Source organism: Corvus cornix, chromosome 4 (genome assembly GCF_000738735.6).
Source record: "Corvus cornix cornix isolate S_Up_H32 chromosome 4, ASM73873v5, whole genome shotgun sequence".
Taxonomy (NCBI): Eukaryota; Metazoa; Chordata; class Aves; order Passeriformes; family Corvidae; genus Corvus; species Corvus cornix.
The window spans coordinates 54,487,150-54,607,326 of NC_046334.1; the positions used below are offsets into that span (position 1 = coordinate 54,487,150).

At 37.5% G+C, this 120,177-nt stretch overlaps 3 protein-coding genes and 1 long non-coding RNA gene across 7 annotated transcripts; 1 reads left to right on the forward strand and 3 right to left on the reverse strand.

The window, feature by feature from the left end:
- Window positions 1–5,121: 5,121 nt before the first annotated feature.
- On the reverse strand, window positions 5,122–51,882 carry TBC1D19 (TBC1 domain family member 19). Of its 3 annotated transcripts, XM_010401822.2 has the most exons (21): window positions 51,721–51,882; window positions 42,224–42,296; window positions 41,412–41,457; window positions 39,571–39,646; window positions 32,674–32,748; window positions 31,678–31,741; window positions 30,705–30,751; window positions 29,035–29,145; window positions 28,133–28,205; window positions 27,254–27,292; window positions 24,727–24,839; window positions 20,694–20,768; window positions 20,163–20,225; window positions 15,723–15,807; window positions 13,404–13,448; window positions 12,155–12,187; window positions 9,753–9,862; window positions 8,392–8,483; window positions 7,534–7,649; window positions 6,637–6,707; window positions 5,122–5,642 (listed from the first exon to the last, which is right to left on the reverse strand). In XM_010401822.2, exons 1-21 carry the CDS (start codon window positions 51,817–51,819, stop codon window positions 5,568–5,570), a joined length of 1,581 nt encoding a protein of 526 aa, XP_010400124.1. In that variant the 5' UTR covers window positions 51,820–51,882; the 3' UTR covers window positions 5,122–5,567. The 3 variants fall into 3 exon arrangements, with proteins under 3 accessions (XP_010400124.1, XP_010400125.1, XP_010400126.1); XM_010401823.3 differs by lacking the exon at window positions 29,035–29,145; XM_010401824.1 differs by lacking the exon at window positions 51,721–51,882 and having other exon boundaries at window positions 39,571–39,620.
- A 10,160-nt stretch (window positions 51,883–62,042) lies between these two features.
- Window positions 62,043–76,972, forward strand: CCKAR (cholecystokinin A receptor). Of its 2 annotated transcripts, none has more exons than XM_019286942.3 (5): window positions 62,043–70,136; window positions 70,884–71,135; window positions 73,227–73,488; window positions 75,104–75,231; window positions 75,806–76,972. In XM_019286942.3, the coding sequence occupies exons 1-5, from the start codon at window positions 70,013–70,015 to the stop codon at window positions 76,372–76,374; spliced, it is 1,335 nt and encodes a 444-aa protein (XP_019142487.1). In that variant the 5' UTR covers window positions 62,043–70,012; the 3' UTR covers window positions 76,375–76,972. The 2 variants fall into 2 exon arrangements, with proteins under 2 accessions (XP_019142487.1, XP_010400127.1); XM_010401825.4 differs by having other exon boundaries at window positions 62,045–70,136; window positions 75,848–76,972.
- On the reverse strand, window positions 73,920–81,435 carry LOC109144877. The gene is made up of 5 exons (XR_002045914.2): window positions 80,632–81,435; window positions 79,567–79,680; window positions 78,581–78,694; window positions 77,482–77,564; window positions 73,920–74,596 (listed from the first exon to the last, which is right to left on the reverse strand). It is a non-coding gene; the product is annotated as an uncharacterized LOC109144877 (long non-coding RNA).
- Window positions 81,436–90,138: 8,703 nt separating this feature from the next.
- Window positions 90,139–119,945, reverse strand: RBPJ (recombination signal binding protein for immunoglobulin kappa J region). The gene is made up of 10 exons (XM_019287004.2): window positions 119,907–119,945; window positions 116,423–116,518; window positions 109,537–109,702; window positions 108,234–108,408; window positions 106,600–106,737; window positions 106,273–106,385; window positions 104,010–104,150; window positions 97,733–97,888; window positions 96,885–96,988; window positions 90,139–96,081 (listed from the first exon to the last, which is right to left on the reverse strand). Exons 2-10 carry the CDS (start codon window positions 116,509–116,511, stop codon window positions 95,766–95,768), a joined length of 1,398 nt encoding a protein of 465 aa, XP_019142549.2. The 5' UTR covers window positions 116,512–116,518; window positions 119,907–119,945; the 3' UTR covers window positions 90,139–95,765.
- Between the last annotated feature and the right edge of the window lie 232 nt (window positions 119,946–120,177).

A 120,177-nucleotide genomic window follows, 5' to 3' on the forward strand; every position in this document is an offset into this window, starting at 1 on the left:
TAATTATGTCTCAAGGTCAGGAACTATGGAGAGAACTTCACCAGTAACGTGAGTGCTGCTAGCAATTGGAACTTTCTTCACAAGCTGTAACTATGCCAGTTTTCCACAGTTAGAACTTCATGTTAACATTAATGAACCACAATTGGGCTTCAAAGCAATGCTTATGTTTTTGTAACCCAGATGCACTTGGAAAAAAAAGGGAGAAAAGGGAAAATGTTGTGACACTAGACTTATTATCAAAAAAAATTAGATAAGAAATAGTACTGAACACATAGAAAATTAAATATTATTGCTTTTTATAACATATATTTGTGCCGATTTACTATTTATAATTGGACTTATTAGGCTATAACTATCCTAAACAGATCTTTTCAGAAAAAAACCCCACAGAATGTAACACTCAGAGAACATGATTCTTGAATAAAATGAACAATCAGATACCTACTAAGACATATTAGGTGGATAAAACATAATATTTTGTCATTGGCTATCAGATTCCAACTTGTCTCTTAGCAACATGATATAGACTTTTTTGTTTAAAGCAAAGCACAGAAATTGGTCACGTGCTTTGTCTTGCACAAATTGTGTCTTTAACTCTTTTGTTAAATATGCCATTTATTTTGGTCATAATTCCAAAAGAATCAATTTGTTCAAACTGTTCAGCCAAACACAATGTAATTTGGCAAAGCACTGTGGTCCTCCATAAAGCCAATTCTCTAGAAACAATTGTTTGCACATATCAGTAGTCCAACATCTACAACATGCTGATTTTGAAATGTGGGCACATGGAGGCCCCTCTGCAACCTTCTTCAGAGAACCTCAAGGTCACTTCCTGTAACCAGCAATGTCTGACAGGACACAGAATCAGGTGAACCACAGACTCAAAAAGCAGTATTTCTCCCCTTGTATAATTTTAAGGCTGATCCCTGGTTAGTATTTAGCACAGTCAGATGGCAGTACCACTGCTTATGTGTTGCAGTCTCACAACGCATGGTGAACCCAAGACAAACGTCTTGTCCTACCCTAGAGACTCCTTCTGTCCCCATTAATAACTGCTGACTTGTGCTGCACTGTGTCCTCTGCAGAAAAGACAAGTATCCCGAGATGCTTCCCCAAAGCATAATTGGCCAGTAATGCCATAATGTGGTAGGCATACTATTAATTGCCTAATTAAAAAAATACTAAGATGAGATATTTTAACACTGTTTTAAAGCAGAGCACAACTGTCACACTGCTGGATCAAAATGATCTTCCCTGCACTAGCAATTTTGTTAAGATACTGAAGAAGCTGAGCATGAAGTGTACAGGAAAAAAAAATCTTTCAGTGATTTCAAATTGCAGCACACAACCTCTGGATTCTAGAGATTTCAGATTATTCCACAGTTATTTGCTGCAACAAGTGGTTCAGATCAGACATGCAGCCCCTCACCACAAGCACGACCATGTGCTAAAAGCCTGAAGCCTCCAGAAGGGTACTTTTTCCCTTCTGTACTGAGTCCTAAAGCTGCGAATAAACCCTGAATCCCAAGCGCTGGAGTTGTCCTTCAGCACTTCTTCTGAAAGTATCCACAAGAATGATACCCAGTATCATTCCTATGGCCGCTGGAGGGGGAATCATTCACAGGGGCTGTTTCTCCTGCTGGTGCTGCCCATTCCAACGGGAAGGCTGGCTAATGCCCCTCTGCCCGCCATTCCCAGGGGCCCTCACCTTCACCCTGGCCCTGGCCCTGCTGCATTCCCTGCCCAGTGGTCAAGCTTCCTGGAGCTGGAGGAAACCTGCTGGAGCTGCTGGGCAACACAAAGCTCTGTTGATCTCAAATATGTGCTTCAGCTAATTGCCTTTCCTGTGTGGGCTGTGAGGATGGAAGCCGCTGGTCCAGCACCTGCAAGCAGCCAGGCACAGACAGAAATGGCCTGGAGGAAAAGAGGGAAAAGGAAGCACCCAGCAGCTCCCATCGCCCCAGCTGCATCCGTCCCCTCCCTCCCCCATTTCCTCACATAAAATACTGGACAGAATATTTTACTGATTTGTTAAAATATGTTGAAAGGCTCTTCCCCTTCCTCTCTCAAGATAACAGCCCTTCAGTTTTGCACTATATTTCAATATCTTTTATAAAATGCTTATTTTATTGTTAATTAACAGCTCATTGTATTGCCTTCCCCAAGCTGATCCTTATACAGCAATTCTGTTTCAAGGAATCCCTTCAGTCTTGTTGGAAGCATTTAATAAAATTCATCAGAAAATAGTAAAATAGGTGCAAGCTTCAGCATATTTTCTTTGCTGTTTTCTGGCAACAAGTAGAAATTTTTCTTTAACTGGAGACTCCTTGCAGCTTTTTCCCTTTACTGGGATATCTAACTGCTTTATGGTCTTCATACTCTCATCATTTCCCATAATAAAATTTGTTACTATGGTAAAAAAAAAATCCACTAAAAATTATAAACTGTTCTAGTTATTCAGTTGTTCCGTGACCCAGCCATCAAGATTTGAGCTTCAACATATTTTTGGAAGTACTGAAGGAAGATAACTTGGGTACATTTTTAGACTAGACTATTTACTTTTGCATTTTTACAACAGTCTATTTGACATTACAAGAAACCCTTGACAGCCCATCGCCAGAATCCTAAGGTAAGCAGCAAAAGATATGATCATTATCTGTAAATATGGAGACAACTCGTTCTTGTACTGAAATGTCTGTTTATATCGATTTCAGATAGGGAGGAACAGACCAAAACAATTTGACTAAATTGAGCCATTGGACATTAAGCTGAGCCTGTTTAAACCAATGCAATTATCAATTTAGATATGATTCTAAAATCCCATCTGGCCATTACTTAAAACAGCAAAAATCAAAAAGGAGTTTTACGAATTTGGAAGTCAAATGACAGACTACAGATGTCAAGAAGTTTGAACTGATCTCTAAAGTTAAAGAATTAAAACTTAAATAATTGATACTACCCATGTATACAAGAGAAGTATCTAGCTGCCAGATAGAAACCAATCATTTTAATATTAACAAAAAAATTGAATTTGTACTATTTAAGCAAGGGAGATTAAAAATACAAGTATCAGCCAGAATCTGAAAGAGTATTTTGCTAGAACTAAATGAGTAACTGAAGGAAACATGAAAACAACACCACTTCAGTCAAAGCAACATTTTAAAATAAATTTTTAAAAATATATAAAAATCTAACAATATAGTTGAAGCTTAAGGTGAGGATCTAGTTCATTTTTTAATCTCATCTTAATCTCATTTTAAGCACTTATGCTCAGTATTCCGGTATATAAAAAGGTGCGTGGAGACCCTCATGAGCTCCAGAGCACAAGGTTCCCTGTCCAGTCATCAAGAAAACACCACTGCAGGTCAGGAACAGTTTAAGTACCCCAGTGGGGAAGGTGGAGGGGATGCAAGGGAGATGGGAGATAAAACCAGACCTTATTCTATTAGTCACAGAACTGCTTGTTCAAACAAGAATCCAACAGTCTCTATCTCTGCCTACCTATAGCATTTCCAAATTTATTGAAAATGAAAAAGAGAAAATACTGCTCAAAATCCCAATCTGGTACTGTTCGGATTCTGCACCATGTACTAGCACAAAGCAAAGGGAATTAGAGGGTCAGCAGGCCTGTAGGGAATCTCCCTTGCTATTTAGTAAATACTTTTAATTCTTTAGAACACCATGGTAACCTTGTAATGACCTTATTGAGCCACAATCCTTGTGACTGCTTTGTAACATTATAATTTCTAAACTGCTACCCAATTTATGGATTTTAAAAACTGCAAAACGCTGCATTTTTAGAGGTAGGTGTATATTATGTGTTGTTCTGAAGATGAAATAAGATCTTGTGGTTAATACACAAACTGAGTATCCAGAAATGTAAACAGAAGTTCAAGAGAGGAGAGACTGCTCACCTCCTTTAGGAATTTACTCTGTAATCTTTAGCAAATCATTTAATCTTTCTGTGCCTTCATTTCCCATATATAAAACAGGGTAATACTTGCTGTAAAGGATAAAAGCTGTCGCGTGTCTTTTTAAAAACTAAATGTCATAGAAAAGCCTCTCATTAAACAGTTAAAATTACTTCTTGCAAATATTAAGGAAAACATCCGTTTTCTTTGTTATCCAGAGCAAAACTTCCCCAAATATTCTCACACTGCTATATATCTGCTAAGCAGTTTCGTTCTTTATATAGGAAGTGATACTACTGAGTCCACAACTTCACCTTTTTTAAGTTAGCCTTATAAATTTACTAGCTCAGTAAGTTTCTACTACATTACCCTGACAGAGACAAGAAGATTCACAGACATAAAGCTCATAACCCTATCTGAGACTACAGCTTACATCACTTGTCAAATTTTGAGCAAACTATGAAGGATTCATGTATCACTGATTTACACTCAGTATGACAAATAATGACAACTACATGTACATAAGCATGTACATGTACATAAACCACGCAAAGACAGAAGTCCTATTGCAAATGCAGTCACTATATAACCCACCATGGTTATCTGACTTAGAACCTTTTTCAGGTGTTAAGATATACTTACTCAAATCAGATTATTGATTCCAACTTTGTATTAAACAAATCAAACAAACTCTGTGAGGAAGACCTCACAAACAGATGATGCCAGCCTGACTGTAGTGACAACCCATCACACATCAATACAAGCAGGGCTCTTGCACTGAAGCCTGAGCTGTTGAATAACAGAGGCTGGAACACTGTCAAAGGCGTAGCACTGCTCTCCCAGAGAGGGTGTGGGGCACCGCGAAAGGACTCTTGGCATCATTCTCAGGGGAATATTTTGTCTCATGCAAGGACTGGCTCCACAGGTTCTGAAGGAAGCTATGCTCAGGCCTTCTCTGCAGGGGAACATATTTTATGCCTTTGATGGGACTCTGGGTAGAAGTTCAGCAGACACCTGAGACAGCTGTATACCTAACCAAAGATGAACAGGAAATGCGTGACCACATCTCTGTGTATGAGAAGAATAAACAGGAGCAGTTAACATGAGAAAGAACATGGAGAAAATTTCTGTGAAAAGAATAAATAAGATAAGGATAGCAAAACTGATGGATGACCCCATCTTTTCCTTAGAAAACAAGAAAAAAATAATCTTGCAAGTAAAAGTATCTTTATTTTCTATTTTCTCACTTGACAGTACTGGAGCTGATATCCTCTAAGCTGTAAGCCTGAAAAAGTAATTTAATATTAAAAGAATAAGAGCTTTTACAACTCTGACAATAACATCACAAAACTCAGATCACTAATTACATTTACTTTAGTATTACATGCATTTTAGACAGTGATTCATATTGTTTACTTGTACAAGTAGTCATTCTCAATGTACAAGTAATAACCATTGCTTTTACAGTGAAATTCATTAGCATGCACTTCACACAATCATGTGCAAAGTTATTTTTTCCAGTTAGAAAATATTAAGGTAATTATTTCTAAGTTGATTTTATACATGGAGTTTAATTTTGGTTTTATGCAGACATTGCATAGTTGATGCTTAGCTTCTCCCTCCAGAAAACCTGGAATGTGGTATTGTTGAAGCAGATCAAGTGACTGTAGCAAACAAGAAGATTTGAAGAAGAGGCATAACTTTCAGGGTTGAAAGGTCAGCAAGTACAGCCTAGGATGAAAATCAAAAAGGCTTGTTAAACTTGGAATTTGAACCAAATTTCCTTAAAGCAAGTTAAGAAGTCAGGAAAAGATTCAAATACTGACTACAATACTGCCAATAATCATATTTGGACATGACTAGAAACAAATTATACTGGTTTATGTTAGTACCTTATTGCATAATTTTTCATTCTAACATTTCAAAGAAAAAACATATTTACCCAATGTATAGTACCCAAGTAACTTAATTTTAGCCTTTAGCCTTACTTCAAATATACACGGCATCATGGGTGAATAAGGGGTCTAACATTTCAACTTGCTTCTAAAAATAATTGGGAACTAAGAATCCTTATCCTGTGGCTTGGCTAGTACTTGTGAAGTAAGTCCAATGTAATGCCTCAAATAATCCATGTCTTCTCCTGAAAGTATGTTTTAAAAAAGCTAAAGAAACTGATCACAAACTCTCAAAGTCTGGAAAAAAAATCCATCCCCATATATCTGAAAAAAAAAATTAGTAAGTTACTAGATATAAATAATAGTAATCTTCATCCTAATGACTTCCTTTTCTTCATTTCCTGTGACAGTACACACAGTGAAATTTCAGATTCACATTGCCAAATTAATCTTGTAAAATTTTTGTAATTTTTAGAACAGAAGCAACTAAAATGTACAGAGGAAAAGGGTACAAACCTCTGCAATATTGCAAAAACAATATATACCACTAACAGTGATTATATATTAAAAAGAAAAAAAAACCTATTTGTACAAAATAATTGTATAACACTGCATTTTTATTGCAAATATGCTTTATTTCCTTTTACTCCAGAAAAACAGCATTATGTACACATAATGCATGCTCACAATTTCCTGATTTTTTTCCTAAGGTAAGAATTTAGACAGAAAGATTTGCACTATGCACCATGTGCCATGTGAAGCTTAAGTTACTCTTATTGGCAAAGCATCAGAAACTATTTCAATCTCCTCCAAGTGAAACTTATCCTTACTTCAGCTGCAGCCAGTGATGTCACCTCCATCAGGTTGACTGCTCGGAAAGCAAACACAGCAGCTGCCAGGACTGAAAGAAAATGTCCAATATTTAAATTTCTGACCTGATAAGTGGTGGTTAGAATTAATCTTGATATAAAATATCAATTTTCACTTAGCTTAATTATCTTGATTCTGAAGAATAATATACAACAGGTGGCTGGGTTTGAGTTTCTTTGACCACTCTTTCAGACAGGAAAAACACAACATTCCTTCAGAAAAGTCTGAGTGAAAATGCCTGAGTTTAAGATGATTAGCTTTTAATTAAAAGGGACAAGCTGTCTTGTATGTACAAATGGAACCAAAACCTTTTCTCTTCTACTCACCTACTTTGTATTTAAAAACTGACACAACTGAAGATACATGTTTTCTTTAAAACTTCCATCTTGAACCTTCATAAATATGAGGACATTATTTAACTACAAAACTTTCAAAGTGTCTTAAAAGATGCCACTTCAAAGGCAGAAATCCAGCAAAATCAGGGGACTCTCAATTGCTTTAAGACTGTAGAAATAGTTGCCATAAATAACATGAATCTTGTATTTTGTGAAAGGTGATGAATTCATTTGCCACTACCACTGAAGCTGGGAGAACATCTTATGTTCTGTTCAGAGAGCACTTAGCATTTTTGGAGCATTTCCATAAAAAAACAAATTACCTGACATATTTTTTATTAAAGATGCAGTACTCATGCAATTCCATTTTTCTAGATGATATATGCTTCGACACATATGTAACCTGCTGTCTTCATTCAAAGAGCAACCATTTTCTTCTCATCACAAAATACATTGAAGCTAACATGTATTTGCCTTACATTAACACAGACTTCACATGTTTTGTAAAAGTAATTCTATTACCAGCAAGAATTTCTAGAGAATTGTATCCCAGGATTCTGTCCCACAGAAGCAAGAGCTGGTCTGTAGCTAAATAACCAGAAAATGCTCGTACCATCCATTTAAATGAAATTCGTAGCCTGCAAACAAGTGACAAACAATGGTTATTATATTTCTGCCTCCCATAATGATTGGATTGTCTATAAATTGAAAATATTTCATTGTACTTCCACATTTCTCTTCCAGGAAGAACAAGCATTTTCTCTTGCTGCAGTAATAATCAATATTTTAATTTGCAACAGCCATCATAAAACTATTTAGCATCTCATTTGATAAAGTACTAACATCATTCTCCTTATCATTCTGATCAAACAATCACATTAGAGTGATCCTCAGCTATTATCACCCTCTATGTTTCATCCTTTCTGCTATTATGCTATTAAGATGGATACCAATTAAGACAAAAAGGTTTTCAGGTTCTGTTGTGCCTGGCACCATGAGTTCACTATCAAATGACTCTTGCTCTCTCGCCCCTTCCAGTACCTTCTGCAGCAACTAACACATCTCTGTGTATTCTGTCCCCTAGGAAATACCTTAGTTCCATCAGATCCAACATGAATTACTGAAATTTAGCTGAATAATGCAGCATAGAGCATTTCTCACAGAATAAATTTCTTTTTCACAGAGCATACAGAAGAAATGCATGAAGCACAGATACGCAGGTTAGACAAAGCACTGCATCTGACTCTCAAGGAAAAATGGCACACTGATGTTTATACTTTTGTGTAATTTCTCATAGATCTTAAATTAAAATACTGCAGAAAAGCATTTTCAGAATGATGAATGTGCAATACTTGTAACAAGTCAGAAAGAAGTACTTACGGCTGAGCTCCAATTTCTCGGAGGTGATAGAAGAGCTGGGGCAGATGGGTTTGTAGAAGAGTCTCAAAAAGCAAGCACAATGATACAATGCCCTAAGGAAACAAGATCATATCCTGAATACTAACACTCATCCTGTCAAATCTGAGAAAACAGTATCACCATGTAAGTGTGCAGGAATTTTTAATTCAAGCAATAAAACACTATTAATGATATAATATTCAACTCAGGTGAGAAAGGCACAAGCAATTCTAATACCTTCAGTCACTACAGCCTTGCTCCTGCAATTCTGTTGTCATGGGTTAAACAGTAATGAGTATTTTGGACCAAACCACTACATCTGTGTATGTATTAGCAACATAATACGTACTGTTAGTCCCTTTCAGCTCTGAGTTACTTATGGTGTTTGTATGTCAAGGCTGAAGTACTTAATGGGTTATTATAATATGATCTACTTGAAATATTTCTACTTTGATGAAACAGACTTCAGTTGCACTAAAAAATAAAGGATGTAAGAAAAAGTATCTCTTTGATAAGTAAAACCAAACAGCAATAGGGATAACTACAAAAATAGTTAAACATAAACACGTTAAAAATTGTTTAAAAAATTACCATGGAAATGAATAGACTCTGGTTTGACCCCTTTCTCTGCTATTAAAGATGGAAAGCACAATACATAGCCTTTAAATGGTATACCAAGAAAAGGATTTTCTTTTAACCAGGAAATATTTTCAAAAAGCAATGTAACTCTTCAGCACTTTTTGAAGGAAAAAAGAAATATTTACTCTGTTTTATTCTTCACAAATAGAAGACAAGCCAATTTTTACAACTGTTGTACATTCAAGACAGCTGGTCCTGGTCACAAACAGCCACATTATTTAAACTCATCTAGTAGTAGTAAAAAGCATATGCTGTCATAGCAAGATACTTCAGTTAAAGAAACAGACACTAAATTGGTATCACTGAAACAATATCCCTATACATATATTTTAGTCCCTTTACCCCAGACAATAGTTCAGAGTCCATTTACATGTCTTCAATGAAAGTGAGTTTGCATTTACGTGACCCCTTGAACTGAGAAACCTATTAGATTAAAAAATTTGACTCTTATAAAAGACCCCATACCCTCATAAAATGAGAACTTACTATTTTAATAAGGTACATGATAGCAAAGACTAACACTGACATAGAAAACAACAATATCCAGACTGGAATTACCTAATAATTTTCCCAAGCTTGCCTGAAATATTTTATTATATTTAAAAGGATACATTTTAGTCACATAGAAAACCATGCTACTGTATATTATTGTTTTGTAGCAAACAGAGTATCGAGTGAGTGGATTTAATTCCTAATGAACTTACAGAGGGATGAGAAGAGATGGAATGGAGTCTGAAGAAAAAACGCACATACATCTCACGGAATATCTGATACAATTTGGAAGGTTCATGGTACAGAAAACAAAGTGGAGCAACTGAAAAGATAAAAGAATTATAATTGACTCAACACTGTAAACTGCTGAAAGAGTTCAATGATTAAGTGCATGAAGTATGAGGAAAAGCCAATTAATTTATAGTACCACAATTTACAAAAACATACTAAACCAATTATTGAGAAAGAAGTATTCAATAACAGTAATGTAAAAAGTCAAAAAAAGGAGTATGATACCTTCTGTATATTATTCCTACATATTTCAAGTTAAACCGATTAGAACCTGCTTACTACAGTGCTGGCTTCGGAACCGTAAGAAATATGCTGTAAGGAGAGCATCTCTGGGGTGTAAGGCGATGTGAACAGTGCAAGTTTTTGATTCAACTGTCTGTAACCTTCAATGCACCATGGGGCCCAGTGACCAGCTCCAAACTGATGCCCTATTTGTAAGACTGCTTGAAGATGGATATTGTGAAAATGAAAACATTAAAAGAACAGCTTTTGGTTGCCACAATAACATCACTAAGTATGACAAACTGATAAAGACGTGCTTATTTCTTACAAGATCTGTAAATCATGGACATTTGGTAGTTTACTGTTTAGAAGTCTTCTAGTACACTTGATTCAAAATAAGAATTGATTACATTTGTAAAACAGGCACTCTGAAACTTTTCTTGTTTCATAAAAGTCTAGCATATAGATAAATCTGTTATACACACAAACATAACCAGTTCCTTGAGACAGACAGTCCATTCACTCAATGCATTTTCACAGACAGTTGTCCTTATACCTTTTTGTGAATAGGCTTTTGATCTGTCCACTCATCACACTGACTGCTTCATTTTACAGGTGCATTCATTTTAGTTAACAGCTTACATTTTAACATATTGGATATGGATACATTTATCTGCATACGTATGGACACACACACAGATATAGGTACATTTATATATAAATACAGATACATGCATGTGTGAATTTATTTTCATATCTAAATATCAGAGAAGGTGGCTTAATAAAAAACATAGTGTCTGTGTATGAGAGGTGGGGTGCTAAGGTAGGGTGAGATGTTCACAGAAACGTGTATTTCTGTAGGGGTAAGAAAAGCAGAGGGTGTCACCCGTGTTCATGTTTTTAATACTTGAAGATGGAGGTGGAATTGTCAGTGTGCACATGTACATAAAGGCCAACAGGGTAACAGAACAGCCTCTGACAGCTGGCACCCTGACAGTGTATGCATGCAAACAGGAAAAAGGGTATAGGATTTTCCCTAAGGACCCAGACACTTCCTCATATAGCAGCACAGCATGGAATACAGAAGATGCTCTGCTTGGTCCCAGCCACTGTGCCCACAGCCTTGAGCTACATTACCATATTTCTGCTGCCTTGCTTTTCACCCTTTCTCCTTCTCAGAGCCAGTGTATTCTGAGCCTGTGCAAAGAGCAAGGACAGGAGGGAGGGAGGAACTCCCACCCCAGTTTGGGAGACACTGTTCTCAAGTGCAGAGTCGTATCCAAACATTTTGAAAAGCAGTTCACATGGAACAAGTGAACACCGTCTAGTGGGTCCCTAAGGAAGAGTTTGTAACTTAAGTGCTCATTACTTCAAAGACTTTAGATTCCCTACTCAGGTTCAAATCTGCATTTCATATTTAAATTGCATGATTTTAATGATTGTGAGATCATTAAACTTTATTATTAGCAAAACATAGCATTTTAAGTATAATCTTACAATCTGCTTGCCCTGTGATGCTACAAATACCTTTCATAAACCAAAACAAAAAACTGAAAAGCCAAAACATCTAATCTCACATCTACAATAGCTGCAATACATCTGTAACCCAAGGAGATTTTTCTGCTTCTTTCCTAAAAATCTTGTTGATATTTGTGCTTTCCTTTGTGCAGTAAATTAGCAACCATTCTATTATGTAATGCTCTTTTAACACCTCTTGTAGGAAAATGGATAGAGCAACAGGCCTTTCACATTATTCTTGTTTTTAAAAACTCTTTTCATACATAACTTGGTCTACCCAGAAGCGAAGCACAAGGAAAGAGACTTTGTTGGTAAACTTCATCCCTCTATTCATACACATTAAGATGCATAGCTTAGCTCAGCTATTAGCTCTCAAACAAGAAATTCCCACGTGGCAGCGAGCTATACTATAAGTAAATAAAACAGCCAGAAATTTTTAAAATTATATTCAACAATCTTCATATAAAAAGAAACATAAAAGCACACACACAAGTTTAAAAGTTGCAGGAGAGCACATACTGCTTTAAACTGCAATACGACAAAAAGCAATCCTGAGGTTTTAGTGTATGAGAGTCACACTTACCATACATAGAAAAGCCATGAAAAGGAATTACACCTATGAAACAAAAATATTTATTCTTTTGTTCTTTTATAGTCCTCTTTATCCATGCAAAAAACATTATTCCCCCCCACGTTATCAAATTGTATTCTGCCTACGTCAGGAATAAAGTATTTCCTTGTTATTGCACCTGCACAGATTTCCATCTTGTAAATACTTAAGTACAGTATCACCTGCGTCAGTATGACCAATTACATGCTTAAACACAAGCTATAGCTCCTAGAAAGCCAAGTAAAGCTCAGTTTCCATGAAGTTGCTACATAGAAGCTTTGCTGATATCAGAACCTAATTTCAGGTACATGACAACCCATAAATGCCATGCACTGACAAAAAAAGAGTAGGAAAAAAAGAAGGCCAAGACCTCTAGTAATTCATGGAGTACTCAGACAGAACATTCACAGTACTTGACAGTTGTAGCATGACAGGTCTCTCCTCCTTTCCAGCTCCCATTCACTAGATTTTATATATGACTGGTAAGAGGGAGCTGCTTTGGCAAAAAGTCAAAAGAACAATGCTTCATGGCTACAAAGCTGCAAGGAATTGTGGAGACAAACATGGAGAAAAGAGAAACAAAAGTTTGTACTGCAAATGACTCCACTGAAATACAGAAGACATAAAAGACAAGGCCAGAGATACAGATTTAAGACTGGTGATGTAAGGCCTTGAAAGCAAGAGCAAAGAGCTTGAACTTAAAATACAAATGCAGGGAAAGGATTCAATAGGGATTGAAACGGTCAAGGTAAGAGCTGAAAAAACAATTTTAATAACTGAAGTTATAACAACAGCAATGATATTAACTTAAAATTACATAGATCTGCTGCGTCTGAAGTTTTAATATGAACACAAATTTTGAAAGGAAAAGACTTTATGGTGCGGTTTGTTGAGTACTGAAAACCTGGGAGGTCAGCCAGTTTCAGCATGTATCATTTAAATCTTCCAAGTGCCAATACAAGACTGAATACAAGCTGCTGCACCACAAGCTGTTTTCCTTCTCCTTACCACACACTTAGACAAACTCTGCTTATGACTACTAACACCAGCCTGAATGTGGGTTTGGAGTAGCTTTCTTCCAGCTTACTCTTTTAAATTAATGAATTTCAGAGTGACAGCAAAACATAACTTGTAATAGAAAAAGGAATTATCATGTATTTGAGAAAAAAAATCCTGTATCTTGCCAATCTACCACTAGAGGAGGCAACAGTATAATTCATACCATTTGGAGGATAGAAAACAGCATATTCTTCCATTCCAAGTTTTCCTGTGAACCATCAAACCACAAAGAAATTGTCATTAAGCCGTAAAAAGGTAAAAAGATTTAAATCATTTAAATTTAAAAAGTAGATTTTAAGTTACAGTTACAAAAATTGTAACTAATTACATTACTGACCACCTGATATTGTCTAAAACAAGCAAGCAATGCAATGGGACAGGTACAATGTCAGATATAAAACTGAAATGCAGCACCAGCAAAGAAGGATGACAAACAACAGAAGAGAGGAGGAAAATTTCAGCAATGCTGTTCCATTGAGATTTCCATTTGGGTATGTCTTAAGAGCTCTAAAGGTGTTTGCTGCAGACCTTGAAGACTGTGAAGCTAGGAGGGAGTAAGGGCAGACTGACCTAGGGACACGAAAGGCATTTAAACAGATACAACCACAGATAAAAAAGATTCAAGGCTTCATTAGGTCTGCAACAGAGGGGAAGATAACAAACAAATATTTAAGTAATCTGCTGCATGCAAAAGAATTAAGTCAAGAAAATCACTGATCATATAGACTGACCATATAACATTTTATCTTCCCTGCAAAATGAACACATTATATTACTAAACCATATTTTAACTATAGAACCTAATAATCCAAAATCCTTTAAATAAAACAATTTATTTAGAAATATAGAGGTGTTATTAACATAATTATAGCTAATTAAAACCTGCAATTCTTTTAGTTCTAAAATGAGAACATTCAACAAAAAATTTAATTAATTACATGAGAATTTATAGAATATTCTGTGCATTCTGTTTAGTCTTCACAGTAGAAGAGCAGCACATGAAACTTTGGTCAGGTTCAATGGAATCTGGACCTTGATATTTTCCTACAGCATGAACTGACTAAAATTAAATAAAAATTAACCTGCAAAACTCCTGCCTACTAGCCCATGAAAACAAAATCCAGTACTTTCCAATTACACAAATGAGTTGTTTCATTAAACTAAAAAATATTTTCTCCTTTTCCTTTCAATAGTTTGCTTGTTGCGCAGCCAGGAATTATAATCTGGGAGGATGAGTATTTTTGGCACAAAGCACATCTCTTGGAAAATTGGCTAAAAATAGGACATACAAGCCTTTCGGATTTACACAGCACAGATTTAGGTATCAGCAACATCATTCCCCAGATTTGTCTAGGAATATGCAGGATGTTCTGCATAGCTGTGTTTCTGGGCTGCCATGGCTGTGTCTGAAGTGAAACCTGGGATTCCACTGCTGTTCTGCTCTCAGGTGAGCAAATGGGCCCTTTGCTCATTTCAAGGAATAGGTAAAGAAAACTCCATAATTCAGTGGAAGAGAGTAAAACAAAAACAACAAAAAAGGAACTAAAAAATTAGAAAACAAACATTACTCATAGCAACGTAAGAAGCAGCAAGAAGAAAACTGTCAGCAGAGGTCCTGTGCAAAAGAAATACTAAGGGATCATATTTGGCTAAATAGACAGGCACCAGGGACCAAGGAAGTAAACGGGAATATAGAAGGTGAAGGTACATGGGGAAAAAAAAGTGACTGGATTACCGAATGACACAAGAAGGAAGGCAAAATTAGGAACCTCTAGGTAAAATCAAGGCAGGTGAGGTTCTAAGAAACATGGAAACATCCAGAGAAATGGTATCAGAAGTTGGCAGAGAAGGCAAGTGGACTGAAACATGAAATTTAAAAATTGTCAAGAAACATAATGAGACCTCAAGTCAAAGAAAATCCAAAAATAAGCTAATACTCTGGAAGATGCCATGCTTTTTAAAAAAATCAGTATTAAGTATGCTTGGTAAAGCTCTACTCTCCCACACCATTGAACAGAGCCCACAATTCTTCAGCAACATGTTCTGCTTCTGTCTACAAATATTTGCAAAACTCACTGCTTTGGAAAGACAATGTTCTGTAACGACTTCCAGTTGCTGAATTTATTGGAGTTGCAGAGGACAATATTGTCTATTTAAATTTCTTGCTCTGATGAAGACAGACATTGTCACAATTTTACTGTATTGTCATGGCTGTGTTTCATTTCCTCTGGTAGAACACTGCAGAATTATACACAGAAAACTGAAGTAAAAGAACAACACTGCAATCTGGCCTTTATGTGATCAGCTTCTAAATTGTTGTAATAGAATCTGTGCAGAAGTCAGCTGGATACATGTTGTTTTTATTAACATTCTTTTACGTGTAGTCTACTAGGTATAATGAACACAGAGTAAATTCACATACTGTATTACCGCAGCAGTCAACAAAAATCAACACGATCTTTTTAAAAACAACTCTTTTTACCTTGTATGTATGATTTGGGCGGGGTGGCACTACTGTAAGTAAAGTGCTCCAATACAGATGTATCTCGGGAAAAACAGAGTAACACCTGCAGAAAAGAAAGTCAGCTGACTAACTGGATCAAAGTAATGTCAAACAAATTTAAGGAACTGCCTTAATTAGCACCTATTAGAAGCTATTTAAGAGAGCCAATAAGGTTGAAAGCTCTTCACCAACTTAAATTTATTTTCCTGTTCATATTTCCAGGCTCACTTTGAACTTCCTATGATTTTACATTCACCTTCATTTGTTATCAGTTATACATTCACATTCTTCAACCCTCCTCCTTCCCTCTCAGCAGGCGTTTATCCCTTTCTGTCACAACATTAGTGACTGTGCATGCACCTGGCTGCTTTTACATATTTTAGACTGTTTTTCTACTCAGTTACTATGACCTGGGGATGTCCTAGTAAGTGAATAAGCAAATGAAATATTTACATTCTCGGATGTGTGCAGTTCTGGAAGAACTTACATTTGCTTTCATTCCCAGGATCTTTATAAAATGTTTGCATGAAATTCAGCTCTTTCAAAAAACAGATTATAATGTTCACCTTGTATCCTAAAGTTCAGAAATGCACATTGTTTACTGTAAAGTATATTTGGGGTTTATTGTTAACATAAATGAAAAAAAAAACAACTGTATTCACAGCAACTGAGTATAAAATTAAAAGTAAAAGCATTCACAGAAAAAAATAACAATAAAATCTCATCCTATTTGGACTTGTAAAATATGTGGTAATTAGTATTGTACTTCAAAATCTTCACGTTTTCACGCACCAAAAGCCTGCACTATGAAGAATGAACATGAGAGGGCAGACGTAAGGCAGACTTCAACTCACCGATGACTTTTGCACGCCTGAATCCCTCTGTTTTGGGGTTTAAGCCCAGCCGAAACTAAGCATCACTCAGCTGCTCGCTCAACCCCCTCCTTCTCCACCCCGGTGGAATGGGGAGGAGAATCAAAGTAAAACTTGTAGGTTGAGATAAGATAAGTTTAGTAAGTGAATACTGGCAAATGATAGTAGTAATGATAATAAAAAGACTAAGGCCAAACCCTTGCCAAACCCAGGTTGGCTGTCTGATTCCAGGTAATTCCCCCCAGTTTATATACTGGGCATGATGTTCTGTGGTGTGGAACATCCCTTTGATCAGTCCTGGCTCTGCTCCCTCCCAGTTTCTTTTGTGTGCTTCCTCACTGGCAGAGTGAGATATTACCTCACATGAGATAAGGAAAAAGTCCTTAGGATAAACACAACTTAGCAAAACTCCAAAATACCAGTGTGTTATCAACACCATTCTCATTCCCAATCAAAAGCACAGCACTGTAACAGCCACTGAGAAGAAATTAACTCTACCCTAGCTGAACCCAGAACACTCTGCTCTTGAAGATTTTAAGAGTTTGTTTTAGTAGTCAAGGTGTAAAAGGTGGAAATGTTTTAGATGGTGTTTCACAACATAATTTATTGTGAATAAAAATGAATGGATTTTTCCTTCCCACTGATTGGTGCAAACATCTTCCACATATCAGCATTTGTCAAAAGGAAACGCACAAAATGACACATCCAAATATTACTGCTTTAAATGTTTTCTTTTTTATGGAAAGCAGGTCATATTTTGAGACTTTTTCCTTTTTTGAATCTCAAAACTATTTCTATAATACAAACGTCTTTTAAAAACGAATGGTTTCTTTATCTCAAACAGTTTAAGCTAAATATTATTTTTGTGCAATACACAATAATGTTCATAGCTGCCAAAATATCACTGACAATAACAATACACCAGCAAATGTAATTCTATGTGTATGTTAACTGAGGTGAAAGAAAGAGAAACTAATCTGAAAAGGACATAAACTATGTTCTCTCATAGGAGAAAGAATGTAACCCTCATTTGAGGCCCTCTTTTTTAGGAATACAGTGTCCAGTACCAGTATCTGGAAGTCTTTAAATGAACACTCTGCATCTTTATAGGAGATAGACTCTAACTCAAACCTAAGTTATGACTATATCTAAAAAGCTCCGGGTGAGGTTCTTTGCATGTATTCAGTATGCAGGATGTAAGACTAAAGTATTCAAATTGAACTTCTGGCCTGAAATAATGAATTTGCAAGTTTACTAATCCATGTGTTATTCTTCTCACTAACAAAATGATAGTGCTACAGAAAACAATGGCATAAGCACCTTTTCAAGTACAGAAATATTCAGCAAATTACTGGATATTTATAATCCAACTGAAAAGAAAACCACTGAATTCAAATCACTGAGGGAAAGAAAAAAACCCAAAGTCAAAGCTTTTATCAAAAAGAAATTACTTTATTAAAAGTACCTGTAGTTTATTTCAATAATTATGAAGAAGTAATAAAGATATGTAAACTTAGGGATAAAGAAAGCAAAGATATTAAAGGAAATAAATGATATAATTTCAGATTGTTTTTCCTGAAAAGGATTGTATGCTACTAAAGAGGTACCAATAATCCAACAAAATATCCTCATCATTATTTTAAGCCCGAATTTTCTTTTTTTGATGGACATTTCATCTATTCCACAACACACAGACAAAGGACACACTCTGCTCAATTACTTGGAAAACTTAAGAGGCAGTAACTAGTCATGAAAAAAAGCCATAAACCCTGTGCAAACCCAGAAATAATGTATCTGGTTTAAACTAACATTTTCATTATCTATCTTATTTAGCCAATATTTAATTCCACTTATCATACTAAATCAATAAATAATATCCCATATCACAGTGACTCATACTGAAGAATTTTTCAAGGGGCTATAGAACAAAATAATTTGGCAGTAAACCATTTGCAAATTAGGTTCAAAGAGGAAATTATCAAGGAAAATGGATAACTTTCTTCTAAAGTAGAGTCTGAAGAATACCACAAAATTGCAATCAAAACTAGAGCAACAAATAATTAGAAGTTTGAGATATTCTCTTCCTCAAAGCCTTGCAGTAAAACTAGCCACATAATTTTTCAAAGATTTTTGGAGAGTCTCCCTCAAATTACTGAAGACAGGTTAGTCTCTTTTATGATTTTCATTCTGTAGCTATTCTTTTAGTCAATAGAGATATAAAAATATGGAAAATGTTCAACCAGGTTATATACTGAGAATGATGAACAAAATCTATTTCTGTTAGTTTTAAAACAAAAGATTGTATGATATACTAGTTCATACTTCTTCACAGTTTATAACTCTGTGTCCACTGCAACTGTCAGTTAATGACTAATTAATGCCATAGTAGTCTACACAATGAATGAAAACGAAACAGGAATGAGATTTTCATATCCCGAGATGAAGACACGGTGTTACAATAATGAAGATCATCTTTGACCATTAAACCAAGAAAAACTCTTTCATGTACATATTTTTGTGAACAAATATCAATGTTTGAGTTCATTATTAAGTTTGCAAATTTTATTTCTGAAACAAATTCAGATACAGATCTTAACATTGTACCTATTTTTAAATAAAAAAGGTCATAATTTCATGAGGTTATAGTCTTAACTATTAATGTTCAACTGCTTGTTTGCTAAACTATATGTAGACATGCTTAAATAGTACTGCATATTTTTATATCTATATGGTCTAAACAGCATTAAGCACAGTTTCTTGCCTAGTTAAATTACTATCAGTTTTACATATTCCCATCAAAGAAGAAATTATTTCATTTCACATAGCTCTAAATGAAAAAATTAAGCAAGTCTAACATAACAGATGTGACAAATGAAATCAAAAGCACTGTGGAAATGTTAAGTTTGCTGCATGACAGTTATGTTGACAGTGCAATCAACTACACATTAGGAAATTCATAGATGTAACCTCCTTCTATTTATGGGCATTTGATAGGCAGCAACAAAGATAACTCTTTATAAATTATCTGGATTCCTGACTGCTATAAACATCTTTGCAATGGGAGCAATCTGACAAGTAACCATACCTATCACTACCTTATTCAGAATCAATGTCTTTAATTTAAAAATATGTCAACACAATATCTTTTATGCTTACTTCAGTAGGTCACTGTAAAGCAAGGGGGTTTTTTAAATGGAACCCTGAATATATTTGTCAAGTCTTAATTTCTCTGTACACTACAGCTTTTAATTGTTCGGGGTTATTTACTGCAAAGCTGGAAAGGGGAAAAATATGGCTGACTTCATATTTTCCAGCTTAGTGCACTGGAAAGACATCGTCCTTCATAGCACGAGTTTTAGAAGCTTGCCCTGCTTAATCTGTTTAAGTGTACAAGTTTGCTACTCAGAACAGAAAGTATATGTAATGCAGCAAATAGATGTATCTGTCCCACTGTACTCTCCTTACAAAGGCAGTTCTCTCTCCAAAGATGATACAATCCCACAGGAGTGCACCTCCTATGTTTTCTAACCAAAAAACAGTTACATACCTGATATAAATAATCCTCAAACACAAAATAGTAGTCATCATTGCTTGCTGTCAGCTTTACATCCTGTAATAAAAAATACAAGAGTTTGAAGCCAAAAGACCTCTCTTCAGACTCCCATGGAGGCTAAACTTAACACAGTGATAGAAGACACTGTTACATTTTCATTCAAAGAACCATAGTTAACCTTAGACTCCATATTTTACAATTAAAAAATGCCATATTAACTTGATGATTAAGTATTCAGAGTTGAAACTTGAAATGGAAGCAGTTATACCCTGTTGGTTCTTTCTCACAAAGTTATTCCTTCAGATGAAGATATCATTCCTGTATGACTTAATGGTTCAACTCAAATGTCTTACATGAGAGACAACACAGGCACAAGGAGTGAGTTCACAATAATAAGTTCGCAGTAATTATTTTTACACTCCTCAAAACCAAACCATCTAGTAATTTCCTTGTTCAAAAAAACCCAACAACAAGATACCAGTGTGATGAGCACATAAATCACTCACTGTTTAGTTAATTACTTACTTTGTAAATCAGGCTGTCCACTAAAAGGTCATGCTGAATCACATTTGACTTAAGCTGTTCATAATACAAGATGTCCTAAAATTAAAAATATTATCATGATCAGTCTGAGACATGACCAGAATTTATATTTAAACTAAAAAATTAATTTTCAGCAATTGAGAAAAAAAAAAGCACTTATTCAACTGAAAAAAAGCACTGCATATTTATGAAGCATCTATCATGGTTTGTTCTAGTTTAAGCCCTAAGAATTGAGATTTGAGACATTATAAAATGACCTCCCCTTCAGATAATTAATAAAATGACAGTGAAGGGACCAGTTCAAACCAAAGACCCGTATCTTCCAACCTTTGGTTTTCTCTACACCTAAAACCTCTGCAATGCTCATAATCATTTATTGCCCTCTATTTTCATGCACCTCTCCACCAATAGGCTCTAACTGGTGCAAAAAATAGCATTAGTGAGTTGCTCCAAATATTTGACATTAAACTAGTATGAACCTGTAAACAATTTAAATTTGTGCAAAGATGAAATGATAAATACATATAAAAAACTGGTGAAGAGTACAAAGAACTAGGACCTGTTTTTAAACTCCAATTATTTCCTGAATGTCTACAGAACACACATACAGGTGAAATGATGGGGAAGAATCAGAACAAACTTCTCTGTGTTTACTTATTCTATCCCTTCTTTCTTAGAAAGAGCTTGCAAAGTAAAAATAGAACTAAATACTGCACTGTCATCATACAACTCCCAAATCCCTAAATTCCTCTCTGCCGTTACACCTACAGCTGAATAACAGTTTCTGATTGATTTGAACTAATTGATAAACTCAATCAGCCGTCCCAAGGATCCTTCCCACTTCATAAAACTACATTGATTTCGAGGTGTCTGTATGGACACCCCACAAATATTTGTATATTCTAAGCTTTACAGATTTACTGCTGATTTTTTTGATAAATGGACAAGTCCAGAGTAAAGATTTAAAGAACAAATGGGAAGTAAGATGAAATTTTGAGAGGGAGAGAATGGTGAATAGTACACACTTAGAATCAGAATTAATATATTACTAAACTGTTAAGTTGAAATGAGGACAAAAGCTGTATTTATTAAGTACTGATGCCTCCCACAGGGAAAATATTTAAATTTTCCTTTTGAGAAATAAAAAGGGGAGGTATAAATATTACACTATTTCTTTTGGAAGGATCAGACATAAATATTTACTAAATGCAAATTATCTGCAGTATGAACATAACATTCTGTTTTTCAAAGCTACAAAGAACTACTTGAATACTCAGGTCATAATTTTAAAGCATCAATACTGTAGTCTAATCAAGTGTAACACTGCCAAATGAATAATGGTTTTTTTGCCATCTCCAGTGACTGTCTATATTAAAACACAAGAAGCTAATATTAAAAAAAAGCCAACCAAAACCAAAGAAACCACAAAACAAAAATAAAACCCACGGCCAGGGGGTTGGAACTAAATGATCTTTAAGGTCCCTTCCAACTCAAACCATTCTATGATTCTAAGAAGACCGGAAGGACAAGCTGTTCACTTGAAATATAACTTGAAATAGAATTTTGCATGCTGGAATTTTTAGAATTAAGATTTTCCACCTATTAACTCAAAAAAATTAGAGCAGAAGAAAAAGCCCATCAGACAATGAACAAATTTCTTTCCTAAGCACTGTTTCAGTAGCATGCAGAGAGACTAAACAATTGTGTAACACTACGAACAGAAGGGAAAAAAATTAAACAGATTCTCAGTAACTGTGCACTATCCATTTCATGCAATGAGACAGACATCCCACAGGAAATAACTGTGATTCTGTGATTCAGGATCATATGATTAAAAAATATATACAGTAAATTGGACTGTTTACACAGACAATAATAACTGTGACACTGTTCACCTTCAAATGTTTGTCTTTGCAACCTTAAAAAGGCTCTTTTAACACAGTTCCTCTGAAGTGTACCATTACAAATGAAAACTAAGAAACAATTCATTGTCAGGCAATGTGTTTATACATTTCTAAATAATCCTGCATACCGAGCTCACAGTTTATCATTTTTATGATTACAGTGCTAGATTGTTAGTATCATCCCTTGCTTGGCTGTATATTAGCTTTGTACAGAGGCTGAGCTTTACTGGATAAAATTTTCCAAACAACAATATTGGATGCTAGCACACACAATGTTGCCCACACCAAACCCTCATAACGTTTTACATTAAAGAAAGGAAATTCACGGTTCATGTGATTTAGAGATTCATACAGCTATAAAGGTAATAGAGCCTAAGCTGCAAATCAGAAATATTACAGCAAGGAATGCCTGCAAACAGACTACTCAACTCCAGCAAAGAAACCATTCACAAGAGATAGAGAAAGTAAGTGTTAGATAAATCCATATGGTCTATATGAAATTCAGCAGATCATGAAACAGCTACATGTATATGGAAACTGTTTACTATACTTTACAAAAAATAAAGCCATGTATTCAGTCTATGCAAGAAGAGCATCTCAGGGTGTTAGCATTCTGGCAGTAGTCACAGCTTACTGCTGTGAAACACTAGTAAATGCAATGCTTAAACTGGACCATGGCAATTCAGCTTACAACATAGCTGTGGTAACCCACACGCTATCCTACCTGATCCATGGGGAGTTTGCTAGGTCTCACTCAGAAAATCTATTTTTCAAATGCATTTATACTTTTAGTACTCAAAGTCCCTAAAACAATTTGAATTTAGAACCCAGGATAACAAATGCTATCCAAAAATAGTCTTGGAAAAGAAGACACAAGATTCTGACGGCTGCTACATTAGAAGAACAGTTTCGTTTTGCATGACAGAAAAGCATCTGCATGCACTTACCTCAGATCTTAAATTATTCTCTCCAAGATAGTGTATCTTTTCCTGACTTGATGATTTCTGGTTTTTATGGGGGGTGAGGGTGCGTTTTGTATTTCACTGTTATTTCAATCCTTTATTTCAACAATCTCAAAGTAGTAGACAAATTTCCCAGTCTGCATCACTTTATCTACCCTTATCACTTTGTCTCAACGTTATCATTACCATTTTCAAGCCACTTGTCCTCATCTTTCTAGAATTCTTTCAGCATCATCACAAAGTATTGTCTCACCACTAATTCCCTACACACAGTCTACTCAGTTGAGTCTCAAGGCTCTGAATCCTGCAGAATATCTCCTAAAGAAAAACGTCTACTGCACTCAGTCTCAGAATAAGGTATGTGTACACAGTTTATTTTTCTTTTTCATCTACAGCTGACAAATATTTGCTGCATAAAAAATTATCACAAGGTAACTATGTACATATAAAAGCCTCACATCAAAGTCTTCCCAATTTATGCAAAGATTTTAAAGAGGGATTTAACTTTTTAAGGTATATTAAATATAATAACTATGGCATGGCTTCAGATACTGCAAAAGATTTCATTGTTGAGGACTTGCATCAACTATAAGGTACAATAAAAAAATGTTGGTGTACAAGGGAACATGGAAACAACCCACATCTTACCAGCTCCTCTCTAAGTCTTTTTGATTGTATATATGCAGAGTGTATATATATATATATATATATATATATATATATATATAAAGCAATTTATAAGATACGTACATGCATATGATGACAGGGTCAAACAAACAGGAAAAATATATAATGCAACTTCTTTATATAAAACTTAGCAAAGATAAGAGAGGTTCAGTCTTTTTCCCAGATCTTTTTTCTTGCCCCCTTCTAAAAAAGTCAGCATCATGTAAGAAAATCTCAGGAGACAGTCAGATCAACTGAATAATTTGCTCTACAGTATTTTGCTCAGATATCTATTAAAAAATTAGGAAGAGCAGCAAAGACTTCACCACAGCACAGAGCTTTTTAAATCATAATTTTTTTATCAGTTTCTGTGACAACTCAGTAGAGCATTTCTATTTTGGAAAAAAGATCTCTAGAAGATATGTGCTTGCACTTTTATGTTCTCACCTGGTCTTGACATTTTACTCTCCCTTTGCTCCTTACCTCTGGCTGATTAGAAATGTTAAGAATGAGGGCCCACAGATCAGCTCGGAGTGCTGTTGGACATCCCTGACGAACATATTGCTGAGCTGCAGCACTATCTTGCTCTGCTAAAACTGTAAGAAACAAAGCAGGTAAAGAGTTGATGTACTGTAAGACTTCTATCAAATACCTTAATTTTTAACTTTAAAAACTGGCTTCCCATGCTGTAAGCATTAGCAAATAGGAAAATACTGAAAAGATTTGGTTTCCACAGTGCAATTTTTAAGTAATTCCTTGGGAAACAAGGCAAGTGGTATTAATCAACAAGGCTGTACTACCTTCTGTCATAAAATAGCACTTAGTAGTACACATGACTGTATCAAGGCTAGTTGCAGCTACTAAGATGGCACCATGCAGAACAAGCATCCATTCACAGCCACAAAATATTCCTGTTTAGCTATGAGTGGTATCTCAGTTCAAATAGGAGATTTTCACTCATTCTGGCTTATTTGTGTCTCCCTTCTTTTCACATTAACTATGTATCTTCACAGGTAACTGTGGGGCCAGAGCTTTCCATTCCAGAGGGTACTGTCCGGTTCTCTCATTATTGGTATATTTATTCTGGAGGATAAAGACTTTCTCAGAAGATATTAGTTTGCCTTCATATTGACATAAAACAAATACTTTACTGTTGACAGGTTTGCTTATATGGGTCATTGTTGTGAAGCTTTAGGCTACTCTATCACAAGGGCCTCGTGCTGAATACACTACTGTACACACCACAGAACAGATTATCTCGTTGCCTACTTAAATCTACAAACTTGAAAGACATACATCTTTAGCTATTGTAATCTGGTAAAAGTGTTCCTCACCAAGGTTATGTGATTAACTGTACCCTCATAGCTCAAATGTCTTTCACGAAAGAGAGAGTTGGGATTAATTTGTGTTATTATCTAGACATTAGATAGGTGTTGGACTGCTACTCAGAAGTTTCCAAATCCATATCCTCTAATTTTTCTGACGTGTCTCTGAAACAGCTTAATTTTCTATATCTCACTGAATTTGATATTCACAATATCTGCCCTGTTATGACTTAGCAGCATGAGGTTTGGAATTAAATATTTATCTAACTGATTTTTCTTTCCTTCCCTCTTCACTTAAATAATGAGTAGAGCAGTTTGCCAAATTACTGTTTAACCTGCAGAAGTCTAACACAGACATTCTATAATCCTTTCTTCTGCACAAAGAGGGCAAACCCTCCCCCTCTTCCTACATCCTCCACAAAACTTCAGAAACACTGTGATTCATCTTGGTGTCCATGAGTGTTTACCTTACTTTTTCTTACTGACATACAAAATATGAAGAAGTAGTTTTGGTATACAAGATGGGTTTTGCTAAACACAACAAAATAAAATCCTCAGACTTGCCAATACATCTAATATAAAAGCAAAATGAATACCTCAGTGGCAAACAAAATCATAACTAACACCCATTAGAGCATGCAACAGGACTCCCACTGAATTAAATGGGATTTCAGTTTATGGTAAAGACACTTAGGAAAAGCTAAGGCATTCTCTAGAATAGAGCTGCTCTGCACAGACAAGAGATGATGAATAAGAAAAACAATGTGGAGTTGAATGAATGGTTGTAGAAGTCCAGAAAAGAGAATTTATTTGGAAGAATGGGAGAAGAACAGAGAGGTGGACAGTACCTAATGAGTTGCTCTTGGATTAGAAAATTGACAGTGCAGGACAGAAAGATGACAACAAAAGAAGTAAGTAAGAAAGAAAGATCACTGGTTTGTTACTGCAAGAAAAAAGTTCGGATGGAGCACTTTTGGGACAGTACCCTTCCTATTTTTTCTTTTGATGGTGCTAATGTTCAGCAGGAATCAGAAGAGACAGTAATGAGTAAATACTAGTGGACTTCAACCATTCCTTGTATGTTTCTTTTATAAGCAAACTTAAACTATTAAATTATTATTTCTTTTAACTTTCCCTTTCTTTTGTAGGTTATTTCTTAACCTAAAAAAAACAATCCTGGAACTTTTTCAGAAAAAGCAGTATAGAGAGACAAGTAAGTGAATTTTCTATAGTGGCTAAGTACTGCAATATTCTGCAATTGCAACTGATCATTAAAAAGACTCTTCTGACACAAAGGCATAAATCCCATCACAGTGATGAGAACTTCGCGTGCAGAGAAGGGAGTCCACAGAATTTTAATTTTAAACTGAAATTCAGTAGTGAGATAAGTTAATTTGTCACCAAGAAGATATGTCTATGTGCTTCCTATTTTGTTTTTATTGGAAGATCGGTGGAGCTTTTTATCTGATAGCTACTGATAGACTGCAAATGTTTGCTTTTCTGTCTCTGTCTAAATGACAACAGTATTAGTGATCGTCTACCAAAATTACAATGGTATTACTGCTAATGCTTTGTGCTAGTCTAAGTTCTTAAAATTCTAAGAGGTACATGCAAATTAATATACAAATTTACTAAATGCATTCCTAACTACTCACAGTTTATTATAGATAAAAACAGATCCATACCTTTCTGCCCAACACGTACATGTTCATTTTCAAATAACTCTAGAGAATAAAGACACAGAAAAGAATGGCAAAAAATAAATGAAAAAAAGACTCTCCAGCTGATTATGTATTTTGTATTTTTACCACACACTATTACGTTCAGTTGCTATTTACTGCTAACATCACTAAAAGTTAACCTGCATCAGAGTCAAAGTTCTTTTTCAAAAACTAATTTTGTGTTTCAAAAACACAAACATCCAAGCAGCACTATATTACATGAACCTAGATTTTCAATTAGGTAAGTTTCCATTTAAAAAGAAAAATCATGTGATACTATAGTGATTTCCAGTTTTATGTGGAAAGATCATTTTAAAACCTCCTTCTACAGCAACAGATGCATACATGGAAAACCAACAGAGATTATGCACTATTTAAGTCACTGAATATTAACATGTGTGTATGTCCTGTAATATTTTCTTGACAACTGTTATTTTAAATACGTGTGTATGTATGTTTGTATGTATATTTGTATGTGTGTATATATATATACATAAAAATATATATCTATATAGGCCCATCTGTTACCTGGATTAATATTTGTTGATAATTTCTGTATTTTTGGAAACAGGCCACGTGGTTCTCTAGATCCTGAAGTGCTCAAACACACTGAAATTAATGTGTTCTCAAGGTGACAATTTACATCTTCCCCAAATCTGACTCTACATATATGCAATGTTTTCTATTATTAGATATATTTTACTATGCAAATCACTACAATGATAGTTACAGAACAAATATTTATGCTTTACTATGGGACAAATACACAAATTTTTTGGTAATTTCAAAGTATTCTACTCATTGGTGCTGTGTTTGAATGACTGAGGCATGGCATTAGCTTACCAGGAGGCACTTGTGCTGAATCATCAATACCTAGCTGTCCTATATTTAAACCTAGTTCACTAAAGTCTTCTTTCTGAAAAGAAACAGAACCATTAAAAAGTAATTAATATTTTAATTCTCTAAATCACTTGAGATTTCTTCTGAAAGGCTTAATGTGAATATTTTCTAAACCAAATTAAGTTCTTCTAAATGCAAACATTTGAAATAGAATCTCACATCAATTCTTACTCTAGTTTTAGTTATAAGCCCCAGTTTGCATGTCAAGTATGAGCTACACCTGGATGTAGCACAGTGGTGAATGAAAGATCAGGTTAAGAATCTCTAATCCCACTCTCTTTTCCAACCCAGGCGAAAGTTTTTCTGCCAGCATAAAATCTCCAAGAGCCTCATCAGTGAAGCATTTAGAAAAACTCTCCTATTTCTAATTATAATACACTAGTACTCAAACATTTCTTTTCATTTACAACCTGGAAATAAAGGGATTTAAAATTATACTGAGAAGAAAGTCAGAAGTTAAATCATTGTCAGGCTACTGATCTTGTACAGCATCTGTAGATTAAGATGTGCTATAAATTTTAAGTTTCTTGTACAGAAAAACAATGATTAAGTGAATAACATGTACAAAAGTATATTTCTGGCACAAATTAAACCTGTGTGACATAAAATTAAAACTTCCCTAATGGCAGAAAATTTACTGTTTATGTTTTCTTTTTCATTAAAAATGTTTATTCATAGAACTTCTTTATGCTCTGCATTTTAACTACATATTTAGATTAATTTTCACATTCAAAAGGATAAAATTATGATGATACTAATATTCTTTTTTATTCTTTAGAATAATTTTCATCAATAAGAAAAAATAACTCTTACAGAAACCTCTTATAAGAAAATAATATACTTACCAATTCTGGGATATCTTTAACTTTTAAAGGAACCTGAATTAGCCCCAGATGATTTCTGAAACTAGGCTGCTCTCCATTTTCATAATTTGGGTTTCGAAGATTCATCAGTACCTTAAAAATTGTAGCTCTGTCATTTCTTGCTTACATTCAGAGCTCTTCACATCATCAGTATTAAAAACAGTACATTCAGCATAAAAGCATTTCCCACAACTTAAATATATAGACCCAAATTATCAAATTATATCTCAACATTTTCAAAATCAAAAAGGATTTAAAATTTTAAGGAAGTGAACATATTCTACTTTGAAAAGTCAGTTCAAATTATGAAATAAAAAAGCAGAAATTATTTTTGATATATGCGATTAAGTACTGGCTACATAGTAATGTCTTGACTAAAATTTACTTCCTTGTTGAAGCTATTCCAATGCCAACAGTATACTTGTGATGGCTACAGTATCTAGGATATTCTTTAGCATTACTTTTTTCTGAAAGAATTTTTATCCATCTTCTTACACTGGCAATCTTAGAGAGCTTCCAATAAAACTGCTACATAGTTTGCTACTAAAATAATTCCTTACTAAATAACAATATATCAAAATATCTTCTTTCATAGTAGAAAAAAAATTACAGAATTGAAAACCTAAAGCAAATATAAAATTTAAAGGACAAGGAATCATGTCAAGCTAAGTAACTGTGACCTATAAAAGAATTTATAGGTCATTTTTACATATTTACATATTTACATACTGTTATTGCAAGGTATAGATTTTGATATGATGTTGAACCACAAAGATTCTTTCTAACGAAATTCTTTCGTAACATCGTACCTCTACAATTCTCACTCTTGTAAGTATTCTAACACCGTATAATCTCACTGTCAGACTTGTAAATTTAAAGAAACTGCAAACTCTGGAGATAAAACAGTATAAAAGAAAAAGAGAGTGATCATGAGGGTCACTGAATAAAGCCAAAAAACCAGATGGATTTATTTACAGATCCAAGATTAAAAACACACCACGGCTGTTAGTACAATGATGGAAAACAAAATAAGACATTTTCAACAGTATTTTGATTAACAGAACAAAAGGAGTAATGTGTAATAAGTTCTGTTTTACTATGATGATCTGTGCTTGAGTCATAGAAAATGATGAATAATACTGACATTTCAGACTTTAAAGATTCCACAGTTGCCAATTTTTTAATGGTTCAGTTTGATTACATACAAAAGCCTTGAAATTCCACACAGTTACGTTTCACGTTTGATTTTTTACAACCTTCCTAGACAATCTACAATTTCAACTGCATACAAGTCTGCAATCTACTATCAGTCTATCAGACTCACATATTGTGTTTTATGAGCCTATCATATTGGAATTTGAAATGTAAAATGGTTTACAAAATCAGTTGAGAATCACTCTCAGAGGAAAAAACTGGACTATGCTTTGGAGAAGTTCATCACAGGTACAATTTAAAACTGCAGTTAAAAAAAAAAAGGGACAACAGCATTTGGCTTTGTAAACCAAACATAGACTCATAAAAACCATGCCAAATTTCACTTGCTATAAATGACAACTAGTATGAAATACACTTAACAAATTTTTTTCCCACTTCACATAAAAGACTATAATGGATACAAGCCAATGGCTGAGTATTGTTTCATAGCTGCTTACCTCAAGAAAATCTTTAGGTGCATAAACAGGCCGGAAAAGACTTAGATCTGAAGTAAGATTTCAATGACACTATGTTAAAACCAAAAGATGAAAAAAACATGCACCATATCTATAACATGATCCAGCAATTTAAATAACAGATTAAAGGTCAAAATAACATCATCACAAATATCATGGCAACAACCACCACATATTCTGTCATGATTATGCTATGGATAATGCCTTATTTTTGTAAACCCCAAATAAATGAAGAGGAGTGTTTCCCTTCCAGACCAAACCATTCCATGATTCTGTGAACAGCAGTCACAGGAAGCTTTTACTTAATCCTCGTGTTTAAACTGAACCATTCTCAGACTTGGGAGAGATACGATATTCAAAAGCAGGGTATTTTCTAACAGCTTAGATTGTTGAACTACACATATTGCTGTCAAATGAAAACTGGGGAGTAGTACTAGACCATCCATGAAAAGTGTTTGCCATCAGAGAGGTGGTATTGTGATACAAACCAGCACCTCTGCAAAATCCCTTTTAAGGAACTTGGCTATGAGCTAACATGAGAGTTAGCCTTGCTCTCCCGAAGTATAGTATCACTGATTATTCTGTGCGAAAGTTATTTTTATCTTTTGTCAAGAAAACATCTGAGCTTAATTATCCATAGTTCTGCACATTTTCTGTTAGCCTGAGTTTACAATAAGAGGAGGTGTGTCCTAGTTGAATAAATCTCTAAAGCACTGGAATATGGAGTATTTTACAATAACCTCTCAGTAATGATTCAATATTAGTACAACAACTTGAAACAAAGTAACAATGAAATAAGTATTTATTTATGCATAATGACACATTACCAATGAAAGGAAGATGGAAATCAATTTGCCTTGGAGAGATTAGATTAGCCTTTGACTGGTAAGTAAGATGTGCATGCTGCTTTTCTATGTACAAAAAATTTAATGCATGTAAATTTAGTTGATCTTACCTGGCTCATCAGTTCCCATTTCATTCCATTTATTAAGCAGTTCTTTTTGTTCATTTACAGGCCTCTGAAAGGAACAAAAAAGTGTATCTTCTTTTTTTTAACAGAATGAATAAAAACATGCCTATTTCAAATATGTATTCAACTATACATTAATGCAACGTTTTATGAAATAGCAATACAAACTTATTTGCTTACAAATTATCCCTAGCCTGAAGGTACATTACACTGTAGAAAGCCCAAGTTCCAGTTCCAGGAAGAAAAGGAGCCCATTAAAGAGTTTCAGGTGTTTAGTTATGAATTTAGGATATTTAGTACTCAATTTCATGTTACTGAAGATTTACTGCCCATTCCATGGAGCTGTTGGACTTTATCAAATTCCTATCCCTGGCAGTCATGAAAAACAGATACAGCTGCATCCTTTATCTCATGATGAACCATAGAGGTTCTGCTACCTATCACAGGGGTATAACAGGAGAATGAACAAAACATTCTAACATTACTTCCTAATTCCATGATCTTTAAAATTAAAGCCTCTATATTAATAAAAAAAACCCAAAAAAACCAGACCAGAATGAATGACAAACAAAATCAGCAATGTACCAGTATCTCTCTCTCATGTACCAGTTCAACTACAGCCTTCTCTGCACACAAAGTACATCTGTATCGCACACAGGCTGCTCAAGTTCTACAGCTGAGTCTGCACACAAAATACTCTGTTAAGAGCAGTGAACACAGTAATTAGGTTTCCAACATGCTTCTCCCTCAAGAAGATAATTACTGCAACAGCTACCTAGAACCTTCATCTTCTCTCAAGTTAAGCTGATGCATTCATTGCCACCATCTCTGAAAATTATTCTGCATTAAAATTATTTAGATACTGGACCTACAGCTCTTGATAGCCATGTGTAAAATGAAGAATACATTACAAGTATCCAAGACAAGGCTTAATTTCAGAGAAAATGTCAGCTTGACAACAGAAAATTAACAATACATTACCTTCTGTGCTAGTGGGATATTGAGTTCTGTGCACATGCTGTTCAGACTTTTCAGAATTCGCTTCTCCCAGCTTCCCTAAAACACACACAAAAGATAAATAATATGGAATTTCTTTTTCCTGACAATTAAATTTACCATGTAATAACAAGCAGTTTTTTGAAGTCAGATATATATGAAAGGATAACAAGAGTGACTGATTGACATCTGCAAAAATATGAAGGGAATATTTACATGCTTCTTTATATGGTAACAATAGATCAAACAGATTTCATTCTTTACAACACAATAAAGAACCAGAAAATTTAGTTGTTCATACTTCAGATCTCAAAAAAGGCATGTATTTCACAATTACTGATTTTTATATATGCCTAATGATCAAGCTTCTTTATAGATCAACATTTAACAATTTTAAGAGGTCAATCAACTGTGCATAGCAAATGCCTTCTCCACTTTGTGACCTGAAAAGACTGGCTGTCTTTCTCCACAAAAGGTAACTTAGATGTCAGAAACTAAGGAAAGTTAAAAATTTGGTATTCTGTAATGATTAAAAAAGTAGTTCTTCTAACACAATGCTCAGGAAATAGTTCTCTAATCAGAGAAAACCAGAAGTAGACAATACCTCAGTGGCCAGTGGACAGCTTAAAAAGCAAACAGATTCTTCTGAACATTGCATTAGGCTTCAGTAGTGCCTAATGCACGGCTAATTCCTCTGAAGTTAATGCCAATTAGTATTGACCTCCTTGTCAACAGACTTAGTACTTCGCTTCCGTGATTACAGCACCACTGGTGGGTTTTATACTTAATTTAGTTTTCTGTGGATGACAAGCCAGACCTCAATCACATGAATGCAAAGACTCCTCTTAAATTCATTTAGTTCTATTTATTACTTGTAATTTGCCCTAGACACAAATTCTACAACAGTTAGTTACTGTTTAACCATGCTCCTCAAAGTTCTGTCCAAAAGAGGCTGCAGTTTATTAGACAGGAAGCAAATGAAGTGAAGGGCAGATGTTCAATTGTTCTGTTAAAAAAACAAACTAAAATCTTGTCTATAATTGTTTCATTTTAGCTTCCATTTACAAGATCATTTACAAGATCCTCTCATACCTTTTTCCATCAAAAAAAAAAGCTATCTTTCACCAGAATTTTTTCCTCACAATCAAGTCATCCCTTCACTTTCTTTCGCATAAACAAAACAGATCTGAATTTTGACTGTAAGGAATGTTTTCCAAATTGCACATTTTTTATCAAACTCTGTATCGTATTCTTCTTCAACTGTATTATCATATTTAAATTCCTTTCAAATGCTGCAGTTACACAACAGCAAGCCACAACTGGTTCATCTTTTTTAAAGGGTATTTACTATGTTGCTAAGAAGTGAGGTTTTGTTGCCAGAGAAGTAAGAACTGTGGTGCTGTATTTACCCACTGCCTTTCTTACTAAATGTATGCCTTCCACATTGTTCCCCCCTTTTCCCCTGCCCCTAGCCCTGGCCACTTCCTCTGGTCCTCCCTATTGGTTCTAGTACCCCAACTCTGCCCGTGCACCGCCCCTGCGCCCTGAGAAAACCCCCCCGGCTCCCAGACCAGGTGTCTCTCTGCCTATGGGAACCAGCCAGTCAACATGTAACAATAAAAGTTCCTCTGAGGTTGCCACGAGGGACCCTTCTTCTGCCTCCTTTACTATCACCACGTTGCAGAGCCCAGCTAGCCAGAGCAGGGGCGCAGGGCCGTCCAGAAAGACTACAGGAGAGCAGGACAGCCACTCTTCCCGAACCAGCCCTGCTGTGCTCTCTGGGAAGGCTGCGGCTTGCTAAACCAAACCAAGCAACGCAACAAAGAAGTGAGAGAGCATGAAGACTACTAGGCCATAAAGGATAAGAAAGTGGATGGAGAATACACGGGTAGCAGTAGCAAAACCAAAGTTAAAGGTACAGTCTTTTTCGGTAAAAGCATGGTCTAGATCACATGGCCCAGCCTTCTGTCCAGCCAAATTCTAAGTGTCCTGTGTTGTCTCCCTAAGGAGATTATTCCAATGGTTCATTGATCCCAATGTGAAAAATTTTCCTCTTCTGTCCAATTGGAATCTCCCCAGGACTAACTTGTACCCATTACTTCTCCTTTGCCATGTGACTCTTCGTAAAAAGGAGTCTCCATTTTCTCTGTAGCCACCCTTTAAATACTGGAACACAGGGATGAGGTCTCCCCTAAGCCTCTCCTTTTCTCAAGGCTGAACAAACCCAGCTTTCTCAGCCTTTCTTCACCTGTCAGGCTTCCCGGTTCTTTGAACATCTCTGTGGCCCTTCTCTGGACCCTCTCCAGTCTGTCCATATCCTTTTTTGTACAGTGGGGACCAAACACAGTACTCCAGATGTGACCTGACGAGTGCTAAGCAGAGTGGGATAATGACTTCGTTATCTCTGCTGGTGATGCCCACATTGATGCAACCCAGCATCCTGCTGCCTTTCTTTGCTGCAGCAGCACACTGTCCACTCATATGGAGCTTGCTGTGCACCAGGTCCTTCAGGTTCACGTCCTTCAGGCTGCTTCCCAGCCAGCTAGATCCCGGCCTGTGCTGTACTCCTGGATTATGTTTGCCCACATTCCAGACCTTACATATGTGCTTACACATCATAAGGCTCTTGTTAGCCCCCTCTTCCAGCATACCCAAGTTTTTCTCCACAGTGACTCTCCCTTCTGAAGCGGCCTTCTCCACTCAGTTTGATACCATTGGCACCATCACTTCACGGTACCATCAAAATTAAGGGAGGACAGGTAGGCGGCAATAGGGAGGGGAATAGTACAGATATGCTTGAAGATATGAAAGCTACAAAAGAAGCATAGAAGAGGCAGATGGCAGCTTTGCAAGAGCAAGAAGCATCTAATTCCAAGGAGCAATAGAGGTCAACACTCTTGGTGTGACTTACACCTGCCACACCAGACATTAATCCACTTACTGCTTTGGGGATGCAACATGTTGGTAATAAACCACTTATACACAGTCATAAACTGTGACATAATTCAGCTTTCAAGACTCTGCCCAGTAAAAGATACTCAAATAAATGCAAAAAAGTCAAAACAGAAGTAAGGGTTACACAGCCTTTCCAAGCAAGATATCGTGCCCTCTCTCCAGGACAGCAGTTACCTGAAGTGAGCAGAAACAGAATGCACTGCTCTTGACTGAAATAGAAGACAGAGGCAGAGCTCATAAAGTCATTTTATTGATGGGAACAATACATTAAGCAAGATGATTCCTCTAGTCTTACGAAGAAATTTAACACTAAGAAAACACACTATTAGGATTGCTATAGTTACAATCACAACATTCAGTAAAATAGCCAAAACTGAGGAAGTACTGCAATTTGAAAACAATTTCATAGAATCACAGAATGGTTTCCAACACCCAAAGGCGTCCCTGAAGGGTGGGGGAGAAGGATTTTTAACAAGGGCATGTAGTGATAGGACAAGGGGGAATGGATTTAAATGGAAAGAGTAGGTTTAGATGAGATATGAGGAAGAAATTCTTTACTGTGAGGGTGGTGAGACACTGAATAGGTTGCCCAGAGAAGTTGTGGATGCCCCAGGACTGAAAGTGTTCAAGGACAGGTTGGATGGGGCTATGAGCAACCTGATCTAATGGGAGGCAAGGGAAGATTGAAACTAGATGATCTTCAAGGTCCCTTCGAACTCCAACCATTCTATCATTATATGACTTTCAGCATTACTACTCATTGCCATTAATGCTCTATCCTTTACTAGAAACCTGGTTTTCTTTCGAGGTAGGAAAAGAAAGTAATATAAAAACTTCAGTCTGACACCTATGAGAAAACAAACCAATGTGAGGAGAAAAATGTTAATTATGAACATTTTAATACCTACTCTAGAAAAAATATTAATCTAGCTTTAATCACTGATTCAAAGTCATTCCAATAGCTATCAAAGATGGTTTTCACGGAGTAGTACCCTTATTTCCAGAATTTTGTAACAGAGCAAAATTAATCGAGATAGGATAAAAGGAGATAAGGATAAAGAAATTGTCAACTAACTTATAACAATGGAAACAGCATCTTAAATGGTGACTGTACCTAATAAAAATAGAATATGACAAATATGACTTATATGGACAACATTTTTCTATGGGGACAAATTTTGATGATAGGACCAAAATACTTATTTCCAACTGCTAAATGAAAATAAAATACAAAAAAAAAATCTACCTACAAATAAAACAGAAACAGTCTTCTACTTGCAAAACATTAATTAGATTTTCAATACCTATGGAAGTAAATTTTTAAGTTTTCACTTTTATCTCTCTCCCAAAAGGTAGTAGTAACCTGTATACTTGCATTTTAGCTATTTCCAAATATTTTAAACAAACAAAATCATTGAAACATTGAGTTTGTAAGCTTTTTACACTGTTTATTGCTCTTTAATCAAAAAGAGTAACAAAACAAAACCTAGTTGTGATTCAATTGATCTGATGATGCTTGTTTTCTTACAAGCCCACTATCTACAGTGATAAATGTGTGACATCTTGAAAATCAAACATCTGCATGTATTTCAGTGGTTTTAGAAAAGATAGTGTTAGTTCCCTAACTGTGCATTTATTTCACAACTATTTCACAATTGTCATCATTTACAAGTATTTCTCTGTGGAAAGGATTCACAAGTCTTTATCAAAGAGCTGTACACTTCAAGAAAGGGTTTGAAAGAGCATCAACTGTTTTTGGCTGGGATAATTTTCTTCATAGTAGTTGGCATGGTGCTGTCTTTTGGATTTGTGACCAAAAGGGTGTTGATAACACACCAGTGTTTTAGCTGTTGCTGAGAAGTGCATACATAGCTTCAAGGTCTTCTCTGTTTCTAATGCTTCCCCAATGGCAAGGAGGCTGGGAGTGCACAAGAAACTGGGAGGAGACAGAGCTAGAACAGCTGACCGCTAGTGAGCAATGGGATATTCCAGACCATACAACATCATGTTCCAAATAAAGAAGCTGGGACAAAAGTTGCCTGATGACGGAAAGTAATGAATGTATTCCTATTTTGTTTTGTTGACATGTGTAGCTTTTGCTTTGCCAATTAAATTGTCTTTGTAACACAATTTCTCACTTTTGCCCTTTTGATTCTCTCCTGTTTTGCTGGGGGAAAGTGAGCAGCGAGCTGCCTACCAGGGCTAACCCACCCAGAGGACATGGATGACTAATAATCTTTGAAATAGAGCTACTAAATTTTGAAACTAGCAAAGACAGGACTTCTCCTGCTCATTTTTAAACTACTGGAATAACAGGCCTTTCTACATACAGCTAAAAATACTGCAAGTATTACATACACTTTTGTAAAATAATAACCCATGAAACTGGTTTAGACAAATATGCATATAGATATATCTTTGTGCTTTTTTCATTAATAAACTAAAAAGAGTGATTCTTTTCAGGCAGCAAATTGTGGCATTACATTTCACACCACACAAGAAAAATTGATTAAAGGAATATTTATCCCCAAATCCTAAAGACTGAAACCCAGGACAGAGAGATAAGACTTAGTGGAATAAACAACAATATGATTGTAAAAGTAACACAATTTGTTGAGTATCTTGTAAAAGAATACTGCAATGTATTTCTAGGCACAGTGTAGTTAAATACACTTTTATCCCTACCTCAGATGTTTTGGTTAATCATATTCTTGAAGTTTGCTAATTTTCCTTTACATTTTAATGTGGATTTTTTTTTTTGTTTATTTCAAATGGCACATATTGGTGAAAAAATAAAACCAACAAAGCAAAAGTTTTTTTCCTGACACCAAAAATCCTCGTTTAATCCTTATAGTCCAGTTTCTCTTACTCTCCTTCAATATGCCATAAGCTCCTTAGCTCTATATTTTTCATCTTCCTTTCACTTTTCTAAGTGCTAAATATATCTCTTCTTTCCGAAGATCTCGCCATCTCTTCAGCCTGTTATTTTTCATTATGAAACTGCTCATGTCTCTTCAAAAAAATGTTTTTGTAATCCTAAGTGAAATGACCTACAGCTACCCCTTTTCTTCTTCTCAACAAACCATATTATCTTCTTTGACATATTCACATGTCCTGGGTTGCAGTGTATTCTATTACCATCCTCATGAGGTGTTGAAATCAGGTGGGGCAGTGTTTTCTTGCCTCCTCCCCCCAGACTATCTTGCTGTTAATGGCCCATCATTGTCCTGCCGCCTGACTCAGAGATAACTCCCTCCAAACTATCTTCTGTTAATGAGCCTAATCAACACTTGGCCTCATGACTCATTATCCCATTGTGAGATGCTCCACCCAGAGGGAGGAACCAGGCATCCCATCCTGGATATAATCTGAGACTCTGAACACTAGAAACACCCTTCCACTGGATTTCCAGAGGACAGGAGCTACACAGCCACTACTGGACCTTCTGAGGAAGAGCAGACTGTTTTACTACAGGATCACTGCTTCAGAGGACTGCAGCCACCATTCTACCAGACTGCTACCACCACCCTGCCTAACAGGGTGTCAGGTTGTACCTTGACTCTGTCAGTTTGAACCAGTGTTTTCTTTTATTTTTTCCTTTTCTTTAATTTCCCCATTAAATTGTTATTCTGACTTGGTGCCTCCCACTGGTTTGTTTTCAAACTAGTACATCACATTATCTCTATTCTACATTTTTCACCTACCTGCCACTATATCCTACTTCTTTCATGGCTGGAGGATTACTTGAGCATTTTCTGTATTTATGTAAAATGCCACATATATAGTATTACTATTAACTTTGATGCAATTACAAATCTGTGCTTTTCCTAAGGCATAAAACCTAGAAATACAGTAATATTTGACAGAGTAAATTTCAAACAGTCTAATTAAAGATCAGATATGAATGGAAAATTGACAACCACCAACCTGTGCTTTCCTCATATAGGCTAAAGGTTCTTTAATATGCTCAGGCGGTGCTGCAGGATGACAGGGAAAAGGAAACCTTAAGAAGAAAATATAGGAAACTTTAAATATTCTGATTTTTTATTTAGCTTAATTAATCCTGTATTTGTAAATCTAAATGTAACTTCTTTCATGAGAGCACTAGTAAAAACACAAGTATATGTTGATCAAAACTAAGTATTACTTTTAGAAGTATTTTTTCCTCATCCATTATATGGATACAAACAAGGTAACAATATGTAAGAATTAATAACATTTCAACATGAGTTCTTCTTGTACTAAAAATAATGCTCCCTTATAATTTCACATATTTGTAAAATAAAATCAAATCATTACATTAACAAATCATGTATTTTAAAAGTGCATTTTCTTCACATCATGTCATCTTTACAATTCCCTGGAAGTTTCAGTCTCCAAGTCATCACATTTTTTCAAGAGACCATAAACGTTTTTGGGGATCTTCTTTTAAAAATCAATAGTGAACATATATATGTCCAAAGTAATTAGAACTTTGAGGTGTTGACAAAAGCAAAGTTGAATATCCACTCATAAATTGCATTATGCCAAAATATAAAATCTGAAACAAAAATTAAAAATCAAAACAATAATTTATCTTTCAGTAGTGCAGATTATTTCCAACGAGTTTTTGCCAAAGATTTTATCCAGCTTAATTTAAAATGTCTCAGATGTCTTTCAGGAAACAAAATTTACACATAGCTTCTCTAATAGTTAGCCTGAATTTTCTTTTGTTTGAATGCATTCAATCAGTTCCTATCACATGTTTTTGGGAAACCCTCCCCAAATTTCTTCCCATTTTTAACTGATAAGGTCATTCTTGTACTTGCTGCAAATTTGTTCTGGACTATTCTGCCCCAGTGTGTAAAATGGAATCAATACCAACAGATTTGAGCAATGCCATTTCTTGGTTTTTCCACAGTGCTCATGAAATCATGGTGTTCATAGTTAATTTCAATTTCCCAGGGCTAATGTCATTATTTTGCTGCTTATTTCCGTGTATTAGCCCTAGAGACAGGTAAATATTTTCCCCTGGAAAGTTATGATGAAGATGAATCCTTACTAACAGATAGAAGCATTTTTCTGAATTAAGTCCCTCATACTACTAAAGATACATTTATCTAAACTTCTAAACTGGTAACTCTAACAAGCTTATTTAAATTAGCACAAATATGTTTGCATACACATTTATTATTTTATAGTTACATTTATGGCTATATCTGTTATGAAATTCACCTTTCCACTGTGCTAGAATGTAAAGAAAAACTATGCTTCCCAGAAGTCTAATCCAAAGTTCGCTGCACAATAATAAAAAAGGAAACTTGACAAATTTTACCATGTTTATAACCATATCCCAAGCATGATAAGCACTGACCTGGCAAGCCTAGAGATCTAATATCTTAAAGATTTTCAAAAATAATTAATACAACAAATATGTGCAGTGCTGTGATAAACAAACACCTCAATTAAAACTCATTTGCAGCAACTACCTATTTGCACAAGACTTACATTATGACCCTTGGTACCTCTGGAAGTAAAGCAGAGAAGAAAAACTGAAGTAACTATAAAATGTGGTGATATTTATTTCACTCATTCTTTAAACTGCACTTGAGTCCAGTATTTTCACTAGGATGAAAAAGAAATAATGGCACTCTAAAAACAGAAATTAAGCAGGTACCCTTGCTATGACAGATCTTTCAGAGTCTAGTAACACCATACACCTCTATATACAAGTGGATCAAAAGCAAATCATGTGAGTAGAACTCATGAAGTAAAAATACTAAACTCACATATTGAGTTCACTATAAACAGCATTCTGAAGCTTCTTTTCCCAACCTGTTAAAATAAAAGAACAACCAGAAGACAACTTTAGGAATTAATACTAACGGAACATCAATCAGAGGCTGCTTTGCAGTCACTGGAGTTTTATGTCTGGTCTCAGTTCATGTCTACCTACCAGACAGACAGGAAAAGACAAGGAAACCTTAACCTAACTAAGATAGGAAAACTGCAAGTTGAAACCTCTATGAAGACCAAATATCCTCTATTTCCATATGCTGTTCAAATAATTACAACACAGTTTTGGTTAAAAAATGTACATTCTATTTTTTCAAAGTCATCATTTTATTAAACCAACAATTAATATTAATAGACACGGTGTTCCTGATGATTATAAATCTTAGATCACTTATCATAAGATCCTCACATTATAGTTACATAGCCTACAACTTCCAATGCAAATTGGAAATTTAGCCAAAGGTAAAACTTTCAAGAGTATCTCCATGAAAGTTAATTTCCATTTTCAGAAGTGGCTGAACTCTCATTTTACTCAGAATTTTCAAAAAAAATCACCAATACCATATAAAATGATAAAAGCACTTCTTTGTATAGTATGTTTTTCAAAATGCAGATGGAATCCACCATTTTCCCTTTTAATTTTCTCTATCTGGCTTAATGATCTGCAAGCACTGAATGTCTGCTTGTGGCTACTGTCGGTGACAAGACACCCAGCTGCATGAACTACTATTTTCATCACTTATACCACATATGTTCTTACATAAATCTATACTATTCACAAATGTATCAATGAAGTATTACCAACCTGATGTCTTCAGAAAATCCTTAATGTCCTCTTTTAGTGATTCCAGCTTAATTTCTGGTTTGTGTAAGCTAACCTAATATGAAAAATAAATAAATAAGCATCAAGCACAAAAGAGAAATTACATTAAGTTACACAGTAAGTAATAAACATGCTTAAGGTTACACACAAAGCAAACTCCTTCTTTGAGCAAATGGATATTGCACTCAAAAATATCAGTTAACATTTTCTCACTCAGTGTCTTTGCCTTTTACATCAATGCTGAAAGGTGTATGTGGGGAAGGAGAGAGAAGGGAGTAGAATATGCAATGAGTGCATATAAACACATATGTTCAATAATCTGAGCAAATAACCCACATACTTAGCACAAATGCTGGACACATTAAGGAATTGGTCATAAGGTATCCACGGAAAAAACTAGAAGCCAGCCACTGTATTTCACCTGAAAGAATAAAACTGAAAACATTCCATAATTTCTCACATAACCTCCCACAGTTCACCTCTTTCAGATAAGAAATGCCATTTTCAAACCAAAAAAACCTGACTGTGCACCAATCATTCCCTACTGCAGCTGTGACTACTGGGTATATATAACCTCTTGTAATGAAATGCACTCAACAGAGATGATTAGGCACTAACCAGCTTTACAACCATACCATGACACTACCACACAGATGGTGCTGCAGATCCTTCAGCAACAGCAGGACCAGCTGCTATAGCATCTCCTTGTTCTACAGCTAGACCAAGAGGAGAAAATACATCCCAAAGGTCCAAAATGACAAGAAGAAACTCAGAAGTTTCTGTGAAGTGCCTTCTAATATATATTCTCCTAAGCACAGTACGTGGCAATAGCTGATTAACATCAGATAATAAAGCTAAAAGTTTAGAAAACAAATAGCAACCCTGGCTGCTAACTTGAAAATAACACCGGAAGATCTGTGTGCAACTTACTCCACAGCCATGACAGCTCCAGGCATATGTTACAAGCATATGGCCCTATCATCTACATAGAAATGTGAGACATCTCTTACCAAAAGCTACTCAACAATACGCCGTAGGCATATCAGATACTGATTCTATTGCAGTAAGTTATCCTGCAATTAAAAATAATCTTTCACCAACTTGTGCAATTTGTCAGCCCTAACAGCACTGCTGACAGCATGGTGTGCTTTAAGTCCTTCACACACAACTCCAAAATCCTATAAATTGCCTTACAGTTTATACATAGGAAAGGGTGTTTCTGCACTGAAAAAGTTGGTCTAGGTGAATTCACAATGCAGAATTTTAAGGAAACCTTTCCATTTTCCCCAGATGAAAAGAGGAATGGACAACAATGCAGAGAATGACAGCACCAGCATTTCTGCTCCTCTTTCAAGTCCCCTTGCCACTACAGGTAAGGAAGGCATTTCTGTTTGGTTTATCGATTGCAATAGCAAAGAGACTGTAAGCATGCTTCTGAGAAAGAAAGGTCATCATAAGCACAGACTATAAGGTGTGGTGAGTTGCATAACTCTCATGTCAGATGACAGACACATATTCCATTCAGCACTATGGTAAAAGCTGGCTAAGGATCATTGCTAATGTCAGGGAAACAAAGACTTTTATGGGAGTTCTAGGGCAGCTCACAAAACACCCTTTTAAGCAAAAACCTCAAGGAGTATTTTATGAAGGATTCCTTCTGAAGCTACTTCGATGGAAAGCCCTACATCCTTTTTGGACAACGTTTGTCAGGCTGAGGGTTTTTTCTGCTGCAAGGCAGTGGTTTTGTACGTCTCCTATAGGAATTTTAAATAAAGTAACACACATCAAGCAGGGCAGATTTTGCCATACTGTTCCTCAGAAGATTTTGTGCACCTTTTTGTAAATGTTAGCTTTGTCTTTGAGTTATATATGGCTAATTCTAATCTCAAGGTCCATGGGGTGTTTATCTGTTAGGCCCGGTACACTTTTTAGATATGCAAAAAAACCCCCTCACAAATACAACTCATTGACAGATGAATCACGCAAGAAAAGAAAGCTCCAGTACAATCTACAAGAACAGGGGAATTTTTGGAGATTCCTGGCAATTCTGGAAATTGATACAGCATACTGCATTAAAAGGCATTAAGGAGTTCAGTCCACAGACTACTTCCCATTTTCCCTGTCAAGCCAAAAGAACAACAGGGGTCTTTCTTGTAAACCATTGTTCCCAACAGAGCCTGTTCCCCAGCTGCAGAACATAAAATCCAGCTACTCTCCTGTATGCAGCAGAAAGGCAGTCAAAATGGAAACAGGAGAGCACAGGGAAAGTTTTCTCCAAGGATTACATTAGTGCATCAACCTCCACCTTTGCCTCTTCATGCTCATGTATTCAGTCAAGTTCTACGTCATTATTCCTAGCCCTGCTGCAGCTGCAGCCAATATTCTTGGGCTAATTTTTAATTTATCAAAACATCTATCTTTAGCATCTTTAGCATGTCCTTTCCCTTCTCTTGGCTGAAAAAAGCTCTACTGAGACAAATTTTCACATATGAAATGTGAAAATTCCCCCCCCAGATTATGGAGCCACTTTTGTCTCCACTTTTACCAGTTCAGGGCTCAATTGCAAAAGCCTCCTCCCATTTACACTCTCCCTTTTGTTTACTTCCGTACTATGATCAATACATTCCTAAGTGCTAAGCCGAACAAGAGAGCCACAGAAACTGTTGGGACTCATTGCCCACTGGACAGCTGATCACTTTTCAAATCAGAAATTAGATACCTGAGAATGTGGCAAACAGTCCAGCCGGCAGCTGCACCCAGCTTTAACACAGACCATACTCTAGCTCTGTGTAACACAACAAGGGAAAATACTCACTTTGGTAAGTGAAAGGAACTCTCTTCAGAACTGTTTTGCTGTAACTTAACAGTATGGTACCTCATTGGAATTTATATGGGTGTTTATGGGAACTAAACTGAGGAATCAAGGGAACTTAGCAGAGCTGATGTTCCAAAATTATTAGTCCAGGTCTCCCACATAATCTTGCTTTTCCTTCGGATTAACTGATCTAACTTATTTCTGTGTTGTACTGTGCTGGAAAACACATTTAGGTGTTTATATTTCAGGTAGGGTTGGTTTGTTTTAAACTGTGTGGTACAACATACTGACTAAGTCTCATTTGCATTGCTATCCCCTGCAATTTTTTGGTAGAATGAAAAATATGTTGACAGAATTTTATTTATATAAAAAAGCATTACTACAACTTTATGCAGATAAAAATGCCTGGCTAATAGTTATTGGGAAAAAACCCCACACTGATTTATACTCATGAACGGAATTAATTTCCTGCATGATCAAAATGCAGCAAACACCCAGGTAGAACTACCAATTTCAATACACACATCTTGATGAAAGAGTATCTTACTTCTATAAGAAAAATAGTATCTGTTACTATAAGGAGACTATCGCAAGCAGGGCAATAGAGAGTGAGCAATATAGAGGAACAATCCATGAAGGCAAAGGGTGAAAGCTAGAACAGGGAGTAAGTCAAGTATTCAGAGGCTGAGTCAGGCCAATACAGAGCCCTGAAAGGAAACAGGAATGAAAGTAGCACATTTCAGCAAGAAATAACAATTATTTTTAATAAATGTTAATGCCTAACAATTTTTCCCTGTAAAACTAGCATTGTGCATAATCTTATAGATAGGGCACCAAGGTCCAGGTGTTGGATGTCTGTGTTCCTCTACAGTGCTGGTCAGCTTCTTGCAAATCAAGAAGCATCTGTCTCTTCCACATTCCTTCATAAAACAAGATATCATTACAGCATTTCTTGGCACCCCCAACTCTTCAGCTGTACAGCACAGTAGGATAGTTTGGGGACTTCCAAAATTTTGCCAAATTTGCTGGTGGCTAAGGTACCTCTAGCAATCTTGTGTGTACATCTTTGATTTTGGAAAGGTATCCTGAGATCTGGGCAGTCACCACCTAAGTGATACTCTAAATGTACTCTCTGTACTCTCCATCTGGATGCCAAGATGGAAGAAAATCCAAACACTCAACACTGATGTAGCTTAAAGCAAGCAAAAGGATAGCACAACAGTAAGATTAACAGGCTGGTGGAAATAGTAAATTGATTCACAGAGGAACTCAACACAGAGATCAACCTATTGGCAAATTAGCATCTAAATTTGAAAGTGGCATTCAGTCATCATGACTGGAGCAGCATTGATGATGCAAGAGATGATCAATCAACCACAGCACTCAAAGAAGTATAGGAAAATAGCTAGAGGACCAGCAACATACTACAAAGAGGAGGCTTGACAGAACAAAGTGTTCCAGCATAACTCCTGTGTTAAACTACTTCTATTCTCAACAAGAATAAACACTGCAGAGAAGTGATCCAACTATACTGAAATGTGGAACTGCATCAAGTGAACATGTATTTTTATCCTGCCACAAACAGTTCTGCAAATAACTTTACACAATCTAAATATTTTTACATCCACCATAAAATTATGCCTTTTTTGTTTAGAGAAACATGTACCCTCTCAAACCATTTATTACTGTTCATTATGATTTTACACAAGTGCACAATGTTTTTCAGTTTTATTGCTATTATTTCCCAAATTACAATAAAGCACAATCCCCAAATATAATCCATCTTTAGAAGAAGTAAATCCAATGAAAGCTAATAAATATTCACCTTTCCTTATATACTCCATTCTACCATAACTGGACTTTATCAGGATCAAGCTGATTTGATAAAAACAACTTCAAGCACAACCACAACAACTTTTACATAAACACTTGCTAAAAACTTAAAACCCTGCAACTTCAAGGGAGAGATTTTAGTTTTGGTTATACATTGCTGTAACAGAAAGAGGAATCATTCTGAGCCTAACTAAACATATTTCAATAAGTGTGAAACCCTGATTACACTGTCATTTTCCAACCCTTCTACATTTCTACATGAACTACACTAAGGGAAAAAGTACTGTGAACTTTCTTATAAAGTACTTATTTTACAAGTAAAAATAACCTATTAGATATAGAGAGCTACAATCAGCCTCATACAGGAGTAAACAGCTTCAAATGCTATGCTGCGCTAAAAGATATGAGGATATATTTTAATAATGTAATTTTAGCGTTTAATAAATTTTCTAGGTTTTATCTGTATATAAAACTACTGCTGAAAATAAAATACACAAGGCAAAAAACTTTAGTATTCCACATTACTAAAAAAGTACTACTCTACCAATCAAGCTTGCATTGCTTCTGAACTCCATCATCTGATCAGCACATACTCAACTGCATTCAATTTAAAATTCACTGTAATACAAATATTACAGCTGAAACACTTAAAGGTACAAGCTCTATCAGCAGGTATAGTAAATCCTTTGCCAAATACAATGCATGAAAATGAACCATTAATTATCCATGATGACTCATGAACCTACATTTGTTTGCTAATTTTTATTAAATAAATGCTACATTGCACAGAAACATTCTCCTCCTTAATTTGATCTTTTATTTCAATTGAGATTGGTATCAATTTTTTTTTTCACAGCAAAAAATGTCATGAAAACAATATGCTAAGATATCTTGCAAACCATTCACTCCACCTAAATTATTCTAAGCTTATTTACCTACACTCTCTTTAGAAGCACAGTCAGGCACTACTCCAGCTCCAATGTTCCTAGTGCTCCCAAAGCAAGTCCTCTCCTCCTTTGCCCCATCTGAAGTCTTGTAAAGACCCTTACCTCTCCCTTTGATCAGTATTGTCCTTAAACCCTTCTGGTTCTACCACAGGTCTGCTCAAAGAATGATGGCACACTCCCCTCCTCCAGACAGTATTTCTGATCATGACATCTCCTCTCCACCATTCTTCGTACCTTCAGGTACCTCCTACAATCTATTCTCACTCTCAAACTTAATTGCTACAGTGGGGTGGGATGGGGTATCAGGCCTGATTTCTGCACTTACATTACCCCTCTTTACCTACTTTAACAGCCCTTATCGTGCTTTTCTTTAAGTGCCCTTTCAGGTTGTCCAACTCCAGACATACCCACAAGAAACAGATTTGAGAACATTTACATAGACAATGCCCATGGGGACTCCTTGCACTGTGAGTCTTCCTCGTTCCATTTGAAACATAATTTAGAACATTTATCTTTCATTTTATTGCCTCATCCTGTTTTTGAGAAGTTCTCCAGGAATAAACTACTGAAGCTTTTGTTTGTTGTCTGGTTTTGTTCGGATTTTTTTTAACTTTACTTGTTATTTGCCTCTGGTCACTAGAGGTCCTGGGCAACTCTGAGTTAGATTGATTTCTATTAGAAGTTTGCATGGGACAAAAATTAATATTGATTAATAAAGCTCAAATTCCTTCAAACACTATGAAGAACAAAGTTTCTGAATTGGCTGCAAAATGAAAATGTGCTAAAGTGGTAGCATATTTTTCATTTCTCTGAACTGTTCATTTTTATTGTCAGTTCACTGACACAGATTTTCCCTAAAACAGAATTGAAGCAAGATTTCACAAAATAATTTGTTTTAAAACTGCATTTTGTCCTTGAAGATGTCCATGTCTTAGTTTTTCTAGACACCTCTAAATCTCTACCTTAAAAACATTTGCAATTCAGACAGAGAAGAGAAAAATTAAGATAAAAACAAACAAATTTAATTACAAACTTGCACAGTGAAGTTGTGCTCAGAAAATGAGATATCTCCTCTGCTACCCCACTAACCCCAGCAGCAATTCTACCTGTCGAAAAGTTACTACCTAATATTTTGGTTCTTTGTGACTGTTACTCTTTCCTTTCAAATACCTTACAAAATATGTTCAGAAGAAATTCCAAAGCAAATGATAGGCACATTAGCACTCTTTCCCGCATTAATCTCTCTTATTAACTGCAGTAATATTATCAATATATCAAAACTCAACCTACAGAAATTAACCTAACATTTATTTATTTATTCATTCATCACTTACAAGCATATGACACTCCCTCTACTTCAATCCTTGGGATAAAAATGTGATTATCTTGGTATCCCCAGAGGTCAAGCTGTGACAGCAAATCATTTGATGCCCATGCCAAAGTTATTTCAAAGAGATTGTGTATCACAGCCCTTGACACTAGCTCAGGCTCCCAGTGACAGCCAAGCAAAGCACTGGTTTGATCAGTTCATAACCACAGGGCTACTCTATCACCTCTCACAAATAATGTCAGGATACTGTGTTTTCCCCAAAATTCTATTAACTCATCAATGAAACTGTTCATTCTGAGCTCTCCTTCCTAGACAATAAAAGAAGAGATGAATTTACAAAACATAGTTTTTGTTAATAACTAAAACACTGTTTGTAAGACTATATGTTCTCAAAATTTCAGGCAATATTTTAATGGACATTAAGATCCATTTTGACTCTAATGTTTTCTGAGACAGTAAATATTTTTGAGGAACAAATATCAGCAACATCATTTCCTACGCTAAGAGATGAAGAATATTTGTGAAGTATAACTGCAGTATAAATACCCAAAACAAAAGTAAGTTTCACTCTATAGCACTGAAGTGATACCAAAGAGTTCTCAAAATACAGTGTGCATCTCCCAAAATCGTTTGAAATCCCCTAAAATGGGACCACCCTTCAAAATCACAAATGGTGCAGACCGAGCATTGTTAACCAGCAGACAAAAAGCCCCATCACATCCTACCAGTAAACTGGAGTTCAGGTGTGATGCACAGCAACAGCTAAGATTTCATATTTGACAGTGCAACTCCAGCAATACCCCATGTAATGTGAGGAATATCAAGCACTAATTTAATACAGAGTGAAGCAAAACTCAGAAACCTTCAGAATTCTGCAGAGCTGCTAAAGGATGGACATGAGACAAGCCACTCCAATGCATGGTATAGCACTAACATGTCTAAAAATACAAGTCTCCCATACAGGAAAGAACATACATGCATGCAAGGTCAATAAGAAAACCCTTTCTATCATGAACACACAGATTCCTGACAAACACGGTGTACATTTGGCCCTACTAATTTAAACTACAATCTCCAAGAGAGAATTCATTTGATTGAGAAATCCCATCATTGATGTATCTATAAACTTTCTGATCACTACACTAATCCATAGCTCTGATTCAATATTCTATTATAAACCTTTCAAACACAACTCCTAAGAATAAACTTGAATATTTGTTGCCCTGTTTCTTTTCTTTCCCCTTAGCACTCCATATGACTAGAATGGTCATTTGACCTATATAAACACTTTTTCTTCTTCTCCATGCTTCCTCCTGTCTCAAAAAACCCATGCAAAGTGTAAAATGACTGTGAAATCAGGCCCTGCCAGAGACAGGGATGAAAGAATGCACGCGGAAGGGAGCGCCTACGGGTTTGTTGTAAGCAGTAACAGAGTTATTAAAGGAGAGTTCACTGTTTTGAGGACAAGGTCTGCTCTCCACTCCTCATGTCAGGCTATTTAGGATACTCAACTTCCCAACATTTAGCAGAACCCAGCCTCTAACCTCTCCCATAATTCCAACCCCCTTCAAGTCATGCACATTTGCTTACTCAAATACTTAGAAAGCCCTGTAAACAGAAGCAAGGCAGACACACATTGATAAAAGTATTTAGAGACCAAATCATCAAATTTAAATACAAAACAAACAAAAGACAGGCAGTGATGTCACTTGCTATAGAAAGCTTTAGGGACATTCAAAGAGGAAAATCATGTTTCATTTAAAAATGCAACAAAACTAATGGACACATAATGGACATGGCATCCTAAAAAAAAATAAAAACACCAACAAAAAAGCCCCGTATAATTTTAAGCAATGTTGGGGGGGGGAAAAAAAAAACAACAGGAAAAGCACAAGATTTTATAAAACCCAACCCAAAATATTTCAGTAAGGCACAATATTTGTTACAGCACCATGACTAGATTATTATGATGACGAAAACTGACGCAATTTTAATCTGAAACGTACTAAATTAAATTCAGCTGAAATATGAAAATCTGGCTTCAAGTACGGATAAGTTATTAAATATTAAATAAAGCAACTGTTTTCCCAGCTACTAAAATGTACTTCCATGCGTGGTTTTTTTTCATTTATTTTCCCTTCTTTTCACCAAATCCTCATTTTCTCAGGGGCACTAGAGGAGCGGGGGAGGGTGGGTGGAATTTAAAGCTCTCCAAATTAAAGATTAAAAAACCAATTCGTTTCAGGACCTCTATTTGAGGAAGTGAGATTTCAGACGTATAGTCTTCATATTCACTGCGAAATCCTTGGGTCCCAAGGGAAGACACAATAAACACGGCTCTAGAAACCAAACACACGGCTCTCCGGCCCCGCCGAGGAGGAACAGGAGCGGGAGGAGGAAAAGAGGGAAGGGACGAGTGGCACCGGGAAGCCCCGGACCCCCTGCCCACGCGGAGGCCACACGGGCCGGGAGCGACGGCCGGGAACAAAGCGCCGGGGAGGGGCAGCGCGGAAGGGAGGCGTGCGTGGGGGCACAGCGGCAGGTCAGGGCTCACCCGGGCCTGTCGCTCCAGCTGTGAGTGGAGGCTGGAGCCCTGCAGCCGCTGCACGACCCTCGCGATGGTGAGGGACAGCCCGCGGTCCGGGTCGAGCATCGCGGCCCCCGCCCGGCCGGGCCGCCTTCGCCGCCGCACCGCCGCGTTACCCGGCAACGGCGGCAGCGGGCGCCCCTCTGCGGCTGCGTCCGGGCGGGAAGCGGCGCCGCACTGGAAGGTTCCCCGCCGCCCCGCTCTGAAGGGGGAGGAAGCCGCCAAGAGTCGTAGATGCTCGTGGTCGAAAGGAACGACCTAAGTCAGAGGGTCCGCAAACAATCAGAAAGTTTTAGTAGCAAACTACTGGAAAGCGTTATGCAGGCAGGGAGGCAGGAAGGCAGGAAGGCAGGACGAGTCCTGAGTCCTGGGCGGATACCTTTTTATGGACAGGTTTCTCCAGCCCGAAGACATGTTTCTGTGTGCTTCTTGAGGGATACAAGTCGGCCTGTACTGATGCGGAGTTTTATTGCACTTTTGGGTATTTTACCCTTGTCTGCTCAGCATGGTGAGGTGTTAGCTCGGGCTCGGTACCGGGAGCCGACACAGTCCCCATCTAAGCCGAGCAGGTGTGTGGCGCTATGTGCACCTCCCTGCATGATATACCTGCATGGAACTTTAATCTATTTAGCTCTTCTGGCAAAATCTGTTCCTATGTGCATCAGTAGCAGAACCATGTAATCAAATTTTTACTTAATAAACTAATTTACTGAGTCAGAATACCGACTTTTAAAGTCCTAGAATGATTAATAAATAAGCTAAGAGAGGAGATAACGTGGAAAAGCCGATCATTGACCTCCAAAGCATGAGGACCCATTTTCAGCTCTGAGGATGACCTCTGTAAAACAAAGAATGTTTCAAGATTCTGAAACATCAGGAGTAACTTTTTCACTGTTGGGAGTGACAGATATGAGGAAATGATAGCTGTCATCAGTTGTGTCAGTAAAAAAAAAAACAACTACATATAATGGGTATAAAAATGCACCTGAACTCATTTGTCTGCAACCAGTTTTGACTTATCTGTGAGCATTTCTGGATAAAATGCAGTTTAAAGAACAGTAATAGAAGATCAGAGATAAGGTTCTTTAATGAACTGTAGAGAAACCTGAAAAAGTCACTTATGCTAATCAAAATACTGAGGAGATGTTGCTTCTCAGTTCCTGGAGAACATGGGGAAATCAAGTGCCCAGTTGTCTATCAGTACGTTGAATGTCTATTCTGATTTACATCAGGTTTTCTGTCAATTCTTTTCTTACATGCATGTATGAATTTAGGGGCAACAGTGAGCACGGGGGTTTTTTTCTGTGTATAGAGAGAGTTAATAAAATTTTTGTCTACAGTCCCAACTGAACAAGCATACAAAGTGTAATAGCTTTCTGTGCTAGTTCTTAAAAAGTCTGCAAAATGTTCCCATACACAGAGTACCTCTCCTTATTTTGTTTTGGTTTTTTTGTTGGTTGGGTTTTTTTTTTTTTTTAATTGACAAAGATCATTTGTTTGTGTAGGAACTTCACCTGCTAAGAAAAGCACATGCAGAAAACTGGAGCATAAGCTCTGAAGGTCAGTAGCTGAAATCCAGAATTTTACATTTCAGCTGCAAGTGTGAGAGAAAGCCCTCCTTCCTTGCCTGGCACAGTCTTCAGCAGCATTTTCCTTTCCAGTTTGTGAGGGAACCTGTGAACTGCCACAGGGATGGCAGTCTTACATTGTGTTTGGTGAGCGTGTTTGACACAGGGCTGCTTGACATGTGAGGACTCAGAGTTGGGTACATTCCTACTGGTAGCACAACGCAGTCTCTGGATGCTTTCCATGTGATCTGCAGGCACCGTGTTCGGCCACATGGCAGGTCGTGGAGTGGGACAGAAGCCACAACACCTTGCTGATTAGAAATGTGTGTTTCCCTGCTACAGGGGAATATGGGGAAATGATACATCAGGTGAGTTTCATGTGGAATGCATAAGACTTTGAAGGTCTGCAAAAGCCATCCTGATGTCTATAGGTCAAGAAAACAGGACAAAAAAACTAATGTTAGCAGCAGATGAGTAATTTCCTGAAACTGACTACCTCTGCTCCAAGTTTGCCTTTGTAACCCTCTGCGTGTATACATCTGTCACTCTTCATTCCCTGTTTTCTTAGGCTATTTCCAGTCTGGTTTCCTTCCACTGGGTTTCCCTTTGGTCAATTACATTTCCAGTATGGGTTGGAAAACTTACTTTCTGTAAATGCCAATCCAAGCTAAAAAGTAAGGCAATATAAAGAGAGAATCTACAGAATCTTACCAAGTGCTGTTAACAGCTTCTTGTGTATCCCTACCATATCTAGTTAAGAAATCTCATGCTTAAGTGTGTGCTCCTTTCTTGTTTCCTTACAAGGAGTGTACTGCATAGCAGCTTGAGAAATACAGGGTCGTTGTTAAAAAATATCACTTAAATAACAGGCATTGGCAGAAATCCCAACTAATGCTTTAGCCTATCCCCCTGGTATCACATGACTGGTTTAACTTGGTTCATGTGATAAGTTTTTGACAATTACGGCTTTCTCATCATGATTTACTTTTAAACTGCAAGTAAGCAACTGCAGTACAGTCAGCGTAGAGTGGTTTTATGATGTCCAGTACCACATACCAGAGGTAGCTTGTTGGTTTTATCTGGAGGTCTGGTGTAGATGTCATAGTTTTTCTGTTTTGGGTTGTTGGTCTTTCCCTCTCAGTGTCTCAGTCTTACACCCTTGACCACCAATTTTCTTCCCTTTGTATTTCTCCTCCATTTGCAGCTGCAGTGCTCTACAGTGTTATACCTTTGTTTACTGTGTTTTGTGCCAAGTTACTTCACTTAACTGTTCTTGATACTGGTATCCCAAGTGTCTTTTATTAATCTGCCATGACGGGTCTGGAAAGCATCAAGAATTTGGCAATGGAAAGTAAAAATTACATAGTCAATCAGCTTGGCTTTTTCCATGTAATATGTTAGTTGACCTAATATCAAACAGGGCTGTCTGCAGCTATCACTAAAGGAGGCAGTGGTGTTGTATGACAGATAATGGGTGAGGGAAGACAACAAAATCCCAGCAAGGTCAATAAAATCCCAACAGTCCCAATCACAAAATCCCAGCAGCCAACAAAATCCTAGCACTTCCAGTCAGCTGCTCACAAGACTCTCTTCCCCTAAGGAATTCACAACACCCATGCTGCCCTGATCCCATCTTCACCTTTCATTCTGTTGCTGTGAGAAATGCCAAGTCATGAAGTCTCCTCTTGGGGCTCCTTTCTCTGCTGGGGGAACAGGGGTGCGGAGGGGCTGTAGGGGGAACACTGCCCCCTCACCTGTTCTGAGGGTGGGTGCCTTCATGCACTTAGTGCTGGCAGTAAAAGGGAACAAGGTACGGTGCAGATTAGGACTAAGCATGCAATCATTGGGACTTATTACTGTAGGTGAGCCACTTCCCTTTCCTTTGCAGCCTGAGTGCCAAGGGGGTTAATGCTGTCTGGGGAGAGCTGCATATTGCATTCAGCCTGAAAATGTATCATAAATATTGTGTAGCTCTCTAAGTTTTTTTTGTGTTGCATGAGACACTGCCAGGAGGATGATAGTGTGGGCAAACCCTAGTGGCAGTCTGGGTCAAATGTAAGGATGGCTGTGTCCCAGATCAGCCAAGTGCCACAGAAACCTAGGTTTAGGGAAAACAATCAAACAAACAAAAAACAAACAGAAAACCCCCAAACAAACCAAAACCAAATCAAAACCAAAAAACAACAACAACCCAACAACTTTCTATTTTCTGCCAAAACAGAAGGATAAGACATTAGAGGAAAAAACCTCAACACACTCAAACAAAAGCTACACACATCCTCCCTTACTCCCCAAACCCTCCAAATCCACCTTTCTTCAGACAGGGTACTTTTATCCCCGTTCAGATAAACTGGATTTTTTGTGTAGTTGGTTAGTGTTCTTTTCATCTAAAAGCTACTCCTGGCCAAAACTTCATGTCTTCTTTCTCCACTTGGAACTATTTTAATTCATGAGGGCTTAAAATCCATAACCTCAGTCCTCCATTTCAAGCCATTATCAGAACTTCACTTGTGAACTAAAGTGTCAGGTTCCAATAGATTTCTCATCCAAGCAGGTACTTTCCGAGAATATCATATTCAGTCTTTTATTGGGTATGCTCACCCTTTATATTAGACAAATGTATATTAAACTTTAATCTCTGTTATGGGCCAATCCTGCAAGATCCCTTTTATAATATCCACTGGTTCCCTTGTGCAGTCAGAATCATGATATATTGTTTGGAACTGATAACAGAGGAATGACAAAAGAAGAAAGTTCTGCCAGTGACTCACCCTCCTGACTTTCAAACTTTATTCAAATTACCAAAAAGTGACTGTGTATTTTGACAAGTTTCAATACTTTCTTTAAAATAATCAGTTCCTGTGGAGTAATGAGATTTCCCCCCCCCCCCCCCCAATACCACTGATGCAATCTGAAGAACTGAGGAAGTTTAGATGATGTATCTTCACTTATCAGAGCAGAAAACATCTCTTACTGCAGACTGTTGTTCATGAGACATAATATATTGTCTCTAATATGTTGCTGAACTTGAGAGTTAGTCTTTGACTACCAGTGATATCAAGGATTATCAGTCTAGTTTTACGAGTTTCTCATTGCTTCAATTCTTTATTTTAGGTAATTTCCTACCAAACCTTGGCTTTAGATAGGTGTAAGCCTCCCTCGAGTGGACCATGTATCTCAGGTCATAATATCTATTACTGGTACTTTTTTGTAGCATTTCTGAGTCATAGCAGGAACTGTGAGTTATCGAATATGTAACAAAACTAACATGCACAAAGTCCCTAGTTTTTCTAGTGTTATTAGATTTAGTCAATTTTTCATGTGTTCTCTTATTAGTCAAGTAACACGGGGTTTAGCAGTAATATTCTGTTTCTTCTGGTTGGTAAAATCCCACATGTGCACCGTGCATTAAGATATAATTACGCCAACGTAGGATTTCTTGGACTTAAAGCAGAAATGGAGTCTTTTGATCTAGATACACACTGAAGAGAAACACATGCTGAATCACTAGTACAGTTTATACACTGAGTAGTTTATGCAATTCCTGCATAGCATATATATTTTGTATCTTTAAATTGTATATTCAGCTGAGAGCAAGTCTGTTGGGAAATTTACACAACTATTGCACTTAGCCAAACCTTGTAAAAGACATGATTCAGCATTCCTGAACAAGCATTTTCTCAATTCGCACACAGCAGCTTACTTTAGCTATTTCTTTTAAGGTTTTTACAAACTTTAGCCAATTGGTCTGTAAGGAAGAAATGCAGTAAAAAGAACTGTCTCAGTAGATCCTTAGTTAACATCTCCATGTCAGAGCTTACAGGTGTGTGGGTGTGCTAGGGTGAGATTCTGTGTTCTTTTCAAACCTATGGACGCCAGTGGGTCTATATGATCAAAATGTAAGTAGACTTTGGTTCTTGTCTGTCACAAGAAGTATGCTCTTTTTAAAAACAGAAACAATCTGATCTAGTGGGTGGCATCCCTTCCCTTGGAGGGGGGGATTGGAACTAGATGATCTTTAGGGTTCCTTCCAACCCAAGCCTTTCTATGATGCTATGAAAATGTCTAAAAACATATGTGTGGTGATGTTTTATATCTACTTTTGAAAAATATCAAACCCTCTCATTCTCTGTTTATTTGTTACACAATATTGAGCATTACTCTACTGAAATAGCTTCTCAATGCTATATCCTATATTATTGCAGTAGGGGAATTTGTCTTCTGTGGAAAACATAATAAATGTTTTAAGCTAGTCTGTTATACTTTTGTTCACTGCCTGAAATATATACAATTTACTACTCAGTCATATCAGTGTGTGTTGCAAGTCTTCAACAACCAGCAGACCACCTTGGATACATTATTTAGTGTCTAGATCATAGCTGCCTTCTCCTTAATCATTAAGAGGTAGAACTATAAACTTCAGTGGCAGAACAAGGATCTCTTCTTGGATACTTTTTATTCTTCTGATTAAGATTTGATGACAAAGTTGATTAATCCTTTCTCTTCTTTTTTTTTTTTTTTTTTTTTTGTTCCATGTGAAGGATTATTCCATTGTTTCAGTTTCTTGTTTGATAAATTTTCAAATAGACGATTCAAAAGTGAAGAATAAACCTAGAGGAACTAGAAACTCTTGAAGGGTTTTTGTAATGGTTATGGTTAACCAGCTACTGTAACTGTTCAAAGGAACAATCTCGTTTAAGTCATAAAGATTTTTACTTCCATTAAAAGGATTTTTCAGATATCTTTTACCTTAATTTCTGCTTCCTTAACTTGATGTCTGCTCTGTTGGAAAGACAGCTGGAAGTGCCACAAAAAGGAAATGCTGAACGAGCAGAACATAGCAAGCAGAACCTTCATAAATTTCTCCGTTTTGTCTCCCGTGATGGTGCTTTCCTTTCCCTGTACTGACAAATGCCGTATATCATCGAAAGGGAGCACCAGGCACTGATTAATATCATCACCAGCTATGGACTAGAATCTTCTCTGACACATCTCAGGCCATGGTGGGGGCCTAAAGAATCCTATGTTGAAATACTTGCAGTTGTCCTGCAAGTTAATTAAATTATTAATTCAAAAGAGATTGTCAAAATGTAAAACTGAGCCCTAATTTCTAAATTTCTACCGTTTCTCTGTTTATATGAAGGAATACATTATTGCAGAAAATTATCTGAAACACTGGTTACTAATACTGCCTGTTACAGGAATTGTTGTGCATATATGAAACACAACTAAATGATCAAGCTTTTTCTGTGGAAATAAGTTCATTATAATAACATGCTCAAGAATTCACCCAAAAAAGAGTGGAACAGTGAGATAGAAGAGCACACATATGTGAAGCACAGCTCTGAAAGCTGGATTCAGAGCCATTGAGTAGCAGACTACCCTGCTTTCACTAAGCCAAAGCATATAAATTAATATACGGATCTGCTTAAAGGAAAAATTACACCAAAATATTATACACAGCTCTAGGGAGGACAGACAAACCCAAATGATTTGATTTCAGATGAAGCTCTGCACATGGAAACCAAAAATTTTAAATATAAAAATGCAGTTAGGTTTTCTGGTTTGCATCACTGTTTAGAGGTCTGTGAAGAAATCTTTGAAATGCACAACAAATTTGCTAAATTGAAAAAAGGACAGAGGTAGTACCTAAAAAATTGTATTATTTTGTTAATTACAGGATACAGGCTTGAATCTTACAATCTATATTGCAACATGTCCCCAGAAAGACAAGGAAGGAAAATTAGAAAACATTCACAAAGGTGAATGTGCTAAAGGGCTCAGGAAGGGTTGAAATAAATTGTATTTATTGCAAAAAAGAAAGTGAAGAGACAAGGTATGAAACTGATAAACCAAAAACTGTACAGCCTAGCTGAGACTATCAGTCATTAATATGAGTAAGCAGTCATATAGCAATGCAATTTATCATTGATCACTTTCGTTCTTCATAGGAAGGACCCCTGTGGCCAGCATTCCTATCCACTGTTTAGCGAAGAACACATTTTCCAGAGCAGATGGGATAAAATGTGCTCTGAGCTTAAATAAATACATGTATACACTCTAGTAGCTAGTGTGGATAAAATTTCCTGGTCTTTGTCTGAAACTGCGTCGAGGCTTGCACTCATAGAGAGTAGAGCAGGGTGAATTTCTGCTGGACAGTATATAGCAACAACCTAAAATATAGAATTAAAATACCTCATTGGTGTTGTTCAACAGCAGAAGGGCTTTTCATTTTGGCAAAATTAGGCTAATAAAAAAAGCAGCATAATAAAGGTTTAGATCGAAGGTGTGATACATAAGCTTGTCTCCCCACATATGTATTGGCATACAGGAAAATAACAGCATGAGATCATCACAGAATCACAGAATATCCTGAGTTGGAAGGGACCCATCAGGATCATCGACTCCAGCTCCAGACCCTGCACAGCACCATCCCCAAGAGTCACACCATGTGCCCAGGAGTATTGTCCAAATATTTCTTGAGCTCGGTCAGACTTGGTGCTGTGACCACTTCCCTGGGGAGCCTGTTCCAGTGCCCAGCCTCCCTCTGAGTGAAGAACCTCTTCCTGATATCCAACCTAAACCTCCCCTGACACAACTTCATGACATGGACTCTTTGAAGGAAGCTACTTTTAAAATGTAGGGTTGGGGTTTTTTTTTCCAGATATATCTATGAGGTTTGCAGCAATAATATGGATGGGACAAAACTTTAAAAAGCTTGTAGAACAGGCTTGGTAGGGGATTTGTCGGAGAAAATGTATATATGGATGTTGATTTTATGATCAAATATTCAGATAGAAAAACACTTTACTTTGGCATCATTATTCAGTGGTTTAGGACACCAAAACTGCCCAAGTATCTATAGCCATGCAATGGTTTTAACTTCTAGTGAAATGTAACTGTGACATGAGTTAATATCCTTTTTTCTTTAAAATATTTTTTTTAAATATCCTTGTGTAGCAAGATACTACTAGCTTTCATAAATTTATCCAAGAGGCACAAATCTTTGAGACTTAACCATTTATTTCCTCCTTAAAGCTGGAAATAACACCACTGTTGGGAATACTGAATCCAGCTCAGTTGGGTTGCCTAAGAGATGGACACTCCAGACCTAAGGTGCCTTTTTCAAATTCACAGTTTTGGTTAAGTTGGCCTAAAGGAGGAGAAATCTACACACAAATAGGATGGGCAATAAGTAAAGAAGCACTCATGAGGATGCACTGAAGAAGGAACAGAAGTTGTTACCATGCCACTAACTAAATGAGCCACCATGTCAGGATGATGGAAAAAGTGCAAGCAAGGAAAAATCCTGGGGTTTTTTCTCATTCCCCTGTACTTTTAAGGGAAATGAAACTTACTGCCTTCTTGATAAGTAAGCTGTATTTCATCAAAAACTATCAATTTGTACTGCCAGTTTCTTCTCAAACAGCATTAAATCTGTAAGGCCTTGGATATTTAGTAACACCTCAGAACACAAGGATAAAAGTTTCCTATTATTTTAGGTTGGATAATATTGTATATGACCTACAGTCATGTTCCACCGTGGGGAACTGCGTAGAGTTACTTTAAAAATGGATGGTTGGGAACGAAATTAAGCCAAACGAGTAAAACGTTGTATCTGAAAAACCGTTTATTGGTAACAAAAAGGAGAAGGAAAAGGAGTTGCCCGAACGAAAGAGGGCTAGAAGAGACAGGCAAGAAATGAAAATGGAAAAGGAGTGGGGGAGATGAGAGAGAGCGGACAGAGAGAAAAAGAGGGCGTTACCAGCAGCAAGGCAGGGCAGTGCTGTCGGTGTCCAGGCGGCCCCCCCGGACACCCAGGTGAGCTCGCTGCCTGCCTGTGGCCGCCCGTGGCTCTGACCGAGCCTGCGCGGCTCCCGGCGGGGCGCGGCTCCCGCGGCGACGGCAGCGGACACGCGCTGAGAGGGCGCTCGGACGGGAGGAGCAGGACCCTGGACAGGGTCGCGGCGACCGCCTGGATCGGGGCGGCAGGGAAGGAAGCAGGCAGCCCAGGCAAGCATGCGGGGCAAAGTGGTCAGGGGCACAGGAAGGCTGGACAGGTGTGAGGGCGAACCAGCGAGGGCAGGAGAGCCAGAAGGCAGGCTGGGGCCAGGGCAAAGGAGGGAGCGAGCCCCAGCGAGCAGCAGCGAGCCTTGCTGCAGTTGGGTTTTAGAGGCCCCTGGCCCCTCCCAAAGTCTGCCCGAGGACAGGGAACCATTGTCCCCGTCCAACTTTGCTGTGCCGTCCATTGGTGGAGGCCTCTTCGCGCCCTGATCGGAGCAGCCCCTCCGCAGTGTCTCCCGCTGCCTCCTGGGGGTGTTGCCAGGCGAGGGCTCCGCAGAGACGAGGCTTCCCCCGCTCCTGGCTGCCCCTGCCAGCGGCAGGCGTACGCTCCCTCCCCCACGTGCCTCTGACAGCCCTGACAACCAGAGCTTAGGCAAACTAAAATGTCTGAATTCAAACTAAATTGGCTCCTTACACCTGCCATCTACTCCTCTAGAAACAGAAAATGAAAATTTATTTACCAATTTGCATCATGATCTCATTTTTTAGAATTTATTTGAATATTTCCGACATGATCCAATTTTAAATTTCCAGCTTTCTCCTTATAAGGTCTTGTGAAAAAGATATTCTGGTATGAAATGGCTCAGTTTAACAGCTAATGAAATAGCGTGTTACCTTTTTTTTTTTTTTTACCAGAACATTCCTTTTTGGCTCCTGATAGCTTTCATTAGCATTCATTGAGGATTAAGTGAAGATTTTGGGGAGGTCTGTCTTACAAAGAATAAAATTGCAGCTGATAATTCTGACTTTCTAAATGAAATATAAATTGGAATTAAAGAGATAAGATCACTGTTAGATTAGGGTTTGAGCAGGATTATACTTCCAATACCACTGGGTTTAAAACCAGAGTGGGTTACAGTAGAATCTGGGAGCATTTCACTAGCATATTGCTTAGAATATTTTAAAAACCCTTTACTTGCTTCAGGAACTTCAGTCAGCAAAGCTTGTAAAAACAAAACTCTAACTGTTACTGCTCTTTTGTAATTATCTCATCAGAAATACCTTTCCTACTTCAATTCATTCCCTTTTCCCACATTGTAGGATTGCAAGATGAATGTGTTAGAATAAAAGAAGAACATTGTGAAGAGATGAGGTATCCAAGAAGGGACACAGTAGCCACAATTCGTGTATGATCTGTGACTCTGTGTTCTGCACTGCTTTTTCTGTACAAAGCACACTTAGCACCAGTGCAGGTGGTGCTGGAAAGGGCCAAACCAGAATGCATGAAATTGCAAATATAATGACTATATAATATAAAAAATATAATATAATGCAATATATAATGGCAAATATAATGAGATAATGACTTCAGGCACACACACAAAAGTGTTAGAAAAAAATATCCAGTTAATTGCAGTCAGTCTACTGCAAATTTTCAAATGTTTGTTAAAGTGAAATCAAGAGCGTAGCACGTACCTTTTCTATATACAAGGATTACATCCCAGAGATCCGACTTATATGCTTTATTTATATACCCTGGATATTCGGGCACACCACAGTAGCCTGACTGAATCTGACTGTCAAAAAGTGAGTGTAGAGAATTCACAGCAGAGTTTGTCCTTGGACTTTTGTTTCTCCCTTCTTTTGAGAGTTGAGACTTCTTGGCAGATTCAAAACAGTTTTGTAATGTAAGCAAAGATTAAACAATGAAAATTAATTTAAACTTAGATACTTTCAGTCACGTTAACTCCCTGCACAATGTAATATTGTATAAACATGAGCAAATTGCCCAAATTGACTATGGCAATTGTTCCTCAACGTATGTTTTCTTAAGGATTATATAGACAAAAGCGTGGCAAGTAAGGCCAACAGTACTATCGTTTAACGGCCCATCTGTGCTGAAACTCTGGAAAGTATTATTTTCAGTGTTTCAGTATTTTAATAATGTTTTGAAATCACTATCAAATACTTCCAGGACAGCTTAGCACAATAATTAAAAGAAATTGAGTATTTTTTGTCATTATGGACTTGACCTGCCTCCCTCGGTTTCTCAGAAAATTATAACTGACAACGTTCTACATACAGCATTATACCTATCAAAGAAGTCCAAAATGTGAAGAGCATTTAGCTAATTTACAAATAAAGCTAAACATTCCAGAAATTAAGATCTAGAGGAGAACTTCAGCTGGGGTAAATTGTCTTTGCTCCTGAAGGTCTCCCTGTATCTCATCTTACTGGGTTCAATGATTAGTCCAAACTGCCAGCTGACAGAGTTCCATTTAACTGAAAAAACTGGTCTGGAGATTGTCACAGTAGAAGAACAAGAGTCAAACAATAAAATACTTGTGTACAACAAAACTCAGGCCATGAGCCTAATTTAAAATCTTACTTTCATTATATAAGCCCACAATTTGAAGGGGACAACCTGTCGTTTGTCTGTCTGAGTACCCTTCCATGCAAAATCACGACAATGGGAAACCAGCAAAATTCTGGACATCACATCATCTTTTGCTTTTCTTTTTGTTAGATCAAAATCCTACTTTGGTTATGTACTTTCAAGGAGTGTTGTTTCATTGTGGGCTTTGCTGGTAGGGGTTTATAGAGTGCAGTAGCTGTCTGTGTTATACCAGTAGTAATGGTAGATTGGTCTTCTAATGGAGAGACATTTTTCAATGCCTTCTAAAATTTTTGTTCTTTACCCTCACTTCATGGTTTGAATTGTTTCAAATGACTAAAATTCATACTTAGAATTCAGTTGTTGGGAAGTTTAGCCAGTTACCCTTTAAAATGAGTCTATGTGCTCTCTTCAGTTACAGAATAACAGAGAATCCATCAAAATAGAATAAAGTGGTATATTCCATTTTTTGTGCAGACTTGTGCAAATTTATGTCAAATCAGATGACTGGTCATAGGAAGCTTATGTTTCCTATAAAAAATGGAAACTTTTAAAGAATGACTGTTGATAATTAAATTTATTATTTTTATGTAAGTGTAATTTCCAGTATTTGTCTAATAGAGATGATGCCTCTCTTGCTTCCCATGTCTTGGGTTCCCTTAAAACAAGGATTAGATAACTCTTGGGAACTCAGATGTCAGTGAACAGATTTCAGTAATGTTACCTTACGGGACTTTATCATCAACAGAAACTGATAGCCCTATAAAAATGTTGGTGTTAGATGAGATGTCATGGAACACAAAGTAATTTCTCTCTGTACATAGTAAGACACACAAACTTTGGGATCTTAAATTAAAGCCCTGGCTTCAGACATGCTGGTACCAATTCATCCAATAATACATTAGCTGACCTTCTCTATTTCCTCCCTGCTAATTGCACAGCCAGTCTCTAAATTGCTTAGTTGGTCTTGCGAAATTAACATCTCTTTATCTAATTCTGTGGAAATATGGAAATCCATTTGATCTTAATGTCATGAGGACAGCATGGCTTCTTTTGAGAGCAGAGTATCAGGCAGCAGCAGTCTGAAAAGACTGCCTTGCTTTTCCCAACTTTTCCACTTTCCCACTGAGTGGCCTGTGCCAAATACTTCGCTTTGTTTTTTCCATCTTTAACTTGAAACTCATAGCAGCTGCAGTTAACATAACTAACTTCTTTAATAAATCTCTGTGAGACATACTAATGAAAATCTCTTGTGGTAAAATAGCTGTGACTTTGTTATGTGGCCAACTGGAATCCTAAAATAAAACACTATGGTTCTCAGATGTTACAGGTGGGGGTTTATTTAGCAGCCTGTTGAAGTTTTGAACTTCGTTAAGGAGTTGAGTACTGTTAAGAAGAGTTATACCATTGTGTTGCTGACATTATAACCTATTGGGGTTGTTTTTGGTGACAACCCCTGATCTTTTATCTTTGTTACAGCCGCTACTGTACCTCAGAAAAGTTTCAGACAACCAGTACCTTTGAACATGGGATGGATTTTGACTTTGACTGATGCTGGTCTAGTATGCAAAGATATGCTCAAAGGAGAACATTAATGGTACCAGCACTTGATGGTGTTAATATAATCCAAAAAAAGTGACCTCTTGGGCCATGTGTTGATGCAGGTTACTTGGCATGGGGTTCTAGCACATAATATACCTGCAGGATAAGGGTATGCAGAGCTATTTTCTTGCATCTCTAGCTTAAATCTTGAACTGTTTTTTTCCTAGCAAATTAATATTCACAGGGTGAAGGAAAAAAACAGGGTTGTACAACATCATGTATAGTCTGCAAAAGAAATGAGCATCTTTTAAAAATATCTATGTTCGTCTTTCATTGGGTGTGTATTCATTCCTTATAGCACTTATGTCTCCATTTGATAAGACACAAAAAGAAAAAGGATCACCCTCAGTTGTTCAGAGAGCATTAATGTAACTTCTCCCCTCGATTTTTAACAGTTAGAGCACCAGATGTGTTGGGCGAGGAGATGCATCTGAGCTCAGTGACAGGCTGAGAAGGGCTGACATGAGTAGCAACATGCTAAACCATTTGGGAGGAATGAGTAGATAGTGAATCATCCCAGACTTCAGTAATGTCACAGGGTGTCAGAAGGATTTTTATGAGATCTTATGTTACACTGGACAAACGATTTACACATATTTCTTTGAAGCAGTTTCCCTAAATTGTATACAAATTTGCATAGAAATCTCTGGAGCAGAAATCCCTTTCACGCTGGAAGCCCACAGAAACTTTACTGTGAGTATGAAATTGGACCTGAGAATTTACAGAGACAATATGCTTTATTCATCCTGTTCATCAGAGAGCCTTGAACACTGTACAGAACTCACAGCCATCACCTGGGAGGTCTCATTTCCTCTCTTCTGAGGAAGGTGGTAGGACAGGCTGCCTGGATGCCCTTGAAGGCGTAAGGACCAGCTGTATTGCATCTCACAGGGAGGTCAGGTAGATGGTACTGCAAACATGCAAGTTGAAACACTATGAGTTGGCACATCAAAAGAATGAAAAGTGGTCACGCCCAAACAATTTTAAAGGTACCTTGAGATGTGTTTCAATAATAACATGACCTAAATACATAGAATTTCATCATTGAAGACCTGTGGAGTCTTCCAGAGATTTATTAAGCAACTTGTCACATAGTACATGACCTTTGCAGAAGCACTGCAGGGGCAGCAGGAGCAGCAAATTGTTTGCCTTTGATCCCATCCATGGTTGGTGAATGGTATTTCAGAAATTACTGATGGTACAACAAGGTGTGCTGAAGTAAATTTCATTATTATGTTATTGAGTTCAGATCAGTATGAAATAAATTGTTTAAATGCAGATACTGTGAGACACTGATAGGACTCAGGCTCAGATCACCTTGAAAAGTTTATGATAAATGTGTTCCTGAGAATTCTGTGTGTTCTCCAAAAGTGTGGCCTGGTCCTGATCTCCCTGTAGTTTGTGCCTGTGAGAGTAACTCCACTGAATCAGAGACCTAATGCCAGCATAAACCTGGCAAGTGAGAACAGAAGTAGACCGTGACTTTCCATATATATTTTTTCTAACTAGTTTATTTTATTTCATTTTTCAGGACAAAAAATATATGGGAGCAAACCTAAAACTGTTAGTAAGTTTGACACCAGATAAAGATATGTTTTTCCAAATTCATCATTTTACAAGTGGACTTTCTATTTAAATTAAGTAAAGATCTTTGTCAAATTAATGAAAAAACGGAGCACATTATTCTTCAGGAAAAAAGAATGAGGTAACTAAATTGACGTGGTTTAGTTTTGGATGAGAAAAGATACACATGGCAGGAAATTACAGAGCACAGCAACTGTTTTGGCTGCAAAGGCAGTGAGTTTGGTATATGACATTACAGGGGAGAATAAGATAAAGACTAGAATTAAAAGGAAAAAAAAAGGCAGATTCTTTTGTTATCATGGATTAGCAAGCCTCCTTCAAATATAGGGAAAAGTATTTTTGTACACTTTTGTCCAAACTACCTACACAGTCATATTAAGGTACCTAAGGTATTTCTTAATAAAAAAATAATTTTATTAATAAATCACTGTTGCTAATAAAGCTGCCAGCTCAAGGGAAGTTCTTGTCTAAAACTTTCAACATCCCTAATAATGCATGATTAAGTTCAAATGGGACAGACACCCAGGTTTTTGTTTCTCCTAAATTATAAAATTAAGTCTGCAATGAGCAAGCATTTCATTAAAACCTCCTTTTTTTCCTCTCCTGAAACTTGCAGGGAGACAATGAGGTGATACTGATCTGTATGGAGAGTGATCTGTCATGCAGTTAGCTAAATGTAGTGTAGAGAAATGATATTATAAAGGCAACTCAGAAGTGTCCAAACATGAGGACTATTGGCTGTACATTTGAGTAAATCTATGCAAAATAAAAGCCTGGAAAATAAAACTCTTTGATCTTGATATGTTTCATACAGAAATCCACTCCAAAAGGGGAGTCAAGAGTTCATAGCAAATTCTTCCTCATTTACTCTGGCAATTTAACCAGCAGATGCTGAATCGAGCTCAGCCCAGGACCAGATGGTATTCATCCAGAACTTCTAAAGGAAATAGTAAAATTATTAACCATGATGTGCAATCTATTGTTTAGAACTATGCTGTTGCCAGGGAAAAAAAATTGTGTAAATGTGATGCCAGTGTTTAAAAAGGACTCCAGGGGGACTAAACCCTCGGTAAGCCAGTCTGTAAGCCTGGCATTCAGAGAAGGAAAACTGGTGAGGACTCTAATAACAGATAAAAATCTTTGGTTGCATGGTCTGGACAAATTTGTAGAGGAATTTGCAAAAAGAAAATTTGCGCCTTACAAATTCAGAGTCCTGAGCATGCGCACACGGTGATCTTGTTTGTTTTAAACAGTAGCTCCACAGTTGTTGGGATTTGCATGGGATATCATTCCCTCATGCATTCTGCACTTGCTTTTGGTGGAAATTAGTACCTTCTGGAGTTAGTTACTTACCCCTCAACTCCTCAAGCCTGTGCTGCATGTGCTGCCTCCTACCACTGTGTTCTCAGCTCCTTTGCTGTCTGCAGAGAGCACAAAAGAGAGCTGTGTCCAGTGCAGGTTGGTTCAGTTTGCCTTTTTGCCAACTCCATGGAGCCTCTGGCCATGGCTGCTGGCCTCGTTGGCTTCATCCATCTTGCATGTGCTTAGCAGGCATTTCTTGACACTGAAGTGGGCCCATCCCTTGGGCTGGGGCTCAGTGAGGAGCTCCTGCTGTCCTGGGGAAGCTGGTCCTTCACCCTGTCCCGCATATGTTTGAAACCGATACGAGACCTGCACTGGCTTTACAGTGTTAGTCATACTGTCCTGCAGCCCTGGCCAGCCTCTCACACCCTGACAGCAAGGTGGTCAGTGGGACTGTGCAGTGGTATGGACCACTGATGGCTAGCTGCATGCAGGACTCCCAGAGGTACAAAGGATAATTGAGAAATTAGAACTTCCAATGTAACTTTTCGATCTACATGCCTACCTTCCTATTCCCGTTACTCATACTATAAAGCAAAGCTGGCAAGACTGGAAAAGAAATCCAGGCTTTCCAGTCTGTGTATATCAGCTTTGGGGGTCAGGACCTCTTATAAAGAACCTGTTACTGCTCTGCTTTTAAGTAAAAGGGATTTTAAATGTGAAATTAATTTTTCATTCAGTTATAGTAGAAATTAATTTCTAATATTAATTTGCATTTCTGGCTATAAACAAGCTATATACTGGGAAATAAAAGCCCATGACTTTGTGAAAACTCCAGTGAGGATGATGTTTATGTATTAAAAAAGCAGGACTTTTAAACCATTGAGATCTTTGTGTTTTCCACTGGTGTGTAACTAATATGCCACAGTTTATCAGTTTTATCAAGTTTGTATTCAAGTCATATAAAAATTCTTGCACAGAGGAAATGTATAAGCTTTTGCTTGTATTAACTGACAATTCCAATTTACTTTCATAAGGTTTGATCCACTATGTGAAATCAGTGAAATTTTCTGTTAACTTGCTGGAGTTTGGATCAGGCATGTACAGCACTTTCCTATGAAACTAACACTCCACCAAATGAGATAAATGTAGCTGCTTTTATTTTTCTGAGTCTACCTTATCTTCAGTTTACTCTGAAAAATACGAAGACAAGAATCATTTCCATGTAAGGAATGCAAAATCTTCACTATGTTTTTCTCTTCTCTGCCCTTTTATTAAGTGACTCTTACCATTTTAAATGTTGTTAGTTGAGAGACAGATTTATCACTCTCATCACTCGCTGGGTCTCATTTACAGGCTGTGACATAACGGGCTGACTCTGAGAAATGTTGCAGAGACATGAATAGAAGCAATCTCACAAGGGGTTAATGCTGTAATCTTTTCCAAGCCTGTTTATAATCCCAACAGTAGTGCTGTAGCAGAGGAGGGTGGATCTCAAAAGTACCGGAGGGGATATGTGTGTGCGTGTGTGTGTGCACATACTTGTGAGTGTGTATGTGCACACATGCTTTGCTTTTCTGAATTGCTGTGCGTGCCCCTGGAAAAAATCTTGTGCAGCCAGAACAGGACTCTGTGTGCTGGGTACTCCTGTGGGAGAGTCAGAACAGCTTCCTTGCACAGCTGCCTCTCTTGTATTTCTTCTGCAGACTTCATTCAGAAACGTTCATTTGTTTACTGAAAGCATGGGCAGATAGTTACAAACCCACCTTCTTCTTCATCAAAGCTAACCTGTGGGTACTGAAGAATGGAAATAGTTGATGCTAGTAGCTTCCTTGGGAATGGTACCAATATTACTGATTTCCTCTGCGATATCATCTTGGAAAATGACACTTTTTTCTGTGTGGATGATGCACCTTATCCTTCTAAAGGTATGTATGGAAAATTGATTTTTTTCAGGCAGTTTTAGTTCTAGGTGGATGTAGAGATACTATAGAAAGAAAGAGCTGTGCAAAACATTTTCTCTGAGAGAGTGCAAAATCAACTGCTTGCTTTTAAGTTAGTATGAGAAACAGGCAGCAAAAAAATTAGTATGTGCTGGTTTTCCAAGTTCAAAATTCAACTAGGACAAAATTTGGATACAGTGGAAAACTAAAACAGTAGCACTTTGGGGCACAAAATGTAAACATCTCTGCTAAGGACTTGGAGAAACATGATTTTTACTCAATTCAATAACAATGGAGTGATCAGATCTGATACCATGTATGAAAGTGATTTAATAGGAAATTACAGCACTCTGAAGCCGAGAAAAAAATCCATGCATTAAAATATTTTCCGATTGCTTAATCTTCTCTTACTTTTGCATAAAATAGGATCTCCCATGGTGAATAAGTGGTGCACAGTAAGTAGCATGAGAAGCACATGCTTTAAGAAGTTGTATTTGACTCTCCAAATGTACATGGTATTGCTTGTATTGTAGTTTAATGCTATGCAATTTAGGTAGGTCAGAATATGTTTAAGAATTGCAGCACTTCCACTTATTTTGCATTGGTGTAAAGACATAACCTTCATAAAATTGAATACAGAAAGGCTTTTACATTTTGATTAAAGGTTGAAATATATAATATTAATCTGAGTTGAATACTATGTAACCGATCTTTTCTTGTGACAATTTTCAGATTTGCATCAGATAATTCGGATTCTGCTGTATTGTTTGATATTTCTGCTCAGCATTTTGGGGAACATTCTGGTGATTACGGTGCTGATAAGAAACAAGCGGATGAGAACAGTCACCAACACATTTCTGCTGTCACTGGCAGTCAGCGACCTGATGCTCTGCCTTTTCTGCATGCCCTTCACCCTCATTCCCAACCTGCTAAAAGATTTTATTTTTGGAAGTGCTGTTTGCAAAACTGCCACTTATTTCATGGGTAAGTCTGGGAAGTTTATACCTATTTTGAAGACTGACTAATAAGACAGGTGAGAAGGTTTTTAAAGACCTATAAAAAGCTGGTTGTTTCCATCCACCATTGAAGTTACCAATACTATGAAGAAACAGCTTTGTAGTGCAAATTGTCATGGTTCTGGTGTCCTTGGTCTGATCCAGCAAACACAGAGGCGCACGCTTAACTTTAATGACACACAAAAGTGTTTTGCTGGATGCGAAGATGTTGCACGATCAGACTTTAAGGAGGAACCCAGCACAGGCACTTGCTTACCCATCACTGACAAGATGGTTATCAGCGTTCAGATCGTCCACCAGAACTGATGGGCTTGTACACCCTCACTAAAGGCAGGTTTTGCCCACAGATTTTTGGCAGCAGTGATACATAAAAAAGAAATAGGCCAAAGTAGGTGTAATTTGCAGAGCTGGGAAGTTGGAGCAAGTATTCTCTGCGGACAGACCAGGTGTGATCAGAGCTCATCAGGAGACCATAAAACACAGATACAGGTTTTAGAGCCTGACTTTAAGAAGCATCACTTTTGTATGCCTTGCCATACTCTTTTTGGTTGTGGAGCCAGGAGCTAGGAGTTTCAAAATGCCCAGGTTGTGGATGTGTGTGTAAGTGATTTTTGTCTCACTTTGAATATTTCCTCTGCATTTGCTTGTTTCTTAACAACAAAAAAAAAACCAGCCAAACAAAACCAAACAAACCAAACAAAAAAAGAGAAAAAGAGAAAGAAAAAGAGAAAAAGAAAAGAGAAAAAGAGAAAGAAAAAGAGAAAAAGAGAAGAGAAAAAGGAAAAGAAGAAATGAAAACATTATGTAAAGTTTTTGCCTCTTTAGGAGACCCTTAGTTAGTTACAGAAAATTCAGGTCCCCTTTCAACCCATGCCCTTGAGAACTTTGATGTAATGTGAAAGTACACACCTAAAGTGTGCGAATGGGAAATCAACACCTTTTTGTAGATAAAACCAATAAAACTAAAGGCCATGTTTAAACAATTATAATGAATTGCTGGCAAAAATACCATAAAGCATTACTGAAGCATTGTCATCTTCCTCTTATTGCACACAGTGTAAATTACTTTATTAAAAAATCCAGTGAAATAGACCAAACGTAAAGTTCCTCATTATGAAGCTGTTTTATTTTAAGAGTCAGAATGTAGAGATTTCTCACTAAAGGTTCAGGTAACAGAGGCTTCATCTGACAGACACTGACAACCATTGCATCAACTATGCTCAATTTTTCATTTTAAGATGTAGAAAGACAGATTTTAAATTACAGATGATTTCTGTAAAGCAAACTGTAACAATATTGGCATTTGATAGTTTGACCCACATTCACAAAGACAAATAATCATTCACTGAAAGAAAAATTTGTGGCAAAGTTAAGAAGAAATATCTATAATTTTACAGTGATGAACTGGGGCACCTCAATGACAGAAGCACAGACCACCGCATTGTATTTTATAAAATACAAACAGAAGAAATTAAGGATACTTGAAGGACAAAGATTCTGCATCATGACTTAATTTCTCCTTGTTTGTATCTCCATTAACATCTAATTAAAAAGTTGTAATAGATTTAATTCGCTTGAATGAGAAAATCAGATCACGAGTCAAGCAGTACACTCAAAAAAATTAAAACAGTAGAAAAGGAACTGTGAACATCTGTTTTAAGAGAGTAATTAACTGATTTCAAATGCTTTGTTTGAATTTCAGTGGAATTAGTGGAGTAAATAAACCACAGTAGCAAAGAGAATAGTTAGGAGTAAAATTGTCTTCTTTCCCTGTTACCAGAATTGTATGGTTTGACAAAGTGTGTATTTTTCTTGGACTTTTGGAGTAAGAGAAGCACAGAGCAGGAATATCAGTCTGGAGAAGTCTGGAGACCCAGACCCACTGCCCACACATTCTTCACTGGCTTAAACAGTATGGTGTTTATAAATATTTTTGCTTATAAATAGTTTGCTATTTTTTCAAATTTTTGTATGCATACAGAAGGCTAGCAAGACCATTTGAACATAACATAACCTTTAAAACAAGAGAATAACCTTTTCCTTAATTTTATATATGTAGGTGTGTCTGTAAGTGTCTCTACATTCAACTTGGTTGCCATATCTTTGGAGAGGTACAGTGCCATCTGCAAACCTCTGCAGTCCAGGGTCTGGCAGACAAAATCTCACGCCTTGAGAGTGATTGCTGCAACCTGGTGTGTCTCCTTTACTATCATGTCACCATATCCAATCTACAGCAAACTGGTACCTTTCACCAAGTATAACAACACCACAGCAAATATGTGCCGGCTCCTTTGGCCAAGCGATGTCATTCAACAGTCTTGGTAAGACATAAGTGGCTGTTAGCCAGTGCATAATTATCTGCTGGAAAATGGGATTTCGTGGTAGCAATAAGCCTATGGAAAATGAAGTGTTAACCTTCAGCAAATGTTTACACTCCATCATGCTTATTTAAGATGTAAAAAAACACCAACATGGTTTTGAGCCGCTTACATTTCGACATTTGCATGACTTTTCCCTGGTCATAGGAGAGGTTGCCCAACATAGCAATGATTCTCACACGATGGTCTGCTAAGCCCCGACTGTCACTGTACAGAAAGCATCTGTCACTTGTAGTAGGAGTACTTCTTTCACTCATTTACACATAAACTTCAACATTTTCAGATAAATCCTTGATTAATCTTTGAGAAACGCAGACACATAGAAACGCCCCTCTGTGTGCTGCCTTGCCTGTTAATTTGTTTGAAGGTTCTTTGCAGCAGAGAAGTAGAATATGAGGCTGCAAATGTCTTATTTGAGAACTGAATCCTTTTGGTCGCTTATGGAGAACAGGGGCAGAGAGAAGAAGGGAGAGACATGCTCCGAGTCCTACACATCCAGGCAGAGTAAACAGCAGCACTATCAAACAGCAGTAGTACTTAGACATGATGTCCTTGCACGTTGACTAAACACTGACGCACCGAGAAAGTGTAAGACTTTTTTTGATACTGAAGGTCAGCTGGAATGGGGAAAACGATTAAAGTCTGCACCGTTTTGGTATATCCACAAAGAGAGTAACTTTCTGTTAATGCTTTCAGTAGTCTCAGGTATTTGGCAGCATGAGGAGGAAGGGTACAGGACAAAATTCTCTTCTCTGTGGTCTTGTTACAGGTTCCCAGGTGTGTTACTGAGTTTGCACCAAAGTCACAGGGATCAGAAGAGACACAGGCTCATGGATGCATTTAAACATCATTATTTCCCCAGCTTGTACTCAATCAGAGAAGCTGATGAGGAGAGTAGCAGATGTGAAACCAAGTAAAAGCTGCTTCTTTTACCAAAGAGGTCCTGGGATCCCTCCTCAGGAGCACTGCATGGCTCCAGGGATGAAAACCCAGGTTGCGGCTGTTCTGTCTTTGCCCACATGTGCCATGGCCCTCAGGAAGTCAAATCTCTCTGAAACAGAATAATAGAATAATTTACATTGGAAAAGACCTCTAAGATCATTGAGTCCAACCATTAAAACATTTTTAATGTACCAAGGACCCCTTTGAGAATCAGCAGCTGCTCATTTAGCTTCTGCAGGGCAGTTTTTACATTGTCCAAAGCTACAGGGCATCTGATGCTTGTTTGGTTACAGCAGGAGTCCTACTCAGGGGCAGAGAGAGCTTCTGCCGCCTTTAACCCCTGTGGGAGTGGCCATCTCCTCTAGGCTGCATAGGTGGAATGAAAGATGGTTTGCATCCATGATAGTCTTGTTCCTGCCTGTACCCTTCTGGGGGAAGCAGGAGAAGAAGTAGGAAGCTTCAAATTTCCAGAGGTGTCAAAATGATACTTTGTATTGGCATGAAAAAAATTCAGAAAAGCTTGAAATCCTGTCTTCCCCAATTCTCAGTTGTATGAAAAGGAGTTTTTCTGGTTTTGTGCCATTCCCTATTCTCAGTGTGTCTTTTGATTCCTTAGGTACACTTTCTTGCTACTCACGCTCTTTCTTATTCCTGGGATTATAATGATGGTTGCTTATGGTCTAATTTCTTTGGAACTCTACAGAGGAATAAAATTTGATGCCAGCCAGAGAAAATCTTCACGAGGTAACAATGCATTTAGGTTTGGGATGCAGTTTTTAAAGTTACAGTTGAAGCTATGAACAGTTATTTTGAGGTTAGTAAAAGGAAATCTTTCTATTTGCAAAAATGATCATTATGGTCAGTTATGTCATGAACTTGCCAGCTGCATTTCCTGATTAAAGTTACTCTGCTGTTAGCAAATAAGCCTTTCCTCTGGCTTGTTTGCAAAGACTCAGGGCAGAATACACTAAATTTCTAATTTGTTTATTGTAGAAACACCAAGATTTTTTTTCTGGCCATGGATGAAGACCATTTTTGTGAATAAATGCCACAATTAAAATTGTCAGATTAGGATAGAAGCATATAACCTTGGAAACTGTCTTCTGTCCATACTGGACTAAGCAACGCTCTTGAACCTTTTGCATCATAGAGATAAGATGTGAAAATATTGGGAGACAGTGGATTCAGAGTAGCTGAATAACACGACTGACTCAGAAGCAGGCCAGTGCTTTCTTTGCAGCAGTTGCTCAGCTATGAATTATGTTGTTTGTTTAGGTTTAGACTGCATTCTCCATTTTTTATTTCCCTCACTGTTCAGAGATACTTTGCCAGCTATTTAAACAGCACTTTATATGTACAGAAAGAAGAATGAGTTTCTGCAGCACCAAATACGAGGATGGAGATGGATGTTACCTCAACAAAACCAAAAGAAAAAGGAAAATGCCATTGCAACAGCTCTCTGCTATGAGCCACAACAAAATAGAGAGGGTGAGAAGCAACAGCTCTTCTGCCAACTTAATGGCCAAGAAACTCGTCATCCGTATGCTGATGGTGATAGTGGTTTTGTTTTTCATTTGCTGGACTCCCATCTTCAGCGTCAATGCCTGGCGCGCCTTCGACACGGCTTCCGCAGACCGGCGTCTCTCGGGGGCTCCCATCTCCTTCATCCACTTGCTGTCCTACACCTCTGCCTGCGTGAACCCCATCATTTACTGCTTCATGAACAAGCGTTTCCGCATGGCCTTCCTAGCCACGTTCACCTGCTGTGCCAAGCAAAAGCCCCCCGCAATACAGGAGGAGGCTGCTGATGAAGAGGAGGGGAAAACGACGAGGGCTTCCCTCTCCAAATGTTCTTACACACACATGTCTGCATCTGCACCCCCCTGAGCTGCACCAGGGGAGGCAATGAGTGGTGAATTGTCTGGTCTTGGAAAGTGACTGTGGCATCAGCTGAACATGATTTAGTTCGGAGTTAATGAAACACTTCAGCTGACAGTAAACACAGTGAGAATTTTATGGGAAATAGATGCTATCACTGTCTGAGTGTTACATTACTTTCCCTTCAAAAGTACAAAGGAGGAAGAGTGCTCTGAAGATAAAGGACTTTATGGAAAGCCTTAGAAGTTGCTGTATTTGTCATAAATTCCACTGCAAAAATTGGTGTCCTTTACATCAACAGCTTTGCTCAGTTTTCAGATGCAGTTCTGAGTATCTCTTAAAATTTCTAAGATGGTAATAGATTATCCTCAAACATGAATATGTGTAATGCAGTCTTCACTAGCTATGCCTCATAAGCAAAAATCTTTCTGTTATATTTGTAGTATATTTTCACATTATTTTAGCTGAGCTAATACATGTTGAGATAATTTTGGTGTCACTCTCACGGCAATTCTGGGGTGGCAAGAATGGGCTTGTCCATGTGAAATGAATGCTTTTAAGTAAAACAATTTCTTTTTTTAAAATAAAATAAATATTGTTGTCTTTGTGGGTGGAATGCATTCTTCGCTAAGGCAATAGCATAAATTAACATAAATTAATGTATTTTTCACTTATTTAAACCCCACAGAACAAGGACAAAGGAATGGCTTTCTTCTGTGCAGCTGAAAGCATCCCCATATGCAAGTGGCGGGGTCTTAGATGAGCCACAAAGGCTCATGTGGAAAATTCCACACTGGGGAAGCACAGGGATAAATGCTTGGGATAAAGCAAAGAGGTGCTTTACAGAGGATGCAGGACTGCAGACGCAGGTTGGTGCCCATGGCACCATGGCACATTTCACAAATACGTTCACAGCCACTCCAGGCACGGCAATGCCAACAGGGAAATAAAGCCATCGGATGCAGGATGGCAGAAAGGGCAGATACAACGAGCAAAGGCTGAAAGGCTTTGTCAGAAAACAGTTTTTCTAAACTTTGGAGCAGCTATTTTCTCCAACTACACATACTTGTAAACAGATTCAACACAGGTAAAAACAGCTTTGGATGATGTAATTACCAGTGCTTTGTTGAGCAAGGAATCCAGTCTCTTTCCGGTGCAGCACACAGGTGAGTGTGGGTGTTCAGGTCTTGTCCTTTGCTCTGTGGAATCCAGATAGAGAAGTTACATCACTTATTTTAGTTTGTGAAAATATCCTGTTGGAGATGTTTCTATCTTCTAGCTGAATCAATATCATTAAACACCCTTGTTATTAGACGAGATTAAATTTGAGCACAGCGTGGAATGTAGATGTGGATATTAAATATAAGCCCTCTCAAGGTTTTTAATCAGGAAAATCTGATCTCTTTACAGAATGATTTTAAATTAGAAATGTACTGTGAGTTCCAGCACCCAGATCCATGTTCTGCACTCAGTTATTGCCTGAAATGGTTTACCCTAACAGCTTAGCACACAACTTTGGCTATTACTTTTTTTTTCATCCAGCTTGTCCACAGACAGGAAATTAAAAAAAAAATTCTAAACACTATTTATGCACAATCCATAGAAACAATGTTTTGCCTGCCTTGTTAATAAAGTAGCACTGCTCCTGGAACGGTGCTGAGACTACTGACATCGATCTGACCTTTTGCAAATACGCAATGAATTAAATTATGGGACTTAATTCATAACAGTAAAATGAAAATTTTACTTCACTTAAGGACACAGGTTGAGATCCTCTACAAAACTGCCCTTCAATGTTGAAACTGAAGGAACAAACTTAGCTGCTTTGGAATTTATGTGGAACAGTGATAGCAGAAAACATATTTGTGAAGTATTTTATACCCTTTGAAAGCCTGGATCTATTATAGATAATAACTTAAAAACTGTTGTTTAAGTGAGAAAACCCCTCACATTTTACTAATATACTGGATGTGACTATTGCTGGCTATGTGCTGTATTGCAGGACAGCCCACGCCCCAGCTCTGTGTGCACTTTCAAAAGCAAATTCCTTTTTATAGATGGAGCTTCTCCAGTACCTGAAGAGTGACATACCAGGACATGCACAGTTCACCTGCTCTCACTGATTGAGTCTGAGGATAGTGGTTTCAGATGAAAGCCAAAAGCTATTTTCAACAATGCCTTAATCAGATCTCAGCCCCCCGCGGCCCTCCAGTACCTGCGGCTGAAAGGAGCAGAGTTTCTGATTGATTCCCCTCTCGTAACTGTCAGGGAGCACAATTTGGAGGTGATGAAATGAGGGAGGCAGGAGAAGATCCTGATGGAGTGGTGGCTGGGAGACAATCAGAGAAGGGTTGAAATGTGTCATTTCTCCAAGGCTCATCTGTGTGTGCGTCACTCTTCCCCTCCATTGCCCCCTCTGCACCTATTTTCTTGTTATACCAACACAATATTTCTTTTGATTAAACTCCCAAAGCCACAAACCTTACACCGAATTCCAGCAAGAAGAAGGAATTAAGCTTTTAAAATGTAATATTGCAATCCAGTAATTTTGTCTTCTGCCTTAGTCTCCTAGCACAGGAAATTTCAGCCTTTCTGCATCTTAATGCCATTTTTCCTGATCTGGGCATTGCAGAAGTCATTCCTGGCTTCAGATGTTGTCCTTTCATTGTTAAATAATCATAGCATCCTCCCAGTACCTTTAATTCAGATGCTGATGTCGCTGAAAAGGTATCTTCAGCAGTAAATATGGGTGGAATAAACATACCAAAGAGCCTATGAAATCTTCTCATTTTAGCAGTAGTTGACAGTGGTTGTGGGGAAAAATCCTATCCTACTACTACGAGCAGTCCCTAAAGCAAACTGTTTTCCAGATGTAGCAGACAAATGGCAAACCAATGAATTTCAGGTGCATAATGCCCATAAATCTCTGAAGTTTTTATCTTCTTTCCCTTTCTCCCAGCTCCCAGGGTTTTTTTTCCCCCGCCCTCTGTCTTATCTCTTTCAGCTGCATGACACCATCTGATTTTTGTCCTGCATGCTTCTCAGTCTCTAGGTTACTTTCCCACCACCACCAATTGCTAGATGATTTTTTCCTCTTTGACATGTTTATTTTCCTTCCCGGATTTACTTTCCCAGAAAGCACTCTCATCTTCATTTCCCCTGTCATCTCCAGCTGACAGACTCCTGGAGCAGGTTTCTTACTCGAAGCAGTGTATTCTGCCCACAACACAGCAGCTCTGCAATCACTGCCTTCAGTCCTGTGTCTGACTTCACACGTCGGCTCTCAAGCACCGGCTCTCGAACAAGCAGGATGTGCTAGTTCAGAAAACAAAAGTGTAGCGTTAAGTAGCACCCAGATCCTCCTTTGATACTTCTGTCACTATTACTTGCAGCCTCTATTATTAGGGCATGCTTTAAGACTGATGTCTTACAATACTGCTAAATACAGCACTTGGTGAGGGGTCAAAGTAAAGGTATTTCACTGTTGCCAAGGCAAAGGACCTTAATGCTCTCAATGGAAAGCTGCATGTGGATTTGGAACTCCAGCCACTAGAGGTTTACATCCTCTTATATAAGCCATGACCTCTTTTCCGATACCACCAAGCCCTTCTTGGCAAGGTGGGGAGCCTGTCCATGATCTCACCTGCTCCTGCATTTCCTCCTGCTCTTCCTGCCTCCGAGCCCAAGGATGGTGCAACCCCAGTACACCCACCATGGTTCATCACAATGCTTTTCTGGCATGGAATAGATGACTTCAGGATCAGTCAATACTGATATAGATGTTGAGCTAAACTGAGGGTTTCTAGTGGCAAAAGATGCTTATTCTCAAAAGGAAAGTATAGAAAGATAAAACCTAATGGTTTTGATTTTGAGAAAGGTTTATGTGAGAGCAGGGGCTGTAGCCTTTTTACTACAGCATCAGAGTGGTAGAGAGTATAAAATGAAAGTTTAGACTTTTGGTTGGGTTTTATTTGTTTGTAAAATGTTTTGCTCTTCCACTTCAAATACAACATGGACCAACCAAATACCACTTCACTCAGGTGTGCATGTAAGTCAGCAGTTTGCTCACCCTCTGGCCACAGTCTTGCAGTCAATTTTTCTGTATGCATTATTAATTTCAGTTAAACAGCTTCAGCTTTTTATGCCCAATCCATCCAGCATGCACCCAGCTCTTTTCTCATGGGTTACATCCAGCATAATAATGCATGCCTTTAACGTGCCAGAATTTCTGTCTCAGTGTGTATAAAAAACTACTTCTAGCATTACCTTTTTTATTTTTTCCTTCTGCAATGCTTGTTAGGCTGCCTTGGGTATCTCCTAAAGAAAAAAATGCAAAGGAAATGTTCATGAATTGTAAAACTCCTGTTTTGCTTGCCTAATGGCAATTCATCCCTGCTAGGAGCTATTTGTCTGCATCTCCACAGATAACTATGGAGTGAAGAGTTTTCTTGGCTTCCACTCCCAGTTGTGTCCAAAAAGCTAAAATTCTGAGCTAGAGAGATGTCAGTTGTTCCACTGTATGGTGAGGCAAGAACAAAACATATTCATTAGCATCAGCTGGTAGTAAACATCAAGTAGGAATCATCCCCTATGGGGTAAACACCACTTAATTGATGTCCTGCTACTTTGACAGTTATTAAATATTAAACAAAATTTCCCGATAGAATGAAGAAATGCAACTTATATACAAAGTCTGATTTAAAACAGTAGACAAAAATCACTGCATATGTCCTTTGAAAGTCATACAAACACCAGAGTTACAAAACAGGCATGAAGAAAAGTCACACATACAGAGCCTAAATCCACAGGAAAGACATGGAGCTACTCATGCTCTTTGCTTGCTGTCAGAGACAAATTGTTTTATTATTATTGAATGGACATTGGCTCAGGGCCTTGTTCTGAGAATATTTAGCAACTGCTAAGAGGCCTCATTCCTGACCAAGTGAAGAATGACACACAGAGGTGAAACCACAGGGGCAATTAAACAGATGACAATGCCCAAGAGGGAACTACCCAACCAGCTGGGAACTCTGCATTGACTCCTACGAACCTGCTGTGGGCCTTCTAACACCTGAGATCTTCAGGATTTCATAGCTAAACTGAAGATAGGTGTGAAGCAACCAGAGCTGCTCCTTGCTCTGAAACTGGCTCAAATCTCAGCCCATATCCCTATGGGGACATCTGGCAGTGTTGCTGTGACTGGCTTGCTGTTATTGCAAAGGAATATAAGGATAATAATGTCATCCAAGACACTCTGTCTTTGGAGTTGCTTTCTCTGCAGGCATCCCAAAAGATGGTCCTGCCACATGCAAGTAGGAGAAAAACCACTACAGTTATGGCACTGAAATAAATTCATGGTGTCAGCAAGGGCACAGCTGTTGCTTCTTTGGAAAACCAACATCATGTCCATTCTAGCTTCCCAGGGTGCTACAACTGATTTAATGTACCTCTGACCACCCTGTGGTGACCAACAAAGGTTATCACAGGATTAGGAAGAGGCTGTGTGTTTAAGACAAAGAGCTTTTCATTTGCTGTCCAGATGTGGTCAGTGCTCATGTTACAAGTTGCAAAAAAATCAGTGGTGACTAAAGCAAAAAAGACTAAAGCTATCAGACAGGTTCTCACAGTGCATTTTTAACAAGAAGAAAGTTCTGCTAATATCAAAGCCTTTACTTCACTGAGATTGCAGATCCAGGGGAAGCATCCAGAAAATATATCTCAGGGCCTTTGTGTTTATTAAATAGGAAACCTATTTTAATATTATCAGCTGACTGAGGCAAAACAATACAGTCCAGGAAAGCCTGTCAGACATAGTTCTATATTCCCTGGTATTTTTAAAGCATTTTTTCCCTTTCGTATTTATTTCCTTCTTTTTTTTTTTTTTTTTTTTTTAAGCAGGAAAAATAAAAGCTTTGGAAATTCAAATAATGTTTATTGAAAGGCAGGGTTTTCCACAAAACCCAAATGTTTATTAACATCCAGCATGACTCCTCTACTGCACTGATTTGTCAAATATTTAATAAAACCTGGATAGACTTTCTTTGGTACACACTGAGGCCAAGACTAAGACGCCTCCAATGACAGAGGCAGTGTAGAGATGGAATGGGAGAGCAAGCAAGCTGCAGGTGCCCAGCTTTGTCTGATACTGCTTTTGTGAGATCTGTAAGAGATTAATAAGACTGGTAGAAGAGTGTTTAGGAAGATGGTGATTGAAGTCAAAGCTGAATCTGATGCACTTGCAGCTGAAACATGGCTCTGCAGGGCCCAAACACAGGGCTGGGGCAGGAATGGAAGGGAAGGAGAACGGGAAACATTTTGGCCTTGTAGAGGGGTGGGGGACAAAAAGTCATAGTGAGGATGAAAGGACACGATCTTGGTCTGTGGAGAGAGAAGATCATTGCAAACACTTTTTAATTTTGGATTGGCCTCTTTAAAGTAAAAGAAAAGGCAGATGTGCCCTGTATGGGAGGGAGGCACATCGTGGGGGAGGAGGCAGAGAAAGGCTTCTCTAGGCAGCAAGATGGAAGGAAAATCAAACTTCATTCTGGGTAGAGAAGCACTCATTTTAGTCAAGGTGGTAAGTGAAGAGTTGAAGAGATAACAACTACACTGGAATGAATTTCTTTTCTCCAGGCCTTGTGTAGGGTTTGCAGCTGAAGGGATTCTGTCAGCAGGACAGACCAGGCAGGCAGAGCTGAGGGTCTCAGCCACGTGCTCCAAGCACAGGAGCCAGATGGAGAAGAGCTCCTGGACCACGGAGAAGCTGCAGCACACAGACCTGCTGGCAGCAGCACAAGCTGGGCACCTCTCACCTGAGGAGTCCAAACTGCACTGCCAAGGTATCATTGTGCTCTAGTCCAGCTGACGGGCTGAGAGAACACAGCCTGTGTTCCTCTGTCCCAAAGCCCAGTGCCCAGCACCCTGTGCATCTGTGGGAGCTGCTGAGAGCTGCTCCTCCACTTCTTGTCCACCAGCCAACACAGAGCTCACCTCTGCTACCACTGCCATGGTGGGAGGCAGCCTCCAGGGACATGATGCTCCATCAGACAGAGCAGGAGTGACAAAGGCTTCATACACCATAAAAACTAGTTGCAGTCAGGTAAGTAGAAAAACAACTACCTAATGAAGCAAGGGATTACTTTAAAAAGCAACCGAAAAATCCCACAACCAAACCCCTCCCCAAACTGTGGTGCTTGCATTTAATTCAGCTACCAGTAACTGAAACAGGCTACTCTTCACTAGCATCCTGTAAATGAAGTTAAAAAGTACTCTCTGCTAGAAGGAAACAGGTATTGCCTCTCCTGCCCCACTTCCAGCTCACTTTTCTAAAGCTCTTTTTCACCACAGAACTCCTGTGTCCTCATTTTGAGGACTGACAGCAGCAGCCTGCTGTGCATCTCAGTGCTACCACCTGGCTTCGCTAGATAATAATTTTCAAACTTACGTGTCTGCTTAGGCTACAGTGCCTTGAGGGTTCAATTATTCTCCTAACTCTACCAGGAATAACATTTCTAAATTAATATAACCTTACCAAAATGCAATTTTATAACTGATTCATGTTGTGTCTCTGCTTCCTCCAAATGTAGTTTGAATAATGTTTTCTAATCTACTAACACATAAAACAAACCAAAGAACTTTGATATTATTTCCATGAGCCTGTGGGCTCAAATGTAGCCATCTGTGCAACTTCAGGCTCTACATGTGTGCCAAGAATTGTTATTTACTTACATTTGTCCTTGGTCCTCTCTGGAGGAACATTATTTGTGCAAGTGCTTTTGAGCACTTTGCTGTGTTTGTGAGAGTCTCTCCACCTGTGTGATCGGTTATCGCAGGTAGCAGGCGGGAGGGCTTTGAAGGAGGGACACTTGGGAACACCTGCTTTTTAGTTACACCATCAGGTAAATTTACATCCACTTCCCCCCCCCCCCCCCCCCCCTTTTTTAATACTGCAGAATTTCACATCTGGCTTGAGGTCCCTCTACTTGGTTTCATAGCTTTAACATGAATCTTCCTCTTTCACCTCCTATGACTGATCTCTAATTCCAGCAATTCCCCTTTTCCTTGGGGAGTATCTCACACACAGGTCACCAACAATATTACTGTTTTTTAGTATCCAGGAAACTAAAGCAATTTTTGATTGCTTCTCCTGATGCATTGTGTTCAACTTCATCAAATTTAAAAGGTTAATTTTGTTAATATTTCAGGATTTCCATGCCTGCTCTGACTAATTACCGTTCACAATTGCTGGACCAGCTTGCACATTTTGGTTTCTTGCATTTGGGCCCTTCAGCTCTTTCTGGGGAGTGAAGTGAGATATGACAACTAATTCCTGGTTAGAAGCAGCCCACAGGGGACGCTGAAAATAAGGGGAGACACAGATATATTTTCTGGATTTCACTCTCTACAACACATTCTAAGGAAGGAGTGACAGCACATACATGTGTATCATTAAGGAGGGTGAAGGTTTGGGCAGCAAGGCAAGAGGAGATCAAAATTTTTAGCACCTGGTGAAGTAGGAGGCCACTGATTACATAGATTGCATCTGTGTTGGAGAGGAAATTGGTCTAAAATGCAGACATGTAAAGTCTTTTGGCGAGGGTTAGTGGATGAGGTAGTTTATACCGGCAGCAGAAATGTTCAGAAAGGAATAGCTCGATCCTGCAAGAAATGTGTAAATAAAGGCGCACGGTACCTGAGGTGCTGCTGATGGCATGGAAACCTTGTATACATTTATTAGGTCGTTCTACTCCAAGTCCAGGTCAGTCCCATCTAACGCCGTTTGTTCCCAAACAGCAGCTCTGCAAATGATCTTGGGCTTACATCTGCAGGTTCTGTTGCAAGCGTAAACTACTACATCCATAAAGGGCAACTCCCTTTTTCTCTGAGTATCCAGGAAGAAACTGTGTATTTTTTTTCAAGTGTTTGTCCACACTAGTAACAAATACATCTACCCAGAATCCTACTCTGGGTGTGTCCATCAGGACTTAATTCTGACCACAAACATCCATCTATGGTGAGGGTGGGGCTTGGAAGGCCACAGAAGCTGAGAGTCCATTGGACCAGTCAAAGTTCAGGCCTCATTTATCATTATTTTTCATGTCATTTCAAGCAGGCAGGATAGGTTTAGTGCAGTAGTAAGGCAGTGGAGGGTTTGTATAATTTACAGGGGAACAGTTCTTTCACTTTTCTAATGAACTTTTAGCTCTGCCTCTAAGCTGAGATTCCTGCACCTCTCCCTTCAACAGCTCAGCTGATTACCAGACTGACTTACTTAGGTGTCTTAGCAAGTAGAAACCAGCACACAACTGGCATATTCCTCATCCCACAATTGCCAGAGCAGAGGTTTTCTGGGCAGCAGCTACAGCTTGAAGCCCAGTAGTCCCCAGTTTCCCTTATACACAAATCCACTCTTATCCCTTGCATTTTTGCTGAAGGTCTGCCACATCCAGATCCTTACTGAGGATCTGAAAGTGCTGAAGGCAACAGTTCTTCAGCATCCTCAGTTAACATGACTTTTCATTTGTGCACATCAAATAATTCTTATTTCTCCATCTCAGGAATGTAATTCACTCCTTGAAGAATTTACAGTTTAACTCCAGCTGGGAAATTAGGTGAAGTGAGAGTTCTTCAGGAGCTTTCTCATTAAACTACCCAAGAGAAAATTTTTTGATGGAGATAAGCCAGTCAGATTTAATCTTTTTTGGCAGGAAGAAAGATCCTATCACCCAAGAGAGAAATTCTGATTTAAGGTGAGAGAGAATCAGGTTTTAGTTCTTTCTGCCTCAGGAAAGGGATTTAAAGCTCAGTTTGCTCCATTCCAGGCAAGATGGACTCACTAAATGGTTAGATGGAAGACAGACTTTAGAGCCTCTCTGGTCTGGTGTTTTATCAATGCCTATAAACTATTCTTTATTGCAAAAACAAGGAAAACATAAATCTTTAGAGAAGTATTATTTTAATGAGATGCACCCCAACTTTGCATTTAAAGTAAGTATCTTGACCAAACCTTTTTCTTTCCCCTTTCCCCCCCTTTTTTAAAAAAATTTTTAGACTTGCTCCCTCTGACAAAACACATCAAATTGGTTAAGATTAGGTAAATTCAAGATGATTTCAACTTGGATGGGGCACATGCCTGAGTTGTTTTAGTAGATATCTTGTATATGATTTGATATTTAAATCTGAGTCCTTGACCATTTACCAATGACAATGAATTGCTAGAGAATAATAATTTTTAACTCAGTTCTGGTAGAGTCCAGCAGTACATTGAATTGCAATTATCATTCATCTGTTATTTAACTTTACCCATTTTACATCACTAGGTTTTGGAACAAAATGATTCTTAAGTTCTGGCCAGCAAGGCAACATCTGGTACTCAGTAGAGAGGTTTCACGTGTGTTTTTTTAACAAACGGCCTGTCCTCTTGTCCTGTATGACTCACTCTCTCCCTCTATATATGTCTATAGAATTGGAAAGTTTTCATAGTCACATATACTGAATAAATTGAAAAACAAGGTAACTATCAACATTGTTAGTATTCACTCTAATATGACCAGCTGCAAGAATTTACTTGTTGAAACCAGTAAATGCAAGAAGGTGAGAGAAAGCAGTTAGATTGTAATATGATGTGCAACCGATTAATTAAGGTTTTTCAGATTCCAGCAGATGAATAGCAAAACTACTGTATTTCATACCAGTATCTCTCAAGGTGGCTGAAGAAACAGGCTGCAAACAGAGATCTACGTATCATTTTTAAAAGCTATGACTGCATGACATAGTTCAATTTTCTCCCTGATGTGAAGACAGCCCCATGTAGGTAGTAAGCCTAGCTTATTGTTTCACCATCCTAAAATCCAGTGAGGAGATGGAATTCTTTGTTTTCTAATTTAACACATTTATCATGGTAGCCAGTATCTATTTTCTGCAAGTTTACCTGTAAGGTGGCAGTAAAAAGTTGTGCAAAAGTAGAATTTTATAAAAATTTATTATTTCAAGCTCTGGATTTGTAAGATGTCCAGGATATAAAGACACCCAGATCGTAAGTTTTAGGATGAAATGCACTTGGCTCATGACAGCTAAAGAGCCAAGATATCTGAAGGCAGAAATATAGAACAACAATAAAAACCAGATTATGGGGTTTTTTTGTTTGAATAAATAGCACAAAATTGTTATTAACCTGAAAAATGAACCACTTGGTCAAATGTGGAGCTGTATTTTAAAGTCTAAACACTCACCAATTGCATTTATCCTCCCAAAATACGGCATTTTCCTTATCAACATTATTTCTAAATTAAATGAATAATAAACCACTTTTTCAGACCATAATTTGATTTGCATGTCTATTAAATCTCCAAGGTAAAACTGTTTACCAAAAAATTGATTTGGAAGTCCAAAGCTTTCTGAATGTGTGAAACTGGGAAGATGACAAAACATCAGTCTTACACCTGAGGTCACCACATCAAGCACAGTCCAAAACCCAGACAGCTCCTTAAGCCCTGGAATGCTGTAAGGAGCAGCATGGAGCAGCAGCAGGACTGTCAAGGCAGATACACAAGCCCAAAGAAAGATTAATCCACATCAGGTCCCTCAAAAATAGTTTAATTTTCTTGCATCTCTCTTCTGAAATTTGTAGTAACTGGTGAGTAATCTCCGCAGCACAGCCACAAGACATTTTCACGTGGAACAAAAATGAACCAAACTCCTCCCTTATTGAGAATGTTGTGTTAGTTGTCTACTTGGCCTATATAAGATTTAACACCTTTTCTTTGTATGGTTTCATAAGGCATCCTGCTTTGCATTCCTGCAGACTGCCAGCCTGTGCCACCTTAGCAAGTACACCTCCCCACAATGCTGGAAATTACCAGGCTGCAGCTCCTATAAAAGCTGAGCAGGGTATAGGAACAATGGGACCACTCACTTTCTCTCCTCAAAGCAGCAGGTGCTGTGTTAGAAACTGCACTGACATCAAGATGCAACTCTGCAGTTACTCTGTCTGTATACTGAAGTGCTTGTTTTCTGAATCTGGCAAACAAGGAATTGCACAGAACTGCTACAGTGTGAGAAATTTAGAATTCTTTCTTTCAAAGGGAAAGCATAGAAAAACTTTGCCTTAGGACTAAGATATGAATACACTAAAAATCAGATATGCCACTCCCTAACCTAATTTCTTTCATGTAGAAATCTAATAATGTTCCTAGGTCTCTCACATTTTGGGAGAATTTCCAATTGTGTTTTTTAAGGCAGTAAATGCAATCACTATGAATCCTCTACTGCCTTTCCCAATTTCCACAGAGAAAAAATACTGGCAGTGAAAGAACTGAAATGGAATTTGAAGCAGACCTAACAGAGAACAAACAGCAACAAAGTAAAATAGGTCTAACAAGATACAAACCAACCATTTGTGCCTGGGTTTTTTTTGTATGTGTGTATATCTATATGGTGCTGCACAAGACATGCTTATGAAGGGAAAGAAGCATTTATAGTTAGCCCTGAACTAAAATCTGCAACTACACTGCACATACAGAAGTATCATGCAGAAACTTGGACAGAGACCAATGAAGTTAGAAGGCACTGCTGTCCCATTTTACATGTGTAATGACACCACCAACGTGGATCTCAGGATCACATCCCATTTCACAGCAGATACCCTGGCTGGATTTTAAACTGATCATGTACAATTTTATTAGAATTATCAAAATCAAGAAGAAACACTACAACAAAGTCTCTAAAAAAAAATAAACAAAAAAAAGCCCCCTGGGATCAAACCAGAATTACACTCACTTAAGAGATTTTAAGAACTAATTTTATGTTTGTCACCAGTTGGCTAGTAAAACAATTTTAAGATAGAAAACATAGTATCTCTAGGTCTGTGCTTCTATCTTTTATACAATTGTTGAAGTTATTCTCCAAACAGATCTATGAAGCTCTTGGAAGGATTCTGATAATATGATCTGTAAGGCTGCAGATTCTGTATCAAAATCCTTCCTTCTCTGAAGGACGACCAGTAGATGGCAATTTATTTAAATGTTGTAATGTACAGGTATAGCAATGAACAGATGAATGCAGTTGCTATCAGTTACTTGTAAATGTCAAAGGCTTCAAAGTCAAGTCACTCAGGAGAAGCCAAAGTAGAAAGAGGAGATGGAGGTAGGGCACAGAAGTAGCTCGAATAGCACAAGGTCCCATCTTGCCTGTGAATGCACCCATGTGGATTCACAGAGGTGGAAACAGACAACTTTTCCCAGTGAAGAAATCAGCAAATAAAACAAAAGACAAGACTGATGGTTTCAATGAACATAGATGAGGGGGCAACATGGCAGAAAATATAATTAGAAGATAAATAAGAAGGAAAGGGTTTCTAAATTCAGACAAGGAATTGAAAACTTCACATGGTTCTAAACTGTGCCACCCTAAACTAATGTGGATCATTAAGGCCAGGTCTACAGAACCTTCTACTCCAGGTACCTACAAGCAGCTTAAGAAACAATAAACTAACATTTCTTACTCCCCACCCCACAGTCCAGCAGTAGAAACAGCACCAAGAGATGGCAGCATGTAGTCTTGAAAATTACTTAACACCAACTCCTCTCCTAAATTATGCAGCAAAATTTATACATTCTGAGAAAAACTGAAATGTAATTAAGGATCTGGAAAAGTACACATGAAAAATAAGGGAACTGAGTCTAGAATACAAAGGCAATAGCACACAGAAAAGACAATATCCAACTTTTAACCATCCCTTTCCATACTTGAAGGAGATACAGAACCTGAAAGATGTCAAATTCAAAAGATTTTATCAGAACTTTCTCAGATAACTTACAAGTTTGCTTCTACAAAGAATCAAGATTTCCTCAACTTCTCTCTCTTCAGCATACATCATTAAAGTTGAATATCAATACAAAAGTATTTTTAAGTAATATGGACTCTAACTCCTCATGCTTTTGGCCTAACGCTAAGCTTGTGCTACTGGATTATCAGAAATAAATATCCTTTACAGAGACACTAACTAAGCACACAGTTTTTTCTACCCTGCTCAGCAGCATGCAACTCCAATCTAAACAGGGCACTATGAAAGGCCAACCACTTGACCCAGCTCGGTAGTTCCGAATGTTCTGAAGTGGTACATATTACATGTAAACACTAAGGGAATCCTTTCCTCTAGCCCAGTTACTTCACATCATTCTCCTTTTAATCTTCTTCTCTGGATCCTACTAGGATTTATTACTGGTACTACTTATATAGCTAATTGCCAAGGCTTATTAGATAAAGAGATTTTTTTTTCTATCTGTAGTTCTTCTTCTAAGACCAGCACCATCCCATGCAGTTTCTTCCAATGATACCAACATTAAAGTTCAGCAAGTGACCATTTTCTCTGCAAAAACCTCAGATCTAATTTCCACTCTGTTCCAGAAGAATCAATTTATCATTTCAGAAAATGACTGAAGGGTCTTGGAAATAATTTTGAGACGTAATGTCCATATTGTCCCTGTTTCAAAAAACAGAAGTTCTGCAACTGTTGAGTTTCTGACTATTTTATGTGTCTTAGTGGCAAACACCTTTGCAGATGTTTCAATAAAAAAGTCTGTAATCCTTCCTTAAAGCCAGGGATTTTTTTGTTGTTTTTGTTGTTATTCTTGCCTCCCTTACTTAACAACCACTTTTAGCCCTTTCACAGTCTTTCTTACAAGTAACCTTGTAGTTCTTCTATCAGTTTACTACCAAACTAGTTAGTACTGGTAGGCTTCTGCTATTCTATATTCTTTTTCTGCCATGTCCACTTCCCATATCAAAAACTTTCTTCAAGTGACTGTGTCACTTGTGCTTGCAAACTGAGACTGCATAATTTCTAGCTGTTCCTTACAGACCTACTATTCTGTCAAAACAAGAAATAAGCTAATTTACTGAATTTCTGGCTTTAATTATCAACCAACTGAATGAAATGTCAGAGAGTCTGCAACTAAGAACAGGATTAAAAGGAGTCAGGTGCACTAGTTGCAATAATGAAGTTGCTAAAGTTAAACAATTAAACACAGTTCATTTCTTCTTATTTAATAAATTATATAAAAAAGTGAAACTTTTTTTTTTTTTACACATTATTAAAAAACAGTTTCTTATCTAACTTCAGCAATAATACAAGCAATAATGAAACCAATTTAGATTTTTGGGTGGACATTCCATATCCCATTTAAGTGGAGTCCAGTGTGCACAGCCTCACAAGTACTGATGACTTTTCACTCCCAGGGTTGGTCTTCTTTTGTGCTGTTCTGGTTCCATAGACGACCTCACTGTTCATTTGGGGGAAAAAAACAAACAAAACAAACAAAAAACAAACCCATATTCCTTGGTTAACATTGAAAAAAACCAACAAAATGTGGCAAGTTTCAACACCTGTTCAAACCATAAGTACTTTTGTATCATCATACAGATGTTCAATTATGTTTGTCACAGCAACATGGCATTTTATCTTTAGCCTTGTAGAAAAAAATGAAACCCGATAGTTTATGCACATACACGCACAGAGTACACTTGACAAGAACACTTTTATGTGGTTTACATTTCACTTTTATTTAATCCTCAAAACTGCCCATATTGCAGGGGTTTTCTTGATGAAATATGGAACTGAGCAATTCATTCTACAAAATTATGGTAAAAACTTGCTCGTTTTTCTACCTTTATTGCTAAGAAACTTTACAGGTGCACAGTTTGTAAAAATAACCCTTTTAAGACTGAATGTATACACATGCTACAGGATTTTAAAAACTGACGTTAGCATAGCACCTCCAGATGGGGCAAATGCAGTGCTGAACATAGACAGAATGTTTACGAAGTTAGAACTGCTCATTTATTTTACAGCTTCTAAAGGGAAGAAATTGTTCAGTCCTAAAAGGGTTAAGTAGAAACCCTAATATACTTCTTTTTCTAACAAAGCTGCCACTCAATCCCACAGTACAGTGCTTGAAAACAAAGTCAAAAGTCTGGCACAGGAAAGTATACACATTTGTTCAGTACTCATAAACACAGCTGCTTTTGAAAGAAAGTAAATAATATGGTTAATAATTGAAGAACATCTTAGTTTCAAGATGGACATCCCTATGGAGTCATTTAATCCACAAGTGGGTAGCTTACTTCCAATAGATAATTTGTTTCACTTGGTATTAATATTTTCTGTATGGGGAATTCATCAATTTATGTCTTGAGTTAATGTCTTTTCAGGTAACCATTCTGATTTTATAAGTCTGTGCAATGAAAACAAGTACAGAATACCATTATTAACACAGTTGTGGGATGCCCTCAGGGCAAATAATTAGGAAAAACATCAGCAGCAGGTTATTAAAGACTATGCTAGTGTTGAATTCTGAAACACAGTTCCAAACGACAGAAAACAAGAAAAGGCATAGCTAAATTAGAGCACTCACTTTGCTTTTTCTTCCTATAGTTGGAACTATAACAACATTCTGAACACAGACTCAATTTCTATGTATACAGAATTAACAGCAGACTTAACAGCTAGACTTGAACAGTTATAAGAGTTTCATACTGAAACATTCTATAAGTAGTTTTATCAAAATCTCGAGATATTGTTAATAGCATGAAAATTGATTAACAGCTCACAAGGCCAATATATGTAACAATATCACCCCACAGAAAAAAAGTTCAGGAAGATAATACGTCTGAACAACTGCATGTATTAACAACAGTAAGGACCTGGAAGACCATTTCTGTACTACAGAATAACTACTGGCAACAAGAGAGCCACAAGCCAAATGAAAAAATGTGGTTTAAAATGGTCTTGTAAGCAGAATAGGCTCTTTTTTCACCCACTTGGCTGTAGTGTGTAGAACAGCAGATATTAGGCTAAATCTTTACAAGTCAAGGGATATTATATCTATTGGGCAAAATTACTGCACGTAAAGAAACTGAATATAAAAAGTATTCCATTTATACGTAAAAAATTTAAAATAATGAGTATAAAAGCACATGTCAAGTTCTGAAAAGCTATTTTAAATAGTCTTTGAAGGTTAAAAGGCTTGCTATGGTTTGCCTGCTGTGTGTCTATCATGGTTTCTTGAATACCCTCTAGATCTGATATATGTATCTTGTTTATTTTAATTCTCAGTCTAATTAGTGATGAAAATCTGTGGCTCTTGAACTAAGCTGTACTGTAAGATATTTATGTGCTTCTAACAAAAACATTGTGAAATGATTCCTGCCACAACACAATAAACCAAAATTTTACAGCACATACAAAGGTAAACAGATTTGCAAGTAAATGCCAGTAAACAGTTTAAAACAGAGATAAGGCCACAATGAATCCTGCCCTTGGTCACTGAAATGGAGATGAGGTGAGGCAGCATTCACTAGTGCTAGGAACCAGCATCGCGACTACATCACGGGAACACGTTTCATAATACAGAATAAGGAGTATGAAGGCCTGTGGTAGAATACAAGCACATTTTAAGAGGAGAGTGGCACTGATTTTACTATCTGCTAAATACGCTTTATAACCAATTTCTTCCTTTAAACACATTGTTTTCACACATACAATGGAGCACTAAAGCAAACAAATAGAATGGAGCGTCAGAGTACACAGATACGGTGCAGAGATGATGCCTTAAAATGGTGGTGGATGTTGAAACTGGAATAAGTGGTCAGAAATAAAAACCCTATGAAAATGGTCAACAGGTAAGCTTGTAAGCAACGCACTGTAGGAAACCACAGGTTCACATTTACACAGCAGTTGTGACTTTTGCTTCAGGGTATAGAAAAGGCTGAACACACCAAGAAATTTGTATTTTGGCTTTTAAAGAGGAAGATCACACTGTCAGAACTTGTCCTACAAGTCTATGCCTAGCTCTGGGACTACAAATGAACTACTGGGGTATACTTTCAAATACAAATGAAGCAGGCAGGTCTACAAGGAGGGACAAAATATGGTAAAGTCAAAATGAAATACAAATGCAACAACCAACAAAGTCAAAGTGCAAATGAGCCTTGAATTTATGCTGGAGAGAAGACTTGAATGTTGCACAAGCTGTTGGCAGGGAAAAGGAAACCCACAGGAAACAAGGATGGGAAGAGCTGACATCTTCATAGTGCTTTTATGATTTTCTATTTGCCCATTTCTAAGTAATAAAATTTACTTCTAGTTATTACTGTATGATCACTTCACAATGAAAGCACGTTCTCAATACAAGTGTTACACAAAAGCCTGGCCTAATTGACTGAACAGTATGAAGAAAAACATGCTCGTTGTGATTCTTAAGTGATGAAGGGCATCACCTACCAATCCCATTTGTAGCACATACTTCTCATGGTACTTCAGTTACATGCCAACAAGACAGAAGACATGCTGCCAAATGAAGTTATTGGGAACATTCCACTTTTGAAATAAAACATTTAACTTACACTTAATACAAATTATGTACAAGATTAGAAAAACCTGAACAGATCCTGAAACATTTTCAGATGTAATATGACTGAGCAAGGAAGAGGGGGAGTAACCCAGTAACAACCCTTCAAAAACACCAACATATGCCTGTGACATGAACAATCATTAATATGACTGCTTGAGATGCCACTTTTAGGAAAAAAAACCTCATGTAATGTTAGAACCTCATGAATTATCACTATAAATACATATTTAAAAAAGAAAAACAGAAATAACTATTAACAATGACTGAAAACAGAGCACTAAAGTTAACATACATTGCATGTATTGCAGGCAAGGCAGAGGCATTTTTTAAAGCTTTTGCACAGACTTCATATAATCTTAAAAAAAATATGCTGGCCTTTACAAGGTTCTACTTGCTGAAATAAAAACAATTTCAGTTCATAAAAAGTCACAAGACTTCAGTTTAAAAAAAGGAACAGTTCCAGCCACAGACCAAAAATATATATTTTTTTTTAAAACTGGAAGAGTATGGTAATTAGATTATACAAGCATGGTCAGGCTTGGAACCTGAATATACTTCAGAGCAAAAGCTCAGAGGAAAAAAAAAATATAAACTATTTGGTAACAAAAGTGTACTATATGTTGTGATACAAAAAAGGTATGGTGAAAATGTACCTTTTATACTAAAGCTTATACAAGTTCCTTGGTCCATAAAAACTATGTTGTGTTCATGTTTTCTAGTTTGCTCAACATGTATCCCAGCCACATTTTTGTTTCTTGCCCACTAAAAAAAACACAGCTGAAAAATAGATTTTCAATAAAGTTCTTATGTTTCGGATGTTGGTTTTTTTTTTATTGTGGCTTCTGTTTTTAAGATCAGCACTTGCAGGTAACAAGGTTCAAATCATATCACCTAAAATGCGAAAGTGTTTTCCCATGAAACCACAAAAATTGTTCAGTTCTCTTGAATGTAGCACGAAAAGTCAATTAAAGTCCAGACAAACAACAGTAGTTAGGAAACTACAGTTGCTGTAGATGATGTGACATTGGTGGGGTTTGTGCTGACGCTTGTGTAACTTCCCTCACTGTTTGTGTTTGTTTCACTGGAAGCCATGAGGCTTGAGTTGGCTCTGAGAATTGCTCCAGCAGCACTGCAGTGTGGCCGTGGCCCTGGTTCCGGTGTGTATGTAAAGGTAAGGCTGGTGGAGTAAATTATGCCATCGTTACGGACCAAAGTTACTGGAACCTGGACTGGCTGTCGGACCCACCTCCAACCCTCTCGAAATGCAGAAATGTCTGGAACAACACAAAGCATGCTCTCTGCACATCTGAAAAACAGGAGAGTCAACTGAGCACAATGTACTTAAGTTGAAAGAATACAATAGAACAGAACAGTTCAGTTGGAAGGGACCTACAATATTCAACTAGTGCACACACTGACCACTTCAGGGCTGACCAAAAGTTACAATCATATTATTAAGGCCAAATGCCCTTTATTTGCTTAAACACAGAGAGGCTAGGGGTATCAACCACCTTTCTAGGAAGCCCGTTCTAGCATCTGACCACCTTCTCAGTAAAGAAATGTTGCCTTATGTCCAGTATAAATCTTCTGTGGTGCAGCTCTGAACCATTCCCATGTGTCCTGGCACATGACAGCATGAAGCAGAGCTCAGCACCTCCCTCTCTACTTCCCCTCCTCAGGAAGCTGCAGAGAGCAATGAGATCACCTCTCAACCTTCTTTTTTCTAAACTAGATAAGCCCAAAGTATTCAGCTGCAACTCCTAGGGCCTTCCAGCCCTTCACCAGCTTTGCTGCCCTTCTCTGGACACATGCCAGTACCTGAACATCCTTCATAAACTGAGGGGCTCAGAACTGCATGCAGTGCTCGTGGTGAGGCTGCACCAGTGCTGAATGCAGTGCGATAGTCACCTCTTTTCACCAGCTAGATGCAACCTGGCCTCCCTGCTGCCAGGGCACATTGCTAACTCATCCTGAGCCTCTGGCAACCAGTACTCCCAGACCCCTTTCTGCAGCACTGACAAGTGTACACCTGAGTGTGTACACAAGCACACACTCTTCAAAGCACCCAGTAGAACACAGACACCATAAAAGTAATAAAAAATATTGTACCTGTACATGGTTTCAGCTTCCACATCCCCAAACCAGACACGTAAATTTGGAGTGAAGTTCTGTCCTGTAAGTTCCAACATCGCTACATCCCCACCACCATTCAACTGGAAAGGGAGCAAACAGAAAAAGAAGAAAAAAATCCCCCCCAAATATATATATTAATGAAAATAAACACTCTCCCCTCAGGAAAAAATAAACAAACAAAAAACCCCAACAAACAAAAAACCCCACCAACCAAAAAAAGTCACAAACAAAACCTTCACATACAGGTAAGAACTTTAAACAACACTGTTTCTATCAGCTGGACAAAACCAAAACACACACACAATCTACACAACTGAAATATAAAGAAGTAACACGTCCAAAAGATACTGCCAATTAATTTGATACTATGAAAGAATTTCGAAGTTTTGATAATGGCCACTTAGAATAGATGTCAACAAGTCTTTGAAAACAGAGAACAAAATATTTCAGAGAAGGTATTAGGGGAGTTTTTCCTCTGCCAAGTACTGGGGGTTTTTTTAGTAAGGCTCTCTTTGATCTATAATTGGCAAGAGTCAAAAACAATTTCTAAATAATCAAACAGAAATCCTAGGGATATCACTACCATAGTACTTTCAGAAATAAAATTCTTACTGTATACAACAATATTAGTATTATTCCTAGAATGGATAGACTTGTGTATTCTGAAATGTAAGAAAAATTATTACAACAAAGTAATTTTATTCTTTATAAAGCTATTGACACTGTTTTCCTACAGTATTTCACAAGGGTATCATGAACGTTAAATGACTATGATAAAAACGATCTCACATAAAACAGTATATTACAACAAACTACAAACTTACTTGAAGACTTTCTACAACAGGCACAGGTGTCACTGGAGCATGGACTGGACCCATCCCCTCATAAAATGTATATTCTGCTTTGTCTGTGCTAATGATTGTCCAAGAAGCTCCATCATTAATCATTTCTTTATTTGGTTCTTTTGGGCATGGAGTGGCCTTAGAGAGAAAGAAAAGTTTTAAATCTGATCTGTAGATATGTTTGTCAAGTCACAGACCTAAAAACCAACTCAGCCAGTAATAATGCCTGTTATTTCAAAAAACGTATTTCTTTATGTTTTCCTCTAAAAAATGGCCTAGAGAAACAGCCTTCATATTTCAGAAAAACTACTAGAAAACTAGTATTTGTGAGAACACCATAACTCTCACCTAGGACACTGTCACCTCTCCAACCTTATGTTTGAGTTTTATTTTAGTTCAACTTTCAAAATTTTAATGTTATTCAATAGGTGTCAGTAAAAAAACTACAGCAACTAGAAGTAGCTGCTTTAAAACAGATCTTTAATTAATACAAAGCATCCAAAACAGCTGAAGACTGAAGTGGGCCTTTTTTTCTTTTTAGAGTTCTTCACCCTCCACAAAATGATGGAAAACACAAGTTTATATTTCAGTGTTTGTGCAAAGACATAGGAGAGAAGCTGAAATGATAGCCTTGCAAATTAGAATAATGGAATCATAGAATGGCTTGCATTGGAAGGGACCTTAAAGATCATCTAGTGTGTCCCTCTAAATATTACTAAATTAGTATAAATATATATACAGATAGATAGATACACAGAAAATACACAGACAAGTATTTTTTTATGGCAACAGAAGCCCCTGAACAATTTCACCACCTAGCAACTCATAAGAAACTTGTGTAGAGGTCAAACACTGGCACAGAAAAAAATTCTAACAGCTAGATTCTGTTTCCCTCCATTAAGTTTTAAGGATATATCGGTATGTAACCGTAACCTTCACTCTTCAAAGTGGCATATAAACTTCAATTAGCATGAATTGTCCAGACCAGATGTTAAAAATCAAAGCTGTATTTTCATGTGGACTCTTCGTTCTGGTATGATTATGTAAAAAGCATCGAAAACAGCTCGCAAGGAAGTGTGTAACATGGATAGTAACTACAGATCTTTCCAAACTCAAGACACCCAAATAATACTTCCATCAGAAACATATGGAGCTTCTGAATTACTAGCCCAACTACAGGAGAAAGTTTCACAAAGGATGTCTGGACTTCAGGCGGCTCTCTTGAAAGCTGTTTATTGCATAGGCGAAGTTACAGCATTTCAGGGAGTGGGTATCCAGAGCCAGCCCTACAGCTGCCAGCTCCAGCTGTAGGCATACCTGAAGCCCCTTTCTGTTAAAGTTACAAAGCATTAGATACTTTTCTTTGCTGAGTATCTTAATACATAACAACCAATAAGCACCATACACAATACCTTTACATTTGCCTATAGCCTATCATAGCTACTACCATCACCATATTATAGTCATTATTATCCAATCACAAGAGTAACTAAGTTACAATTTAAGCTTACAGTGGAAAATTCTCAGACCTCTCTTCTTGCTTTCTTGTTCGCCTGCAATAGTTCTTTTTGGTAAAAACATGTTTTCTATTTACTTATGCTCTTCTTGAGACTTATTTACTTGGTGAAAAACATGTCTTTGTTTGTAGTCACATACCTTTGTCCTATTCATAAAAATCTCCTTCCAACTCATCTCCAACCTTTGCCTTCTCAGTTATTCAGTGGTCAATGTTTCAGCAAAACATCTTTTACTCTATATCAAAACTTGCTTTCATTTCTATCTGTTTCCTCAGTTTCTACATTCAGAGATCTTTCTGCCAAGCCTACGTATCTGTGAAACTTCCTTACTAAACTTTCATCCTCTCCAACACCCAACTTCAAAAGAGAAGCCATTATATAGGAACTGCTGTATACTATTTTGAAGCAAGGCACCTTTCCTATAGGCTGATTGCAATTCTTGTTGGCATGGAATGATATACTTTGAGTCATAACAAATAAAACCACGGATATGAAAAAATGAACAACCCTGTAAAAATCCTTGACTGACTTTTTTCAGATTTCCTAAGTCCATGAAGTGGAAGGCGAACGCCACAGAATTTGTTCTCAAAATCCTGTTGCATCAAGAATCATTTCAGTAACACATTACTCCTTCTGTTACAGAAATCTTTGAAAGGTTTCAATTCCCTTTGTAGAGAAGCATTCTTCCTTGTCACTTCCAAATAGGGCTCCGGGGGCATTTCTCACCTTTTCTTTCCTTCCCTTTTTTAAGTAAATTTTCTCAACAGGTGGCACTGGGAGATTAAAATGGCTTAACATCACGCTTAGTACCTCATGTACTGTCTGGCTTCAACTGGAGACAGAAGTTACAACTTGGGATCCTAGGGTTGCAACTGACGGTTTTCTGAAACCACCACCTCAATGTGCGGTGGCAGCTGCAAGTGACGACACCATGGCGGACACCAGCACACAAAAGTGATGAGAACAAGCTGTCTTTACACTACAAAGGTGTAAATCCTTTGTTCACCTAATTCTGTAATACTGTGTGCAGTTGTGGTCTCCCTGTCTAAAAAAGTCAGAGCAAAAAACAAGAGAAGGGACAGAAAGGGCAATTAAAATCACCAAGGAGTGCTGAACTTATGAGAAGAAATTGAGAAGACCGTGATTTATTAGGAGAGAAGAAATTAAGATGTTGATGGCTAAGTGAATGCAGAACTGTTGCTCACTAAATACTGCAAAACTGGAAGAAGGAATCACTCACAGAAATTGTTACATCATTCAAAATAAATACAGCAAAAGTTTATTACACAGAGAACAGGAAACCTCTTGAACTTTCTGACACAGATTACTGAAGAAAAGGAACATCTGCACATTCTGAGTTAATCAAACCGATGTACACATTACAGAATGACACTAAAAGAGTCAGGGATGCAGCCTTTAACAATGCTTGGTACAAGAAGTGTGGATGCTGGCAGAGTACAACCACACTGGAGTGTGAAACACACCCAGATCCACCAGCTTCCTGTAAGCACCAACTCCTATTGCTGCTGGTAGACTAGACACAGACATGGACCATGCTCTGATCCAGTAAGGCATGATTTATATCCTTTCTCCGTGCCCCAGAACACACGCATGTCCTGAAAGAGAGATCTGGGTGGTACTTCAGCAACTGAATTTCAAGGTTCATGCTCACCTGCAGACTTTTTTACAGCCTCTTTGCTTTAAGCCTCTATGGTCTCTGTATAGGGCTATTTCCATTTACCAAAGAGAGACTTGCCATCCCAAAGTTTCCAGGATTTTGGGGGGTGGTTGTTGTTATTGTCATTTTGGTTATGTTGGGGGTTTTTGGGTTGGTTTTTTTTTCAACAGTGACCATAATTTGTCTAGATTCCTACTATAGGAACAGTATACACATGCTGTTTCCCTGGTCTTTGTCTTCTGATCCAAAATAAAAAACCCAGATAAAACAGGATTTCTCTCCTGACATTGGCCGAGTTTATCTTCCAATGTGATTTCACCTACCAAAGCACGGTAACAGCCTGATGTGCAATTTACCAGATTTTATTCAACAAGTATAAGCAGCAGCTACCTCCTCCACAAAGAGGATTCAGGACAGGGGCTTATCCTTTTATCTAACTACTACCCATGTGGAAAGTTCAGAGCTCTTATTAGACTGGGCTCCATGAGTGCTGCTGAAACTGAAGTGTGGTAGTGTGGGGTATGCTCAGCCCCCGCCCTGGAGGTTCATCTGCTGAGATAAGGAGACTGCCTAAACCTCCCAGCAGAACTCCCCTGGAAAGGGAGCTACTCTTCAGTTACGGGCGAGAAGACGACAAACCCAGAATCCTCTGGGAGACCCTATGCAGATCCTTTGTAACCCATTGGCCCTTACCTTCTGACACCCACCCCCTGTATCCCTATAAAGCCAGCCCCCTGCCCCTTCGAGGGCAGAGAGAGCTCGTCCCTGGCTCCCCTTCACTGAACTAATAAAGCTGCCTCGTGCAGAACAGCTACATGAGCCTCTCGTCTCTCCCTGGTCTGGCCTGGAGGCTGCCCTGCAGAGCTGAGCTGGAATCACGAGCTGACAATCATTAAAGAGCTGACAGCCTCTGCACAGGCCCTCCTGGCCAGCAGCTGACAGAAGACACTGGGCCTCAGGAAGACGATCTCTTTTGGGACCATCTCTCCGGAGCGGTCACAGCTTCCTCGGTCAGAGCTACTGACCCCTCACCAGCTGTCATATGGTAGGACATCCTGATAGCTCCACAGGCAATTCCAGGATGCTGAACTAAGGCAGCTGTCAGAAAAGCAGGAGTTGCTTCTTCATTCAGCGCTTCCCATACAGTACTCTGAGAATGATTAAATAGCAGGCTGATCCTGAGTTATTGTAATTCACATTTCAAGGCTTTCTCTTCTAAATGATAGTGATACCTTAGGTTTTAGCTTTTATATTTTTCAGAGCCTGTATTGCCTAGTATGTAACGCTGACACTTCATATAGCCTGTTAGCTACTGTTCTCACATTTAGGTTAGACATAACAAATCCTCTCTGGGGCCTGAAGTCAAGGACACCTTGCTGTCCCAAGCCCTGAAATATGCAAACTGAGCCTCTGGACAGGGGGAGCAAATTCGGGGTAATTACATCATTACTTGAAATTATAATTGGAAAATTAACCCTGATATGCAAATGGACCAAACTTATAAAAGTGTGAGAAACTCATGACCCAGGGTCCATCTTGGGTGGAGCTGCTTGGAGGCTTTTGACTCCCAAGGTGTACCTTTGAAGGCCCTTAAAATAAGTACCAGATTTTATTCTCTTTTTCTTGTCCAGCCTCTGTTTTCAGGTAGCCATTTCAAGGCATTAATAGTCCATTCTCCTTTACAAGAATATATATTGACAGATACGTATTTCTGCTGTGTGCAGTGGGTAGAAACAACAGATCTAGTCCCTTCTGAACCACAGGTCATGAATATGTTACTGAAATAGGAACAAAGCTTCTCATACTCTCTTTCCATTATCCCAATTCAGGAGAGAATTCAACTGAGTCTTTACCAAGCCTTCCTGTCCCTTCCCTTAAATTAAGGGAAATCTTAAATGTTAGATTCTAATTTCCTATCTCTACTTTTCTTACTCAAGAAGGTACAGCTGTTCTGAGGAAGTCCTGAATCTTTCCCAAGCATGGCCATCTTCCTGGAGCACAGCATTATCTCTCAACACCCTTTGTTACTTGAGCTGCCCCCAAAATATTTATAGAAAATTGCAATACTTAGGTAATCCTGAACTTGGCCAAAGTCTTCACAGAGTCATAGAATATTCTGAGTTGGAAGAGACCCACAAGGGTCATCAAGTCCCACTCAAGTAAGGACTGACCCTGTTCAGGGATTGAACCCACCACCTTGTTTTTAGCACTGAGTTGGAAGAGACCCACAAGGGTCACCAAGTCCCACTCAAGTAAGGACTGACCCTGTTCAGGGATTGAACCCACCACCTTGTTTTTAGCACTGAGTTGGAAGAGACCCACAAGGGTCATCAAGTCCCACTCAAGTAAGGACTGACCCCGTTCAGGGATTGAACCCACCACCTCGTTTTTAGCACCATGCTCTGACCAGCTGAACCAATCTCAGGGTCATTGTTGGCCTGCTAGGAATTACCATGTAGAAGTGCTACAAGCATGTCTGTACATACAAGAGACATAAAACCCGATGTTCTTCTCCACCTGGCTGGAGGAAAAATATTTCTGAGACAGTTATATTCTTTACGAATCAAATTTCTGTGGCTTCTCAAGTTACTGTGGGCAACTACCACAGCTGTCTATGTTTACACTCTTAGCCAAGAGCAACACATGGCATCTCTACTGAGTTCATAATGAAACAACACTGTCATCAACTGTATCATTTCCTATTTGCTGTAACCTAGAAATGGACACACAAATAAGTGGTGCAGCTCCACTGGCATATACCAACATGTTAAACCACAGTATCATGATCACATGCACAAGTTTCTAGTGTGTTTCCTTTTTCTCCATTGGAGAAACCAGAATTCATTTTCTAGACAGACATGGAAGAAAATTATGAGGAAAGAAAAACAGATTTGGAAAGGCACAGATAACAATTCGTTGCTTTTCATCCTCTCTTTTCAAGACAAAGTATTAGACTCACATTCAAAACCTACTACAAAAATGGCATTCATATATATTTTGGGAGTATTTGGGAAAACCGTGCAACCACGCTTCTCATCTGTTGAAATAGTTTTAAACAACTTACTTGAAATTGGATTATTCTCTCCTGGGAAAGGCACAAATACATTCTCTCAGTGTCTTTAAGGTAAAATGCACATTTATGGAGCTGTGATACTGGATCATCTGCATCCAATAATGCCGTTTGTTTATCTACTTTTCGAATTATCTGTGATGAAAATTGTACATATATATTTAAGACATACATATAGTCAGTAAAGGAAGTGAAAAGTATTTTTTTTAACATTTCCATGCTTCTCATTTTGATACCAACGTTAGATTCATAGTTCTTAGTGCCTTTGAAACAAGAATGACACTGAAGCCACACTCAGTACTACTACAATGTGCTGCATGCATAGATATTTTATCTATTTTTGCTCAAGGAGTGGGGGGAAAAAATTGAAGCTTCAGCAAAATCTGCTTTTGTCCCATTTGCTAGTGTAAAAGAGCAATTATTATATTGGTATCTTCAATCACTAATTACTATTCTTAGTAATTAATATGTTTCTACAGCTTTCACCACTGATAGGATCAACAACATTCTGTGGCAAACTGATTGCTGAAGGAGAATAATTAAAATAAGGATTAACTAAAGATATTGAGATGTCCTTAAGTAGAGTTTTGGAAACAACAATCAGAACATATCTTAACAGCTGGTCATTAAATATTACTTGAAGACAACTGCAAAGAACAACTGTTCCTTACATCTGGCACCTCAGTGAAAAAAAATATCTGCTGACTTAATTCAGATCTGTTTAACCAATTTATTTCTAAAAGTCAAAAGCTATTCCCTTAGAGAGTGAAAATCTGTAGCTCATAGTTTTAACTCAATTCCTAGAAAGAAGTTTAATGCTTTATGCAACACTACTAGATGCAGCAGCCAAAGTGCCTGAATATTTCTAAGCTGACAATCAGGAAGCCAACTATGTCCTCTGCAACATCTAATGATAATGAAGAGTATTATTAGCAATATAAATTTAAAGGTTAACTTTTTTCTTCTAAGTTCTTTGCATTTGCTTATAATATATCTGCAAGTTACCTTTTAATTGCATCACCTTCCATCAGTCCTGTAAGGCAGTATGACAAATTTTCCCAATGGCAAACAAAACAGGAACCTTTAGCCTGATTTGTTTTAATCTATTTCTACTTACAAATAAGGTTTCTGGAATAATAAATGATGGCATCTCTTTTCAGTAATAAGAAAGTATTAACATGAAGCCCACAAAAAAGTGACATCCTCTTACTGCATTTCATGTGCTTGAACCACATCAGTAGTGTAACCAGGTCTGGATTTTACTGTCAAACAATGTGATTTAAGGGAAACAAAAAAAAACTCAGTGAAATTTTTATTCTGTACCATGTACGCTGAGCAGGCTATTATCTTTTTTTTTTAGCCAAGTTTGGTATTGGGAGAGAATTTCTCATTACAGTCCTAGCAAAATAAGTCTGGGAAGAGGAACAAAAGCCTGACTCCAGGAAGGCTGTTTTTATATTGGCGCATTCTGAAGATGGCTTCTACCTAAAGTTGAATTAGCAGAGCCTTGTATGAAGCTCATAATAGGCTGACAAGCCACAATTTCACAGAAGATCTCATATGAAGCACTGTTGATTATTAATTCCATAAAATTCCACTTAGGCTGGCATTAAGAGCATAAAACAGGAAAAAAAAAAAATCTATAATTACACTTAACCATATTTACAAAAGCCATTACTGTTTATCCAGAAGTAATTTTTTTTTTTTTGTTCACAAACCTTAACTAATTATTCCAAAGGCAGTTCCCATGTTTCAGACTTAAAACAAATATTATTAATAAATATGAAAAAAATGTTTTTGCAAGCTGGTACTAATATCATGTATCCTCAGGAGTACATAGAAGTGCTTTTAGATTCAAATCAGTCAAGCATTTTTAAAGCTGTGCTGGAACTCAACACATGGAACAGTCCTACTGGCTACTAATATTTTACTCATCTATCGATATCAATATTTAAAGCATTTTGGAACAGGGGAATCTACAATACTGTTTTTAAAATAGACAGATTAACCGATTTTGGCAGGCTTGAATTCTGAAAAATTCCCTATGCTTATTTTACAAGTTGTTCTTTGTTTACAGAAAATCTGCAGATACAAAAATATGCTTTCATTAAAATAAATGCCATTTTCCATATAAAACATGTATTACCCAAAGGCAACACACAAAGCCAAAAACTGTAAACATTGCAAACCCAGCTATGGAATTACATTAAGTTGCCATCTATAAATTAATTACAGCATTGGAGAAATTGAACTGTACCAGTCTCGGGAGTGCCATGCCAGTAACTGAGCATACAAGTTTGACAGTCTGCCCATAATGAATGTAGCCATCTCTCACTGTGAATTCTTCTCCTTCTGATTCATCATCATCCACTGCATGAAACAGGAATTTTCAGAATTAGTTGTTTTAATCACTGTTTTTCTTGATAGGAGATACATTTAACATCATGCTATTACATCAAATATATACTCAGTAACAAAACAAGTCTGCATATGGGCAATTAATATGGAGGAAAAAATGTAGGATGCTTTTTTGTGAGGATGAAGAAAAGAGTGAAAAAAAATTCACAGAATTGCTTTTACTTACAGAGGTGGATGTAAAACGCTCCCCACTGTTGTGAACTGGCATGGAAATTACCACCTTCTACGTGTAAATATCTGGTGCTAACTGTTTGGGATCGAAGTCTATTAAATAGTGCCACTTTTGTCCCTGATGCAATACATACTGCAAGGAACACATACAGACTTGAGATTATAAAATTACTTCATTATTACATAGAAAAGTAAAAAAAAGTCACAAATAACATAAACTGAAGAATACTTGAAATCAAGACATAATTATCAAATACTGGTTAATTTAGAAAATATTTATATTTGTGAAAGACCAAAAATAGTCTTAAAGTTATGAGTGCAATAACATACATAGTGTCTGTTCTCCAAAGGCATGCTAGCTCACAGAATTTTGCCACTTAGCCAAATGGGCCAGTGCTTGCCAGCTGAAAACTGTTCATAGTTCTCCAACAAGTGATTATTTAAGGAGAAGCTTTAGCTTGCCCTTGTGAAGTACTTAAGACAACTTTCAGCAATCATTTGAAGAATATTTCAAATATAAAGAAAAATTATTACAATCACAAGCAATTGAAAGGAAGACAGATGTAACTATGTCAAATTATAACCATGCAACTTGAAATGTTCTCAGATCTGATCTTAACTAATAATTCAAAAGAGAGAAATGTAAAGTTTGCTCCCCTAAAAAAAACCAGCAATTAAAATTTTGCCATCAGAATGGGAATGTTGTTCTACTTGGTTCATATTTACTATTGAACATTGCTTGTTTCATATTCACTGTCCATCAAAACTATCTGTCTGAATACAAATTCAACAGTGCATACTCTGAGCCCACGGGCGTGAACTGCACAGCAACAGATTGCCTTTAGTCATGTGCCAAGCTAGCGGCCCCGAGATCCACATTCCATAGGTGAATGGGTTCCAGCCCAACACAGATGGAAGAGCCTTTTAAAGCACTAGTGAAGAGAGAGAGAAAAACAAACAAAAAAAAAGGGTATCTCTTGAGGTGCTCCAGTGGTATGCAGGCAAAAAACGTTGGAGGAAAAGCAAAAACGTTCCCAATTATACAGTAGCACCAGAGATATTATTAGTTGAAAAACACGGTAAGCAAATAAATCTGGGTGAAATATCACCATACAGATTTCTTAAACGACTACTTAAAATGAACCATGCAAAACAAAAATAAGAACAACATGAAAATGGCATGAGACAGTAAGAAGGTGGCTGTGATGTGACGAAGTGCAGTTTGGATAACATTTATCACAATCTGAAAGCAATCTCTTTGATACTGATCAAAACATTCTAAGCACCAGATTGTGGCAGTTAAAGAGATCCAAAAGCTTAGAAATCTGAGGTAGAACATTCTTTATACATCTGTCTACATGAATTCATTCCTCAGAGTACATGGGGGTTTGAGTGGGCCTTTTTTATTTACTAAATAATTAACCGTGACTGCATAAAACTCAACAGGGTAACCTATTTATATGAGAACATTTAAAAACACACTGATGTGTACAGTTCTGAAATACAGCTAAAAATCAAAAGTTGAAAATTTTGTTGTATTTCCTTTGTAGTCAGACCTTAGAATACGTAACAAAAAATTAGTAGGAAACAAAATTAATTGCTACATAAAGAAAAAACTGAAATACTTACAGTCTGCATTTTTCAGTGACTGTTTCTTTTTAGAAGGCTTGGAGATGACTTTGATCCGTTTACTGAGGAACACACCGATGTCATCACTATTGCCATAGAACATTTTAACCGATAACATGAAGTGCTTTCTCTTGTCTGAGTCTGATATGTATAATGTTTTGGCAGTGCAATAATTCTGTAGGTGAAAATATACTGTGGTTTCTTCTTTGAAGTCAACCCAGTTCAATAAACTATGCATATTTAATTACGAATGAATTAGGAAAACTAACACAATAGGTTTCTAAAACAGATGAGAAACTGGTTTTTTCTATCTCTTCCATATGCATTTCTTTATGACTACTGTTTAGCTTTGTGAAGTGTTGCACCCAACCTCATTACTCTATGATCATTCTAAATACCCTCACCTGAACTGGAAAACATGATTGGAGACCCTAACTGTATCAAAGCCACCTCCGAGGGGCCAAGAGCACTACTAAAAATTACAATTGATTAGGGCTGTACAGACAGTACACTGGGCATGCACAAGGAACCGCCTGTGCAGAAAATGTGTTGAACTAAACTTTTCTTGAAAGGATGGAAAATGATTGGGTTTTGAAACACAAGGAAGTTACCTTTGGCTAAGTGTTTATGCTAGGCGTCAGCAGAATTAAAAAAAAAAATCTCATAAGGAACTTCAATTATTCTTTTCCTATTCAGCATTATGAAGCATTTCTAGTAGACTGTGCTGAAAATACTACGTAGCTATAAAATACTGCTTAATGAAACAACGAGGCAAAATGAACACTTTTGCTGCTAGTTCTACTCCAACCTTTTAAGTCATCACAAATATATTTTTAAAAAATCTTTTAAGGTAAGCAATTTACACCACTGTAAAAAATAATCTACTCAATTTTTAAGATGCTACTTCAGTTGTATTTTTAGGCAAAGGGACTTAATATTTCTAGCAGCAGATGTTTTGATACTGCCTTGATCAGATTATCCACTCATGCAAGCCAAGGAAGGCGACAGAGAGTTTGGGCCAGAAACCATATTTTAGTTAGCCACTGATGGCTACCAAACCTAACAATTTACTGATTCTGCATTAACAATCTACAAATTAAAGGGTACCTTGCTATGACCCTATGAGCGAAATCCAACTTTTCAATTGTCCTAAGTATTTTTGAGGGATTTTTTTTAACAATTATGCAATGCCTAGAGTGCAAGAAAAGGTTTCAAAAATAAGCAAGGGCATTCCTTGAAACATGCACCATGTAGCTATAACATCCTTTGCAGTTATCTGAGTGGTTTATTACAGTTTTTCTACCTTTCCTTCCAAGTTCAGCTGCTGCATTTCTTGGTCACTGTTTCCTATCCCAATAAAGGCGCATGGTTGTGATTCCTGCTCAGTGCAACCATCCCGCTCCATTTGCTCTTTTTTTTTCTTCCATCCACTGCCCATGAGATACACACATGGAGGAGGACAAAAGAATCTGAAAATGAAGAACACATTATGGAATTAGTTTTCCAGATAAACAAACTGATATGTTCCCAATGCTTTCACCTACACACTCTGCACTTGAGGTTATACAGGCATGCCCTTCATTTGTCTTGAAGATTTTCTAAAATGCAAATTAAAAAAGAGAAGAAAAAAAAAGAAGAAAAAAGCAAGGAAAAACAGCAGTAGCTGCAGTGTCACTGAGAATCTTTCCTGTTCAATGTATGTCAGGTAATAGTCTGCATCTCTATAAAACGCTTTCTACCTTAAAAAGAGATTCTGAAAGAAAGGAAAAAAAGGCCTCAAAAGTTATTACAGTCTTTTGCTTTTGCAGGTGCTTAACATGATGGAGCAATTAATACACATAGAACAGTTCCACAAACTAATTTAATGGACAACTGCTGACTACAATTCCTAAACATTTAGAGTTTTGTCATAAGCAAGGAGGGAGTTGATTCCATCCATGCATAAATCTCTCCCAAGTTTTTAAATGGAACAGACGATTTTATATCTTCATCAGTATGTGTAAAAAATAAGGCCTAGTTTTCAGCAGCACTGACTGTAATCAGTCTAGATGTTACTTACAACAATACATTCAAAATTAAATTCAGCATTATAGTACAATGCATTGGTCTTGAAGCTTCTGCAAATTGTTAAAGCCCAAATCCTGAAAAGCTTTGGCTTTAGCTAGCAAACAAGCTGCAGGTTTTTTATCATCATTTCACTATGATCAAAGATATAAAGTGGAATGAATACCTCCAGTTGTGAGGCAACTAAGGAGGGATGTAAAGGACGGGAACATGAAAAAGTTTGTAGTATTTTATTTACTTCAATTTGGAGAGTAGTGTTATAACTTGCCACTTCTAAAACCCAACGACTCCTACCTTACAGGTGAGGGTTCTCTGGCTTTGCTTTTTATTTTTTTTAATTGGGCTTGGGACACCTGAATTCCAGGCAAGGGGAGCAGGCTCCATGCCGGGACAGCAGCCAGTTGTGCCACCCGCAGGCTGCTGCAGTGGTGAGCAGGAGCTGTCAGGGCAGGGGGGTGAATGGAACTGTAGGCTCCGAGTCATGGAAAATTATCAGAGGATAAAATTATTCAGTTTCTGAAGTATCTGTGGGAGTCCTGGGCAACAGAGGCCAGGTCACCGGTTGGTCTTGATGATCCGAAAGCTCTTTTCCATCCTAAGGTATTCCTACTTCTATTAAACACCATTAATGGATGCGCACGCGCACACACACACGTGTGAGTGGAAAGGAAGCAAGAGGATAAGCAGGACTCACATTTTTATTAGGCTGGTGAGGGCAATGATGGTGCCCAAGTACTGCAGGGAGCAAAGGAGAGGCCTACGCTGCTTTCCATCCCAGATCAGGGAATCGTGGTATTGGTCCTCTACAAACAGTACTTTTCAACTGGGGATTATGAACTGACTCCAATGTTAGAAAATGCAATTTTATGGGGAAGAAATTTTCAAGTAACAGATGCATTTATTCATGAGTTGATCTTTTGGAAACAAACCGAGATTGCCAGAAAATGCACACCATGTATCTAGTCAGCTTCTGAATCCTCAAACTGAAATGACAATACAAGATCCTTTCAGTGTTAACGGATATATCCCACTAATTTGCATCAGCTATAAGTGATTCCTGATGAAGAAGTTATACATAGATTAAAAATTAGTGTCAACCTTTACTAACAAAGCAAGGCTTTGCTAAAAAAAGCCCAAACCAAACAAAACCAAACCAAAAATCCAACAAATCCCTTCTATTCCAAGTAATATTACACCATAAAGCCCATGACACAGTTACCTTTATTCCTCATGTACTCTTCTGTATTTATCTTACTCATTAGAAAACAAGAAAAGAATCCCTAATTTTTTCATATCCTTTCTAATTCCAGCTTTATGCTAAACCAAGTCCTTTGAATAACTAGAGCCACTAGATGGCAATGAAGACCTGTAAAAAACAAGGTGTAACCCCCTGATGAAGAGAAAACAAGCTACAACAATTAAAGCACTCTTAAAATCAGAACATAGAGAACAAGCTTTGAAAACTTACTGAACAAAGAAAGAAACTTTTAAAGCTGATAAAATTTTAAGTTTGGTTAAAACTCCAAACATGAAGAAACGGTCTGGACACTCACAATTTGAATGGGTTCTCTTATGTATCTACCTCTTTTCCCAGCCTTCAGGCATAGACAACTACAGTCTTGGGGCTTTCTAACGTCATACTTACAGTTCCAGAAACTCATGTATAGAAGAGATTAGCTATGAATATTCTATCCAATACAGAAAAAGTGAACCAGGTTTGAACTTTGGAAACACTATATTAAATCAGATAATCAAAGGAGAAAACAATATTCCTTCAGTCAATTCAGGCCAATCAATACAGAAAAAATGTGGTACTTCAAGTAGAGAAGCTACTCTAACCAAACTTGCCAGAAAGCAAGGGCTTGAAGTGAAATAAGATCAGCCTGTGTTACTTCTACCTAGTTCTGATGCACTCAGCGCTCTCCTCAAACCACAGGTTTCTGTCACAAAGGTTTGCTTTTTCAGATCATCCAAGTCATCCCTGTGTTCATCTTCTAGAAGTCTTTGCCTTCAGGAGAATTCGCATGTACTAGCTAGTTATTTTATTTCCAGAGTGACTTTAGAAGGGAAATTTCTCCTTTGTATCTCTTGGTCAATTCCAAGACAGTCAAGCAGGAGGTGTGTTTGTCAACTACCCACATTGTTCTGAGAATGAAACTGCTCAGCAATCTTCCTTCATAGGAGATGAAAAAATTAACCACATCCACAAAAGAATTCAATGTGAGAACAAACAAACGAAAATCATTAGGTACTACAGTGCTAAGGACGAAGCAGTGGCGCCAAGGGGTAAGCCCTGGAAAAAAGCTGTGCTTTCAATAACAAATTTTATCCAGAGGACAGGCACATTCAGTACAGCAAAGGGAAGTATTTGATCAGAAGTTATAGGAGCTCCTTCACTCACAGCTGTAAAACAAGATGCAGCTACAGCACTCTCATGCTAACCACCAGTGATCATGTATGAACTCTGAACAGCACAATCAGTCTGGCTCACAGTTTTTTGATGAACTATGCCTTGGGTTCCAAAACACTTCAGTCCTTTAAACTGCTGAATGCTCACACTGTTCAGACTTTCAAGAAAGAAGTCTCAGTGAATGGTAAATATGGAAAAAAATACAAGAAGCATAAGCCAAACACCCACACTCATCAGGACTAAACAGCACCTGAGTTTCTTATCAGCTGAAAGCCTTTGAAAGGTGACAGTCATGCAACAGGAAACATCAGGCACAAAGTCTTAAATTCAACTAAAGCCCAACCCTGAGCTTCTTACCTCCTGGCTTCTTTGTTAAGCTAAAAACCATTAATTTTGTGAAGTACAAGGCTGGTAAGAAGGATCGACTCAAAAAAGTCAACTCCTTTCATTCCTGTTAAAAGTATTGAAAACTCTCAAACTTACCTAGAAAGTCTGTATCCATGCACCTGGAATAGTGTTATTGTGATGCCTATTAACTCCATGAGATCTGCACCATCTACAGTGAGTTTTTAATGGAGTAGTTCACCATCTAGTAACCCTCATCAAAACACTAAAAGGTAGTTATCGTGCTAACCTTTTAATTATGACATGCAAAGTTTGTTAATGGCAAGTATTTTCCACAATCTTGCGACAAGTAAGATTTAAATAAAGACTGGAACAAGAGGTGGAATTTCAGCTATGTTTTTGGGTTTTTTTAAGTTCTATATTTACTTGCAAGAGATGTCAAATTTAAGAAAGAATCTGTTTTGTAACTTGAATTCCTAGCTACAAAAGTAATGCAAGTTAAGTAATTCTTTAAGGTTCAAAAATTAACCAGAGTATATCTATGCCATAATGAAGTCCCATGGAAAACAGGAAGTTTCTCCATAAAAATTGGTATGAAATACGTTTCTTTCTATAAAAAAGATGTATGCAAACCAACTCACTTCAGAAATGGCAGTGAATGTAAAAATGATGAAAACTTGACTGTCCAGTTGCATAAAGCAGCATTAAAACTTTATTAATTTTGCTTACTCCAGAATAAGAAATGAAGAAATAAAGGCCACAACCTGCTATAAACATAGCAGAAACAATTTAAAAACCAAAAAAAAAAAAAAAAAAAAAGGAATATAATAATTCATCCTTCAGTTTTACTAAGTACCTTAGGCCACACATGGATCCAAGGATTTAATAACTGGCACCTTCCTTTATGCTGATAACCACAGGACATCGTTACTGATGCTGACAGTCTGGGAACTAGCAGAACAGTATCAGAGGCAGTTTACATGGTATGTTGAAGCTTAAGAAAAACTAAAATATTTAAACTGAAAAAATGAAACCTTCGTATGTACAGGACAAGAGGGAACAGGCAGAAACTAATGCACAGAAGTTCCACTTGAACACGAGGAAGGACTTTTTTACTGTGCAATGACCGACCACACACGCAACAGGTTGACCAGAGAGGTTGTGGAGTCTCCCTCACTGGAGACATTTAAGAACCATCTGGCTGCAATCCTGTGCCATGTGTTCTACGTTGGACCAGATGTCCCCCTGTGGCCCCTTCCAACCTGACCAATTTGGTGACTGATTCCACACTTTCATTTCATACCCATACCACAACAGCAATCATTTCAGCATCATACTATTTGATAACCAACAACCAACTATTTTCACTCCTGATCTTCTTTTCCAAGCTCTGAAGCTCTTTACAGTCATTTGACATGCTTCCATTCTTAAAGAGGTGAATCTGAGATACCCTGCATGAACAAATGCAGCTGTGCTAAGACACTGAACTGCACCTCAAAAAGTGTGGTAAAAGAATGCCTAACTCCAGTTATCAAGCAGTTTACCAAACATTACCACTGCCTAGGTAAGATATGTGCCACAGTAAAGCACCAGGTGAAGTATACACATATATTGAATTCAACAGGATTTTATGGCAATACTATGAAATGCACACAGGAGCTTTCAGAAACCATTACCAAATAACAATTTGAAGCTTTGCCCCGGATTACTGAGAACACTTCTGTAAGTTTTCCAAAGAGTAATGAAACTTTTAATAATCAAAATTACATACTTTATCTTTTTATATTCTTCTTTTGATGCAATTTATCCTACAGAATAATGATACACAGGACAGCTTTGCAAAATGTTCCTTATGAACTGCTCTGGCCTCAGGAGAACAAAGTCACAGATACACTGTTTAGAAAGTCACTTTCTTATCTGCAGGCACACCCCTCATTTTTAGGGAGTAATACACTTTACTCATCTGCAGTGATGAGTTAACTATGCAACTCTTGAAACACAATCTTGAAAGACAAGATAACAATCAGAGGTTTCTATAGTGTCATGATAAATCTTTTTGGCTATCGAGTTTGCCGCCAAGGGTTACAGTTATCATTTACTGCTAGTATGGCCTGGCATTGCAACCCTTTTGCATTTAAACACAGCAGAGAGCAAGAGGGCTGAACACTTATACAGCAAATACACTGGTCTGTTTTTGTGCCCTTCCTCCTTCACTGACTTCCCACTTGACTCATATCAAGAATTTCAGGAACATCTAGAAAGCACTTTGAGTAAACAATTCCATGGACGTGCAGAACCTGCACACTGCCCAAAAGAAAGGATCTGAGAAAGACAGGTAGTCACAAAATATTGGAAAACAGTTCAAAATATAGTCTGTATCTCTGATTTACAGACATCAGAAACTGTGACTGAGATAGGTAACAACTGAGAAATCTGCAGGTTTAATTGTAACATTTGTGCTTTCTAACAGCCTTATACATAAATATCTTAAATCTCTAATCTCAAAGCTATAAAAACATAATGATGCAACAGGACTTACATAACAGTGGTAAAAGAAAGGTTAAAATTTCAAAGTCATTAATGTGCTGAGCATGTGGTCTTTTTGTGGTGAACAAATATTAGTAATACAAAAACTAACCAAATACTGCACTATTCTAGTGAAATGTCAAGTAGAAAAGCATCGCTTAAAATTAAAGAAGGCTGTATTACATCACAGGAGGTCTAGAAACCCGCATATGAAGGAGCATCCTAATTGCTTCTACTAGTTATGCAATAAAAACATCACAAAGAGAAGACTGCAAGAGAAGACTGCAGGAAAAGCACCTTTGCCTAAAAAGCATTCATTCTCACATATTTCTCCAGATTCTGTCCCTTAGAAAAGTACCTATAACTGTAACATGTACTGTATTGGTTTTTGCAAGGGAATATTTATCATAAATACAGTCATGATTGACCTATCATTCTTTTTAAACCTTTTACAGATGTGATTCAGAAAATTATCTTACTGAGGCTAACAATTTCCCTTCCATATTAATTTGAAATTATTCAAGAAAAAACTCCTCTACAAGTATTCACCATTGATCACTTCATTTACTCCAAAATTAAAATGGAAGGTTTAAAATGAGAGCGATTTTAGTTCAATGGAAGAAAAGCTTTGCCCACAGATAGGGAGTCTCTTGGTAGAAAAAGGCATCACTTCATTGAATGCTACATGCTTGTAGCACTTGTTAGATAATTAAAAGATCTAGGAGGAAGCATTTTGTTCTTCAGACTACAGGGCAATGTGAGGAACTCTATGAAGTGCTGTGCACCCAACTAGTTTCCCTAGCTCCCAGCTGTAGAAAGACTTCAGTACAACAAAAAAACTTACCTTTTTTCATTCCCATATGATTTCTGCGCAACTTTCGCATGGAGTATTAGCACTGTTTGGTCACCTCGTTCCTTCAGGTAATTTCGCATTGCTTCCCTAAAAATCAAAACACAATATAAACTTTGAAAGTTCTTTTGGTTTTGTTTATAACAAAACAAAGACAGCTTTAGGTAAAAAACCCCAGGACCTGAAATTCCAAAAAGGCCACCATTAACAAAGTCAAGACATGTTTGCTACTGTTTAAGACAATTGTACAGGAAAAAGAAATAACTATCTTGCATGAAACTAGTAATAAGGGGTCTGTGATCATTTACAATTACTACACTTTCTAGAAGAAAAAGATGCTTGTGATGTAAAATCATATCAATGCCAATAACTACACCATGTTTAAAGCCCTATTTCATTAAGCACCATGCCATCAGTATCTGAGTAGAACACATTTTATTAGTTAAGTATTTTCTTCATGACCAATTTAGTATCTCATGATAATGACAAACTGTTTAAGCTTTTAAGCATATGAGTGCAAAGTTTATATACAAGTTTTCTTTCAGTTTTGAAGATACTAAGAAAATGTTAAATTCTTCAGCACATTGTTTCACCTAGTCTTCTGAAGAAAACACCTACTTCCTGTATACCATCAAGTAAAAAAAAATTAGTTTTTAAATATGTTTTATTGTTCATCATCACTGTAATTACAGATGAATGCTGTAATTACCTCAAACACGCGAACAACAATTCCTTGAGAGAAGTGAGAGAACAGTAACACCCAGTCACTCTTCTGTATAATAATCTAACTGTTCATTAAGCAGCATGCCAAATTCAACACCCTAGGGATCAGCTGTGCCAGAGTGCTGGCAGGAACACAAGTTCCTGAAGGAGCATTTGTGGGTTGAATGCCCACCAATGCACTCATCTTCAAAGTCATCTACCAGAGAAATAAATTATGAATTTATCAGGAATTTATATGAAAAGATAAAACCCTACATAAGGATTTCTCATTTGGTTGTTTGGATTTTTGTCTTTTTCTGTGAACTGGGCCAACTACTGAATTCCCTGAGGACAGATCTAGAAAACCAAACATTTCTAGTGAAAAAATCATGGAAGATAAAAAGCAGTATTTTATTGACTAGACCTTTTCCAAAAGAAATCCCCACACACAGTTTCACAGAGAAAAGCAAGTAGATTGAGCCAGGGTTGGGTTAGACAACAACAACTCAGCTTTGCTAATGATGTTTTGCAAATTCTTGTGTTTGTCATGCCTGCATAAGACATGATTAATGTCTAGTGATTAGTCTGCCGATTTTCTGTGTAAATAGCAGCATATAAGAACAGAGAATAGATTTGAATTGCTGTTTTAAATTTGGACTAACTTGATCTACTTACATTTGACATTGGTAAAACTGATGTTTATCCATGAAAGTACAGCTGGAAGAACTGTCTCAAAGCCCACAGACTTACTTATTTACAGCCATTGTTTAAGAATATATTTTAAACCCCAAAACATTAATTCACTGTGAAATTATTATTATACATTTCATTATGATATATATTAGCTGCATTTAAGTTGTTTAAAAACTTTTAATCTGACAATTTGAAATATTATATTAAGAGCACTATCATACTACATTAAAAACATCTGTCACACTAAAATTTTTTGACTTGACTACTATTAAAAAAACTACTCAAACCCAGCAACCCACACAGAAAACTGCTCGGTGCTATCTAATCTTTATTCAGCATGGTATGAGGAAGAAAATTTGTATTTTCGACTGGTCTGTTTCTACAGCGGATTTGTACAATCCAAGCTCCTGCAAGAACTAGTGATGTTCTCCCTCCAATCCCTCCCACTGATATCTTACATGATGTTTTTCATTATTCAATCTTAAAACTCTTATGAAGCTAGTACTATTATAGTTTACATCTAAAACAACTAGCATAGTATGAACAGAGTAGTGTTGCTCTGCTGGAGCTTGCATGACAATGAACAGATTATTAGTCAAACCAGACTGCCTGTAAACAAAAAACCCACAGCAATTTTCCAATAATTGCACTAAATGCTTTTAAGGGTTTACAGATACATTTTCAGCACTATACAAACAAATAAATCTTAAAAATTTGTGTGACAGTTGTTCAGTTTCAGTAGTTTATTCTTCAGAGGAAAGTTAGATTGTTTGTTTCCAGCCTCTATCATCACAGGAAAGGTTTTCAAACTGCTGCTTTGAAGGATGGCTGGCATTTCTCACATGCCTACCCTGTATTGAGGAAAGAGCAACTAGCATACCTAGTAGCTAAAATCCTGCATATGAAATTTAGAGTAACTACAGTAAATAGAAAACTTAGTTAAAAACTCTCACTGCACAGTCTTGTTGTTATTGTTGTTGTTGTTACTCTTTTTAAATCACAGAAGATACATTCTATTTTTGTTCTTTTATTTTAAATCAAAGAAGATAAATTCTATGAGTAACTGCAAGGCTATAGTAACAGGTGTTACTACTCAAGAAGAAAGCAGCTCATTACTTAAAACACAGTATCTTCATATATCCCTGAAGGCTGGCAGGCCAACAAGAAACCGCCGCGTCTGTTAATTACTTTTAAGTCAGTACGGATCAAGTTTGCATTGAAATGAAGTTTAATGATGACAAAGCTAACCTAAAACTTATCTAGAAATGCACTGAGACAGATATTCACAACATAAAATGTAAATGCTCCCCCCCATCATGTGCTAACATAAGGTATTATTTCATTCAAAACAGAGACTGTCAGGGTGACAAGGGGCTTCCTCTATCACCACACGAAACTATAAAACAAATGGCACATCCTTTTTTGCTTTCAAGCAAACAGTGGATTTTATAGCCAGGAGCTAATTATAAGCGGCACAGTTTGTGGCACAGAATAATAAATATTTGCATAGACTCTGTTACAGTAATTTGAAAAAAGAAGGTGACCACTTAACAGTTTCTGGTATAAATACATCCCAGGCAGGCCAGAAGCAAATCAAGCACTGTACTCCAGTCATTCTAAACACCTTCCAGAATGGATTGCCTTGATAGCTCTATTTAATACTCTCTCTGATTGTTTGGTTTTCACCAAAAAATTGGTTCAGATCACTCCTTGACAGCACTGTGTTCAATTCTGGCAGCAAAAAGTGTTACTTTGCATGACCTCACAAGATATTTTTACTCAAGAAACAAATCAGCTCATTCCTGAAGATTTAAAAATAAGCAGATCCACATTGTACTGAATAATCTACAATAACTGATACATGAAGTCAACACCATTTCTAAAAATGCATTTTGAGTTTCATATTAAAAATAAGCCACTGTGTTACAAATTGTACTTCTGGCTGCTGACTGCACATATAACTGAAAAGCTTTGCTATTAAAAATTCTGGGGTTATCAACCCACAAATTTTTAACTTAATTTTCTGAGAATGAAAAGGGTAACTTCAGAAAATTGTTAAATACAGAGTTTCTTTAATGCTTACCTTGTGAGCCGTTTTGGTTGAGGTCGCTCTCCAAATTTCCTGAAAAAAGAAGTAGTTGCTAATTTAAAACAAAAGTGTTTAGTCATAATTTTACAATGAGATACTATCCTAATTTCACAATTTTTGAAATTTTATTAGAATTTGATGTATTTTCTTTGTAATTTCCCTAGAGAAGATCACTATTAAAATATTAACCACCTCCGTGCAACAGCTTTTCCCACAATGGTAGAGGCTTTTTTTTTATTTGAACACTAGGTAACTTTCTTTGTTG

What these genes read in the sequence shown, in the direction of transcription:
- RBPJ (XM_019287004.2), bottom strand. Translation starts at nt 116,511, where the DNA reads ATGCGAAATTACCTGAAGGAACGAGGTGACCAAACAGTGCTAATACTC. An exon ending in AGCTGAACTTGGAAGGAAAG is followed by an intron (nt 108,409 to 109,536) that starts GTAGAAAAACTG and finishes TTTCACCTACAG; the next exon opens with AATTATTGCACTGCCAAAAC. An exon ending in GCATGGCACTCCCGAGACTG is followed by an intron (nt 104,151 to 106,272) that starts GTACAGTTCAAT and finishes TTTTCATCACAG; the next exon opens with ATAATTCGAAAAGTAGATAA.
- CCKAR (XM_019286942.3), top strand. Translation starts at nt 70,013, where the DNA reads ATGGAAATAGTTGATGCTAGTAGCTTCCTTGGGAATGGTACCAATATT. An exon ending in TGCACCTTATCCTTCTAAAG is followed by an intron (nt 70,137 to 70,883) that starts GTATGTATGGAA and finishes GACAATTTTCAG; the next exon opens with ATTTGCATCAGATAATTCGG. An exon ending in CCAGAGAAAATCTTCACGAG is followed by an intron (nt 75,232 to 75,805) that starts GTAACAATGCAT and finishes CTCACTGTTCAG; the next exon opens with AGATACTTTGCCAGCTATTT.
- TBC1D19 (XM_010401822.2), bottom strand. Translation starts at nt 51,819, where the DNA reads ATGCTCGACCCGGACCGCGGGCTGTCCCTCACCATCGCGAGGGTCGTG. An exon ending in GGATTTTCTGAAGACATCAG is followed by an intron (nt 41,458 to 42,223) that starts GTTGGTAATACT and finishes TTATTTTAACAG; the next exon opens with GTTGGGAAAAGAAGCTTCAG. An exon ending in CCTATATGAGGAAAGCACAG is followed by an intron (nt 32,749 to 39,570) that starts GTTGGTGGTTGT and finishes TGTGTGTTTTAG; the next exon opens with GGAAGCTGGGAGAAGCGAAT.